Genomic DNA, 144,179 nt, shown 5'->3' with positions numbered 1-144,179 from the left:
ATAACAAAAGTTATACAAAATAAGGGGGGATATACTGGGTATTAGCATAAGATTACTATAAAAAGAAAAAAATTGGGAAAATGTTATTTATTTTTAAGTTAGAGCCTTTGAAGAATTGCTGTACTTATTTTTTTGACCAACCCTTTTTTTATGTTTTTTAGGTTCAATCGACAATAAATTCTACAGATTTCGTGAAATATTCTTATGTTAAGTATTTTTATAATCAACATTATGCCAGAAAACTACACGAAATTAGAATTGGTTCGTTACGGTAATCAAAAAAGATTTACGTGACATAGAAGAAATCTTATGAGCATGTACTTATTATTTTGGCCAGCTGTGTATGTACAAAAAATTTATTACATAACCCGTAATCATGAATTGAGTGATATTTTTGAGCGAAAAAAATTAAAATCACAAGTAATGATTATTTTTGCTTGAGAATAATAATAAATTTTGATTTACATTTTTAATAAGGATTATTCTTGATTTTTATTTTTTTGCTTATAAAATAGTACATTTTTTTGGTTGCCCTGCTGCTATTTTATTTACGGTCCCTGCTATTTTGTTTTGAATTTCCCTATTTCTCAAAAGCTCTTTTCCCCGAAAATGCGCTTGAAGCAAGCGCTTTATTATAACAATGTTAATACGTCAAACAGGGCCAACGGGAGCGATTTAGATTCGATGGCAGTTTATGGAAACGATGTAATTTTCAACTGCCGTCAACAGTCGCGGAATTATAAACATACACACACAGCTATTTTAAATAATAAAAATAAAACTTTATTTTCATGTTGATTTTCCACCAGCAGAGTTTTAAACTTTTTCCACTCGCTTTCCCAGCTTTCTTAACCATTAAACTAAATTTCCCAAATCCTCTGTCCTGCTGTTCGTACAATAAATTCCAAATGAAAAGCCATGAAACGAAATTTAAATTTGCTTTGTCCCTGCATAACTATCCATCAATTACCATAGTTGTCCAGTGGTGAATAGCTGCCCATGTCCAGAAAGAATGAAACTTCTAGTTGAAGTTTTCACTGTTGAGTTTTTCACCGAAAGTTCCTTGAGAACCCAGGTCCGCGAGGACGATTACCATTAATTTTTGTTCTATCCTTTCTGAGGGTTACACTGCCGCTCAATTAAATAGGTTGCATTTTCATGCTTTTCTCTATATACATATATGAATTTTAAACATATTTTATTTAATGCAATAGGATTATACATACATGAACAAAAAAGGGAAGCTAACTTCGGGCGGACCCCTCCAGTTAAGTAGCAGCCTATATTATATTATATATATCGGATCGTATATTGTTGGCCGATCCTTATGAGAATTTCACTATCAAATCAATTTTCTAATAAAAATGTTGGCTACAGCTCCAAGCATCTTTAAAAATAGAAAGGTTGTGCAATTTCCGACCGTTCAGTAAAATGGCAGCTATAGGATAGATATATTGGGCCGATCCTTATAAAATTTTCCGCTGTTTCTGCTAGTCTCCCAGTTTTGAAGCTTTTGCCTTTAAACTTTGCACACATCCTTCTTTCCTTTGATCGCAGTATATAGTTCCGGAGGATTGGTAATATCGGTCGACTACAGCTGCCATGTAACTGATTGGGCGAAAATTAGAAAGATAGCCCAAATATATCCGTCCCGATTTACATCCAAAAATATATGCGCCTACTTACCTGCAAGGGTATATCAACTTAAACTCCGTCCGAAGTTATCTTTCTTTCTTGTTTTAAATTAATTTATTTGTTTTTGGAACTCCGTTATTTTGCATGTCCCCACTTTGGGCGCCAACTCAGTTTTTCCCGAAGTTTATTAAAAAAAAATTCTTATTATTTTATTTCTTAACTTTACAAACTTCTTAAATCGAATTGTAGCTTAACCTATTAAGTGTCACGCTTATTTACCTATTAAGTGTCTCAGTTTTAAAGCTATCCACTTAAAATTTTTCACACATCCTTCATTTTTTATGCTTGCAGTATATAAATCGGGCTGGGATCGGTCGACTATATCCTATAGCTGCCATATATCTGATTGATCGGAAATGCCATTTTGTGTTTGTTAAGTCAGATGAATGGGACTTTCTGGGGATTTTCGGCCAACGCATACGATCTATTAAATTTTATGAGGATCGGCCGACTATATCCTATAGCTGCAGTATAGCTGAATATTCGGAATTGGTAAGCTTCGTTGTTTTTGGAAAATATATACGATCCGATATTTATCTAATAGATGAATAAGGGGACATTTTTTACTCTAAAGTATTTTTTTATGAAAAAAAAAGATATTTTATAATACCATTTTAAGAAAAACATTTAAACGTTTCTTCATAAGAATACATTTTAAAATCATTGATTTCAACTTTTAATTTTTTGGTCCTGGTTGACCAGTTTTTGAAAACGCTCATACATATGCACAATTCTAAACTTCGTCTTAAATTTTCCTCCAAAAAATTTTCCTCCATCTTCTGCTTTAAGTGCCGAAAAAACTGCAGCAGCTGGAAACATAAGAATGCCACCCCAAATATACCCCTGCCGCTGCCTTCCTTATTCCATCACCCCCTTTCTCCAGGCACACGCTTTATCTTTATCTTCGTCAGCGCCGTCATACAGTAAAACTAAAATTAGAGAGCTTTTAAGGAAAGAAAAACATTGGCCCAGCAATGGCTTCATAACACGCAACATTACAGGGCAATTGGTTGGGGCGTGGCCGGGCTGCTAATATGCAACTATATATATGACGGGACACTATCTCTGCTCTGGTACAACTCCAACAACTTTGGCAGCACCTGCAGCTGAGAAATCTGAAGGATACGAAGGGACAGGATTTTCTGTGCAACAGCTGCTGTTAATAACTGTTATAGTTGTAATTATAATAAATCTAGACTCTAAACATACTTGGAGTCGAGGGACAGTCAGGGAGCCACGCGCCTCACAGCTGACGATGAAAAACACTTTTGGATATTCCGCATACTTTGGACGAATTTTGAGTCAGCTTCCAATAACGGAAGTGGTTTACTAAGTTTGCATGGGTATTTTGTAGCGCAAAATTATTTGACCTGTTTTGAGGTTTATATATCAACATATATCAAAATGTATTGCTGTAAATTAGTCTCGCTAAAACTCGAGAACGGCTGAACGAATGTATATTATATTATTTATAGAAATGTTCGTGAAGGTCTAGCAAATGTTTAAAAGGCGAAAAAAATCGAGTACTTGTCGGAAAACCCCTAAAAACAGCCCTTTTCTATTTCCCATAGAAACGTGTTCTAAATAAAGCATTGAACCTTGAAAAATTGACCGGGCCAGCCAGTCTTATATAAAACTAAGCTACTCCATATCTATTCAAACAACACCCATTTGAGGTAGCTTCATTGGTTTTAAAGTTATACGTTTTTTCAGTTATAAAGATTTTTAGTTTTTTTTTAACATTCTAAGTTTTTTCTAGTTTTTGAAGCTTTTAACTTCAAAAATAAAGGATATAGTCGGCCGATCATTATGAAATTTGGCAGATCGGATTAAGTTTTGCAAAATGGAATCCGCTGATAATTCTAGCTTCAAAAACCACAAAGTTAAGCCAATTATGATCGCTCAGATATATGGCAGCTATAGGATATAGTCGGCCGATCCTAAAACTTTGCAAATCGGATAAGATTGCCCAAAATGCAATCTGTACTAAGTTCCATATCTGTAACTTAAAAAACACAAAAGTTATGCCATTTCCCTCCAATCAGTTATATGGCAGCTATAGGATTATATTCGACCGATAGACAATTAAAGTTAAAGTTAAAAGAATTTACTCCATATTTTCAAGTTTTACATATGTATGTATGTATGTGTAGGTAACACCACTAACCATACAACACGACAGGCCCCCGGAGGCCCCAGAGAGAATCTTACTATCATTCTTACGCTCATAATCTCATTGAACTTTTTTGGTTGTTCAGTCGCAGAGAAGAGCATCATCAAGAAGGTTCTTCCACGGTTAAACTGATCTTTACATGTATGCGTGCTCACACATTCACATACACGCAAGCCAGCTAAAATATTTGATTTTTGTAACTTTTCAGGCATGCTACCACAAAAAAAAGGGGAAAATAATCACTGCCTCTGACATACTGCCGGTTGGGACTTGTGCCAGCTTCGAATAGCGTAGTTATTACTAATTTATTGTCTCAGGGTAACTAGCCGCAGCGGTCCCCTAATTGCCCGTTATCAGCTGTTCCATATTCTCCCAGATTCGCATGCGCTTTGTTGTTTTTTTGTAGCGCATCCACTTTGGGAGTGCATGCTTTTAGTTAATGCACCCGGGCGTTATGCCCACTATGCTCAAGTGGATCATGAGGTAAATATGCGAGGTGAGGTACGACATGAACTTGATGATGGGCACCTTGTTGAACTTGTGGCCCATTGGGAAGGTGAAGCCGATCCACACCGGTGAGCAGACGATGAAGGCCACCAACAGGAGCAGGATTTTCCAAGAGGCCCAAGTCAAACTTCCATGCCAGAGTTCCTAGTTAAAAAAGGGGACATTTTAGTTCTGTATATTAAATTCGGCTTTGTTTGGATCGGCCACTGCAGTTGTGGAAATAAATTGAAATATAAATTGAACCTCGTCTTATTAATTCGACCGCTATCAAAACGCTGATAGCTCAACATTTGGTGACCCCGACGTGATCGCGCCCGGTTTGATTTGTGATCATTAAAGTGCTTAAAGGAAACGTTATAAAGGAAAACTTGTTTCTGTTGTTTCCATTACATTGCACCTTGCGAAAACTTACATAATGGAGTCTGGAGACGTAGTTAATGTCTCGGCAGGGAAAGGGTTTTGCGGCGAAGAACAGACTCTAGCATGCACCCTTTCAATGGAGGGCAGCTGCCAAGGTGGCTGGTGCTCCAGCCGTTAAGGCCGATCCTGCAATCGAAACACCATGGCTATTTTCGCTGATTCTTTCCAGCTCACATATCTACCTTCTTCATCTTTATATTCTCTAACAGATTTGATGATCCGATAAGACCTCTATCTGAAAATCTTCAACTTTTTTCTTTTATGAGATAGCTGCAACCTTAACCTCATATGGGGCGTTTTATTACACTTTCCAGCTTGATTGGATGATGGTTCTGACATTTTGAGAATTTTTTTTAAATGAGAAATTATATCTTCCACTATTGTTTTTATAATTTCTTATCTACAAAATTCTTATACATATAATAATAATCGCTCAGGAATCTCGTTTCCTCTCGTTACTTAATCCTTCCTTCCTCCTTCCTCGTTCTTTGAGGTCCTTCTTTCTTTTTATTTGATTTTGATATGGTTATTTGGATTCGGTTAGATAGCACAAGGCAATTCATTTTAAAGTTCACAATTACTATTTCACTGTGTAGTCCTTGGGCTTCGATGATGTCTCTGTTTATTTTATTTTTTAATTTATTTAAATCAGTGAATTGTTTGTTACGATCACTATTTTAAATTTTAAGGGACTATTTTTAAGGAATTATTTCATTATTTATTTTCCACCTAATAAGTTTTTAATTTTGATCAACACAAACGTTTACACTTTCATCGGTTGTATCGGATTTTTGGCCGCGCTAAATTTTACTTTAAAACTTTTTAAATTTTTTTGAAGAATTTTTAATCGAACGGCCCCATGTTGGGCGACAATTAAATTCTTGATAGTGAAGTGGTTTAAAAAATTTAATTTTTTATTATTTATCTTCACTTTTACAATAGGTCGAACTTATTTTATTCATCGCTCTTTGTTTTATTGCTTTATTTAAACTGCTCGATCTCAGTCTCCGAAAAGGCCTGCCGACTCGAGTTAAATCATCAATAATCAAACCTCGGCTTAAGAGATTTATCCAAAAAATTGATTAAGAGAATGAGTCAAGAGAGTCGAAAATTAGTCGGATGCAATTTTTCATTTAAATTCGAAATCTGAACTTGGCCGGAAATTGCTGTTTACATTAGCGGACATTAGGGATCGCTTAGGGAACCTTTGTGTTTACGTTAAGCGTATGGTGCGCACTGTGTGAAACTGATCTGGGTGGGATTAATTTGTAGGCGTACTTGACAGAAAAGCTGACTAGAGTTTTTTAGAAATTTGCTCTTGGCTCAAAGATGTTTATGAATTAGGGAAGAACCCTTGCATGTAATGCGATCTTTCTGTCAATCAGCTGTGTTCACGATTGCCAAAATCCGCCTTTGTTTACATTATTTCAAATTGGCAGCAAAGTTTGCTTGACTACAGATGGATGGACATCATTAACAAATGACAGATACATGGCCGTTACTGTCCATTTTATTGACAAGGAGTTAACAAGCCTTAGCTCGAATATTATTGCTTGCCGTTTTTTCCCAATGATTTCCCACACTGCGGAAAATCTTTGCGTGATTTTGAAAATAATAATCGTAGAATAGGATATGAAGAACAAAGTGGTAGCGATAACTTAAAATAATGCAGCAAACATTGCTAAAACCATTCATATTGGAAATTGACCGAACATTGTGCAAGTGAGAGTGAGTTGACTATTTCGAAAAAAATATACCTAGTGAACATGTGCACCAAAATTATATTTACCCATCACTCCTCACCCGGTTACTATAGTAAAATCGTCAGTAACGATTCCTATTTACAGCACTTTATGCTAGACCGATACCGAGATCGTCTTCCATTGGCTAACTGACGCTGGTACACATACGTCCGTAATCAAACTGTGGAGATCCTAACTACAGCGCCACGAATGCTCTGGAATCACGTTCGTTCAGAAGACAATCCTGCTGACTGTGCTTATCGAGGACTCCCGCCTTCCAGTCTCAGCTCACATAGCATCTGCTGGAATGATCCCCCATGGTTGGCCAACCCTCAACTTGAGTGGCCAGTCTAAAACGCCAATCCATCTGTTCCAGAGAAATGCAGCATGGAGGAACGTCTGACAAAGACCACAACTCTACAAGTGATCTGACGACGAAAGCAAATGTACATCGTAGCTTTTCAACGTTTCATATCACAACGCTCGTAGCCGCCAGAACCTTAATCGGATAATGGGACGACATTTCAAGGAGGCACACGCATCATGGACGGCATGCAGCGCCTGATGCTGGACCAAGTCAACGACCAGAACTTGGCGGTATGTTTGGAAACAAGACACCCTGTATTTAAGATTACATTTTCCCATTCTCTTTTGATTTAATTTCTAATGTATTTGAAGCCCACCTCTTATCAGTTCATAGATCGGTCAACCTTACACAAAGCGCATGATATTTGAGCTTTACTTTGTAAAGTAATGGTATTTATAATCACTTATAATCAATCAGCTCAAGTGGCGTTTATGTTATCTTATCTTAACTTAAACTTTTCTTATTCAAAGCTTTTTCCTATGCTAAGCCACGTATTTTTTAAGTGAGTCACATTTTTACTACCAACCAAGCCCACCGGATCGATAATATACAGTTTTATAAATATACGGTGAACCCAAACTATAAAAAAATAAATACAGATCTAAGTTACGGCAGTTTAATTTATAATAACCATTTTTTCGTTACCAACATAGACATAAGATATTTTGGGCGGGGCATGCGGTCTCTTTATTGATATTTTCCCTCGTAAAGAGGTTATTTATTTTATTTAAAGTTACTGTGGCGTTATTAATTTTATATCATTTGTTAAAAAGTTTACTTAAAGTATAAGCTTTATTAACAGCACAAAGTAATACCTACATACATAGCTAGTATAAAGACATGTATGGATATATTCAGACTAAATTAATTTTGTTTTAAGCGTTTTTTTAGGATATTTTGGTACCCGAATATACAAATTTTAACTCAATAATACGTACGTTATGTCGAAACCTTTTTCCTGGCTCTGCACCTGGATCATTTCTGGATCATTTCTCCCTTTAAGCTCTTGGTACTCGCTTATTAAAACTGGTTGAGCCGCGGGCGTTTACTCTGGTGTCTTCCGGTTCTTGGTCCGCCGTCTTAACTTGGATAATCAGAGCAACTGCTGTTTGCTGGAGTTGCGGGAGACAGGAATCTTTTGGCGATGCTTGAGCACTCTGGCTGGAATAGGATGCACTCGGTGGCCACAAGTACAACTTGCCATCACAGAGAGTGTAACTGTCTGGGATTTTAATTAAAATTTTTACCAAAATAGCTTGCACACAAGCTTTCAGATAGATTGTGGATGGGGGCAACGGAGCGGACTGAGTGCTGAATAGTTGGCTATCCAGAAAATTTATTGCCAGGGGAAAAATCTGAAATCTGTGCAGCAAAAACTATAAGCTGCCACGAACAGAAAGTTTTATCTTAGCCAGTTCATGCCATATACATAAGTATGTATGTATGTACATACCTACTTGCATATATACATCTGTATGTACATCGTACACTATATATGTATCTATGTATACTCCTCGGTGGCAATCGATGGCACTTCAGGCTAATGAATATTTTCGAATAAAAAGGGGATTGGCGGGGAAAAAAGTGTAATGCAACTCTGATGCGGTTTCTTTGTTTCCTTTTGTATTTTATTTCAGCCGCGATATTGCATCCCTGTTTCCACACCCCTGTCTCCATTAATGCCAAATGCCAAACGCGATTGCAAAGGCGTCGAAGCATGAGCTGAATTGTGGGACGACAAAACTTTTTTTGTTTCCAAAGGGCTATGGAGTGTATCGAGTCTAAAACGAAAAAATATCTATGCTTCAAAATTTATATATTTATTCTTGGAATGACGACATTATTATTAAAGATACAAATAAAAATAATGCGTAAATATATAAGATTTAGAGAATTTTTGGATAATTTTAATTGAGAACGAAACGATTAATACTTTTAGATTTTATTTTTAGACTATTTTGTATGACAAAACAAGCTCCTATCTCCATATTAACGTTTTTTAATAATTTTTTATCCGCTTTATCCATTGTCCACGGTAAAAAAGCGGACTACTATGAAGAGAAATTGATTGCATTGATAGCAATGGCTACTGCGATTTGAATCGCAATGAAACCGTGAGCACAAAACCAAATTGAAGTTTGTAGCGACTTTTTGTCGGACCTCTTGCCCTGGTACTGACTTGTGGTTGTCTCTAGAGGTTTTCCTGTTTTTTGGCTATTTTTTACGCTCGTTGGCCTCAGCTCCTCTTGCTTTTCACTGGCTGGCTGTTGCGGCAACTTGTGCTTCGCTTTGTCCGCCACATTTTTCTGGCCTTTGGCTTCTAAGCATTTATGGTCCGACTGGAACGAAGCTCGTCCGAATCCACGACCTTTCACCATCCCTCCACTGCCGGCTTCGATCCACCTCGCAGCGTTGTTCCCCCGCCTTTGTTTTACGTACATATAGAAGCCTGTGGCGGCTCCTCTACTATTTTATGCCGAGTCCCAGACACTTTCGTCGCGGCTTTTGGTGGGCCATACACCACACGTATACCTCATCTACCATCTGCCATTTGCTGTTTGCGTTCACTTGAGTGCCTGGTAGCAACCTCAGAGTTTAATTTAGGGGTTCCATATGCAATCGCTAGCGGCTTTTCTCGGGGCTTTAAAACGGGACCTGTACGACCGCAAGAGTTAAAAGTTAGGTGTTTTTAATGTTAAAACAAGAAAGGAAAGCTAACTTCGGGCGGGAGCCGAAGTTGATATACCCTTGCAGTTGAGTCGCAGTCCACTAGGTGGGTAGGATATAGTTGACCGATCCCGGCCGTTCCGACTTATATACTGCCTGCAAAGGAAAGAAGGTTGTGTGCAAAGTTTCAACTCGATAGCTTTAAAACTGAGAACTAGTTTGCGTAGAAACAGACAGACGGACAGACGGATATGCTCATATCGACTCAGGAGGTGCTCCCGATCAAGAATATAGGGTCGGAGATGTCTCCTTCACTGCGTTGCATTTTCTCAATAAACAATTTTTAAAATACAAATATTAAAAATCACAAAATTTTTATTTAAAAAAATTCAAGTTTTATAGTAATAATTTAAAAGTAATAATACGTTTAGTTTATAATATCTTTATTTTTTTTATCGCTGTTGTTGGTCACTTTAGCTTAAGGGGGCATGCGCAGTTAGAGGGGCCAAAAAATAGGCATTTTTTCCGAATTTTTTTCTCGTAAACTATTGAATTTTTTTTGAAATATCGTTTTTTTATGTGAAAGTACATTATTTTTACATAAATTTGAAAAAAAAAATTGAAAATATTTAGGGGTTTCAAAGTTATGCCCCGTCGAAGTGAGGTCCGTCCGAAAAAGACGAGTTGCGGTGACCAACACTGTGAAAATCTGGATCGTCTGAAATCCAAAAAAAAGAAACGGATTTACATTTATTAAAAGTCTATCTAGTACTTAATCGAAGGATATTAAAAAAAATATATATTTGACAAAATGGCGACGTATCAAAGTTGAAAAATCGTTTTTCGTTAAAAAAAAGCGGTAGTTTTTCAGCTGTAAAAAAAAAAGTTTTGCATAAAAAAATCAATCCTTCGATTAAGTACTAGATTATTATGTATTAAAAGAGCATGCTAAATTTCAAGACAATCGGGTCACTCGTTTTCGAGTAAGAGTGGTCACCGACTTCAAAAACGTAGTTTTGAGAAAAACGTGTTTAAAGTTTCAACTCACCATTACGCTTACCGGACGCCCCTCCCTTTCAACATGTGTATCTCACTGAATTTTCACCGGATCATTTCAAAATTTCTATACTTTAAGAAAATGAAAAAAAAAAAATTCGATTTTTTGAAAATTACAAGTGCGCATGCCCCCTTAAGCTAGCGAGCTTTCGCTCAGCCTATGTTCTAAGGAGGAGTCCTAATGATTTCTTATTATTATTTGGAAAGTCATTGAAAAATCAAAAATACCAAACATATAATAAACTCGAAAGTTTTTACGTTTTTTTCATTAAAATATGACAAAATCTGCAAATATTTAATTACATTTAATATTTTCTACAATTTTTAAATAACAGGATGCAAATTTTTTTTTCTATTAAAACTATACAAAAAAAAAAAACATTCAAACTGGAGTTTTTGTAATAATAGATTTCTTAGAAATAACCAGATATGGTTTTATTTCCTTTCAGTCTAATTAATTTTTCCTACGGTTCCTACGAAAAAAAAATATTTTAAAAACTTTTTTAACAAAGTATAGCATGTGAAATTAGCTTAGTTGTAAAGTTCAAAAAGTTAAAAGGCCTTTTTAATTTTTTAAGGTAACCTTAGGTTTTTAAAAATCATAGAACAAATGCAGTTAAAAAACATTCCAAAATTTGTTCTAAATTTTAAAAGAACAAATAGGCGGATGGGACTTTTTCAGTGTAAAAACTTGAATAGAAATGTACCAATCGACGCGTATTTGGGAGCAGAATGCATAAAAAGGAAAATTCTTTGTTTAGTGACACAAATGCCCCCTTTTTATCCATTTTGCTAAATCAGAAGTGTTTTATATTTACACAAATTTCTCACAAGCTGTTTGGATTTTAGAAATTTTTTAGATAAAATTTATCTAATAAAACCAATAACCAAAACAATTCCTTTCAATTTGGTATATCAAAATTCAGGTCGAACGCACACATTTGATGTAGATAGATCAAAAGTAGACGTAGATCGAAAATGAAGTAGATAGACAAAAAAATTTGGCCTTTCAAGCGAAATCTTTGATTTGTTTCAAGAAATAAAAAAAAATTTTTAATTTAGTTCAATTAAAATAAATTTAGGTATTTAATAAATTAATTAAAATTTTTGGAATAAGGTAGTAATTTATTAAAATTAGTTTCTAAGACGTTAGATGAATTATAATTAATTATTAATAATAATAAATGTATATCGATATTTTGGCTTAAGCTAGTTATTCTCATTGCATTGGTGACTAACTGCATGCCTTGGCGTGCGCGAGGAGACTATATATAGCCGAAGAATTAACAATTTTCGAACTTTTGTTCTACAACTTTTCACAATACCTTAGGTTTACGTTAAAAAATTAAAAAAAACTTTCCTAAATAAAAATGCATAACTCAACAAAGAAATTGGCTCATTCGATTTTCTCTATGTTTTTGATATATCGCTTATATATGGCAAAATTCGTTAACTCAACAAAGGTCGTAAAAAGGGAGCTACCAATTTTGTGAAGCCACCTGTGAATCTTGGTGTTACGTACCCATTCATATGTCCATACATGGATGTGTATATTTGATGGTAATTTTTTTTTTGAGCTTGTGTATATATGTGTGCAATAAACTTGAAAATATGAAGTTAATTCTTTCAAGTTTTACTTTATTTGAATAAATGGAATCGAATGTTTGGCGAGGAATTGTCAGAGGACTTTTATATATTTTTATTCGGATTCCCATATTGACTTGCAGTATTTTTGAACGCTCTGATTTGTATACCCTTGCAGAGGGTATTATAATTTTGGTCAAAAGTATGCAACGCAGTGAAGGAGACATCTCCGACCCTATAAAGTATATATAATCTTGATCAGGATCACCTCCTGAGTCAATATACATAAGCATGCCCTTCTGTCCGTTTGACAGTCTGTCTGTCGCAAACTAGTCCCTCAGTTTTAAAGCTATCGAGTTGAAACTTTGCACACGTCCTTCTTCTGTTTGCAGGCAGTATATAAGTCGGAACGGCTGGGATCGGTCAACTATATTCCATATCTGCCATATAACAGATTGATCGGAAATACCATAACTGTGGTCTTTTTTAAGTTAGAGGGTTGGGATTTTCTACACATGGTATATTTGACCAAAATATCTTATGTATAAAATTTCATAAGGATCGGCCGACTATATACTATAGTTGTCATAGAACGATCGGAATTTTTATAACTTTGGTGTTTTTTAAGTTGAAACAAGAAAGGAAAGCTAACTTCGGGCGGAGCCGAAGTTGATATACCCTTGCAGTTCAGTCGCAGTCCGCTAGGTGGCGCCACCCATCTTATTTTATTAGATATATAGCGGATCGTTTATAGTCGGCCGATCCTTATGAAAATTGGCAGATCAGATTGTTTTCCCCAAAATAGAATCTGTACCCATCTTTCCCATAAAATCCCATCTTTCTAACTTAAAAACCACCAAAGTTATGCCAATTCCGATCGTTCTATGACAGCTATAGGATATAGTCGGCCGATCCTTATGAAATTTTGTACATAAAATATTTTGGTCAAATATAACATGTGTGGAAAGTCCCAACCCTCTAACTTAAAAAACACCAAAGTTATGGCATTTCCGATCAATCAGTTATATGGCAGCTATAGGATGTAGTCGACCGATCCCGGCCGTTCCGACTTATATACTGCCTGCAAAGGAAAGAAGGATGTGTGCAAAGTTTCAACTCGATAGCGTTAAAACTGAGAGACTAGTTTGCGTAGAAACAGACAGACGGACAGACGGACCGACGGACAGACGGACAGACGGACATGCTCATATCGACTCAGGAGGTGATCCTGATCAAGAATATATATACTTTATAGGGTCGGAGATGTCTCCTTCACTGCGTTGCACACTTTTGACCAAAATTATAATACCCTCTGCAAGGGTATAAAAATATGGGACTTGGTACAGATTCTATTTTGGACAAAATAATCTGATTTGCCAAATTTCATAACGATCGGCCGACTATTTCCTATAACTGCCATATAACTGAACGATCGGAATTGGCATAACTTTGCTGATTTTTATGTTAGAAAGATGGGACTTGGTACAGATTCCATTTTGATGAAATAATCTTATTTGCCAAATTTCATAGGGATCGGCCAACTATATCCAATAGCCGCCATATAACTGAGCGATCGGAAATGGCACAACTGCAAGGGTATATCAACTTCGGCTCCGCCCGAAGTTAGCTTTTCTTTCTTGTTTTATATAGAGCTATCCGATTCGACTCCCCACGATACCCAAGCATATCCATTTCTTGTGAAAATTTTGCCACGCCTCTTTTACCCCCAAAATTATAATCTTACCAATGAATAATTTATAGCACCAGACCAAAATTAATCCAAAACGGAAATATTATTTAATATTAGTTTTTAAATAAAAAATGTTATATTTAATCGTATCAAAAAGTTTAAAAAAAGTTAACAAGTTTTGGAGAAATTTTGAGGAAATAAAGAGAATCTTAAAATTTTCATTAAATTGGATCTATCATTGGACTTTTTATTTTTCATCTGATGAAATTAACTAATCATTTATCCTTATTCTCTTGAAAACGAGTCGATTACTAACTAACTTAACGAACTGAAAAAAAATGCTGCCTGTTTTTATATCTTTGCAGAGGGTATAATAATTTTGGTCAAAAGTGTGCAACTCAGTAAAGGACCCAATAAACCAAATAATTTTGATCAGGATCACCTCCTAAGCCGATACTAACATGACCGTCTATCAGTCTGTCTGCCTTCTGCCCGAACTAGTCTTATAAGTAGATCAGTCTTTAGTCTGACTCTGCCGTATCCCGACGTTTTTTTGCGATTGCTCTCATCTGATTGCTTATATGTTCGATATGAGTTTCCTCTTTTCGCGCATCATTGTCGGAGCATATTTGACCTACATAGTTCATTGAACCATACACTTCTTAAAAACAATATTATTCTTTAATATTATTTCTGCCGCGCTCTTCAAATATTCATATATGTATTCCCTTGCTGAGTTCTATTCTCCGATCGTTTAATCCCGTTACATCATTGTTACTCTAAAGCAGTTATTCGTCACGGCGTTAAACTAGGACTCAGATGGTCTCCTTTCACCATATCGTTTTCGGCTAAAGTTATTAGACCTACCACCATTGCAGGTACGTCGTACTTGGCTGGGGCCATGCTCCTTCATAAAATCATTCTCGGTCAAGTTGACTCGAAACTTTTACTGGAAAAGATACTTTTTTCGGTTCCAAACAGGTCAACCAGGTCCTTCCGACCCCTTTGGTTACCAATTTCCAGATCTGATTCTGCGGATCATAATCCTTTAGCGTTATCTGTGAAAAAACCTATTGTCACATTTATTTTCCCCTGAATTAACCCTAGATGTAAAAAAATCTAAATTGTCACATTTATTTTCCCCTGAATTAACCATAGATGTAATAAAATCTAAATTGATTTTTTTTCTTTTAGAATAATTTAGCCTAACTCTTAATTATAATTAATTTTAAAAGTTATATAAATAACAGTAAATTGTTACAGAATTTTGTTATAGAAGGATCGGCCTCTGATCTGGGCATTTATTGGGCAAATTATTAATTAAATTTTGTTAAGATCGTTCCAAATTCAAAAAAAAATTCTGATTCGCCACGTTCAAGAAAAACAAAAAAAAAAAACGTGTCTGGTAAGAATACTTTTTATGTGCATTTTTTGTCACCAAAATTGATATCAGATAATTTGGACTTGGCATGCAGGTTCGTCACCAGTATTTTACCTAGTCAAGAGGTTTTTTTATATGATTAACATATTGGCTTAATTCGACAATTCACATTTTCCACAGTCTGTGTTTCATCCTGTGATTAACCACCGGAGAAACTTTCACGTTCTCGCTCGCTCCTGCGCCATTAAAATGACCATAAAAAGGCCGCCAAAGGATAAAGAAGATGCGACGCTCGGGCCGCTCATAAAGTTTCGGGGGTCCCAACGCCGTCTACACTTATTCAATTCACTCGGCAACATCTACACATACATACATATGTGTGTTATATTTACAGCTATGTATATTCATTAATAAAACAGTGAAAATGAATCAAAAATATATAAATGTTTGATTCTAATTTTTTGAGTCTTTAACTCACTATTACAATAATGTTCTATTACTATTTTACTAGAAGAATATTGAAAAGGTCAGAAAAAGAATCGAAAATGTAGAATAAAACAGTTATATATTTTCCATTCTGTTGCACTGCTATTTTTATGAACACAGCGTATACATATACATATGTACATATATAAATGAAACACACTAAGAGATGGTCAAATAAGAACTTAGGCAAGCCAGCCAATGGCTTGACTTCCTTGCTGTTTTTATGGTCACAGGTCTCCGAGCCACGTTAAATTTTAAGTGCAGCTCTTTTTTTTCATTTTATTTTTTTCGCTTGGCTCTTTTTATACTGCCTCTACTTGGACTTTTGTTGGGCGAAATTAAATTGTTTCTCAAAAAAATTGTCGAAGCAGGTAAAATTTAATTTTTTTTATATAAATATTGCGAAAGTGAATTTTAATCGTCGCTAGCTAGGCGCTCACCTCTTTCTTTAAAAATTCCTCGAAATTGAAACAATTTCCTTGTCAGCTTCTTGAGTGGCGCCAAAAACGGGTTATTAGTTTTCGATGTTTTTGTTCTTCTGCTAACGCCGGAATGAAGCGGAAATTGGTTTTTGAAAAATCCATTATGGCCTCGAGACGAAGATCGCCCCGGGACATCCTGTTGATGATTTCGGAGACAGAATGCCAAACAATTTTTTGGCGTAGATTTTATGTTCGGGGTATATATACATAGCGGGAATTTGGCCATAGAACTTGGTCTGCAATTTGGACCAAGAATTTGGTCTACTAATTTAAGGAGTTTTCGGCGTGGAAATCCACATAATTGCCGGCAGGAAATTCCATTTCGAAGGCAAGCATGTCAGGGATATTTCATTTAGGAAAATTTCTATCATTGTCGGAACGTTTACAGCCTTGGCAAATCCATTTTTTTCGAGAATGCACTGTGCACCGTCTCCTCGAAGTTTGCGAACTCGCAAATAACTCGATCAAAAACTGAGATGCGCAACATAAAATTGTCTCGATTAGAGGATAAATTATAGACTCAAAATATTTAATGAACTCCTTAGTTGATCTTTTTCATTTATTTGAAACCTTTTTGTTGAATTCTAACAAATAAAACATGGCTAACGATAGCTGGTTTATTGCAAAATATTCTTTTATTTAAAATGTATTCATATGAAATCATATAAAAAACTCTAGAAGAAGTAAAACACCGGTGACGAAACTGCATGCGAAACCCAAATTTACTCATATCAATTTTGATTACGAAAATATGCTATAAAGGTGTACAAAATTATAAAAAAATGCGCATAAAAATATTCTGGTTCGGCACGTGCAAGAAAAACAAACAAAAAACAAGAAAAGAAAGCTAACTTCGGGCGGAGTCGAAGTTGATATACCCTTGCAGTTCAGTCGCAGTCCGCTAGGTGGCGCCACGCATCTTATATTATTAGATATATAGAAGATCGTATATAGTCGGCCGATCCTTATGAAATTTGGCAAATCAGATTATTTTGTCCAAAATAGAATCTGTACCAAGTCCCATCTTTCTAACTTAAAAAACACCAAAGTTATGCCAATTCCGATCGTTCTATGACAGCTATAGGATATAGTCGGCCGATCCTTATGAAATTTTGTACATAAGATATGTTGATCAAATATAACATGTGTGGAAAGTCCCGACCCTCTATCTTAAAAAACAACGAAGTTATGGCATTTCCGATCAATCAGTTATATGGCAGCTATAGGATATAGTCGGCCGATCCCGGCCGTTCCGACTTATGTACTGCCTGCAACAGAAAGAAGGGTGTGTGCAAAGTTTCAACTCGATAGCTTTAAAACTGAGAGACTAGTTTGCGTAGAAACAGACAGACAGACAGACAGACGGACAGACGGACAGACGGACAGACGGACATGCTCATATCGACTCAGGAGGTGATCCTGATCAAGAATATATATACTTTATAGGGTCGGAGATGTCTCCTTCACTGCGTTGCACACTTTTGACCAAAATTATAATACCCTCTGCAAGGGTATAACAAGAATGGAAAGCTAACTTCGGGCGGATCCGAAATTTACATACCCTTGCAGTTGAGTCGCAGTCCCCTAGGTGGCGACACGCATCTTATATAATTAGAAATATAGCGGATCGTATATAGTCGGCCGATCCTTATGAAATTCGGCATATCGAACTATTTTGCCCAAAGAGGAATCCATTGAAACTCTCATTCTTCTAACTTCTAAAACAACCAAGTTATGGCATTCCCGATCAATCAGTTATATGGCAACTATAGGATATACATATATTCGACCGATCCCGGCCGTTCCGACTTATGTACTACCTGCGAGGAAAAGAAGGATGTGTGCAAAATTTCAACTCGATAGCTTTAAAACTGAGAGACTAGTTTGCGTAGAAACGGACAGACGGACATGCTTATATCGACTCAGGAGGTGATCCTGCTCAAGAATACATATATTTTATTTTTATACCCTTGCAGAGGGTATTATAATTTTGGTCAAAAGTGTGCAACGCAGTAAAGGAGACATCTCCGACCCTATAAAGTATATATATTCTTGATCGTCTGTCCGTTTCTACGCAAACTAGTCTCTCAGTTTTAAAGCTATCGAGTTTAAACTTTGCACACATCCTTTTTTCCTTTGCAGGCAGTATATAAGTCGGAACGGCCGGGATCGGTTGACTATATCCTATAGCTGCCATATAACTGATTGATCGGAAATGCCAGAACTTTGATGTTTTTTAAGTTAGAGGGTTTTGACTTTCCACACATGTTATATTTGACCGAAATATCTTATGTAGATTCGGCCGACTATATCCTATAGCTGTCATAGAACGATCGAAATTGGCATAACTTTGATGTTTTTTAAGTTAGAGAGATTTGATACAGATTCTATTTTGGGAAAAACAATCTGATTTGTCGAATTTCATAATGATCGGCCAACTATATCCTATAGCTGCCATACAACTGATTGATCGGAAATGCTATGACTTCGTTGTTTTTCAAGTTAGAAGGATGGGAGTTTCAATGGATTTCTCTTTTGGCAAAATAATTCGATTTGCCAAATTTCATAAGGATCGGCCAACTATATACGATCCGATATATATCTAATTATATAAGATGCGTGGCGCCACCTAGCGAACTGCAACTCAACTGCAAGGGTATATAAACTTCGGCTACGCCCGAAGTTAGCTTTCCTTTCTTGTTTATATCAATTTTGTACATCTATGTAGCATATTTTCGTAATAAAATTTAGTTATTTTGAACTTTTTCAAAGATGAACGATAGCTTCAGCGGTTTTTAAGTTATACGTATTTTTTATTTACAAAAGTTTTGGAATTTGGAACGTTAGTTTAAAAATTTCAATTAAAAATTTGCCCAAAATTCTATTAAAAATCCATAATTGTTTCGTAGTTTTGGTAAACCAAATTTTTTAAACAAATAAACAGATTAGAGGCCGATCCCTATGAGAGTTACAACAATAGTAGAGTAACAAGTAAAACAAGTAAATTATAAACAATAAATTATAAAAAAAAAAAATGCCAAAGTTGCGGCATTTTGGATCGTTCACTTATATGGCTGGTATAGGTTATAGTCAACCAAACTTGGCTCAGTCGACTTACATATACATACACTGCGCGCAAAATAAAGAAGGATGTGTGCAAAGTTTAAGTTCGATAGCTTTAAAACTGAGAGACTAGTTCGGGTAGAAACAAATGGGCAGACAGACTCATGGACAGACATGTTTTTTTTAGTTCTAACCAGAATGTCTGATCGGGATAGTTCAGTCACCAATCCACTCGTATTCAAGAGAATTAGAATTAGTTATAGCTAAATTTAATCAGACGAAAAAAATAAACTCCAATGTTCCCAATGATAGCTCCAATTTAATGAAAATTTTAAATTTATTTTTATTTCCCCCAAATTTCTCCAAAACTTAAAAATTTTTAAAAAAATGTTTGGTACAGTTTTTTTTAATTTATTAACGTAAACTTAAGATATTTTAAAAAGTTGTAAAACATATATTGCTCATATTTTAGTAACAAACATTTCCAATTTTTTTCAGGATTGGCAAGAAAAAAATAGTGCTAACAGACCAACAGACAACTGCCTTCATTTCAAAAGAGCTGTAAAAATTGAAACACTTCTGAAAGAAATGTCGGAAAATTGCATAAGATGAATGCAACTAGCAATCTTGAAAAATCATATACCACATTATATGGGGTGCGCGGGACAGTTTATTGTTACTATATGTTAAAAACATTCCTAACAAAACCATTCCAAACAACAATATTTCATCAGTATAATAAACATATAGCAACTAAATCCCACTAGATCTGTATATACATATGTAAATATCGCATGTTAACGTGAATCAAAAAAACAAGCGATTCCTAAAATATCCATTAAATGTTAAAATTGAAATATATCCTTGTTATGGTAACATTTTGATTAGAGCTTTGAGCAAATAATATTCAGTCCACGATCTCGAAAAATTAACAAGTTATAGTTAGGATTAGGCGGAGATACGGTCTGGTCTTGGTTGAACAACTTGTCGAACGGTGAATTTTTTAATTGGACAGCTGGTTAGATTTAGCCACCACACTGTCTGCCAATTTAAATTATGCGGGGATTTTAATAAATATGATTTATTTATATATCCAAATATGATTTATTTATATATTTTCACATAGTTATTTTAGAGTGGCTTCAGAGCGGAATTTATAGGGAATTCTAATGAAAAGCTTGTGCGTTGTCGAAGAAACTTAACTTTATTGGCCGCGAGAGTTGGACTATTCTGTGGCCCTAGCCTTTTGAGCAAGACAAACTTCGTTTGCTAAGATTCCACGGTAAACATTTGAAAAGCAATCGGAAAATCGGAAGCCCCCACTTCTCGTTTTCCCCCTTTTCCCGCTTTGCGCGGATAGCTGCGTAAATACAATTGAGATAAACTTATTCTTTTGTATCGCATCGACTTGTGAGCATTTAGCCTCGCATTCAGGATACAGATACGGGATTTCGGATTACGTTTGGTCCTCTGTCCGCCATCCATCCACCCGTCTAGGCCCCGGAACCCTCGAATTGCTGGGAGGAAGCTTTGCTTCGCTGGGCTCACAAACAAATTTAATTAAATTGACTATAGCAATTTGCTTTGTATGTGTTCTCGGAGGCGGAATGCGATGCGGATGTGCTGGATAACCATTAAATGGAGCGGCTCCTGTGCGCGACGCAGGATTTTTACCAGCCAGATAGGCGGGCTGCAGGTCGTGGGTATTCTGGCATTTTTGGAGGCTTATCGGTCTAGGATCTAATAAGCTAGCAGTAGTATATTAATTTCATTTATTGGCTCATAAACTAAAAGGGCAAACATACATTTTTTTTTAAATTTTAAAATAGAATTATGTTAGTTTGGTTGATTAGTGAAAACCAAAAGATTATTAAATATAAATTTTCATGGTATTTTCGCTGTAAGGATATTTTATAGTCGACATGCAGTTGATGTTTTATTAAGCGCTTTGCACAGTTGGCTTCTGTAAAGGATTTCTTTGGCAACTTTAATATTTTTTCCGCGCTCCATAAACCAGCTAAAGCGCCCGGCAAGTATAAGTATTTGTGGGAAGGCCCAGATGCAAGGGGAAATTCTATGTGGCCACCTCGCGCTTTTTTAATAATTAATTAGAAGCCGACGAGTCGGGGAAAGTTTAAGTATCGAGCCGAAGAGATCCGCTTAGCCAGCTTGTCTAGTCTGAACCACTCACCTTAAGCTATTAATATGAGAAGTTTAGAGGCAAAATAGGAAAAATTTTGCATTTCTAAAGAAAGTTGCTGAAAGCAGCAGCTGCTTTGAGCTCCTCGTATTTAAGATAATTTTTTTGTTCGAAAACTTAATTTGATTACTTTTTTGTTTGTTTTTATACTGTCGCCAAGTTTTTTGAAAAAATTTTTAAATGTGAAAACATTTTATTCATGATTCTAAGTACGGGATATGTCTACAAGCTACAATTTTATTTAAAGATTTAGTTAAGAGTTTAAGGACTAAGTTCAGTTAAGTGCTTTTATGTAGATTTCCAAACTCTGGATTCTTAATGATCAACTGTGCTCACACATAAACATTGGACCATTTATCTTTCTGATCAGTAACTTTCAACCTTTTGCTGTTTTACAGACCCTGGCGATACTTTTGATGATCATTAACACAAACTTTGGCCATCTGCTGAGTAACTTTTACCTTCTGGTCAAGTCCCAGGACACTCAAGCCGCGCACTCGTTGCCCCAGACGGCCGGCCGCAAATGGCAATGTTTATTAGCCATAATGATGCTGACAGGGCAGCAAGGACAAAGTCCCAGACGAGGCTACCATGGAAAATATGCCCTGACTGCCGAGACAGCGTTTCCAGGAACTTTGAATAAACTGAAAGTTTTTTTTCCGGAGAAAGGCGAAGGCAACAGGAGTAAAAATCGTATCCTAATGCTGCCATTTTGCAATTGCACTTCCAAAAATGATACATGATTAATCTGCTTAGGTACTACATATTATGTCATGGATTCCACTTTTAATAAAAGTGATAGTTTTTAAATCATAGTTAAAAATATCCATTTAACAGATTTATGTTTATTATTCTTGCTCAAAATTGTTTGCAGTGTTCTATCTCCGGCTCCGACTCCGTTTGTCACCTTTTGCCCCTTGACAATTTTACTTCGCTATTTATAACTGTCATTGCCTGCTTTGTTGTCTTTGTTGTTGGCATAAGTGTGGATATACATAGTTCTTGTAGTTTCGTTTTTTGTTCGGGAGCATCTTTTTCCGTTGTGTTTCAGGACCGGACAGACTCACCAATCACTCGACGCCCGGCGCAAATTGCGGTCATTTCTTGTTGTCGCCTCCGACGGCGGGAATTACATGCCCCAAAGTGGCTAATTTGTCACTTAAAAGGGAGGCCAACGGGCACTTGCTAGGCAGCTGGCCATGCAAAGTCCCTGTACCCTGGAGTCCTGCTACATCCTGCATTTGGCCCTAATTCGATTATCCATTCAAGTGGCTGTGAATCAATAGCTTATGCCGTCTTCCGTTTGCAGTATGCCCAAACCCACCCATATCTTCAAACATCCTAAGAGAAAATATTTTGCCTGTAGAATAACAAAGATTTATCGAAGATAGAGTCTGATGCGATTCCAACGTCCAGTTTATCCATCCCCGTCGCCTTTATTGCGATTTTATTGAGCAAAATGCAACTTTTTGGCCAGCAAAATGTTGTGCATGAATTGCCAATGATGTGGGGTGAAAGGGTGTCCAAAAAGGGATGAGGTAAAGAGGTAGAAGTCCAGATGGGAAAGCTTTTGTTCAAGATAAATACTCTTCCTACAAAGAGTTTATCAAACACGAGCAATTATTAAATTATTTTTTTTTATCAATCTTATATTAGAAATTATAAAATTAATTAATAATATACCATTTTACAGACATATCCCATGGCCCAAAGGATTTTTGAAACACTTACACACACCATGCGGAAGCACCAGCCAACCTTGAAAGTTGCTCATCTCTGTTGGCCTGCACAACACAAATACATTGCATCTGATTTTCGTTTTGCCCCTTTTGGCAATTTGATTTGCGTATTCGAGGATAAACATTTCAATGGCCCATCCGGACCAATGCTTCATTACCTTCCTACTATTCTCTGCTCTGTTTGGGGAGAACAAGTTTTTCAATTTGGACAATCGGCCAATGGGAATTGAAACGAGATTTCTGAAAATTAATTTGACATCACGGGGCGGATAAAAGGTTATCGGTGATGGCCCCTTTCGTTTTTGCAGCTCGCCACAAACTTACTAAATTATGCAAATTAAAATATGGCACACATAATTACAAATGTAAATCGTATTTATGTTGCAGTACCAGAAAGTGCGAATAGCCCTTGCAAAGTCGATATAAATTTGGGTCATCATATCAGTGCAGCCACACACCTTACCGTAAAAAGTGTCCACACCCGAGGATAAATAAAATTGCACACCCACATATTCGTAAAACTTATTTAAAATGCCGATCGATCCATCTCGTTTTAAGTTTTTATTATTGGCACTGTTTGGCAACGCAAATGACCGCAAATTATTTTTATAACTGAGTTAATTGAGGTTTGGCGCGCGGTTTTCATTTGATTAAGTTTAATAATTGCTACGGGAATAACAAAAATATTTGAATCAACAGAACTGTAACAGGTATTTAGTGCATTAGTTTTTGTGCACAATAGTAGTTTTAAAATGGTTCATCCCGCTAGTTCAACGTTTCCCTGACGAGTTCACAGATATGCCCTTTCCTGACTACAGTTACTCAATGTTGACCTGCGGAAGTCAAAGTTAGTTATTATTTTTCAAACCGATTTGGGCCTCCTAACTATATGCTATTTCTGCAACTACAGAACACATGCAGATAGATTGGACATGTTTGTGCTCAATTGAGGGCCCACTCTGATATATTAGTTACACTTGTGGCTGTAAAGCCACGTTCGTTGCCTGACATTGGAAGTTCTCTTCATTTCCCGTTTGTACTACTCTCCTTTGTTATTTATATGCGTGTGCGGTGCCTGTGCAAAACGAAATAAAAAGCTTTCCAAAAAAGAACCTAAAGAACAAGCACGACGACCAAATGCTGCGGTCAGCCATACACATCAACGAGCAGGGGAAAAATAACGAAGCCGGCGAAAGTTATTTACTGCAAATCGGTTGAGAGAAACGCGAATCGCAGCTGGCAACATTTTTGCACAAGTTAGCTTTAAATGCACCCAGAAACGCCACTTCCTATGTTCAATTAAAATTGGAAAAATTATTTAAAAACTAACAAAACAGGAAAAGTTTCCCTAGGCAACGCCACTTTCCCTCACCAGTCCTATCAACCCCCTGAAATTAATTGAGGCCAAGCTCCGAATATGCAAGTCGAACTTCTCTCTCGACCGGGATTCTACACTCTGATTTATTTTTTATGGTTCGGCATTTAACATCAATTTGAATTTCGAGTGCTGAGCCAGAAATTGGCCAACTTTATTTTTGTTTTTGTTTTGGACAAAGCCAAATAAAACAAAGGCTCTGGGCAAACGCAACGGAGTTTGTGGAAATTCACAGAGCAGTCGAGGTAATTAGAAAGTTGACTGCAACTTCTGATGGCGGATAATGATTCTGCAAAGTTAATTCTACCATAGCCTCTGTGATTCCCGGTTATTTCAAACCTATTTCCCTTTTTTGGTTCCATTTGAAATATGAAAGTTCTATCCGAAATGAGAAGAGAATTTTCTTACATGTAAATTAGTTCAGGTCATTCAAATATACAGTAGGGATATTATGTTCGATATTTTCCTGTTTGAGTGCTCAGAAAACATAAACGCGAAAATGAAGGGTAAGATTTCATTATTCAAGATTTCGTACTACATTCATAAAAAAAAATTCATATTAAGAGAAGCCATTTAGTAGATATTAGTAACATACATGAACATAGTTATGAAAAAAATTGACCATATTATCATTTAAAATGTATCAGTAGCACAGTGGCAGCTGATCAGTTGCACCTCCTGAGACGATAGAAGCAGGTCCTTATGAAAATATTGTCTCAGATTTAAAGTTATCGACTCAAAACTTTTTCAACATCCTTCCTTCCTTTGCATGCAGTTTATAAGTCGGAATGACCAATAGACTGTCGACTGTACATACATATATCCCAGCGGGTCATATTTTATAATTTCAACTTACACTAAATGGTATATCAACTTCGGCTCCGTTCCGGACCGTTTAAGTCTTGCTTTCATTTTACATTAGGGAAATAGTTGTACGTTTAAGCTTTTTCATTTATAGAAAATTCAAAAGTTATAACTCAAAAAGTATATTTGCAAAAGTAGGTGCATTTGATTCTGAACTTTCCTCAGTAACAAGCGCGTTACCTCGAGTGTCTTTCAAGTCCAGAATGCATAGAGCTACATTTGTATTGGCCATTGCCTGCAGTGGCGAGCTCTTATGTGTTAACTTATTTCGCTGTCGCCTGGCCTTTCGGGGACGCATCTCACCCTTGTCTTAGTCGGCTGTCGCCACTCGAGAATCACCAAAAATATTTTTCAGTTGTCATCAGCAGTCAACTGTAACTTTTCATCGGCCACTTCTGCTGCCCAAAAAAAGATTTGGCCAACAGATGCAGTTTTGAATTACTGTCCTTACAAGAGCTATCACCCAATATTTTGCCAGAAAACTAATGCTGCCATTTCCACTGAACAAAGCCGAAGGACATTGGTCTAATGCACAAACATAAGGACCGAGCCACGGAATTATCAATAGAAAGCTGGTTCACATTTTCGAGTATTGTCCAAAGTTATGAACCAGAGACTCGTAATTAAACGTAATTTAATTTGGTCGACAGCTGAGAATACCAGCAGCGTGCAATCTAATGAATTCCGCGTGAAAAGTTAAGGGCGCTAAAATTTATGATCACAAAAAGGAAGCAAAGCCCGGTCCTTGACAAATGTTGAACGAAGGCGACTTAGACCTCCCAAATTTGGCAATAAAACACTTGCCAATTACACTGCTCTCAAGTACCGAGAAGGGCCAATAATTCTTGCAGCCTCGCCTCGGTACAGTCATTTCTCGTCAGTTGAGCATTTTAATTTCGACCAGCTTAATTTAATAGAGACATTTTACTTTGGGCTAGAGAAGTTTTCGACCTTAACCCTTAAAGCCTCCCGCTGCTTCCCATTTGTAAATAGCCCAGCTTCGCACACAAATTTCCCAGAAAAATGGTTGAAGCACTCTTAATGCAACAATTGTTGCGGCAATGGGGGAAAATTGACCCTTAGCGCTGCCCATTGGTGATGCCACTCCCGCTCGCCTTGCAGTCAGGCTTCACCCCTTCCCGACCCCATCTGCATATGCACATACAAATGGATCGTTCAGGCAATTCCTTTACATTTTCCCTCAACAACATGCGGGATGTTCGCGTCATTTATGCAAATGAGGCCAAGGATGCGTTGGTCCATTTAAGTTGCCTATTGTGCTTGCTACCTCAAGCATATCCTCGTCCCCCTCCTCGCCTACTCTATCCTTTATCCTTTGGGCTCATGCGACTGAACTGATGCAAATCGATAATTGTCAGACGCCAAACAAAATGGCAGCAAAATGCCATTGAAATGGCCGAAAGCGACAACGACTTTTTGCAAACGTGCCACTCATGCCACTGGATTCGCATTTTTAAAAAATCAAAAATGGCACAAATTTCCGTGTAACTTTCCAAGTGAATGGCCGACTCTGGCTTGAATTTTACGTCAAAGTGAGAAGAAACCTGTAGGCCAAGTTTGTTTGCTTCGGTTGAATACAAAAATTTTTTTGATTCAATTCCAAGGCAATTTCAAAAACCGTTCGGTGTTCGTCGATTTGCCGCCGCGCTTATCATACCACCTGTTTGGGTTTGCCTTCTGAGGCAATAAAACTACTTATAAACATTGCAAGCTCAATGTGGCATTGTAATAGGTGCGTGATTGGAAATGGCTTGCTCTCGAAAATTGACGAGCTGAATCATAGGGTTCTGGATTTGGAATCCCTTCACCAAAGCCAACCTATACAAAATTCGTATTGACTCATGTGGCCCACAGCTGTCAGCACTGGGAACAATAAGGATACAGTAGGGTAAATAGTAAAAAGTCTTCATCGGGCACAACCTTTTATACATGTTATGGTAGTTTAGCATCTGACTCTGATGAGGGTATTTCGAACGTTTTTGGTATTTCAAACATATTATACATGGGATACATTGGAGTGTAACGTTATTAAAGCCACAGGCTTTATTAAAGCTCAATTTGATGACTAACACACTCCTGATATGAATGGTATCGCCTTATTCTTTCTTAAAAAAATGTATCTACTCCCTTTCAGCTGCTTTTCACCTTATCGCTTTATCTGGAATATTACCTTACCGATGGAAGGTTACTTCTATCACGCCTATTCACAAAGGTAGCAGCCGGGCAAATGTTTCAAATTATCGACCTATCGCCTATCAAAGGGGTACACGAAACACTTTTAAAATTCGTGATCGGGGCTCAGTATTTATGCTGCATTTGGCTGGAATATGCCTCATTTGAAGTCCTGCATGCAAAATTCGCTTTTTCCTTCTGCCTTTAGGATTTGCCTCATTTGAAGTCCTGCATGCAAAATTCGCTTTTTCCTTCTGCATTTAGGATTTCTGGGTCCTCTGCCAAGTGTTGTAGGGAAAATTATATTTTAAATGAGCAGATTGAGCGGGCTCTTTCATATTTTTACTCTTTGCCTAGGCTTCGAAATAAATGGGACTTTAAAAAGTTTGCTTTTAGGGGCTTAAGTTGTTATAATATAGTCATATAATGACATATACACTCGTGAAATAAATAAATACAAAATTTTCAAAACTAAAATTCGTTTACTTCATCCATTTATTGGTCGATAAGTGATTATAAAAAATTTGTATTTCCCATTTGTCAACAGTTTCATGGCCCAAAATCTCTGGGTGTTATAAAAATGGGCCAGTGATTAATGAGCCGAAAATTATGCGGCATATTGAATAAAAATTACAACAGACTGCTTGACAGCAATGTGTTGCACGGAACTCGAGATTGGATTGAAATCGCTCAGCCTCATCGCCTTCTATGGACTTTCCTTTGCCTTGGCAGACCAGCTGGCGACCATTCTGGCCTTCGATACAGCATTGTTAATTAATTAAAATTCAATTAGGCGGCGAATTTCCACCCCCACTTGCGGTCTTGCTAAATGTCTTATCAGACCCTTGATTGTGGTTTATTGAAAACTAAGGGCTGGGAGGAAACGCCATGGCGCATTTACTAATACTCATTAACATTTCATGTTTGTATGGTTTTGCCTTAAAGGCCTTTTAACGTTCGGCGCATTTATCACCAACTAAAAACAGCAGAGGCTTTTAATCTTTTATTTTTTAAGGTCATTTTACCCCGACGGCTCTTTATGTGTACCAAGAATAACACTGCCGGACTCTCTTCCTAGGATGTCCGGAGTGTTGTTCTCCTGTGTATGACTATAAGTGTGTATAAAATATGGCGCTAAAATACAGTTCTAGCTTCCCACACACTGGCTTGCACTTTTGTTAGCCTGTTTTTTATGGTCACGTGCTATGTTTTAATTTAGTTCAGTTCTCTGACAGAATTTTCCCCTACTTGAGACTCTTAACTCGCCAATTCAGCAGGACATCTGCATTCTATTTTTTACGATTACCGGAAACCTTTGAACGTATAGATTCGTGACCAGAATTGCTCAGGTAAGACTAGAAAAAAATAATTTCTTTTTAAAATTTCAAAAAAAAATATTCTCGTTTTCGAACTAAAAAATGCGTCTTTGAAATTGTATTGGAAAATTGCAATTGAAAAATTGAATTGGAATTTTTGTCTCCAAAATCTTGAAAATGTTTTTTTAATAAATAAATTATTGCGTTGGAATAGAAATCTTGTGTGACTAGGCAGGTTCCCCCTTCCTTTCTAGCTCAAATTACATTTCGACAAAGTGTTTTCCGCATCGTTTGAAGAGCTTACGGCTTATTAAAATGCGCCACGCAGCAAATAAATTTTTCAAAAATTCCGCACCTGACCGCAGTTTGGGTTATATTTGGTGTGTCATTCCTGACCCCAAAGACTTACCAAAAATTATGGACTTTATCCGGGCCGCACATCGGGATACTGGGAGGCGAGAGTCCACAGTTCAGAGTTCGAATCGAGTGCCAGAGTCCTGTGGTGTGCTATTATCAACGAACATGCATCTTGGCAACGGGCAAGAGGTTGTGGGGAATCAGAGTCGGAATCAGAAACAGAATTCCCCCATAATGTTACTGTGCTGCTGTAATTGAACTGGAAAATTACATATTTCAAGCTATTTTTACGCCGTGGACGTGAAAGAGCACAAAAGGACGCGATTTGCTTGCGTTCAGCAGTGAAATAATTTATTGGTGCCCACTTTTTCGCATACCTGGCCAAGATAGAGAGCCTCTGATATGGATGCCACGGGGAATGGCTCACATAATTACACCTTAACCCACCGTAATGAATGGGGAAACGATTAAACACAATGAGCCAAGCTACGTCAAGAACTCCTCCTTCGACTTGCAACTAAATGGTGGAGGAAATATGGAATTGCGGGAATTTATCGTGGCATCAAAGCTTACTTCTGTGACAGTTCACATACGAGCCATTTATTTTACCTTATTTCTTCTTAATTTAATTTGGCAGAAAGTCCTCCAAAATATTTACTAATATTATTGAATCTTTCTTGCTTAGTATAGAATACAAGTTTGAACTTGTATCAGATCAGAACTTGTATCAGAAATCCACAGCTTGAAAGCTGGGTGTGAGAGTTAAGACGTTGATATTCATTGATTATCCGTCACCCTATAAACCAAGAACCCAATTCTCTGCCCCAAGGCCTCTTCACTTGAAGATCCCATTCCTGGCGTCAAGCTCCGACAAATTCGATGCAATTTATAGAAATTTATTAAGAGTCCTGAGAGGGCGTCTGCCAACACTTGACGAATAACTTGAAACGAACTTCTGCCTATTTGCCACTGCTCTACCCGTTATTGCCGATGTAATGGTCTCGTTGTTATTCAGGCTATCGTCAAGTTCAGGCTACAAGTTTGTTTATTTTTTCGGTGTGGCTTTCTTCCGGCTACTTCTGCTGCACTTTCAAGAAGTGCGATTTAAAATGAACAGTCAAGTGTTGGTGGCTTATACAAGTCCTCTCTTTATCGCTATATAGAAAATATATTCGCATCGACATTACAACTAAGACTATAACTTGAATTCATATTTTTTCCGAATAATATTTCCAATATTTTCCAATATTACTGCAATCATTTTTTTCACATTTAAGTATTCTCTAATAAACAATATTTGGTTTGGAAATTCCAAAGAGTAAATTCAAGTCGATATTATGCCGTTTTTGGTCCATTCCTCTCCACAACTATCTCAAGTTGTTATTTCATTTTTCACTTGCATTTGCCGACTCGGTTATGTTTTCCGGGGCAGTCAAAAACAAACCAGAAAGCCCTTTTCGCCCAGCCAAGAGAAAAACCAGCTGATGTCAACCGAAGTAAAGTTGGAAACTATAAATTCTGGCGGGACTGTTGCTGCGGTTTTCGTTTTTGCAACTTTGAGGCATAAATTGATGTCAACGCCGTTTAAAATCCCATTGTAAGTGGCCCACAAGTATATAACTGTAATTATAAGTTCCTCGTCGGTCTCCGCCAATTTCGAGGCAGATTAGACGTTTTCGGCATGTTTGATTAGGCAACACTTTCAGTGATACACTCAGAGACTAAGAGAAACCAAGAGTTCCGTACTTAAACCAAGTACAACTACTTAATTCAAGAAAATTCTTCTTCTTAAAGATTAGTTCTTCATTTAAGTATTCTTTTAAGTAGAATAGTATTTATTTTTATTCATTTATTTTTATGCGTCGGAGAGGAAGGTCCGTAGCATCTCAAGAGTATAAGGAGTGACCATGGGTGGTGCTGGTAGATACTAGTCCTGTTAGAATGGGGACTCAGTTTGTAAACTAAGGCTTCGTACTTGGGGCTTCGTATGCGATGCTACATCTGGTCTCCCTTTTCTTTGTTTTAATTTTTGGTGTACCGTAACGTGATCATGTGTGTGTAACTAAGACACAATAATGACTTCCTGCAGATGCCTGCAGAAGACGAACAATAAAGACCTGCATGGAGAAGATTTTAATTCACCTACACATATCTCTTCATGTTTATCATATTTTTTATTTATTTGAGTATTTAACATATTCATTTTACTTATTTTTAATAAAAGGGTGCAACGGGGCCGTTCCGGGCCAATTAATGCCAACTTTTTAACCATTCAGCTATTTTGCAATATAGTCGTAAAACCACTGCACAAATTACCTCTGGTGTTTCGTAAGTAAAAAAATAAAATAAGAAAAATAGTTTAATTCTCGAGCTCTTCTCTAACACGGTACCCTCCACACATCAGCCAAGAACTCTACCGTTGGGCTATCCTTGACAAAGTTTCGCGGAAAAAATTTTCTAAACTTGGGTTGTTGGTTCGTATTTTCCTTCCAACACCCTTGCCCACAAAGTGTTATCGATAACCGAATTCCAGTATTGATTCAAGACCGCCTCAGTCATGTTTTAAATATTTTGTATTGTTAAATTAAGTACCCGTTTTTCTATCAGCGTAGTTTCCCCAGCTCCTCTAGCAAATGCAGTTTCTATCAAGGAAATCGAGAATGCAAAATCAGTGGTGTGCCAAGGATCGTGACTCTTGAGAACTTTCATCCTAACAACGCAAAGAATCTGTTTATAAAAAAGGATCTCAATCCTTGGAGGGGGAATCTGACTCTTTTCGAAATATGATATGTTAAATATGCTTTATTTACTACGATAAGTCGCGGCTGCTGTCTCACCTGACAGCTTGCATTGCACAGACATATTTACAAAAAAAAAACTCAAAATGGATTTGTAAATTATAATTTTTTTCGACAGTTTATTTCTTGGAGAAGGAAGCCAATTGAAAACGTCCATTTGGACGAGAATTTTATTTCTAACCGAAATTTAATTGCTTGAATAAGTCTATGTTGGATCAGAGCCTTCGTGCTGACCTACTTTTTTAACACATCTTTTGTGCTCGTTCTTAGTGTGATGAATATTTGCCTTGATAAGGATAGCAGAACAGCCATTAGCGGTCATACTAGGTTGATTGGTATAGTATTGGTCGTAACCAGACTGGAGGGCACAAAAGTCTCAGCTATTTAATGGCTTCCAGCATAGCTTTCACAAAAATAGCTATATAAATATATATATAAATATATCTAAAAGGATATGATATATATCATTTATTTATATGAACTATATATATGTATACGTATGTATAAAGTAACATATAAAGGTTGTCAAAAAAGTCTTGCGGTATTTTTATTGAATTTTCACTTGTTCATAAAATTGGTTACAATAATGCGATTCAAGTCAAATATGCGCCGCTTTGTTCGACGACGCGTTACCAACAAGATGCCAACTTCATAATGCCCCTCTCATAGAAGCTCGCTTCCCTATTGGCAAAAAACTCGGAGAGCCAATTTTCACAGGACTCTCTTTTGGCCAACTTTAGAGTACCAAGCGCGTTCGCCATGGACAAAAACAAGTGGTAATCACTTGGTGCGAGATCCGGACTATACGGTGGAAGCAAAAGAACCTCCCATTCGAGCTCCCGAAGCTTCTGGCGCGTCACTAAAGATGTGTGTGGCCTGGCGTTGTCCTGGTGGAAGACAATTCGGACTTTGTTGATCAAAGATTACCTCTTCTGCATGAGTGCTGTCTTCAAGCGGTCCAGTTGTTGGCAGTACAGGTCCGAATTGGACCATAGCGTTTGGCCATAGGGGAGCAGCTCATAGTGGATTATTCCCAATCCCACCAAACACACAGAAGAACCTTCCTGGCCGTCAATCCAGAACCTTCCTTGGCCACCGTCTGTGCCGCTTCTCCGCTTTTCGACCACGACCGTTTGCGCCTTACGTTATCGTAAGTGACCCACTTTTCATCGCCAGTCACCATACTCTTCAAAAACGGGTCAATTTAGAAGCGATTCGCATGAGTCGATATGGTCAAAGATGTTTTTTTCGTCAATTCGTGTGGCACCCATACATCGAGCTTCTTAGTGACTCCCAGCTTCTTCAAATGGTTTATAACGGTTTGATGAGTCATGCCCAGCTCTTGACCGATGCTATGGGCCGATGCTCGGCCAATTCAGCGATTTTATCGCAATTTTCGACGACAGAACTTCCGGAGCGTGGCGCATCTTCGACCACCTCTACACCAGAACGAAAACGTTGAAACCATCGTTGTGCGGTGGAAATTGAAACTGTATCGGGTCCATAAACTGCACAAATTTTATTGGCGGCTTGAACATTTTAGCCTTTATCGTAGTAGTACTGTAAAATATGCCGTATTTTCTCTTTATTTTTCTCCATGATTGAGACTCTATAACTTACAAACGACTTAAAAGAAAAGACAATCAATCAAACACGTGTTAAAAAGGTATAGTATGACCTGATGCGACGAAGAAAACCAGAACTACGCGCTTTCTGCGCCAACTAGCGAAAATACCGCAAAACTTTTTTGACAACCTAATTTCTGTAAATGTATATCAATAAATTTTGTATACCGAAGCTGAAACCATTTAATTATTCAAACTTGACCAAAACAATATTTTTCCCCCAACTCAATATAGAATCCCGGAATCTTGCTCACTCCTCTTAAATGAAATAAAACTAAACAGCTTAAACCATTCTTAATTGGGCACCCACTTGATTGGAAGTTTCACATTTTTCTTGTCAACTCGATTAATTGAGACCCAAAGCCTTCTACGCCAACTGAAACCTCAAGAAATAGGTTCCGACTAAATCAATTCCCTTCAGAAAACAAAGTCTATCAGAGAGAAAAAGCTTCTTTCGAGCTTTGATCTGCCCTACCCTTTTTGAGTATCTATAAAAAGGAACTAGAGCCCTAAAGTTAAGTTAGTTCTGAAATTCTAAGCAGTTTTAAAGAATCACACTGTATCAAAAACGGAATTCAAATACCAATATATATTTTTTCAAACTATTTTTGGAGAAGATATGTAATTAAATATATATAAATTATATGTTTTAATTCCCGATATTAACAAGAAAGGAACAAGAAAGGAAAGCTCGAAGATAACAAGAAAGGAACAAGAAAGGAAAACTAACTTCGGGCGAAGCCGAAGTTTATATACCCTTGCAGTTGAGTCGCAGTCCGCTAGGTGGCGCCACGCATCTTATATTATTAGATATATAGCAGATCGTATATCCTTAGCGGCCGATCCCTTTGAAACTTGGCATATCGAATTATTTTGCCCAAAGAGGAATCCCTTGAAACTCCCATCCTTCTAACTTGAAAAACAACGAAGTTATAGCATTTCCGATCAATCAGTTATATGGCAGCTATAGGATATAGTCGACCGATCCCGGCCGTTCCTACTTATGTACTGTCTGCAACAGAAAGAAGGGTGTGTGCAAAGTTTCAACTCGATAGCTTTAAAACTGAGAGACTATTTTGCGTAGAAACAGACAGACGGACAGACGGACATGCTTATATCGACTCAGGAAGTGATCCTTTTCAAGAATATATATACTTTATAGGGTCGGAGATGCCTCCTTCACTGCGTTGCACACTTTTGACCAAAATTATAATACCCTCTGCAAGGGTAAAAAAATTGTAATTTCTTTTTATTGACCATAACTTTGGTGTTTTTTAAGTTAGAGGGTTGAGACTTTCCCACATATGTTATATAAAATATCTTATCTACAAAATTTCATAAGGATCGGCCGAATATAACCTATTGCTGTCATAGAACAATGGGAATTGGCAATAAAGAAAGCCTGCCGATAGAAATGCGGCGGGAATTGGAGAAAGTTAACGGCGAGAACAGAGGAGCAAAGGATTAACGGCAGGAAGCGAGATTTGCAAGGATTAACGGGCGCCGAAGGCACTATATAAGGAGGTCCCCTGGAGCAAATCGAGACCGAGTCTTCTAGGGAAGCTGGAAGAGTTGAGTGAAAGACCCCCGTGGGTAAGCCTGACATTCAAGCGGGAAAGTTTACTTGGAGGAATTAGAAGTATATGCTGAAGGACCCCCCGTGGGTAAGTCCGACAGTCTCAAGTGCGGGATTTAAAGCGAGTGCACAAGGATCTCCGATTAGTAGCTTAAGGACCCCCTGTAGGTAAGTCCGGCGGCGGTACGCGAATCAGCCAAGGAGTAGAAATCAAGGAGCAAGTGGGAAAAGGATCAAGGATCCGCGGCGGAACTGAAGCCCAAGGGAAAATCGAGTCAGGTTAGGTTATTCCCGGACACGAGAGGGATCCTGGTGTCATAGCGATAGCGACGGATCGGCCTGGCGTACGCCTTGTCGATTCCTGACCGTTAAGACCAGGTGTGATCCTGTAAAGCGAGGGGTAGCCAGCTCGGGAACTCAAGCCCAACAGTGAAACCAAACAAGGACACCCCGGTAAGGTCAAAAGAATCCTGATCCAGGCGCTGGGGCGTATCGAAATAAAGGGGATATTTTTAAAACGAAGCACCCTGTGTTATTTCTAGGCTCGGGCAATCACGTCGAATATAAAAATTCGGTCGAACGATCCCCCAAACTCTGTGAGCTATCCGCGGTATTTGTTGCGAGCAAAAGTTAGCAAAAACAGTTCGTTACAGTGTACCAACTAAAATTAAAAAATGGTATCTAGCAGTTACCATATATTTGGAATACTCATCCAAAGTTCAAATCTCCGATTTTTAACTAAAACTAAAATTAACTAAAATTAAAAAATGGTATCTAGCAGTTACCATATATTTGGAATACTCATCCAAAGTTCAAATCTCCGATTTTTTAAATTTATTTTTGAGCTTTTATGATTTTCCCCAAACATTTTCCTTGTCGGCCTGTGTAACATAGGCCGACAATTTCCAACTTTTTTTTCCTCCACGCATAATTTTACCTGCTCCATAACCTTTAGGCTCCTCTGAACCAAAGTCCAAAACAAACATAGGTTTTTTCCCAAAATTGAATCTGTACCAAATCCCATCTTTCTAACTTAAAAAACACCAAAGTTATGCCAATTTCGATCGTTCTATAACAGCTATAGGATATAGTCGGCCGATCCTTATGAAATTTTGTACACAAGATATTTTGGTCAAATATAACATGTGTGGAAAGTCTCAACCCTCCAACTTAAAAAACACCAAAGTTATGACATTTCCGATCAATCAGTTATATGGCAGCTATAGGATATAGTCGACCGATCCCGGCCGTTCAGACTTATATACTGCCTGCAAAGGAAAGAAGGGTGTGTGCAAAGTTTCAACTCGATAGCTTTAAAACGGAGAGACTAGTTTGCGTAGAAACAGACAGACGGACAGACGGACCGACGGAGAGATGGACATGCTCATATCGACTCAGGAGGTGATCCTGATCAAGAATATATATACTTTATAGGGTCGGAGATGTCTCCTTCACTGCGTTGCACACTTTTGACCAAAATTATAATACCCTCTGCAAGGGTATAAAAATGGTATCTAGCAGTTACCATATCTTTGGAATACTCATCCAAAGTTGAAATCTCAGATTTTCTACATTAATTTTTGGTCTTCTATGATTTTTCCCCAAAAACCACAATTTTGTTGAACCACCTATATTAAATTCAATAAAATTATTTCGCGTTTTTCCTTAAACCCAAAATTAAAACATAGTATGATCTACTGATTTCAATAAGAAAATAAAAATCTTCCATAGAAAAATGTTTGGGGAAAAATCATAGAAGAGCAAAAATTAACGTAGAAAATCTGAGATTTCAACTTTGGATGAGTATTCCAAAGATATGGTAACTGCTAGATACCATTTTTTAATTTTAGTTGGTACACATACATTTCAAAAATGATATGTACTGGAAACAATGATGGTCGTAGCCATTTCACGGCCTACATAATTCAATATATGGTAAAATTTGATCAATTTCTTCTCTTAGGTGTACCGCGGAAACGGTGGGTGATAGAACCTATGTTTGTTCTGGACTTTGGTTCAGTGGAGCCTAAAGATTATGGAGCAGGTAAAATTATGCGTGGAGGAAAAAAAAAGTTGGAAGAATGAGTTGAGTAAGAATAAAATATACATCACTGGTCCGTCCGATTCTTGAGTATGGATCGTGTGTCTGGAGTCCTCAATATGGAGTACACAAAGATCACATTGAATCTGTACAAAAAAACTTCCTTACTTTGGCTCTTAGGGGCCTTAATTGGGATGCAAATCTTTACCTCCTCTCTTATCATAGTATACTTTTACTAATCAACTTACCATCATTAACAAATCGTAGAACGATGCTGGGTGTCATGTTTCTATATAATCTTATTTATGGAAATATAGACAGCCAGCATTTGCTAACACGCTTAAATTTTAACATTCCTAGTAGAAGGACCAGAAACTTTCGTCCTCTACTCCTCAGCCATTGTAGTTCGACATATGCCCAACAAGATCCGTTCAGGGTATTATGTTCGGACTACAATGGTCTCTACCACATCTTGTCACTTTTCTCTACTAACAATCTTAAATCGCTTATATTAATCGCCTTATCTGTGCAACACTCTTCCTCGTGATATCTTTCTCCTAATCCTCGCTTATCTATCTCGGATCTATTCCCGCGATTCGAGCCGTACGTTACGCGGCAGCGTCCCTCGGTCGGTTGGACGGGAGGTGGGCTGTACGTATGCAGTGGGAACCGCGCAAGATATCTTATTGGATTGATCGTTGATTATAAACTGATTTTACAAATTCAATTTTCTTATAACAATGGCTTTCATCGGTGACAGCAACGCTGGCAGCATAGATGAATAGTTTTTGGTTGAATAGTTTTGATTGGTCAGAGTTTTATGCTGACATGTAGGGTCCCAGGATGGGCACTTGGTTATGAATTTGGAGCAAAAGGAGTTTGATGTTTACGTCTACTGTCGTCGATAAAGGCGTGTGAATGGTTTATGTCTATGTTTATGTCTGGATGCCAATGATAATGGCATGGAAAAGGGTTTGTCTCTAGCCTATTTAAATTATTTCCATAGTAGGCTCTGAAATGTTGTTTATATATGATTTGATGCGTATTGAAGGGTATACTGGTTTTATGGAGGTTTCGTTATCTAGGGTATTTGCAGCTACATTGAGTGTATTTGCAGATACACTTTGTATGTACTCGGCAACTTGTGGACTGAAGCCCACAGTGATAGTTATTATTTTGCTTAATCTTCTAGAGGGTTTAAAAAAATTATCAACAGGACAAAAAACCTCTAATATGAATCTCTACAAAAATACTCGAGTTTTGTCTAGTTACTCAGGAGCCCAAAAACTTTTACTGATAAGTTTTCTACAAACAAATAAATTTTCAATAAATATCTGCACGCAACTCCAGCGTATAAAATCGAAACAGAGACATATACGCCACTTTGTACCCAGCGGCATGGAACGTGCTTTTTCTAACCGAAAACTGGATCGAAAAGGGAAATGTATTAGAAAAAGAAGCAGCAAAATATGGTTACTATTACTCCCGAAAGGAGAAAATGTTCGGGAAAGCGTTGAGGGGAATACAATTTGTTGAGTTGAGCAACAAGTAAGTGCCAAGACCAAGGTCCTTTTAACAAAAGGTGCCCAGCCAAGGGCCAGCTATCGAACCTAGGAAAATGTAACAACGGATGGGAAATGGCGAGCTCATGGAACATTGCTGGCAGACGGCGCGCTGCATAAAAATTTATGAAAATGCTAAAATGTTAAAGTGGCAGCCAAGCGGGAAAAGCGAGAAATGGAACGTAGCAAGTGAACAAAATTAATGTCCTCACAAGAAACGAGTAGAATATTAGTTTTTTTACCAACATAAAGAAATAGGCATAGAGTGTATACAAAATATAAAATTAAAGAGGAAAACCATAATAGCGTTAAAAAAAATGCTATATACATAAACAAGGATATACATAAACAAGAAAGGCAAGCTAACTTCGGGCGGAGCCGAAGTTGATATACCCTTGCAGTTGTGCCATTTCCGATCGTTGTTATATGGCGGCTATTGGATATAATTTGCCGATCCCTATGAAATTTGGTCCCTTTTTAAGTTATCTTTCTAACTTAAAAAAACACCAAAGTTATGGCATTTCTGATCAATCAGCTATAGGATAGCTATAGGAAGTTATACCAATTCCGATCGTTCTATGACAGCTATAGGATATAGTCGGCTGATCCTTATGAAATTTTGTACATAAGATATTTTAGGCAAATATAACATGTGTGGAAAGTCCCAACCGTCTAACTTAAAACTCTAACTTAAAAAACACCAAAGTTATGGCATTTCTGATCAATCAGTTATGTATATGGCAGCTATAGGATATAGTCGACCGATCCCGGCCGTTCCAACTATACTGCCTGCAACAGAAAGAAGGGTGTGTGCAAAGTTTCAACTCGATAGCTTCGAAACTGAGAGACTAGTTTGCGTAGAAACAGACAGACGGACAGACGGTCAGACGGACATGCTTATATCGAGTCAGGAGGTGATCCTGATCAAGAATATATATACCTTATAGGGTCGGAGATGTCTCCTTCACTGCGTTGCACACTTTTGAATAAAATTATAATACCCTCTGCAAGGGTATAAAAAGGGAAAGCTCCGGGCAGAGTTCCGAGGCCAAAGTTGGAGTTATCACTTAATATTAGTAGATATATTTTGTATCGGTTATAGTTGGCGATCCTGATGAGAATTTTGTTTTCAATTAATTTAAAAAAAAATTTAAAAAAGGTCCCAAGCGTATATCTGCAAAAATAACGTTGAGTCATTTCCCATCGATCTAACTGATCGGCAGCAATAGGATATAGTCGGCTGATTCCTGTGAAAAAATGGAATATAAAATCTCAACCTGCTAACTTAAAAACACCAAAGTTATGGCATTCTCGATCATTCAGATATATGCCAGCTTAAGGGGCGTCACAACTTAATATATAGTCGACTCTTAATCAACCGATTCCGGCCGGAACTTATATATTGCCGGAAGTCGGAACTTATATATTGCGAGCAAATTGAGTTAAAAAAAATGAGTTAATAGCTCTAAAATTGAGACGTGTTCACTTAGAAACAGACAGACAGACGTACATGCTTATATCGACTCAGAATGTGATCCTGATGAAGTACATATATAATTTTAAAGGTCACATATTATTACACCTTCTGCAAGGCTATAAAATAAAAAATTGCGTACCGCTTTTTGTTCCAAGTTCCTAGTTTAGATTAATCTAATAATGCGACAATAAATCAGCTGGCTGTATTATAAATATTTTTATGTCTTTTTTTCACCGTTAGCCGTTCTTGTCGTTAACGATACTATCACTCTGCCCACGTTGGAAGAAGGGATAAGACGCAGTTTTGTTTAACTATCCGGTTGTCACGATTTGTGTTGCCTTTGGCTTTTTATCAACCGCCGTCGTCAACGGCCGCCCCCATATGTGACACAAGAGTCAAAATTGTCCCGAAAGACACTTCCTTTTGAGCTGTTAAACTGTGTACTTAGTTTCCATTTGTATGTATGCAAGAATTTCGAATTGTAAAGGATTTAACCAGATTTCAAATTTGAACACAAGCCAACTACTTCACCAAAATTCGGGTAATTTTGGCAGGTAAGCGGATTGAAATACAGCTTGTCGGCTTAAGCAAATGTTAACTCAATTTTCTATTACCACATATTGTCTATATGGCATAAGCTCAACTTTAATATCTTACAAATCTGCGACTGTCGGAAAATTATTTCCTGCCAAGAGCAGTAAGCATTCATATCCGAATCCTTATCAGATTCAAAATCCGCATCCACATCCGCTACCGCATTTCTCATCTGCCTGTAAACTGCAACCATAGAGACTGCTGGATAAAGACAGATAAATCGATTATGTTGCTATTACTTCCGCCAGTTGCCGCTGTCAGCTGCACTCTACCCAGTTCAGCACTCCCATAATTTTTTTTTAAAAGGACAAAATGGGTGGCGTTACTTCTGAGTGTGCTTCTGATTTAAAATGTAAATTTTTTTTATTCTATTCCAATGTCTCTGAAAATTCAAAAAAAAATGTCCTATGCCCACATGGTTTTCTAGAAATATTTCACAAATACGAATAAAATTGTTTCTTAGCCCCCCGCCGAGAAGGCTCAAGTTTTTAAACTGTAGTATTTTTATACCCTCTGCGTTGCACATAATATGTGTGCAACGCAGTGAAGGAGACATCTTCGACCCTATAAAGTATATATAATATATTCTTGATCACAATCATCTCCTAAGTCGATATAGGCAGGATCATCTCCTAAGTCTAGCGTCCGTCTGTCCGACTATCTGTCTGCAAACAAGAAAAGTTTCAACTCGATTGCTTTAAAACTGAGAGACTAGTTTCCGTAAACGACAGACGGTAAACAGTAAACAGACAGACAGACGGACAGACGCACATGCTTATAGAGCGCGTGAATACACTATATATAGCCGAAGAATTTATAATTTTCTATGTCAGTTCAATCTGAATGAGTGATATACCAAATGAAAGGTATTGTTTTCATTAGATGGATTTTATCCAAACATTTCCAAAAATACTTTGGGTTGGGAGAAATTTGCATAAATGTAAAACACTTTTAATTCACTGAATTGGAGATTGTGGGGACATTGGTGTCACAAGAAATATTGTACATAGATTCTGAAAATCTGGGTATATCAAAATCGATTGGTACCTCAACCATCCGACAATTCTTTCAAAAGATATTCAAGAAAAACGATTTTTAAAGAATTTTCCAAATGAAGGTGTTTCTTACATTTTTCAAAAATTACCGTTCGCTTTCGACTAAATTTTTCTTTAAAAATTTTTTTAAAAAATTGACTGTGTTTGTTACTAAAATTTAAGCAAAGTTTGTTCTACGATTTTTTCTAAGGGGTTAGGTGGGTTTGGCGCAAAAAAATCGTTTTTTTAAGTTTTTTTATAAAATTCTACAGAATCTAAAGAATATTCTCCCCAACTTTTAAGTGATTCGAATAAAACTTTCGGAGATACAGCTCTGAAAAGGTGGACGCTCAAAGTCAGGTATAGGCAGAGCGCAAACTTTAAGCGCGTTTTTCACAAAACTGTGTTTTCGAAGTCGGTTGTCAAGATTTCTCGGAAACTACTCAACCAATCTTGATAAAATTTTGCACAGGCCTTCGAGATCCGATTATCTAGAACTTGAACGAAGGATTTTATTTTTTTTTTATTACAACTATTTAAAAAAAAAATGTTCGAAAAATTTCACCAAAATTTAAATTGAAAAAAGTCTCCCAAAAATCCAGTTTTCACTTGATTTTTTTTTCCTCGTTCAGTTTTTAGTTTTAGGTCTGTACAAAAGAAAAATATTTGGTTTTTTCATTTCAAATGATTCTGTCAGGAATTGTGCTGTCAACACTAAAGCACCTTTTTTGCCAGGAGTCATGGGAAATGATGTCTCAATGACTAACTGATAAATATTTTTTTCTCAAAATTTCAGAAATTCTTCTTTAAATATGTATATTTAAGAAACCTAAAAGTTCCAATAAAATATTTCATTCTTTATATATAAAAAATTTTTTTTTTTAAATAGGTCATTTTATGCCCCCGCAAACACACCTAGCCCCTTAAAAAATCTTAAGGAAACCTTAAAAATTAAAAAAGTCTCTTCAACTTAAAAAATGAGTAAATTTACAAACAATGCACCTAACTTCACATTCTATACGTCGGTAGAAAGCTTTTTTAAATATCTTACTCACTTTATTCAAAATTAAATTTGGAAAATCGTAAGAAAAAATAATACACTGAAAAGAAATTTTCATAAATTTACCGATGGTGCTGGCTGTGAAGCTAAGGTACATATTCATAGCATTACATAAACTTAACGCGGAATTTTGTAGTTTGCTAACACAAAAAAAATAAAAATAATGCATTTTATTTATTTTATTTAAATAAGAAGTTCTTTGTTCAAAACTTAAAAAAAATCCCTAACAATTCAGAAACGACTGATGGCGCTTTGCACTAGCGGCAGTAAAGTACACTCCGAAAAAAATATCCCTAGAAATTTAAGTTTTCCACTATTTTTTTTAGTGTTACTCTATAAAAATAACGCATAATAAATATCGATTGCAAATTTTTGGCCGATAGTTGGCCGATCCTTCTGAGAATTTCACTATTAAATTAAATTATTAATAAATATATTGGAAACAGAGCCAAGAATCCAAGGTTGTGCCATTTCCAGTCGTTCATTTATATGGCAGCTACAAGATATAGTCGGCCGATGCTTATGAAATTTAGCAGATCGGACAAGGTTGCTCAAAATGAAATCTAAATGAAGTCCCATCTAGCTTAAAAAACAACAAAGTTACGATTATTCTATGACAATTATAGGATAAAGTCGACCGATACCGGACGTTCCCGTTATAATACCCTCTGCAAGGAAATATAAACCTCTTTACGAGGTAATCGTACCTCGTACCGTTACCTCGGAGGCGAACCCCATCCCATGCCGAAAATATCTGATATCAATTTTGGTGATAAATTTCGCAATAAATATCTGGAAAAATACAAATAAACCATATAAACATTAATTAAAGGATTGTTCATCAGGTTAAAAACTTCACTATTCAATTTAATTTAAAACATGAAAATACCGCGTTCCCAAAGACGTTAAAATATTTCTACGGTTTTCAACAAGATATTTCACATACACTACACACTACAAATTTCCTACCTCTTCATTTCTATTAAGTCATTTCCCGTTCAGGGCCTCTGCAAACTATTGTCGATTTCACAATGGGAATATTCGCTCAACCAAAATGCAAAAAAGGCTATTTAAAGTTCCCCAGACCGACAGCCGGCAAATGTAGATGATGGGTTAAAAGCAAAGAGATGGGGACAGGAATGTCCTTTGATTCCCCCATCAGGTTGCCCCATATCATCGTCATCTGCCACGCTTCTGCTGTGCATGTTGGCTTAGTGCTAGAACGGCATTCACCCCGCCGAATTCCCCACCAGCTTGCCACTTCGTCTCTCAAACATTTCGAATGCCAACCAGGTCAGCGTTTGCAGGCATAGACCTGCTGGGCATTCATTTCGAATTCAATTGGCACTGGACCCACAAAATGCAGCAGTTCATGTTGTCGAAATGGCTAATTAGCTGGGAAATGCGCTAAGCACTTGCACATAATTGCTCCATAATCGTTCTACTTCTGATGTTGCGGTTGCCATTGTTACGGAAACAACCATGTTCAACGATCTCGACAAGATTGAAGACAGTTTAGTCTTTGATAGATATCGAATTTAGCCATCAATTCCCTAATTCCCTCTTCAACTTTTTTAACATTCGATTTTTTAATAAGTAGAATTAATAATTTTACATTTTTATACCCTTGCAGAGGGTATTATAATTTTGGTCAAACGCAGTATGCAACGCAGTGAAGAATACATCTCCGATCCTTCAAAGTATCCGTCCGTCCGTCTGTCCGTCTGTGTTTCTACGCAGTATACTAATTTCTAGTAATCAGTTTTGGTCACTCAGTTTTAAAGCTTTCGAGTTGAAACTGTGCACACATCTTTCTTTTGTTTGCAGTCAGTACATAAGTCGAAAAGGCCGGGATCGGTTGACTATTTCCTATAGCTGCCATATACATATCATTGATCGGAAATTCCATACCTTTCGTGTTTTTTAAGTTAGAAAAATGGAACTTGATACAGATTCCATTTTGGGCAAATTAATCCGATATATCCGATCTCATAAGGATCGGCCTACTATATCCCATAGCTGCCATATAACTGAACGTTCGGAAATGGAAAATCTTGCTATTTTTAGAGATGCTTGAGGCTGTTATAAACCTTTTGTTTTTAGTACAATTTTTTTAAAAAAGATTGAGTAAGTTATTGCACTGTCGAAATCCGAGAAATGTCTATTAATAGGCCCAATCGATCTTTGCTCTTCTTCAAAGTGGCTTTACAAGCGTCGGGTAAATGAGGCGCGTTAATTAGTAAGCATTTCCGGGAATTAACTGGAGACGGAATATCTTAGGCATGTCTCGTGCGTGCCATCTTACACTCAATTGATTTAATGGCTCTGAGAACCGGGGAACGGAGAAAAGATGCCCAGGCAGACCATGGCCATGGCTCATTGTCTGCCCGGACAACACACTCACATGCTGTCCCCACATATTAAGCCGTGCGATTGCCCCTGTTTTATGCGTGTCACATAATAAATCTTATTTGATTTGTTTACTCCCCATTAGCCTCTCGGTTTGGTCCTCCGCCACGGATCCGTGGCATTGTCCTTTGCGGCTGTCATTAAACCGTGGTCTTTGTGGCCTCACCAATTCGTGCTGGACTCTCCTGCTTTGTTTTCTTCGCCTAATTCGATTGGACTCTGTTTAAGTGTCCTAAATTGCCCACTCTGGCTCCTGACTGGGAATTTAATTAATAATCACGTGTCACACCATTTCCTATTAGAATGCAAAGCACTGCCTGATGCTTGTTTTTTAATAATTTTAGCCACGCCCAACTCATTTTATTCAATTAAATTATTACAGAGAATCCCAGACTGTCTTTCGTTTCAGAAACAAAATGCCCTAATGTTCTTTCATTTTTAAATTATGGTTAGTTGTTTCCTTTAATTTTATCAAATGAAGATTTCGTATTAATTTAATTAAGATTGATTTTGGGAGTAGAACTTTGTATGTTAAGCTATTACAATTCATTGGCTTGTCTTGTGTTTTTAGTAACTTAATGCATTCAAAAATACCAGTATATGCCATTATTGTCCGTGATGTATTAAATTAAAGCGAGTTTAAATATATCGCATGGCAAACACAAAAAGAACACATCCAGTTTTCAAAAGAAGAGATATTTAGTACTGCTAGCATATTTTCGAGAAATTAGCCCTAACTACGCCCACACATCGCCTGGAAAAAACAATAACCATAAATGTTAACAAGAATCGTCGGCCCACAGAACCTTAATGAAGTAAAAAAAAGACAAGCCACTTTATCGGGTGCATAATCTGTGGGCCAGGACATTTTCCATGTGCTGGTGACAGGTGCTAAGGTGTCTGCAGAATTCAAATGGTATTTCTATCGCGGCCTATCTCTCCATTCTCCTCCATTCCCCCCATTTCCATTCCAGCAAAAATTTTACAGAAAAATTGCGGTTCATGTAAATCTCGAAAAATTTATTGGTTAAATCAGCCAAACTTCTAAGAGCTCATGTGCGTTTGATTGATTTACGTGGATATCGAATCGAAACAATTTAAGGACGTCAAGTGCAAAAATATATCCTTGAGAGTAAGCAGCAGCAACAAAAGTCAAACTATGTCTCATTGCCAGCTCTTTAGATGGATTTGCCGAGGTAGGCAAATGAATGATTGCCCTTGGCCGACGTCTTTTGGAGAAAGTGCCCTCGCAGATCCCATTTTATCCATAAGTAGCCTGGCGACACGTTTGGCAATGAAAAATCGTTTAATCTTCGCCCCGTCACCAAATCTTTTTATAAAACATGTAATAGCAGAAGAAGTGAAGAGTTTGACTGCGTCCCATGTCTTGTAACAGATTGCCATCCACTCCGGAAAACGAGGCTAAGATTAATTTGTTTGCACTTTGATGGGTAATGGTTTATACAAGATGGTTGATGGCGAATAGCTGGGCTGGTTCGGTGCTTGGATAATATAGATTACAAATAAGTACGATTTTTTCGACTATTTAATATCCGGAACTCCACGCCCTTTCTTTTTATTACATGGGACGGCAGTCCGCTTGGTGGCGACACGTATGCCCTAGCTTGTAGCTAGCACGTGAGGACACTATATATAGCCAAAGGACTAAAAATTTTTAAAGATAACACAACTTTTGATATATCGTCCCATATCTGGGAAAAGTCGCTTACTAAAGATATACATAGTTCAATAAGTACAGCTACCCATGGTACTGGCTGTGAAACAAAGGTACATATTCATAGCATTACATAAAAATATTCGGTTGCCGATATGTTTTTGTAGTTTGCGAACATAAAAAACAAAAAACAAAAAAAAAATAATGCATTTTATTTAAATACAATCTTTGTTAAAAACTGGACCGTGGCTGCGACCGCACTCCGAAAAAAAAAATACTCCCTAACTATTCACAAAAAGCCGATGGCGTTTTTTTCTGGCCTCTACCGCACTGCGAAAAAAATATCCAAAGAAATTTACAGATTCTTTTTCTCCCGATAGAGGAGCTTTTCAGGCGATAAGAGCGCCAGCGATCGTCAAGCGGACGGCAGTCCGTTCAACTTTAATTTTAAAAGTTTTGTCAGAAATTAAACTAAAATTATGGTGAATGAATATAACAAATGAAACCGCTCATTAACATATTTCGTAATATCTTCTTTAATATATAATATAATAATATATATAAATATAATATATTATATACCAATAGGTTGTTTGGTAATGACATACCGGTTTTTACATTCAAATTTCGCGCTTCGCATTGCTGAATATCGTTTAAAAGGTATTGGCATTACCTTTAAAACAAGAAAGGAAAGCTAACTTCGGGCGGAGCCGAAGTTTATATACCCTTGCAGTTGAGTCGCAGTCCGCTAGGTGGCGCCAAGCATCTTATATAATTAGATATATAGCGGATCGTATATAGTTGGCCGATCCTTATGAAATTTGGCAAATCGAATTATTTTGCCAAAAGATGAATCCATTGAAACTCCCATCCTTCTAACTTGAAAAACAACGAAGTTATGGCCTTTCCGATCAATCAGTTATATGGCAGCTATAGGATATAGACGGCTGATCCTTATGAAATTCGACAAATCAGATTGTTTTTCCCAAAATAGAATCTGTACTAAATCCCATCTGTCTAACTTAAAAAACACCAAAGTTATGCCAATTTCGATCGTTCTATGACAGCTATAGGATATAGTCATGTGTGGAAAGTCCCTACCCTCTAACTTAAAAAACAACGAAGTTATGGCATTTCCGATCAATCAGTTATGTGGCAGCTATAGGATATAGTCAACCGATCCCGGCCGTTCCGACTTATATACTGCCTGCAAAGGAAAGAAGGATGTGTGCAAAGTTTCAACTCGATAGCTTTAAAACTGAGAGACTAGTTTTGCGTAGAAACGGACAGAAGGACATGCTCATATCGACTCAGGAGGTGATCCTGATCAAGAATATATATACTTTATAGGGTCGGAGATGTCTCCTTCACTGCGTTGCACACTTTTGACCAAAATTATAATACCCTCTGCAAGGGTATAATGACATATAGTTTGTTTACATGAGCTTCCACGTTAATTAAATCGATTGTATCTCGAAATGGAGTTCACAAACGCAGAAATTCGGGCAATTTTGAAATTTTATTTCGCACAGGGAAAAATTGCTGCGGAATCTCGCAGACAGATTATTGCTGTCTTAGGAGATAACAAACTTTCGATTCAAACCGCCGAACAATGGTTTAGGCGATTCCGAAGTGGCAATTTTGAAACCGAAACACCCAAGCCTTCCGGACCACCAGTAACCGTTGATACGGATAAAATCATGAAAATAGTGTATCGAGATCGTCATATGACTATTAGAACCATCGCAGAGGAGCTGCAACTAAGCACTAAAACCGTCCATAGGCGTTTAAAGTCGAAAAATTTAACAAAAAAGCTCGATGTATGGGTGCCTCATGAGTTATCCCAAAAAAACCTTTTCGACCGTGTATAAATATGCGAATCTTTGTTGCACCGTAATAAACTCGACTCATTTCTGGATCGGTTAGTCACTGGTGATGAAAAGTGGATCACATATGACAACATAAAGCGTAAAAGATCCTGGCCGAAGCGCGGTGAGTCGTCTCAAACGGTGGCAAAGCCAGGACTGACGGCTCAGAAGGTATCCATTATCCATTATGAAGTGTTGCCCTATGGCCAAACCATCAATTCTAACCTCTACTGTGAACAACTGGAGCGATTGAAGCTTGCACTAGAACAGAAGCGGCCAGCCATGGTGAATCTAAGGGCTTTGTGTTCCATCATGACAACGCCAGGCCCCATACATCTTTGGTGACGCGTCACAAGCGACGGGAGCTTGGTTGGGAAGTGTTAATGCATCAACCTTATAGTCCAGACATTGCCCCAAGCGATTACCATCTGTTTTTGGCCATGCAAAATTTTTTTGATGGACAAAAATTGAGTTCAAGGGAGGATTGTGAAAATCAAATCAGTAGGGACAAGGACTTCTTTAGGAGAGGCATATCAAAGTTACCATCAAAATGGCAGAAAATCATCGAACACAACGGTACATTTACTCATAATAACTGCCTTAAAATTTAAATGCGGCGCTGCGCATTCATGCTGTATGTATAATTATATGGATATGTTTATAAGTAGCGAAATTATCAAAGTATATAAGAAAATGATCACGTGTAGATCAGCGTTGCCGTAGTTATTTGTGTACATAAATTCTTACGATATGATTAAAGAATACAAGATTCATTTTGCCTAATTCTACGCAGCATGAGTAAATATGAATGAAAACCCATTTAACGTATTCATCTTCCAATGTCTGCGAGACCAGGTCCTTATGCAGTGTCCCAGTCCAGGTCCAATAGGCATAATTATTGAAACACGATTTTAAATTGAACCACAATCGGCGATAATAAGCCAAAATATACGCTCAACATCTGATACGATTTGCCTTTTAGTGCAATTCGGATTTGATGTCAATCCTGCCTTGTACATCAGGTGATCGACAATTGGGTTCCAGTAAAGTAGTTTTAGTAGTTTTACCAAGTAGTTTTACTGAATCTTATTCTCGTTCGATGCAGGCAGCGGTGCTGGATTCGGGTCTGCACATACGTGATGAATTGGACACCCACTTTTCGAGTTCCAATTTGACGTGTGACATAAGTTCTAATAGCTTATTCCTAATTTCTCATTCTCTTTGTTCGATCCAGTAAGTACATCGTCTACGTAGGAATCCTCCAAAAGGATTTTAGATGCAAAGGGATAATGAACCTTGTCATATAATCATATGCCAGTTGCTCTGAAACTCTTAAAGCCAGATAAGGTGCACATGCGGTTCCATAAATTACTGTGCATAACATTTTGACAATATCTACGAAGAATATGTATCTATACATTCTGAAGCGTAGGCATACGGCAGATAGATTCCGTTGTATACTAGGCCCAATGTGTAATACGTCATTCAGTGCCACTCCATTGGCATCCTTAAATTACCCGTCGAGTACGACCCTAAGTTTTCGTCCAACTATAGGATGATGCGGCAAATAGAAGAAATTTCCTGAATAGAAGCTTGGTGTCCTAATTTCGTGCATGTGTCCAAGACTGATGTATTCCTGCATGAATTTGATGTACCTCTCTTGTAAATCCTGATTGCGTTATAGTCTTCTTCCTACAGCCATGAAGCGGGATTGTGCTCCTTGGAGAGTGTCTGCAAATTTCGGGTTTGCTGTTTTGAATGGTAGCTCGACGATATATGTGTGGAAATGTTTCTCCACCGTGTCTTCGTCTTGTGTGCGTAGCAGTGAAGCGAAGTTGGTATCCGCCATCATCCGCTTACTGAGAACGTGAGCAGTAACCTTTAGAGTGTTGTCCGAAACTAAAGATTTGAGATGCAGCTTAGTGAGCCCTCTGGTTGCCTCAGCTTTGATAGAAGAAATTACAGATACCAGAATTCGTGACGATGAACGTGCTAGCCTAAGTGCGTCGATGCACCGGAACGTATGGCAACTCAGATCCACTGTCGAATAGTAGCCGGCAGCTGTATATTTCCCATTGGCGTTTTACCAATACAGTAATAGAGTTTGATGCCGACCGTGGCATATCTTACAGTTGAATTTGGATTCACACTGTTTTGTAAAGTCTCCAGGTTTCAAACAGTTGAAACATAACGATTTCTCCCTTGCCGTAGCTCTTCGTTGTTCACAACTCAGCGCAAGAAATTCCGCAGATGCAATCAGGTTGACGTCACAGCCCCATTCCCTGTCTTGCTGGCTTTGCAATAAATGCTCACAAATTAAATGTGCTGGTGGTGGACACAATGGACGGATGAGTGATCTCACAAATTGGACCGACATGGTCTTGCATTGCTTGTAGAGAAATTGAGACAGAGATGCGAACCTTAATGAAACAGACGAGAAATGGTTTTCTAGATGTCCGTAAACAATGTTCTGCACTCAATGAGCAATTTTTTTACTCTTGAGAATCAATTTCCTGGTCTTAAGTTATTAGAAAAATATCAAACCTCAACCTGCTGGCGGTCAATTTATTGGGTACCCCTGCTTCTCACGCGATACATTCGGATACATGTTTAACGCCTAACACATCATCGCCTACTGATGTTCCTGTGGAAGTGATCCGTTCACCAAAGCAGGCAATCAAATCGTCAATGAATCTTAGTCCCTTCTTGGAAGTCTTGGAACCTCCATCGTTGGAAAACCTGCAGGCTGCTCCTGTTGTACCTCCTAGGCCTCTTACTGGTGTCTTGCGTGCAAAAAAATGTTCTGGGCATACGCTCAGAGCTGTTGTAACCCGTAAAGCCATATTTGTATCCCGCTACTGTGGATGATGTCAGGAGTCATCTCCTAAACCATCTTAAGGTAGCTCTTAATAAATTAGCTGTTTTAACCGTCATTTCTTTCAAAAGTTATTCAGGAAAAACTACATTTAAAGAATTTCTCAAATGAAAAAGTTTGTCAAGTTTTTCTCCGAAAAAAGTCCCGTCCACGTTTGCTTTATTTTTTCCTTTACAATTTTGAAAAAATTGAGTTTGTTAGTTATTAAAATTTAAACAACGTTTGATCTACGATTTTTTATATAATTTAAAGTTACCTTAAACAAAAAAGTAAAGCTAATTTGGGGTGGATCTAAACTTTATATCCTTTGTAGTAAGGTAGCAGCTTATATTATTATCAAATAAAAAAAACCGCTTGCCGAGGTTTTTAACTATTTTAAGAAGCCCCTTATTAAACCCACCTCAAAGATCCAGCTACGAGAAGTTGGGTTGGGTGAAATGATATTTTTTGGAAAAAAAGGGTGCAATGACCATCAATATTTTGAAATGACCACCTCCCGTTTGGAAAATATTCAAAAATGAAAATTTTCGAATAATTTTCGAAAATTTTAAAATTTGACTTTTTGAATTTTTTTTTTTTTAAATCGAATTAAACCAAAATGACCACCAATGGTCATCTTTTAGAATTTTGAAAAAACTTTTAGTTTTTGAAATATTTAAGTGTTCAGTTTAGCTCATTTTTTTCACAGGTAAAACAAAATTAAAAAAAAAAAAACTACTGAAATCGTTTTCCAATAGTGTGATAAACAATGACCATCAATATTTTCAAATGACCATCTACCGTTTTGAAATTATTTAAAATTGAACAAAGTTAAAAATTTTTCAAAAATTTCTAAATCGACTTTTTGAATTTTTTTTGTTCAATATCGAAATAAACGCAATTGACCACAAATGGTCATCTGTTAGAATTTTGAAAAAACTTTTAGTTTTTAAAATATTTAAGTTTTTAGTTTTGGTCGTTTTTTGGCCAGGTTAAAAAAAAATTTCAAAAAAAAACTACTGAATTCGTTTTCCATTAGTGTGATCAACAATGACCATCTTTTTAAATTTTAAAATAACATTTACTTTTCGAGATACTTGATTCTCAAAGTCTTAAAAATAAGAAAATTAAAAAACCAAAAGATGACCATCATGGCCCATAGCCTAAAGCATATAAATTTAAAAAAAAAATTGGATTTCCATCATTGCCCATCCCTTAAAACTTAAAAAATTAACAAAAAACTATATGCCCATCATGGACAAAAAAAATCATGCCCACCATTGCCCATCTCTTAGAACTTGAAAATTTTACAAAAAAATTCATGCCCACCATTGCCCATCTCTTAGAACTTGAAAATTTTACAAAAAAATCTATGCTCAGCATGGCCCACATCTTAAAACCTAAAAATCTAACAAAAAAATCTATGCTCCGCATTGCCCACATCTTAAAACCTAAAAATTTTACAAAAAAATCTTTGCTCAGAATGGGCAACAGCTTTAAACTTAAAAATTGTACAAATAAATCAATGTGTTGCGGAACAAGTTGGCAGCTCAAATATAGAGTTGTATTTATGAATTTTATCGATTTAATTTTTGTGACGATAAAGAAATCGAACGTTTTTTTTTAGTTGTTAAGTTGAGTGCGATGAAGACACACGTCCTTTTTAATGTTGTATAAATTTTGAAAACGATTGTTAATTTGAATAAAGTTATACTTAAAATTGGAGTGCTGTAAAAGTTTACTAACATGAATATGCAGACGGCCGGTCATTCAAGCCGGATATTACACACATAAACATAAACTTGCAGGTAATCTTAAAAGTAGCAGCAACATTTGGTCATTCAAGCCGGATATTACACACATAGACATAAACTTGCAGGTAATCTTAAAAGTAGCAGCAACATTTGGTCCTTCGAAGCCTACAGGACGGCACATGGATTTATAAATATGGACAAACTTCTAATTGCGTCAGCCAAAAATTCTTGGAAATTATTTGTGTTCACGATCAGTGCACACTAACATGTGTGCACACAAGACATGCGCATTGACGACGAATAACGGAATTTGGCAAAAGAAGATTCTAGAGAAGTGTGACGCAAGCAACGCGACAAAATTATGGCGCCAGCAATTTTCGAAGAAAAATCAAAAAAAAATGCGTTGCAGACAAGCAACAATATTGTGACACGCCAAGACCAACAAAGTCTTCAAGTCCAAAATCAATTCAACTGGAGAATACAATAAAGCCAACGACATCAACACCACAGGAAGATAATGGACATGTGGCAGACAGCCACATAAAAGCCAGGACAGCAAGTTCTTCAAAGCAGCAGAGGATTGAGGCTGAAATAGACCTTTTAAAGAGAAAGCAGGAACTTCAAGAACAGAGGACAGCATTGGAGATCCGAGAGAAACAATTGGAACTGGATCAACATCTTTACAATTCACAATGTAGTGACAGCAGGTTTGAGGAGCCATTAGAGGACAGCGTACAACATGAACATCAACGTACACGTGAGTGGATCGAGCAAAATCAAACTAAGGTAGAATTAGTAAACGAACAAAACTATAATTCTAATATGAAAAGCCCGAATTTCATGGAGACCTTTATAGCCAGACAGACTATAAAGCAAGAGCTTCCAAACTTTGCAGGTGATCCTTTAGAATGGCCTTTATTTTTATCAGAATTTGAAAATAGTACCGAAATGTGTCATTTTAACAATTTTGAAAATATTAATAGATTAAGAAAGGCATTAACAGGGCCAGCTAAAGAATGTGTAAGAAGTCTCTTGGTGTTACCAGAAAATGTAAATGGAATTATTGATATTCTTAAAGAAAGATTTGGAAATTCAGACTTTATTGTTCAAAAACTAATTGAAAATATCAGAGGTATTCCATTAATTAAAGACGACAAATTTGAACGACTAATTAACTTTTATGATACATTGACGAATCTTATTCATACACTATTAGCCTGTGAAAATATTGATCAATTACGTAACCCCTTGTTATTTACTGAAATATTAGAAAAAATGCCTATGTCTAAACGAGTTGCCTTCATAGAACACATACAAGGAAGTAAATCTGTTGAACCCAAAATTATACAATTTCATACATGGTTAGAAAAAAAAAATGAAAGCAGTCACAACATTAGGATATACCCAAAATAAGCCAAAAGAAACCACATTGACAGTTTCAGGTCAGTCTCATGGCACAGACAACAACAAAAGAAATTCATTTTGCCATTTTTGTAAACAAAATAATCATTATATAACAACTTGTGAAAATTTTAAGGACTTACAAATCGATATGCGTTGGGAATATGTGACAAAAAATAAATTATGTATATCATGCCTGGGAAAGAACCATATAATGAAAGATTGCAAAAGAAAAAGACCCTGTAAAATTAACAACTGTAATTATACTCATAGCCAACTCTTACACAAAGACAAAACTATTTTACAAAGTAATCAACAGAATTCAGAAACTTCAGCGTCACTTCCAAAATCAGAAACCAATTGCAACATAAATAATAGTCAAAGCAAAGTTTTACTTAAAGTGATACCGATTTGTCTGACAGGATCAAAAAAAACCATTGAAACTTATGCTCTTTTGGATGAGGCTTCCACGATAACTTTAATTGACGAACAGTTAGCTGACGAATTAGAACTGGATGGTCCGACTCAACACTTGAAAATGCAATGGACAAACAACGAAACATTTGAACAGGCAGACTCAAAAGTAGTAAGTGTACTTATCAAAGGAAAAAGCCCAGAATCGAAAACGTATACATTACGAAAAGTGAAGACAGTATCAGGCTTAAATTTACCAGTTCAAACACTTTCCGTTGAAAATATAGCCGAAAACTTCAAGTTCTTAAAAGACTTCACTGACTGTTCATACATAAACGCCGTTCCCAAGATTCTGATTGGACAGGACAATTGGTCTCTCATTGTTTCTAGGAAATTAAAGTATGATTCTCATAATGGTCCTGTGATCAGTAAGACTTCTCTGGGTTGGGTAGTACATGGAAACATTGAATCGAACAAACAGGTTCCTCAATCTGATTATTCATTTCACATAAGTCATGAAAGCATAAAGGAAAATAGTATGGACGACTTAGACATATTACATAACTTGGTAAAATCTTATTGGTCGATTGAAAATGAAATGACAAATAAATTTGACTGTCCAATATCGGTAGACGACAAAAAATGCTTAGCTATTGTTAACAAAACCTTAAAACGGGTGGATAATCATTTTCAGTGTGGACTATTTTGGAAGGATTCAGACATACAACTACCAGAAAGCTATAAGAATGCGTACTCCAGATTATTAATCTGTGACCGAAAGATTGACAATAATAGGGAATATGGTCGGAAATATAAAGAGGTAATTGAATCTTATATAGAAAAAGGATATCTGCGCAAATTAGGTTTATCTGATCAAAAGATTGAATCCCCACTAATCTTTTACCTGCCACATTTCAGTGTGCATAATAGCAACAAGCCAGATAAATTTAGAATCGTTTTTGATGCTGCATCAAAAAGTCACGGCTATTCATTAAACGATTTTCTATTGCCAGGTCCCGATTTGTTTAACCAGTTGACCACAGTTCTTATTAATTTCCGAAAATCCAAGATCGCTTTCGTCGGCGATATTAAGGAGATGTTTCTCCAAATTAAAGTTCAGCCTTCTGACAGACATGCACAACGAATTTTATGGCGAGGTGATGATCGACAAAGAGACCCTGACGTTTATGAGCTACAGGTTTTGTTTTTTTGGGGCGAAGTGTAGTCCGAGTATTGCACAGCAAGTTATGAATAGAAACGCTCAGGACTTTCAAGACAAATACCCAAAAGCATGTAACGACATCATTTACAATCATTACATGGATGATTATCTAGGTGGGACAGATGATGTTTGTAGTGCAGTTCAATTAATTAAAGAGGTGACGCAAATTCATAGCCAAGGTGGTTTTCATATGTGCAACTGGATATCTAATTCACCAGAAGTAATTGCACAATTGGACAATATCAAAATACAGACTGAAAAAACAAAAAATTTAACAGAAGAACGAGTTTTAGGTCTAATGTGGAACTATGAAAAGGACACATTCACATATAATTTAAAGTTTGCTAAGTCATACCGTGATTTATTAAAATTGTCTAGACGCCCCACAAAGCGAGAAGTACTGAAAATTACCATGTCTGTATTTGATCCTTTGGGATTTTTGTCCAACTTACTAATTACAAATAAAATTTTGTTACAATTAATTTGGGACAGTGGAATTGGTTGGGACGATTCCATTAGTGATGAGCATTATGAAATGTGGAAAACTTTATGCGTGGCATTGGATAGAATCAGTGAGTTTAGTATACCCAGAAAGATGACTAATTTCCCTATAGATGACTGTGACATACAGCTTCACATATTTACAGATGCTTCAAAACAAGCTTATGCGACATGTGCCTATTTACGTTTCGAATTTAACCAGACAGTAGAGTGCTCACTCATATTAGCCAAATCACGCGTCGCACCTCTTAAGCCCATGTCAATTCCACGTTTAGAACTACAAGGAGCTCTGCTAGGTGCAAGACTAAGTAAGGTACTAAGAGAATCATTAAAGTTAAAATTGAATAAAATGTACTTGTGGACAGACTCTGAAATAGTCATATACTGGCTGAGATCAAGTAGTAAAAGATTTAAGACATTCGTGGCCCAAAGATTAGGCGAAATTCAAGAACTTACCAATGTAAGCGATTGGAACTATGTTCCGTCTAAATTAAACCCAGCAGACAAAGCCACAAAGCCAAATAAAGTAGATTTTTCTGCCAATGAGCTATGGTTAAATGGCCCCACATTTTTGCTTAAGAATAACAGTCATTGGCCAAAGGGGAAATTTTCCGTAGAATCCCAAGAAAATTCAGAGATTGAAATGGAATATGTCAACACATCTTCTGAGTGTAATCCTTCAATAATTTTACCTGAAATATCTAGATTTTCAAACTGGTTGCGATTCTTGCGAGCCACAGCATTTACATTGAGATACAAGAATAACTTACGTGACAAGACTAATCGAAAACTTAATGAACTGACTCCTGACGAAATACTTAAAGCTGAATTACTGATCTATAAAAAGATACAGCTGGACTATTATAAATCTGAATTAGATAAATTAAAGATGGACTGCTCAATACCAAACTCCAGTAATTTAAAATCTTTACCCCTGCTATTATCTGAAGACGGCTTACTGAGAATAAAGGGAAGATTGGACAATTTAAACGACATAGAATATGACTTCTGTTCAAAAAATCCAATAATCCTAAGCAAAGATCATCCTATTACAAGTCTTCTGATTCAGTATTATCATGCCCAAAACTGTCACATGGGAACCGAGACTGTTATAGCCAATATCCGACATAAGTACTGGATAACAAAGTGTAGAAATTCAGTGAAGAAAATAATACGTTTATGTCAATTCTGTATGAATAAAAAAGCTAAAGCCCTAATTCCACAGATGGCTCAGCTTCCATCCTGTCGACTATTACCAACGCGGAATAAGTCCACTACACGCGTGGATACGTTTTTTTGAATTACTCCTAAAAATATCTTATAGATTGAAGTTTAAAAAGTGGCAAGCACGACTCGAAAGTGACAAACGCGATATGATTTCTAAAAAAGAACATATACAAAAGCGAATGCGGCAAGAAATGGGATTGCATGTAGATAAGCCGAAACAGAATGGCAGCGGAAACACGAACGATGGCAATACAGCTAGAAAGGCTTTTTCTAATACAAAATTATTTGCATCCATTTTAGAACTTGACTTGGAGCTAATTAATAGTCTGCATACTATTCTAGTAGCTATTAACTGTGAATTTGCAATCGATCCTCAAAAATTTCAAAAATTCTCCGATAAAACTATTCGACTATACACATTACATTACCCGTGGTATCCGATGTCACCAACTCTACACAAGATTTTAATACATGGATCGCAAATAATAGCTGCATCAGTAGTCCCGGTTGGCTGTCTTGGGGAAAATGCTTCAGAAGCACGAAATAAATTGTACAAACGTGATAGGCAAATGCATGCTCGAAGAAATTCCCGAATTAATAATTTGATGGATGTTTTCCACAGATCTATGGACTCATCAGATCCACTTATTTCAAGTATGGGTATTAAGAAAAGGACAGCACGTCATAAGAAACAACCGCTTCCCCAAGATGTAATCGAACTCTTAGAAGCACCCCATCATATTGTTCAAAGTAATACAAAGTCATTTGTTAATAACGAAAGTTTTAATGATCTATTAGATGACTCAGATGATTCTGAATCAAATGAAATAAATCCATTTTCGTTTGAATTAGCCGTAGAAAACTACTGAATACATATCTATATGCTTACACTTATATTTTTAGTTTTGACTTCTAACAACAGATTACTATAGAATAAAATAAACAAAAAGCAATAAAACTTTATTATAAATATAAAAAAAAGTATAAAATAAAAGAAAATAATAAAAATATGTTTAAGAAAACAAATTTTAAGAAAACATCACGTATACGTCATGATGTGTATATGGGCTGTTGGAGTAGGCGTGGTCAAACTTACTTGAAAGTTTGCTTAAATATTTAGAGTGGTCTATTAATGAAGTGTGCCAAGTTTCAGCTCGATAGATGCAATATTCGATTTTATGCCACCAAATCGGGATTTGGGACCATAGTGCAACGGAAAGAGCTTTCCTCAAAGTAGGTATTGATTATTTTGGGCCAATAGAAGTGACAATAAACAGGAGCCATGTAAAAAGATACGGGGTGATATTTACCTGCATGGCGTCTCGAGCTGTCCATCTGGAAATTGCAGAAGACCTATCAGCTAATGCATTTATGCATGTTTTCAGGAAATTTGGTTGCAGAAGAGGTTTTCCAGTAGAGATTTATAGTGACAATGGGACAAATTTTAAACGGGCTAATAAAAATATACAGGAAATAATCTCTAATTGGTCAAAGGACGAAATGACTCAATTTTTAACAACAAAGAGTTGCACATGGCATTTCAATCCGCCATTGAGTCCACATATGGGGGGAGCGTGGGAAAGACTCATTCAATCGGTAAAGAAATATTTACAATTTTTGTTAAAGGAACGTTTTCCTAGAGAGTACACTTTAAAGACTTTGTTTTGCGAAATTGAGTATATGATAAACAATCGCCCTCTTTTGTATATGCCTTCAGACTCTATTGACTCAAATCCCTTAACGCCAAATGACATCCTTATTGGCCCTAATCATACAGATTCATTTTATTCATTTGCCACTGAGGGTGATCTGAAGCTGTTGAATATGTGGAAGGCTTCCCAAAGATTGGCCGACTTATTCTGGGTAAAATGGAGAAAAGAGTATCGACAATATCTTTTATATAGCAAAAAATGGACAAAGAATGAAAAAGCTATTGAAAAGGGCGATATAGTTTTATCTATGGAATCAGATACGCCTCGAAATATGTGGCCAAAAGGAATAGTTATTGAAACCTATCCATCTAGTGATGGCCGAGTTCGAATTGTAGATGTTAAGATCAAGAATAATATTTATAAGAGACCAATTGTTAAACTTGTAAAATTAGAACTTAAGAATGAAAATGTAACTTCTTAAGTATTGCCAAATGCAATACTTGGGGGGAGGATGTTGCGGAACAAGTTGGCAGCTCAAATATAGAGTTGTATTTATGAATTTTATCGATTTAATTTTTGTGACGATAAAGAAATCGAACGTTTTTTTTTAGTTGTTAAGTTGAGTGCGATGAAGACACACGTCCTTTTTCATGTTGTATAAATTTTGAAAACGATTGTTAATTTGAATAAAGTTATACTTAAAATTGGAGTGCTGTAAAAGTTTACTAACAGGAATATGCAGACGGCCGGTCATTCAAGCCGGATATTACACACATAAACATAAACTTGCAGGTAATCTTAAAAGTAGCAGCAACACAATGTATATCGCTTAAAACTTAAAAACTTAAATAATTTGTAGGTTCTTGCAATTTGAACATTGGAAGTATAATATTAAGAAGGTTTATGTTAAGAAAAATACATCATCTAATTTGTATTGCTTAAAAAGTCTAACACGTCTTTCTTCATAGTTCATAGTTTATAAGGGCATAGCAAGGAAAATCTGGGACATATCCTCATCTGGGACATCTTGATTGGTTACATCTTTGGGTTTTGAGCCGTTTCCAGTTAGGAAAACCCAAAAAAAATTGCGGTAATATGCATTTCCCAAAACGATCCCTTTTTTCCAAACCGCATAATTATGCAATTTAAACTTTATGGTGTACTGGTTCAATGTACCATAGGTATTACATACATATGTACATAAGTATTTTGCATGATTTTTAACTTTTTTTGTTTTAAGTGTTTTCCCAAACTACTGTAACTGTTTCTTTTATGACCTGTGTTTGTACATTTTCTATCATCATGCTGAGCATAGATTATTTTGTAAAAAGTTCTAAGAGATGGGCAATGGTGGGCATGAATTTTGTTGTAAAATTTTCAAGTTCTAAGAGATGGGCAATGGTGGGCATGATTTTTTTTGTAAAATTTTCAAGTTCTAAGAGATGGGCAATGGTGGGCATGATTTTTTTTGTAAAATTTTCAAGTTTCAAGGGATGGGCAATGATGGTCATGATATTTTTTTTTAAATTTTTAAGTTTTAAGATATGGGCAGTGATGGGCATAGTTTTTTGCCAAATTTGTAAGTTTTTAGATGTGGGCCACGATGGGCATAGATTTTTTTGTAAAATTTTTAAGTTTTAAGGGATGGGCAATGAAGGGCATCGTTTTTTTTTGTAAAATTTGTAAGTTTTAAGATGTGGGCCATGATGGGCATATAGTTTTTTGTTAATTTTTTAAGTTTTAAGGGATGGGCAATGATGGAAATCAAATTTTTTTTTTAAATTTATATGTTTTAGGCTATGGGCCATGATGGTCATCTTTTGGTTTTTAAATTTTCTTATTTTTAAGACTTTGAGAATCAAGTATCTCGAAAAGTAAATGTTATTTTAAAATTTAAAAAGATGGTCATTGTTGATCACACTAATGAAAAACGAATTCAGTAGTTTTTTTTTGAAATTTTTTTTAACCTGGCCAAAAAACGACCAAAACTAAAAACTTAAATATTTTAAAAACTAAAAGTTTTTTCAAAATTCTAAAAGATGACCATTTGTGGTATATTCCGTTTATTTCGATATTAAAAAAAAAAAATTCAAAAAGTCGATTTTGAAATTTTTGAAAAATTTTTAACTATGTTCAATTTTAAATAATTTCAAAACGGTAGGTGGTCATTTGAAAATATTGATGGTCATTGTTTATCACACTATTGGAAAACGATTTCAGTAGTTTTTTTTTTGAAATTTTGTTTTACCTGTGAAAAAAATGAGCTAAACTAAACACATAAATATTTCAAAAACTACAAGTTTTTTCAAAATTCTAAAAGATGACCATTGGTGGTCATTTTGGTTTATTTCGATTTAAAAAAGAAAAAATTCAAAAAGTCAAATTTTAAAATTTTCGAAAATGTTTCGAAAATTTTCATTTTTGAATATTTTCCAAACGGGAGGTGGTCATTTCAAAATATTGATGGTCATTTGTGGTCATTTGATGGGCAATCGATTGCACCCTTTTTTTCCAAAAATATCATTTTACCCGACCCAACTTCTCGTAGCTCAGTGCCTGAAGTATTAATTCGGCACACCGAGAACCAACGGTCATGCAACGACCAAACAGGATTATTTGAATGACAACGAATGGGACGAAAAGCTGAAAAATGTTTTTCGTACTCACTTATTTAAAAAATTTTTAAAATTAATTTTAATTAAGAGTTAGACTAAATTATTCTAATAGAAAAACAACCAGTTTAGATTTAATTACACCTAGGGTTAACTCAGGGGAAAATAAATGTGACAATAGGTTATAATTTTTACAGATAACGCAAAAAGCATCATGATCCGCAATTGGTAACCAAAGGGGTCGGAAGGACCTGGTTGACCTGTTTGGAACAGAAAAAAGTATCTTTTTCAGTAAAAGTGTCGAGTCAACTTGACCAAGAATAATTTTATGAAGAAGCATGGCCCCAGCAATGGTGGCAGGTCTAATAACTTTAGCCCACAACGATATTGTGGAAGGAGACCATCTGAGTCCTAGTTTAAATATTTTAAGGCAAATAAAAGAAACTGCTTTTGCACTGATTTAATGCTTCTTTGATGAACCATATACTGCGGACTCCAAACGCATGAACAGTATTCCAGGATCGGTCGATCCAAATAGATATACAACGATTTAGTGGTGAAGGGATCATCAAACTCTTTTGATCAGCGATTGATAAAAGCAAGTACTCCTCTGACTTTATTAACTGTAACAGAATTTAAACGACAGCTTGTGATCGAAAACAACTCCAAGATCATTCATTAAAGAAACACGATCTAAAAAGTGAGTACGAGATGACATGAGGCATGCTACGATTAAACGTCATAACCTTGCACTTTGAGCAGTTTAGTGAGAGGAGATTACACAGGCCGACAATTTCCAACTTTTTTTTTCCTCCACGCATAATTTTACCTGCTCCATAACCTTTAGGCTCCCCTGAACCAAAGTCCAGAACAAACATAGGTTCTACACCCACAGTTTCCGCGGTACACCTAAGAGAAGAAATTGATCAAATTTTACCATATATTTAATTATGTAGGCCGTGAAATAGCGATGACCATCATTATGTCTAGTACATATCATTTTTGAAATGTATGTGTACCGACGAAAATTCTAGAATGGTATCTAGCAGTTACCATATCTTTGGAATACTCATCCAAAGTTGAAATTTTGGTTTTCTATGATTTTTCCCTTCTCTCTGGAGCACTGTTGCCAATTAATTTCGCTTTTTTCCCGACAAATCTGCCCATTTGCTAGACAAATGTAAAAACAGCGAGCAGCGGGAGTTCTGGCTTTTTATTTTTGGTAAATGATTTCTTTCGAATTTTCTTTGCGTAGGACAGTTACATTAAGTAACATTAAGTATATAAGTTACATTAAGTAAGTTTAAGATTACCTTTCAAAATACCTAAATATACCAAACATATTTAACAGAATTTCTTAACAGAAACGTTTAAAAAAAATTAAGAATTCCAAAGGACTATAAACAGAAAGTTCGGGATGCGTGGCTCAAAAGCGAAAACTTCAAGGCTTGGGCTCTTGGAGATAACACTGACGAAAGGCGAGTTTTACTGCAAATTCACAATTACCGCGAAACTTTCCGATTTGCGCGCCCATGCCGTGAAACACAAAAGTGCTTCAGGCGGTTTCAACAATCCAACAAATTGGATTTTGTGACTTTGCCAATAAAAACAATGGAACAGGAAGCGGGAAATTTTTACTTATGATTTTAACCAAGTAGCAAATATAGACGAATTAATTGATATTTTAATATAAGACAAACAAAATTTAATTTACCGTTAACTAAACCTGTTGCCACCTAGTGCCAAGACCTACTACCCTATATTCACATTTAGTAATCTGATCTAATCAATATTCATCAGCATGTCGCAATAAGCAATGATCAGACCCACTAACCTGGCATACCTAGTAATAATTAGAATGAAACAATATCCAACTTAGTAACCCAGCACTAGTAGACGGCGCCAGAAGCGGAAATCAGCAGTATCAGCGGGAAGAATGACCGACTGACCGAAGCAAGAAAAAAACAAGCAATGCATGAACAAGCAATCTGAGTCAGCATACTCAGAGGTGGGTGACACTGGCATTAACACGTCCATAAAATTGACCTTCCCTACACTAAGTTATGTATAATTTAGCATCTTATATAAGAATTTTTCTGAAATAAAGATAGTGGCGGATACAGAGTAGATCGGTTCGTTACTCAGTGTCAAGGTACGGCACATAAAACCAACTTCTTTCGAGTGATCCTGGGTAAAACGGACAATAAGTAGACCTTCGGTATCTATTCTACTTCGAGTGTTGCTCCTGTGAAGTATCTCACATCAACTCCAGCATGATCACAGCAAGCGCCTGTGACCCAATCAGTCCCTTGCAGAATCCATGTACATTTAGTCAGAAATTTTATGCGTTCTTTTGACTACGACTCCGGGACCTACCGACGGACTTTTTTATGGCTTTTTTCTCATTTTTTTGGATTTTTGCCGAAACTAGGTTGGATTGGGAGAAATTAGCGTAAATGTACACCAGATTCGCAGATATACGCCGATTACACTAGTTTACACCAAAAATGAACCTCCATAAAAAAGTGTTTTTTATAGTAATTTGGGGTCGGAGAACACGAAAATGACATCCGTTTATTTTTCTTAAGAACCGTTTTTGAGGTATTTTTGAAAATCGTGTTTTTGAGGTCCTTTTTCAGTTTTTTGGTAATATCTCATGAAAAAAACTGTTTACAAACAAAAAAAGGATATTGCACAAGCGAACAAAGTACAAAAATAGTGTCATTTTCGACCAATTGAAAAATTTCAATTTTTAAAATTGGTCGAAAATGACACTATTTTTGTACTTTGTTCGCTTGTGCATTACAGAGATTTGATTCAATCTGCACATATTATATATCCACGTAAACGTTACTTCAATACCTGTCAATCAATATCCTTTTTTTGTTTGTAAACAGTTTTTTTCATGAGATATTACCAAAAAACTGAAAAAGGACCTCAAAAACACGATTTTCAAAAATATCTCAAAAACGGTTCTTAAGATAAATAAACGGATGTCATTTTCGTGTTCTCCGACCCCAAATTACTATAAAACAATCATCAATTTTAAGGTTCACTCGATTACATTTAAATTTGTAAACTAGTGTTATAAAAGCATCAAAATACGCGGTACCTAAATCATTCCGATCCGATAAAGAATTTTCCAAAAAAAAAGTTTGTCAAATTTTTCTCCTAAAAAAGTCCCGTCCAAATTTGGCCTTTTTTAACTTTTAAAATTTTGAAAAAACTTAAGTATTTTTAATACTAAAATTTAGGCAGCATTGTTCTAAAATTTTTTGTATTACCTAAGGTTACCTTAAAAAATTAAAAAGTCTTACCTTAAAATTTAAAAAACGCGTATCTTTACAACCAATGTAGCTAACTTTACATGCTATACTTCGTTAAAAAGGTTTAATCTATTTCAATTTTGCAAATATGTGAATCGTAATAAAAAAAGTACACTGAAGAGAAATTGTTTTTTTTTTAATACAATAATAAACAATAGAAGCACGTGCCTGGTAAGAATATTTTTTTATGTGCAAACTTTTAATACATTTATAAAGTTTTGTCGTCACCAAAATTGATATCAGATATTTTGGGCCTGGCATGGGGGTTCGCCATCGTTAGTTACCTCGTCAAGAGGTTTTTTATTTGATCTTTTTAATAGCCACCGAATCAAACATGATCATTTTCATTTGCCTATTGAAAATATAAGCATCAGCCCAAAAGCCATTACAAATATCAACAAAATGCATATTTATGATTACGACAAACTCTTAGTCGCACTTGTTGACCACACTCAAGGATAGGCTGAAAGCTGCAATTATTATTTAGCTGTTGTTGTAGGTACTTCCGCAGTACTCTGGTGAAATTCCAGTACAAACATTATACGCACGTAGTCAATTACTCACACCAACTTGTCTGGGAAATTTAATGCCACTCCGACACCCACAACTCCGAGCCACCCAACCCACCCAGTCGCACTTGTCCGTCTGTTCATGTGAGATAGTCACATATACATACATATGTATTTGCTTACGAACGGCTATAGTCAATTTAGTCCATTTTGGCAGCTCGAAAATGTAAACAGAATAATTTTGTGTTGTTATTTTCTTTAAAATATACTTAATTTTTTTAGACTCTTTTCTATATATTATTTGCAAGCTTATATTTTGAGATATACATCGCAAATATGGGTTGTAGTTGAATGTCCTTGTAAAAATACTATAAAATGTATTTCTAATATATAAAATTATTTGAAAAAGTCCCAAAGAGAAAACAGAACTTCAAACACAGAAAAGTTGTGTAATTTCTGATTTTTCAGTTATGTAGCAGCTATAGAATTTAGTGCACTGGATGCAACAGATAGGGTTTGCCCAAAGTGTACAAAGTTTGATTTAGATAGCTTTAAAGCTGGAAAACTATTTCGAATAGAAGCAGACAGACAAACGGACAGACAGTTATGGTTATATCGACTCAGTAGGTGATCCTTAATTAAATAGCTTGTAGGCAATCAAGTTTGAAAAATTTTTCCAATCAACCAGTTATATGGCAGCTATAGGATATAGTCGACAGATCCGGCCGTTCCGCCCTATGTACTGCCTGCAAACAACTTTAAACTCGACAGCTTTAAAACTGAGAGAATAGTTTGTGTAGAAACAGAAAATCGGACATGCTTATATCGACTCATGAGGTGATCCTGATCAAGAATATATGTATTTTATAGGGTCACCCAGACCAACAGATGGCTAGGTGGGGTTATGTTGAGGCTGTATGTATTGTATATTTATGTACCTATCCTACTTGTGGCGGCTCGTAGTCCCATCCGGCTTTTCGGATAAAGGTTATCCAGTTAGGTCGGTTAGTGTAACGGCTCCAAAGAGTTTAATTCGGCTACGCCCAAGTGCCGGCAGTGTCAAAGAAGTAGGTACAGGAAATACGTTTTTATATAGCCGGTAACCGTATGGTATAACGCTGAAGGAACATCTCAAACTCCAAAAATCAAAATTTCAAAAAATGTCAAAATTTTGCCACGCCCCTTTCGCTCCCAAAATAGAAGTCTTGATGTAGCGCCAGCTTTGGACAGTATTTTTAATTTTAATGCCAAACTTCCGCAATTTACAGCTTTATTTCTAACATACAAAATTTAACCAAATCTCTACATTTTTATAGAAGTCATAGGCGTTTCATTCGGCTTCCCTAGTGGATTGTTGTTGTAAGACAACATTTGAGAATTGAGACATTCAAGAACACATTTTTTTAGAGAATACGTACTAGGAAGGTTTAATACTTATTAAGTTTGGGTGGAAAATATGAGTACCGGGTATCATATAGACAATAGCCGTCCTATCTCGTTTTTATATGATATTAAACCTAACTTTACTTACATAAATTTTAGATATTTAATTTTTTTTCCAATAGCAGGGCTGTGGCTAAACACACCAATCGTGATGAACTGGATCGAAGTGGAGCAGCCGACGTATTTTTCTGCATTGTTACTTGACTGGTTGCCTGACGCTCAAGGTTTTCTAACATCTGCTTCAGAGATTGTCGATTTGTTGGATCGGTGACGGCTAGTTCTAGAGATGACAGCGTGTGTGGGTCCAATCTTTCCTCAATGATGTGTATCAAGATTGGCTCCCAGTTGTCTGTTGACACCTTGAGTGCGTTGAGAGTGGCGATCGTTCGGAGCACGGTATCATGTAGGCTGCATTTCATTTTGGTATCGATTCTTTAGTCGTTGCCAGGCATCCTGGTAACTGGTCTGTCCGCCAATTGACGTTGAGATTAGGTTTTTTGCTTCACCAGTTACATGATTCTCCAAAAAACCGAATTTTACTGCATTGCTGTAGTCTTGATTGTGGATGCATTCCGTAAAAATTTCGTAGAATCGTAGCCAATGCCGGTAGTCTCCGTCAAACTTTGCAATTTCTACTGGTGGTATTACAAACGAAGGTACGATCGCGGGTTTTTGTGTTGATGGTGAAGTCGATTGCGATTCTTCGCTCAGAAACGAAAAGTATTCTGCTCGTACCACCTGAAATCTGTCATCGGTGTGTCCATTATTTTTTATGGCTGGTTCCAGGTTGATGAGATCATGGTATCCCGTGACGATTTCCTTCCATAGCTCCTTCATGTGTTGTCTGACTTGTGTGGACACTTCCCGTCCTTCGGTGCGGTTGCACAGAAAGTCTTCCATATCGTCTAATCGTCCTTCATGTCTTCGTTTTAATGATGTTAATTGAAGGTCTTCTCCTTTGTTTCCTCGTGATGATTGTGCATTTGGCTCCTGTTTTCGCCTGTTTTCCGGGGCCTTTGTGACGGGCCTGACACTGATGGGATTCCATCCGAAAATATTGCTTCATGTTTTTTCACAAGCTCTTCTAGCGCTTTGGCCTTCGTAATAAACTCATTCTCAGGACTTAGTGCTAGCTCATGGAGCTTGGCGTTATTTTTTTTTAACTGGGTCCATGAGTGAGTGAGCTGTCTGAGTCTCTCCTCGAAGTATCCTTCCTTGAGTTTACGCTCTGCGGAGTCCTTACTGAAGTTTCTTATTAGCCTTTGGATGGCTATGTTGCTTTCAATTTGCTCATCAATGACCATTTGGAATACGGGGTCTGATTCTGATACAATGGTTGCGATGTTTCCTTTTTTTTTCGATTAGTTAAAATTGCGTTGCGGCTTGTGTTCAGTTTGTGATCCTCTAGAAAAGGATCACGTCGGGGTTCGTCCGTAGAGCGTTATAAGGCCACTACGTCAAACTTGAATTCGCGGGAAAAACGGTAGGTCCGGGAGTCGTAGTCAAAGAATGTATAACATCTGACTAATTTACCTGGATTCTGCAAGAGACTGCTCGGTTGACCAGGTGCTTGCTGTGATCAGGCTGGAGTTGATGTGGGGTACTTGAAGTCCTAGGCTGGTTCTCCTCAAGTACAGGTGGTATGGTGGTTCGGCTGATTCCGTATCGGCCAGTCCTACTTGTGGTCCGTTTCACGGGAGCAACACTCAAAGTAGACTGGTATGCCGTGGGTTTTACTTGTGGTCCGTTTACACAGGAACAACTCGCAGTAGGTTGGATGACGCGGGGTCTACTCGTGGTCCGTTTCACGGGAGCAACACTTGAAGTAGACTGGTATGCAGCGGGTTTTACTTGCGGTCCGTTTACAAGAGCCACTCGAAGTAGGTTCGATGATAAAAATTCTACTGGTGGTCCGTTTTCACTGGAGCCACGCGAAGTAGATAGCTTTCAGAGAGCCCTACTTATGAACCGTTTTACACAGGATCACTCAGAATAGGTTGATTTTAAGTGCCGTGGTTCAGACACTGAGTAACGAGACGATTCGCTCTGATTTCGCAACTATCTTTATTTCAGAAGAATAATTCTTATATAAGATGCTAAATTATACATAATTAAATCTATGGAAGGTCAATGTTATGGACGTGCTAAAACTAATGTTAATGCCAGGGTCACCCACCTGTGAGTCTAATGACTCAGACTGCTTGTACATGCATTTCGGCTTAGCTAGCTGGTTTTTGCTTGCTTCGGTCAGTCGGTCATTCTTCCCGCTGATAATGCTGATTTCTGCTTCTGGCGCCGTCTACTAGTGCTGGGTTATTAGGTTGGATATTGTTTTGTGCTCATTGCTAATAGGTTAGTGGGTTTGTATATTGCAATATGCTGATGCATATTGATTGGATCAAAGTATATAGGGTAGTAGGTCTTGGCACTAGGTGCCAACAAATAAAGTTATAAAAAAAGCAAGGAAAGCTAACTTTGGGAGGAGCCAAAGTTGATATAGAATCCCAAGATTAATGAGTTATATGGCAGCTATAAGGTGTAGTGACCGATCCCAGCCTCTCCGATTTATATACTGCAAAGGTATACTGAGAGAAAAATAGTTCGCGTAAAAGTGTGCTTATATCGACTCAGGAGGTGATCCTGATAACCTTTACTTCAAGGGTATAAAAATATAATTTAGCTTCGTAAATTCATAAAATATTTATAAATTTTATCGCACCTAGCCTAGTTTATCAGATCACATAAAAAATTTGCTTCCAACGTAGTTGCAGGCGCGTGTACTTTGCCTATGTTAGCTGCTTATCCGTGTTGAATTAAGATTGGTGGTTTCAATTATGAATTATATCTTTTTCACCACCTTGAAAGGTGGCGCCTCTGCGTGACATCTGGAATTATATATAACTGCAATATCGTCTGCATAGGTTACAATGAGACCCTTAGAGGGAGCTCGCATATATTGCCTAATGGGACACAGGGCAGTTGCTTACGGAAGTCCAGTTTTTATAAGATATTTCACTTGTACTCTGACACCAAACTCTCGGCCCTCGAGGTTAAGTCATTTTAAGAATCCAAAGTAAGGTACAGGTAAAAGGTTTTTAATTTTTGGTAATTGGCATCATGCCACACTTCTACTGCCTCTTGACCCTTTCGAAAGCCAAATTAATTGCAGTTAAACATATTAAACAAATTTATCAGTACTGTAAGTGTTCAAGCATTGAACACGATAAAAATTCCAAACATAGAATATAGGAGATCGGACCCATGTGAATAAGTGATTAACAGCATGGTTTGAAAGACGATCTCCTGCAGTCTAACCAAATGTTTATGTGGTGCACTTGAGGCACTTAAGAAAGGGGCTAACATAGCATGTTAGCGAGCAGTACGTTGATAAGTAGTTTTAAATAGATTTAAGATTTTCATGTATCTTTCTTGTAAGAGAAGTGTGTGAAATAAAAACAGTTTTAAAACAGAACTCATTGGAGTATCACGACTGTTTACGGGGCTCCTCTTAACATTTGGTCCTTCGAGCCGGATCACTTGATAAGAGGAGCCCCTATACTAATCAGGTTTCATTTTAAAACTCATTGGAGTAACACCTTTATATAAGGGGCTCTTCTTATCATGTGGTCCTTCGGGACACCCTGACGTTTTCCCCCCTGTGGTAAGAGACTCAGGTTAGGCTGCGATCTGGGCAATAAAGAGCCCAGTTTAAAATCGCGTAGTCAAACAAAAAAAAAAAACTGTTGTTTCCCCCCAAGAGGTAAGGAAAGCAGAAAATTAAATTATAAAAATGCCAATAGGCATAATATAAGGCTGCGATCTGGGCAAAAAAGACCCAGTTTAAAATCGTAGTCAGAAAAAAAAAACTGTTGTTTCCCCCCAAGAGGTAAGGAACACAGAAAATTAAATTATAAATAAAAATGCCAATGAGCATTAAATAAGGCTTCGATCTGGCCCAAAAAGAGACCAGTTTAAAATCGTAGTCAGGAAAAAAAAAACTGTCGTTTCCCCCCAAGAGGTAAGGAACACAGAAAATTAAATTATAAAAATGCCAATAGGCATAATATAAGGCTTCGATCTGGGCAAAGAAGATCCCAGTTTAAAATCGTAGTCAGAAAAAAAAACTGTCGTTTCCCCCCAAGAGGTAAGGAACACAGAAAATTAAATTATAAAAGTGCCAATAGGCATAAAATAAGGCTGCGATCTGGGCAAAGAAGATCCCAGTTTAAAATCGTAGTCATGAAAAAAAACAAAACTGTCGTTTCCCCCAATAGGTAAGGAGCACAGAAAGTAAAATTGTGTAAATGCCAATGAGCATAAAATAAGGGTGCGATCTGGGCAAAAAAGAGCCCAGTTTAAAATCGTTCCTTTCTATAGTATTTTTTCCGGGAAAGCACCGGAATAAATAACATATGAAACTATAAAAAATAAAATTATAAAGGTGTTGGCGTATCCGAGGCCCTACATCGAAAAATTTAAAAAACATCAGCCAATGCAGCAGTGAGTACCCCAGCAAAAGCAACATCAGTCACAGCAGCACCCCAAGCAGAAGCAACATCCGAGCGACAGCAACATCAGGAGCAACAGCAGCCAAAGCAACAACGGAAACAAAAGCATCGGCAAGAGCAGCAAAACAACATCAGCAATTATAGTCATCGGCAAGTTTTGTTTTCTTTTTGGTTTTATAACTTCAATTTAATTTTAATTAAAAAAAAAAAAAGTTTTCAAGTTGTCCACTAAAAACAAAAAATTAAAAAATATATATAATATTACAGTCCACTAAAATATCGAATGAAAAAGTTTTCAAGATGTCCACTAAAATCAAAAAATTAAAAAATATATATAATATTACAGTCCACTAAAAAATCGAAGAAAAATAATAATTAATTTAAAAATGTAAACACAAGTCAAGCACTTTTGTGGCCCCTTGCAGGATGTTCAAACATTAAGTTGAACATGGGAGCTAATAAAATAACTTAAACAATGTTAAACTATTTAAAAATATGTAATAGAATGATATAATTAACAATATATTGTTATCGAATAATCATAATAATAATATTTTTTAATATTGAAAAAAGAAATTTGTAAATTTAATACAAAAGCGGAAATACACATATACATATATAGACCGCTATCTAGCGTTATCAATGGACAATATAATGAATTTAATATATATAAAATGTACACCTTTTTTGTGGCCCTTTGCAGAATGTTCAAGCATTGAACACGATAAAAATTCCAAACATAGAATATAGGAGATCGGACCCATGTGAATAAGTGATTAACAGCATGGTTTGAAAGACGATCTCCTGCAGTCTAACCAAATGTTTATGTGGTGCACTTGAGGCACTTAAGAAAGGGGCTAACATAGCATGTTAGCGAGCAGTCCGTTGATAAGTAGTTTTAAATAGATTTAAGATTTTCATGTATCTTTCTTGTAAGAGAAGTGTGTGAAATAAAAACAGTTTTAAAACAGAACTCATTGGAGTATCACGAGTATTTACGGGGCTCCTCTTAACAGTAAGGCTAGTTGGGATCCTGCTAGTGGCCCTTTTGACGAGAGCAGCTCGCTGAGGACATTTAAAGAACCGCGGTTATGGGCACTGAGTAACGAACCGATTAACTCTGTATTTGCTTTATTTTGGGAGCAGGTGATATTTTATAAGATCACATAATTACATACATATGTTGTAGCCTAACTATAGTTAACTATAGTTATTTCAATGGATATTATTTCAATGGAAATAAAAGTACATGTTAGGTAAACTAGTTCTGGGTATTCTGGCTCAGATCGCTTGGTATTAGGTTTTTGCTGAGTTCGCTAAGAATTGGCTCGCCCAATTGAATTACTTGTACCTTCAACGTAGCTTAGCATATTCCGGATTTTTGGGTAATAATTTAATGATGTACGATTTTTGTTCAGTCATATGTTTGATAGGTAGAGAAAAAAGTGTATATGTATATAAGTCTACAAGTGTATAATATACACTGTATATGTGTCTTAAATGTTTCGCTAGTATAATCAGCTGTAGAAAAATCATAGGGAGCAAAACGATCCATAAGATGATTGCTAAAAGCACTGACCTTTTCTGAATCATTTCACGTTCTCCAACAGGACATTCTATAGAAACCTGTCTAAAGAGTTGCTGCTTTTTCTTAAAGAAATCGCTTCTCAAACAGGGCATCGTATTGTAATGGCCTAAAGGATTGCTACTTTTTCTCAAAGAAATCGCTTCGAAGCTCCCCATGGTTTTGTAGCTGGTTTGCTTCCAAATGAAAATTCAAAGAAGACGCCTTTCAAAATTTAAAAAAAAAAACTGTGGCATATCTTTGTATGTTTTGAAACTAACAAATTTCATAAAGATCGGCAGAATTATCGGAAATAACACAACCATGGTATTTTTAAAGATAATTTTGAATTTTTCCAAAATATTTTTTTAGAAAATTGTTTTAATAGTAAAATTCTCATAGGGATCGGCCAACTATGTATATACAATCCGATATATATCTAATGATATAAGCTGCTACTTAACCGCAGGGGTACATAAACTTTGGCTCCGCCGGAAGTTAACTTTTCATTCTTGTATTAATTAAAGTATGCTTATGTTGGAATTAATTGTTCAGTCATTTTTTAAAATTTGAAACATTCGTTATACTTCTTTGAATTGAGGCACTCAAAATTTGCACAATAAAAATGGCCAAAAATCTTTATTCTTTTTGATAAAAAATAAAATTATTACATAATCATTAGAATATAAACGTTCCTGAAAATGCCTTGGCCGTCGTTTCATTATTTTTTGTTTTTATTTGGGGATCTGTGGGGTTGACAAAATTACCTTTTACAATTATTTCCTTAGGTCGCGAGACGTAAAATTATCTTAGCACTTATGTGATAAAAGCGAGGTGTTTAACTGTCCCACTCAAAATTAGGGACCAACTAAAATTAGTTTGAATTTAAGCGTAACCTGAATTTCGTAATACCTTTCGCATTCTTTTTCACCAGTAAAACTTTGCAGCCCATTTCAGAAGGCTCTAAAGTTAACACTTTACTTGACAACTATGTAAAGATAAAACTAAATAATATGTATTTATTTAGCTCTATGTGCTGCTTCATATTTTTCTAAAGCCTTCTCATGGAAATATGTCCAAAATATGCAAATCCCGCCCACCTATTGATATATTGACAGTGTTTGATTTTGGGTGTAAAAATCTAACAGCCACTTTCCAGGCTACCATTCCCAACTGAAAAATGTGTGTGTATTGGAAGATATTTTATAGCCTTCAGTATTCAATTGGATTCGCATCCCGAGGTTTTCGTGAATACTTAAGACCAAGGTCATCCCCTATTTCGTCAATCACCTCCAGGGCATAGTCCAGTTGCTCTTTAGTGTGGGCAGCCGACAGGCAGAAACGAATTCGGCCCTCCATTATTGGCGTGGCCGGGAATCCAGCTCCCACCACAGCAATGTGCCTGGTGGTCAGGGTGCGAACCACAGCTCTGGCAATATTACAAATAGTTTTAGTAAAATATTGAAATCCAAATACAAAAATTACCCAATTTTGGAAAAAAGGTAGACCAGCATAGGAACCACTGGTGAGTCCTCGTGCCCATAGGTTATCACTCCTAACTGTGCCAGGCGACGGCGAAAGTACCGTGTGTTTCTGGCCAGCTGCAAAATCTTCTTTCGACCCGTATCACTTCCATCTTCGCCCATAATCGTTTTCATTGATGTCAAAATCTGCTGAGCAATAGGAGGCGAAATAGAACCGGCATAGCAGTGTGCGTGGCTATTGGTGCGAAGAAAATCAATCAGTTTCTGATAAAAAAAAAAATGCAAATAGTTAAAGATATACAAAAACGGGAGAATGCTGATTTTACCTTTGATCCCGCTAAATATCCTCCAGCACTTCCAAAGCTCTTAGTAAAAGTTCCCATTAAAATGTCCACCTCCTTGGGGTTTACATTAAAGTAGTCGGTGACTCCCCGACCATGGGAACCCATCGCTCCGACACTATGTGCTTCATCCAAATACAAATAGGCCTTGTATTTTTTCTTCAGAGCAATAATTTCGGGCAGCCGGACAATGGAACCCTCCATGCTGAAAATTCCCTCCACAACAACCATTATTTTATTCCATGGCGTGCCACCCTTCTTAGGATTTCCATAGCATATACCCTCACGAAGAACTCGCTCTAGGTCACGCATGTTGTTGTGCTTGAAAACTTTAATTGTGGCTCCAGAAAGCCGGAGACCGAGAATGATTGAGGCATGGTTTTTTTCATCACTGACCACCAAACAGTTAGGACCCAGAAGCGAGGGTAGATTAAGAGCATTAGTTGCGAATCCCATGCCAAAGACTATAGCATCTTCCACTCCAAAATAGCGAGCAGTTAGGCTTTCCAACTCATGAAGCTGTTCATTATCGCCCAGCTCGCAGCGGGAACTGCAGTATGCTAGCCCGTCGTTCCTGGCCCTTTCTTCCGATTCATCTGCGCATCGCCCGGCGGCAGCTGCAAAGCCTAAATAGTTGTAAGAACCCAGATTCAAACAGCGTGTCTCTGTTCCGGTGAACTTGAAACTCCAGCCGTAGTCGTCGGTGACACGATCTTTCAGGGTAAGCTCATCACCTGGAACACTGCATATCGGTCGATTCCAACAATCCTTCACTCGGCGGTACACATATCTTGAGTAGAAGCTCTCAAACGCATCATACAATGCCACATAGCCCTCTCTGTTCTTCTCAGTGGCAACTTTGGGTACAAACAGCAGCTGGTTAATGTAACCCAGGATCATTAGAAGATAAAATCCTAAGTATGTAAGGCAGGCCGTGTGCAGAGGTACTTCCTCGAACGATGTCTTCTGATGGTGCTCAAGCTCCGGCGATAGTTTTCCCTCGGCCTGATTTGGCTTACACTCCTCCTGATGCTTTCCAAAGATAGCGCCATTAAATATAGTTTTCTTATCTGGATGATAGTTAGTCGATGTGGGACTCTGTAAAAGTAAAAACAGTTGTTTGGTATTGTGTGATATTTTTTCCTTTTTTCGTCGTAAACTTCTTATTCTAAAATGATAGCCGTTGCTGTCTGTACAGTAATTGGAGCAATTTACGTGGCCTTTCTCAGTGTTCATCAGCCAATTGATGTTGAAGTAACCGATATACATACGTATGTATACATATACAAACACGCCACTAATATTTACCCTGCAGTACTGAAATTCATGTCACCGCCTTTTCAGGCCGTAATGTCAAATTTGGTTCGAAAAACAAAAACATTTAAACTACGCGCGATTCCTTGATAGCTTAGAGGATTACATGTCAGTCTAGTATACAAAAGCACTATGGTTCAAATCCCAGTGGAAGGTGTGTAATTATTAAATATAGTTTGCAATATTAATAATGTAATGTTTCTTAACATATTTATTTAGTTTACATTTGGTACAATATAAATTAATAGCAATTGTTAAGGAATACATTAAAAATAATGATTATCAAATTAGGAGATTATATGGGGACATTTTTTCTTTGATTATGGGTCATGAATGCGGCCTGATTTAGCCACGATTTACAGCGAGGAATCATGCTTTCTTTTGTAGGCTGATTCAGCTCCGAAAATCCGGTCTGAATCAGGGCTGATTTCGAGATAATTTTTAATTCTAAATCCGGATTTAAAATCAGGCCTGATTCATGTCTGAAATCAAATTCACGGCCGAGAGGACATTTTAAAAAATTTCAGTAGAAAATGCATGGCAACTTGTTCTATATTCAGGGATGATCAGGGTCGCACGGATGATTCATGGGTGTTTCATGGGTGACTGGTATTGCTGGGTAAAACATATACATATAAATGATTTCCTATATAGATATCCACGAGAAACAAAAATAAAATATTAAACAATTTTCGTCACATCGAAACAAACTCACATGCATTAAGTTCGATTTGAAGTCACGCCTAGAGAAAGAAAACACGGAGAAATAAAGCACAGAATCAGTGGAAGCCATAAAAGCAATACACACCAATTGCCTAACATGACACACTTTAAAACTGGCTAAGTAACACGTTGATTAGATATTTACAATGAACTTATTTTGAAAATATATACATACGAGTGCATATTTAGTAAATATATTTGTGCCTCTTTTCCAAGCCAATACATAGAATGTATGAATACATATGTATATTATATAAAATATGCATTGTACACACAGAAGTTACATATAACACACATACATACAAACATAAATATTTAGAATTTGTGTACTACTTTACTGCATATAACAATAACAATTAAAAAGTTCCGCTTAAGCGTAAAAAACAAGCCGGTAGCAGAAATATTTCATGTTTATCGTTCGCCATCTGCTACAAATAAAAATGAAATTTACAATTGAAACTTAAAAAAATAATAATTTAAAATTATTTTACAATAATATGTTGTTATTGTAAACATATAAAAATAAAATAATATTATGGTAAAAATAAAAAATAATGTTGTAAAAAAAAATATTTTAAAACTTAACGATTAAACCGTAGAATGGAGCATACAAATATCAAATTCTATGTGCTGTTGAGTTTTTAATCGATTGATGTTGAAATGCGACCGCTTCAAATACAACAAATTGATATACCCTTGCAATTACTAGGTAGCAGTTTATAATAATATCGGATCGTATATAGTTGGCCGATCCTTACGAGATCCTTTTACCATCAAATCAATTTTCTAATACAAGTGTTGGAAACAGCCCCAAGCATCTTAAAAATAGAAAAGTATAAAAGTAAAGTACAGGATATAGTCGGCCGCTCCTTAAGAAATTCGGCAGATCGGATAAGGTTGCCCAAAATGGAATCCGTAGAAAGTTCCATCCAGCTTTAAAAATTCAGTTATATGACAGCGATAGGATATAGTCGACCGATCCCGGCCTTTATATGCTGCCTGAAAATAAAAGAAGGATGTGTGCGAAGTTTCGAGTCGATAGCTTTAAAACTGAGAGACCAGATTGCGTATAAACAGACAGACAGACGAACATGCTTATATATATACTTTATAGGGTCGGAGATGTCTCCTTCACTGCGTTGCACACTTTTGACCAAATTTAAAATACCCTCTGCAAGAGTAAATTTACTAATTTTATATGAACTAGAAAAAATTATGATCGATGACAATTCTAATTATTAGACATCTTTAAGTTAACTTTTTTTGTAACATTGGATTAAAAATTAGTTTCAATCAGTAAATTCTAAAAATAAATCTGGATATTTATGTCAGGTGAACCAATTTATTTGAGCGTACAAAAAATTCTTTTCGGTGTAGGGTAGGCGATTTTATGATTCACCGGTGACTCGTATTCGGGAGGATTTACGTAAAAAGATTGGGCGGAACAATTTGATAAGGCCGGGCACGGCATGGCACGACAACACTATTACCAGGCCTCTGTTGATCGAATATTGTGTGTATAAATTGAGAAAGTGGAAATTATAGTTTTAAGACAGGAATGTCGTACGCGCGAGTGTATCTAAAAGAGCCAACACAATGCCGTTTCTTGATTTCTGGATACTCTGACTCTTGAATATTCGCAGCATTACATACATACATGCATATGTATGTATATATTAAGAAAAATAATTATCAGTTGAATATCTTTCGATACAAAACGATAATAGTGATGAACCTTTCTATGCACTGTAATAATAGCTACAGTGCATAGAAAGGTTCATCACTTTCCGTCTAAAAGGAAAGCGAGAGAAACTGTGGTAGAACAGCTGTAGGTTGACCCAGGAATGTAAAAAAATAGGAGCAAATCCGGAGCAAATCAAAAAAAGTAACTTCATCACTCTCATGTACACAAAAGCTCGAATTAATCAACGCACTGCAGGCAGAAAGGGCTAGACAAGAGTAAAGCACATTTTTTTTGCACAATTTTTTTACTATGACAGCCTGGTATTAGCAGGTGTGCTTCTTGGCTCACCTTGGCTTCAGCAGCTGCCTTTACAGTGCAACGTCGCGTGCGAATTTCCGTATAAGCTGGTGCCGAAAATTTCTGCTGGTTGAGAAGGATTTCCTTCTGTTCCGGTTCATCCAAGGAAGGTTTTTCTATCGCAGCTCCATTGGTGGGCAGCTTTCCATTCGCTCCGTTGTTTTCGATGTCGCTGCCCCGCTTGAGTACCGTTCCCACTCCGTCAAAGTTTCCCATGGTATGATTGTTCCTCCCACCTTTATATTCAACAAGAGCGACCGTAGTTATGTGCGACTCGCGATTAGGTTCCGACTCTTTCTGAGGCTGTTCCAGTTTTTTTGCTGTTATCAGTAGGGTTGTTGGTAATATAGCAATATATCGATATTCTATGTTCTATGATTATGTCATCGTATGGACATACATATAGACGATATTTTTGTTGTCTGTCAAATTAGCGTCGCCTAGTTAGCATCGATGTGGAACACTGCTAATAAAACATAGAATTGTTGAGATTTTAAATGGTTTTAGGATCTTTGGCTTGTAGATTCGTAGCGCCATCCGTCGGAAAAAACAACGACATAATCCTGTTGGAGCTGCTAAGCGAGAGTAAAAACAACGAGCCTAAAAAACAATGTAGTTCCTTGTTCCATCACCAGGAGCGCCACGAAATTTTATGGTCTTACTTTTCAAACTGCGCCTCAAAAGCCCTGGTCCCACTGAAATTGACAATGTTAAGTTTGAATTTTAACAGAGGCGGGACACTTAACTGACCATTATTGAAATACTAAAAATACAAAATTTTTGCGATTATTGTAAATGTCCCTACCAATTAGAAAGAAAATTTTCTGGACCTACGTTTTGCATCGTTACGAATTTCTGGACCTACATTTTACGAAATTACGAATTTTTTTTCCGATTTTTATTTACGATTTTCACTGTTGTGCCTCTGTTAAAATTCAAACTTGACATTGCCGTTACTAAGTTTTACCAAGTGTGTGCACTCCTTCTTAAAGAAATATTCCAATTATTAAATATTCATCCGCTACCCGCCCAGTTAAGTTAATAAAGTTTAATAATTAAATAAAGAAATGAAATAAAAACCAAAACCATTTTTTTATACAACATGTTCTTATATGAAAGAGGTAAAAATAATAAAAACCCTGGGTCTGGACACCCTATGGACACCAGGGTCTATCCATCCGAAAGGTAAAATAGTATCCATCTTAAAATTTGGAAAATGCATGGGAATGAAACCATCCGATTCGGGTTAAGTAAAGTAGAATTTCGTATTTAATAATGATTTTAATAAAACCGTCTTTCCGTATATACAATAAATTTTTTTTAAATACCCATTCCATTTCCAGAGTCGGGAAACCAAGGACGATTGGATATTTTATTGCTCAGACTGCAAATTCGCCTGGAGAATAAAATAGGTGTGTCGAGCAAAACTTAAATCTAAAGCTGGTGTCGATGAGTTGGCAATTGCAAATTGAACAATCTAACAAACATGAATGGGGAAAGCAACAATCATCGGACGACTGTCGGTCATATGAGAGAAGTCAGACGCCCAAAAAAAAACAATTAATTAATATGAAGCTGTTGAGAACGGTTGTCTCATATTCAGCAACTATTTCGTGAAACGACAATGTTAGAAATGCGGTCATTGGAGCATCTAACTAATCATTACATCTGACAATAGCACTGCCTAATCTGCATGGAATCGTAGGAAAAACTCTTAGGCCGATACCTGGCAGCCCGCTACTTAGCGTCGTCTTGAGATGGCCGGGCTTGCCGCGGCATAACCAGTTTCTTTGTTTTCTCCGTTCTTTACTTTTACCGGATCGCTCGCGAGCACTCTCTTGGTCTCTCTTCTGGCCAAGACCAGTTTGCTCCAAACCCGGCTCAGTTACTTTTCGTTCGTTGTCATTGCCAGTTTGCAGCGGAGATCTCGCGCTCTTGGGGCCAGGTTAACCGTTAAGTTGATTGACTACACTAGTGTCGGTGCCTGTGCCAGTGTATGTACAATATAATGCTAAAAATGCCAAGCTCTCCAGAAAAAGAGCATTTACTTCGGCTTCGTGAATTGGTGACTTCTTAAAACACAACAATGGGATTGGCAACATCCGCAACCTAAGCAGTTTTAAGCGCTACATCAAGCAGCAAAAAGAGCAAGAAAAATAAAAATAGTAACCATTACTAAAAAGTCTGAGCTGAGCTTAGAAAGTATTTATTTTGGATATTTCTGATTATTATCAGACTTTTTGATGTACAACGGAAAAAAAGAGAACTGGTGCAAAAAGTTGAAAACATCGTGATCTATCCCCTTTTGTGAGTTTTAATTTAGCCGAATATCTTCATGTATTCCTCGCTATTATTTCCGGAGATTTATATTCAGCCCACAAATGGATTATTTTTACGAGCCAATTACTTGTTAGAAAAGTGTGAGCAAGTGTAACTTGTGATATGTTTGACATTATATCGCGTTTTCTGAAGAACCAAAATAAAAATAAAATAGTTAGATTTTTTCTGCGGAATTTATATTAAGTATTTATATTTGTCGCCTAGCCTGAAGACCGTATGGAAACTATTCGCAAGATTCAGATAGTCGAATCGCCAGAAATTTGAAAGTCCATGCAAAAGCGAACAGCTATTATGCCTTTCGGTGGCCATATACCAATTGTAGAGTTGATTGAACTGGCTAATGCCGAGCATTGCTTTATACTCTTAATAAGTTGATTAATGTGTTTATGGCAATGCGCAGTCTGCTATAAATTTTTCCGCGACGGCATTAACTAATCCACCTGCCCATCCTACTGTAAAAAAGGATACAAACAGTAAAGAAACGACCGCGACTATATAAATGGTTCCTCCTAAACAATTAAACTTTTTTAGGACTTACCTATTTCTAAATTAACTTCTAAGTAAATATACTTTATAAAGTATAAATAAATATAAAGAAATTTAATCCCATGTCTACTGGATTGATGTGGGAAAATGGCAACAAGCTGTTTTCCAAAAAGTTTTCCTCCGATAACTTTTTGTATTCGAAATGCCGATATGGTCGATATAACTAGAGAATATTAAATAGTTCTAATTGAGAAAACATCTATATCCAAAACTAACTATAGCAATATTGAATTTATGTTCTTATTTTGCAGCCGATTAGCATTGTAGTTACATTTTTGATGTGCTAACAATGTTGATGCAATGCAGGGTGTTTGTGAGACTTGCTTTGTTTTTAGTTCGAATGTAATGCATGTTGGCAAATGCGGTTGCAGGCATAAAATCAACCGGCTCACAACAGTTTTGCAAAGCTCTGAAGCATGAAAAGATGAAAACAGGCGATGAACTCACCCTAGATAGAGAGTTTTTATACTCTTGCAGGGGGTATTGTGATTTGTGTTAACGCCTATAAGGTGTATATACATAAATATATACTTGATCAGGATCGTCTCTTAATAAGCATGTTCATTTATTTCTAATAAATTAGTAAATTTAATACTTATTTATTGGATTCCCCCTCAACCATAGCCACGTCCCCAGGTGCCATCACGTAGAACCCAAGCTGAGCAATAGCCAGAGTTTCTAGCACTTCCCACGTGGGGGAATCACTCACCAGTGCTGCAGTGGCTTGGCTATGGCAATGGTCGCCATTCGCACCGGATGCACTCCAACGCCTGTAGGATTTTGTAAAGGTTTCTGTATTCTGATTCTGTAATCCCAAAACTATAGCTAGTTAAAACAGGGCTTAATTCGGAGAACAAATGCTATTATGCTAAGAAACTTTATAAACTGTTGACACTATGTATTTATGTGTATATTTAACCGAATACTGATCAAAAGATTTCAAATTTAACATGTAAATCGCAGTATAAGAACAGCCGTGAAAGCTATACTATATATGCTATAAACTTTTCATACATTCTTCTTTCCTTCGCATGGACTATATACGTTAAAACGGCCGGATTCGGTCGACTACATTCTATGTAAGTAGTGTATCCACAGATACACTTAATGTATCTGCAAATACCCTAGATAACGAATCCCCCATAAAACCAGTATACCCTGCCATACCTATCAAATCGTATATAAACAACATTCCAGAGCCTACTGTGGGAATAATTCAAATAGGCTAGACACAAACCCTTTCCCATAGCATTATCATTGGCATCCAGACATAAACATAGACATAAACCATTCACACGCCTTTATCGACGACAGTAGACGTAAACATCAAACCCCTTTTGCTCCAAATTCATAAACAAGTGCCCATCCTGGGAACCTACATGTCAGCATAAAGCTCTGACCAATCAAAACTATTCAACCAAAGTCCATCTATGCTGCCAGCGTCGCTGTCACCGATAAAAGCTATAGTTATAAGAAAATTGAATTTGTAAAATCAGTTTTATAATCAACGATCAATCCAATAGGATATCTTTATAACTCATTCTTGAATTTAATAATAAAACTTATAAAATAAAAATCCTAATTTTTATTTTTTTATTTTAAATCGGGAATTAAAACATATAATTGGCGCAGTCGGTAGGATACAATTATCCTCGCGTGTTTTAAGTATCGAACTAAATACATCGCGAATTTATTGTATCCGCAAAACGAATCTATAAACATTTCTAAACATTAGTGAAATCACGAATGAGGATTTCTAGTGTGAAGTGCAACAAACAGTACATAAAAAATTTTAATACCAGGGAACTCAGCATTAGTCAAATCACGAATGAGGATTTCTAATGTCTATTTGAAATAAACAAATAAAATAAAATTATTAACATAATCAAGACAATTTAAAAAATAAAAAAACATATATATACCAAATTAAATAAATAAACTTTAAAATGCAATCTGAACAAGCATCCACATCAGCTGCAGCAAGGCACATCCTGTCTGACAGCAATATGAATCATTTCTTCATGCAACTAAAACAAATTGACAAATTTGATGGTGATACAATGTATTTAGCACTATTTATAAAAAGTGTTGATAACTTGATTACCCAATACAAAACAACATCGTCTACTCAGAATGAAATCATTCAAGGAGCTATCCTAAACCTCATCGTTGGACCTGCACGTACAATTCTTCTTAGGAATTCAACCCAGGACTGGAATGAATTAAGAACCTTACTCATCAGTGAATTCAACTCATCAAAACCCCCACATCTTATGATCATGGATTTACATAAAATTAAATATCAGAATAGTTTACGTAAGTTTATTGATGATTTAGACAAACAGACAAGTAAAATTTGTAATAAGTTAAGTCTGGATAATAATGCAGCAAACACTGTTATATTTTCAAGAATATTAGGTGATCATATAGCAGAAGTAATTCGTGAAAAATTACCATTACGAGTGTACATATCTATATGCAAATACGATATATCAACTCCAACTAAATTAAAACAAGCTGCTCAAGCTGTAGGTCTTTATGATGATGATGATATATATAATTTTTCCCGAAGTGTTGAAAATCGATATAATATACCAATGGTCTCCACATCTAATACTTCTAATACTAATAATTCTAATAATAATCAAAGGGACAGAAACCAAAATTTCAATCAGAATGTAGGAAACAATAGGAGTCAAAATTATAATAATCGTGGGACATATAATTATCAACAAAGACAAAATACTTTTGATTCAAATAGAAATTTTAATTCAAACTATAATAATAATTATAGATACTCTCAAAATCCTTCAGGTCAAAACTCTCCAAATTATAATCGATCTGTTAATGTTCCTCAAAAACAATCAGACCAACAGAATAGACCAGAACCAATGGAAATAGTTGAAAATTTTCAGACACAAGCCTCGGAAGAAACACAACAGCAATAAAAATAAAAATTGATAATAGACCATGCATTTGCCTTATTGACACAGGTTCCAGTATAAGTTTAATAAATGAAAATTTTTTAAAATATCCAATTAAAGAAAATAATATAAAAGTTCAAACAGTAGGAAATTCAGTCACTTTGAATAAATCCATTGAATTTATAATTCCAAAATTATTTAAATCAAAACAAAAATTTTTTGTCAAAGAATTTTCCAATCATTACGATTTTCTTTTAGGACGTAATATTTTAAACCTTACATCAGCCCAAATAGATTTTGGAAAGAATACTGTTAAACTAAATAATTACGAATTTCCAATGATCAATATAATAAAGGAACATAACAAAAATTATACAAACATGTTAGAGGATGAAGAACACATTTACGCATTGGAAACAGAATTAAAAACTAGTTATATTCGAGATGATCATCTCAACAGTGAGGAAAAATCGGCACTACATTCTCTAATGTCCAAATTCTTTGATATTCAGTATCATGAGGGTGACAATTTGACCTTCACAAATGAAATCAAACATAAAATAAAAACTAAACATGAAGATCCCATTTATAGAAGACCATATACTTATCCCTATATTTATGACAATGAAGTAGAAAACCAAATAGCAGATATGATTAAACAAGGTATTGTCCGCAAATCTAAATCTCCTTATTGTAGTCCTATAGTAATAGTACCCAAGAAAATGGATGCATCGGGCATTCCAAAATTTCGTATGGCTATTGATTACAGAGGACTTAACGAGATAACTATTGACGATAAATTCCCCATTCCCAATATGGATGAAATACTAGATAAGTTAGGAAAATGTCAATATTTTACAACGTTAGATCTGGCAAAGGGATTCCATCAAATTGAAATGGACCCAAGATCAATTCAAAAAACAGCCTTTTCCACCAAGAAAGGACACTATGAATATACTAGAATGCCTTTCGGTCTAAAAAATGCTCCTGCTACATTCCAGCGATGTATGAATAATATTCTTCACGATATAATAGGAACTCATTGCCTAGTATATTTAGATGATATTATTATATTTTCGACCTCCTTACAAGAACATATTCAGTCCCTTCAAAAAGTCTTCGTCCGATTAAGAAAATCCAATCTTAAACTTCAATTAGATAAATGCGAATTCATGAAAAGAGAAACAGAATTTTTAGGCCATATAATTACTACTGAAGGAATTAAAACAAACCCAAATAAAATTCAAGCTATTCACGATTTTAAAATTCCAAGTACTCCTAAACAAATTAAATCATTTATTGGTCTTTGTGGATTTTACCGAAAGTTTGTTAGAGAATTTGCAAAAATTGCTAAACCAATGACCCAGTGCCTTAAGAAGGGTTCAAAAATAAATGTCAAAGATAATAATTACGTTGAAGCATTTGAAAAATTAAAAACACTAATTACAAATGATCCAATCCTTAGATATCCAGATTTTGAAAAAACATTTGAATTAACTGCTGATGCTAGTAATTATGCTTTAGGAGCTGTCCTAGCTCAAGAAGGTAGACCAGTTTGCTATGCAAGTAGAACATTAAATGATCATGAAATAAATTATTCAACTATCGAAAAAGAGTTATTAGCCGTAGTCTGGGCAACTAAGTACTTCCGACCCTATCTATTTGGAAGAAAATTTAAAATTACATCCGATCATAAACCACTAGTTTGGTTACACAATATTAAAGAACCTAATATGAAATTACAAAAATGGAAAATATATCTTAGTCAATATGATTGTGGTATGAATTACATTAAAGGAAAGGAAAATTATGTAGCAGACGCCTTATCTAGGCTACCTAAAAAAGAATCAAATAATGAACAACTAGAAGAAACATTTCAAAACGAAGATGATTTACAAAGCACAGGAGCTACTATACATAGCGCCCAAGAAGATAATGGCAATTGTATTCAGATTACAGAGCGTCCAATTAATGTTTTCAGTCACCAATTAATATTTGAAAAGGGAAATGAAGATAGTAATGAATTAGTCCGGTATTTTAATAAAACAATTAATACAATAAAATATAGTAACATGACGGAACGTACAGCAAAAGATATTATTCTTAAATTTGTATGTGGACACAATTTTGTAATGTACATAAATAATGACGAAGATTTCGCAATATTTCAAAGGGCTTTCATGGAATTAATTAAACCAAATTTGGGAACAAAATTAATGAAAGCATCAGTAATACTTCCTAATATATCTACCTACGCAGATTTTCACGAGAAAGTAATTAATATTCATGAGAAAACTATTCATCAAGGTATTAAAAAAACATATGAAGATTTTAAAGCTAAATACTATTTTCCAGATGCACAAAAATTAATCCAAAATATAATTAATAAATGCGATATTTGTAATTTATGCAAGGCAGAACATAGAAAAGTAGCATTAACATTTGAAAAAACCCCTGAAAGTAAAAATATCCGTGAAAAATATGTAATTGACTATTATTTTATTGATCAAAGAAAATTTTTAACTTGTATTGATATCTATTCAAAATTTGTTTCAATTATAGAAACTCATACCACAGATTGGATCGAAAGTAAAAAAGCATTACTTAAAATATTTAATATGTTAGGTAAACCAAAAATAATAAAAATGGATCAAGATCCCGGATTAGTATGCAAATCATTACAAAATTGGTTAGAAAAAGAAAATATTGAGATCGAAATTACTAGTAGCAAGAATGGTATAGCTGATATAGAAAGAGTTCACAAAACAATTAATGAAAAATTACGAATCATAAATACACTTAATGATGCTGAAGACAAGCTCATGAATATCGAAAAAGCTACATATGTTTATAATCATGAAATAACACATGACACTACAGGTAGAACACCTGCTGAAATATTTATTTTCGGTATGAAACCTAATAAAAATGTCCAAAAAATAAAAGAATCAAAAATTGATAAAATTAATGAAAAACGGGAAGAGTATGAGGTAGATTTAAATTATGCAAAAGTTGAAAAAGATATGAAACGTAAGCCGAAACTTGTTAATCCATTTAAGAAAACAGGAAAAATTATACAAAAAGATGAAAAACACTGGCAGGAAATAAATAGGGGTCACAAAGTAATAAAACACAAAAGTAAATTTAAAAAACTTAAAAAACGCAATTTTTCTCGTTATTCCAGAAATGTTGAAAATTCTGACTCTGATATTGAAAGTGATAATAATAGTACCATGGACAACGTTACCATTAATAACGGCTCAACAAATTAGTATTGTCCCAATTACTTCAAAAAATGGCTATTTACTATTGAATACAGGAACTATAAAAATACCTCTTAATTACGAACACCACATGATAGAAATAAATCAAACAAAAATATTAAATACATACCAAGAATTTATAAAATATGAAAATTTATATAAAACAATTCCAGATATAGCATTAGCACTTAAACAATTAAAACATGAAATAAAAGGGATTATCCCATCAAATAGACAAAAACGGGGATTAGTAAATATTGTAGGATCAGCTCACAAATATTTGTTTGGTACACTAACAGAAGAAGATAAAAAAGAATTAGAAGTAAAATTAAATAATATAAAAGAAAATATGATAGAAAATTCAGAATTTAATGAAATCATTGGTATAATAAATAAACATACAGAAGACATAAATAAATTAATACGGGAAGAAGAGGAAAATGAAGCCTTGCACCTTTTTAGATACTCTTTACACATTTTTCTAGAATACATTGAAGATTTACAAATGGGGATTCAGTTAACAAGAATTGGAATATTTAATCCTAAAATATTAAAACATGAAGAGTTAGATGACATTAATGAAGAAAAATTATTATCAATAAAGACTTCAGCTTGGATATGCAGTCAAACCAAAAATACTTTTATTTTAGCCCATATACCAACATCTTTTAATGAAACTCAAAAATACAGAATAATTAAATATCCAGATAATTTAGGCCGCCAAATTGACATAAATGATAAATTTGAATATTTTATGAATAATAATAAAAGTGTTTATTATTTGGAAAATTCTGCAAATCCTTTAGTGGATGTAATGGATCAAAAATATTTAGTAACTGACCAATGTATTTCAAAGATCCTTACAAATCAATTAGCAATTTGTCAACACACTTTTATTTCAGAAAAAGAATTTATAAAATACATTGAACCAAATATTGTAATAACATATAATTTAAGTAAAACGCAAATTAACCAAAATTGTGAATTATTTAATAAAACAATTGAAGGAAATAATATTATACAATTAAGCCAATGTACACTTGAAATAAGAAATATCAAATTCACTACTTCAAAGAATATAAATGAATATAAAATAATATTGTCAAGTACCAATGTAACTCTACATGAACCAACACCAATTTTAAAACTTAAAGAATCATTAATCAAACAACAAAAACAAGATATTGTCTACAAATGGATTGTATTTATAAGCCTAATACTTATAGTTGTAAGCATAACAATTTATATAATATTCACTTATAAGCGTTTAGCCAACCACAAAGAAATTGTTGTCGAATTCAACAAGGATGTTGAAATTTCTAAAGGAGGGGCGAGTAGTGTATCCACAGATACACTTAATGTATCTGCAAATACCCTAGATAACGAATCCCCCATAAAACCAGTATACCCTGCCATACCTATCAAATCGTATATAAACAACATTCCAGAGCCTACTGTGGGAATAATTCAAATAGGCTAGACACAAACCCTTTCCCATAGCATTATCATTGGCATCCAGACATAAACATAGACATAAACCATTCACACGCCTTTATCGACGACAGTAGACGTAAACATCAAACCCCTTTTGCTCCAAATTCATAAACAAGTGCCCATCCTGGGAACCTACATGTCAGCATAAAGCTCTGACCAATCAAAACTATTCAACCAAAGTCCATCTATGCTGCCAGCGTCGCTGTCACCGATAAAAGCTATAGTTATAAGAAAATTGAATTTGTAAAATCAGTTTTATAATCAACGATCAATCCAATAGGATATCTTTATAACTCATTCTTGAATTTAATAATAAAACTTATAAAATAAAAATCCTAATTTTTATTTTTTTATTTTAAATCGGGAATTAAAACATATAATTTGTATGTTATATCACAGATTGATCAATAATGCGATAACTTTGGTGTTTTTTTCCTACTCCCGAAAACATTTTTTTTTTCATTTTCTTCGGATGTTTCACAAATAGAATTTGTGATTTGTGAAATAGTAAATTTAAATTAAATGTTTTTTTAAATAGGAATTTTATTCCTATATGATTAAATGGGAGAGTGTATTAAGTCTTCTAGTCTAGCAAAATGAAGCCCAACGTTTCACACTAAGGTGAACGAAATGGTGTGGGGGAATAGACCTCAAAACGTGTTCATACACATGTGTTTTTTCCCGAAAAGATTTTGTTGCATTTATTTTTGTTGCGGCCTTTGGATGGAACTATTTTAATTTTCGGATCTAAATTAATCTAATTTAAGTTAATTTTTTTTTTGTTTGATTAATTAAACGGTCTGAAATATTACATTACCGACACGTTTTGTTTTGGCCCCTTCGAATTTTGATGGGGAATACGGGATCTGTTAAGACCGAACCAGACCCAATTGTGTTTTTTTTTCAACTCCAACTCCAACTGTGTGACAGGCAGACAAAGTCTAGCCATACGATGACTAATAATGCCATCGATTTGCATGTTGAATGCCAGTACCATGGCTTGAAAAAATGAATCTAATAAAACAGGTTTCTACGGCATCGTGTGTAAGATGCATTGTGCAAAATATCAACGAACTCAAAGATGTAACGATGTGACTTATGTTTAGAATTAAATAAAAACAAGAAAAGCTAACTTCGGGCGGAACCGAAGTTGATATACCCTTGCAGTTAGGTGGCAGCATAGGATATTATCCAAATTTGGTAGATCCGATTAGGTTGCCCAAAATGAAGTCCGTAGAAAGTCCCATCCATTTAGCTAAAAAAACAAGAAATTTATGCCAATTCCGATCAGTTAGTTATATGACATCTATAGGATATAGTCGACCGATCCCGGCCATTCCGAGTGCAAAGTTTCAAGTCGATAGCTTGAAAACTGAGAGACAGACCGACTCAGGAAAATTACTGAATTACTTTAAAAAAGTCGAATTTTCAATTAGAGCCTCCTACAATTATGCTGCATTTTATAAGTTAATTTGATTTTATGCTTAATTAATAATCATACATTTTATGAGCAAGAGCTATCAAATTTGACACATAGATTCTAATGGTACCCACAACCGATCAAGGTTGTGCCAAACTCTTGCCACGCCCCTTTCGCCCTCTAAAATAAAATTTTGATGAAGCGCCAGCAAAAAAAAAGTATTTTGAAAAAGTTTTATGCCAAACTATTCCTCGCCTAATTAATACTCACAAAAAATGCAATTCATTCTGCTTCCCTACCCTTGTTTGAGTGTCTTTTCGCAAAAACATACAAATTTTACGGTAGAACAGATTTATACTTGCAAGGTCAATTAAAGATTGCGTGGAAAAGATGAATACCGGATATCATATACATAGTCGGGAAACTCCAATATAGCCGTCCTTCCCTGTTTTGTGTGTAATTGTGTGTTTTTATGCATTGAAGGAATATATTCAAAACAGTAGGTAGCTTGGTGGCAGATAAAAATTTAAAATTTTTATTTTTTGTTTCTATTTCACACACTCCCACAGATAGTTGAAATATTTTTAAATATTTGTGTGAAACGCACAACATTTCAAACAAAAGGTCGCGCGTTCACTTAATTTTCGCAAAAGCTTTTTTGACTTTCTCTTTCAAAGTGGAATTAAATCTCCGAAACTTTTCCATTGTATTCGTATTGTATTCATAAAAAATTTTTCAATAGAGTCAAAGTGGAAAGGAGATGCTTCCAAACTGCTACAGAATGGCTACAGTGTGAATCAAAAAAAGCATATACAATAGCAAGCGGAAAATATCTTTTGGACGATCACTAAACATTAAAAGTATAATTTAAAACTCAAACTATCATGTTTAGGCGCTATTGTTTAAAACGGTTATTTAAATGAAACATAATTTTTGAATTGAATTTTGATGCTTTGCTTACCAAAGCTTATGTGATGGAGTGTGCATTTGTCAGCACGTTGCTCATGAGATCCTCATTTATTTATTATTTATTATTTTTTTTCCCCCGTTTTATAAAGAATATAGTTTGCCGATCCCGAAATTATATGTTTAATCAATTTATGTATACATACACTGTCTTTTTAAATGTAAAATCGCAAGTCAATATCTAGAAAAATAAAAAATGGACAGGATTGTTTCTATGACATTTATATGATATAGTTGTGCAATCTAAAAAATTTTCAAACTTGATCTGCTTTTGTATATTATGTTAGTGTGTAACTTGAGCATAGGGATTATTTCAAATATAAACGATGTCACAAAAGTTAAAAAAAAAAAGTTTACATAAAAAAAAAGTGTATTATAGAAACCTTTTTCTTAAAAAATAAATCAATATAATAAAAAAGAAGAAATCAATAAAATTTAAATTTAAGTATAATATTAAAATTGGAATAAAAAACTGTCAAATTCTTTGCAACAATTACAATGAAAAAACCTTATTTCAATAAGGGAAGCAAAAACTAGAAAAAAAAAATTTATTATTAAAAAAGGGGAAGCAGAAACTAAAAAAATAATAATTGTGAGACAATGCACCTTAACCTTCTTTCATTATACCTTAAAGGGGTTAGGTGGGTTTGGCAGCTTCAAAAAATCGATTTTTATTTATTTTCTTGTACATTTTTACAGAATCTCGAGAACATTCTCCAAAATTTTCAAGGCGATTCGAATAAAGTTTCGGAAAATGTAGACGCTCGAGGTCAGGTATAGACTGATCACCACAATTTGAATTTTTTTGCAAAAAGGTGTCCCAAAAATACAATTTTCACTTCTTTTTTTGCCCTTCGTTTAGTTTCTAGTTTGAGGTCTGTAATAAAAGAAAATATTTGGTTTTTTCATTTTTGATGATTCTGTTGGAAATTGTGCTGTCAACGAGAAAGGACATTTTTGCCGAGGGGTCACAAGAAATTACGTCAGATTTCTTTATATAAAAAAAATTCTTGAAAATAACCCTTTTTTTGGCAGAGTAAACACACCTAACCCCTTATAAAATTTTTTTCCAAAAATATAAAAAAAAAGTTGTCTGCGCACCACGGTTGTTTGTTGTTATTGTGCCAAATAAATATGTTAAAACGTAATTTGTGCCATTAAAAATACGATAGATATCAAGTTCAGCGACTACATTTTTTAAGAGTACCAATATGATGCGATGTATTGATAATCATTTTACATATCGGCCAGTTTGAACAATAACGACCATTTTATGTAAATGTATTACTGTTTATCACGAAAATTCCCTTTAATTAGAAAAAGTGGCTTTATATATTTTTGTTTCAATAATATCTAATATACTTTGATAATAATATACTTTGAGAGTCAGTTACTTTTTGTGTCACAAGTCAAAATAAAAATAGATTTCCTAGGAAAACATCATATGCGGGCCAGCACACAAAAATAAGCTTCTTCGAAAATTTAAATTTTATCCGTTTTACGGGCGTTACAATTTTTTAAAACTTGTCGTTTAAAAAGCCCTCCATATATTGTTAAAAAACACATCGGTATTCCATATATCGATATGAATTTGTTAATGTTACCATTTAATGTATTCAAATTTAAAAACCTATTACACTGGTAGTTTCTCCAATTTTTATCAAAATTGTGTTTTTTCGAAAAATTCTCTTAAAATAATTTGTGTATTGTCAAAATATCTACCATTTAAGTTTAAAGCGCATCATCAATGAATTATTGTAAAAAAAAGTTTTAATAAGAACCGTAGATGTATACCGTTTTTTTCCAGAAAACGTCAATATGGGTATTTCACTATATTTACGGCATCCCAACCCAAAACCCAAAAATACGTACATATATCCTGAATATTTGAACCAAACTAGCGCGGGGGATATTCGAAAGTTCACCCTAAGTTTTAGCTACACGTACACCTACACCTACTTTGTCGTGCTCAACGAGTGTCATCGGCGTTATCAGCGATAGCGTTATCATTGGGCTACAATACATAAGCACAATTCGCGGCTTGAAATGTCTATGAATTATCATTTTGGTCCGAGAAAAATTAACGGCAAGGGCTCCCTCTTGAGATAAGAGTATATGATTTTAAAATATTATTTAAAATTATCAACAGAGCCGATTGTGATTTTGATGTCTTTTTTTGTGGCTCTCTGTTCGAAATTGTAAATAAAAACAAAAAGATAATGATTGTATAGTTATTGCCACGCTCCTTTGCCCAGAGAATTTTGAGTATTGAAGCATACCTCAAGCGTAGAGGTTGGCAGTGTACGATCAGAGTAAATGGAACGCAACGCCAGTGCCACATTTCTTGGGAATACGCCTATTTTTTCCCTGTGCGGTTGTCGTTTTCTCTCGGTTCACCCATCCTTCTACGTGCATATATTTTAAAGCGCATGCATAAGTTCTGGTCGAAGTGAGACGTCCAAAAATTGGCAAAAAGATCAAAAGAATTGGACACCCCCGTTTCGATTGGCAAGAAAATGTTGTGTTCATTGTTGAGTTGTATGTTTGTGCGGAAAACGACAAATTCGACGAGCTCATCGTAGGAGCAAAATACGAAACTTGTGTAGTAGTTGTGTTAAATACACCTTGTAAAAGGTTTATCAAGTACTATAGCGAATAAAAAAAACGAACGTTGCAGTCTCCACAAACTGTTGTATCATAAAGGTGCGGCCGACAATGGGCAAGTGCGAAAATTTTTATTTTTCACTCAAAAGATAAGATTTGAGTCGCATTACCCCATTTGAACATACATACATATGTACATATGTACTTATAAACATACACGAAACTGACATTGCCTTTAATTCTTGCTGTTTTACATTCTTCTTTTTATACCCTTGCAGAGGGTTTTATAATTTTGGTCAAAAGTGTGCAACGCAGTGAAGGAGACATCTCCGACCCCATAAAGTATATATATTCTTGATCAGGATCACCTCCTGAGTCGATATAAGCATGTCCGTCTGTCTGTCTGCCTGTCTGTCGGTTTCTACGCAAACTAGTCTCTCAGTTTTGGAGCTATCGAGTTGAAACTTTGCACACATACTTTTTTTCCTTGCAGGTCGGTTTCCATAAGTCGGAACAGCCGGGATCGGTCGACTATATCCTATAGCTGGCATTGTTGGGAAATGCCATAACTTTGGTTTTTAGGTTGGCATAACTGTGGAAGGATACTTTTCTATCATTTCTATTCTATCCTTTAGCTGCAAAATATGTATATCTTTTAATATATAGTGTCACTTCCCTGCTGTAATGTTTTACTATAATGTACCATTATCTAAACCTCGCTCATTTGCTTTTGTGCTGCACTTCGGGGCCTTCAAAATTGGACTCCTGTTTGAGCATGCAAAAGCAATTTAAAGAAGTCGTTCCTTTTTATACCCTTGCAGAGGGTATTATAATTTTGGTCAAAAGTGTGCAACGCAGTGAAGGAGACATCTCCGACCCTATAAAGTATATATATTCTTGATCAGGATCACCTCCTGAGTCGATATGAGCATGTCCGTCTGCCCGTCTGTCTGTTTCTACGCAAACTAGTCTCTCAGTTTTAAAGCTATCGAGTTGAAACTTTGCACACATCCTTCTTTCCTTTGCAGGCAGTATATAAGTCGGAACGGCCGGGATCGGTCGACTATATCCTATAGCTGCCATATAACTGATTGATCGGAAATGCCATAACTTTGGTGTTTTTTAAGTTAGAGGGTTGGGACTTTCCACACATGTTATATTTGACCAAAATATCTTATGTACATAATTTCATAAGGATCGGCCGACTATATCCTATAGCTGTCATAGAACGATCGGAATTGGCATAACTTTGGTGTTTTTTAAGTTAGAAAGATGGGATTTGGTACAGATTCTATTTTGGGGAAAACAATCTGCCAATTTTCATAAGGATCGGCCGACTATAAACGATCCGCTATATATCTAATAAAATAAGATGGGTGGCGCCACCTAGCGGACTGCGACTGAACTGCAAGGGTATATCAACTTCGGCTCCGCCCGAAGTTAGCTTTCCTTTCTGGTTATTCTTCTTTCCAAATGGTTTGAAGTCAAATCTGCCAAGAGTATTCAACAAAATATTGTTTTAAGAATCCATTTTTTTAAAAATTAGTTAAATTAAAACCCAAATTAATAGAAACAAAAAGGAAAAAAATAGACGTGAGAGTACCAGGAATCATAAAGTCGGGATACTGTATTAGACAGAATGGCCAGGAGCGGTCGACTATATCCAATAGTTTCATATAACAAATGATAGGATTTGCCGCCGTTACTGGGTGTGGCAAGATTGTAGCTTTGCCCTCTTGTTAAATAATAGATTATTTTTGTTTTAAATGACATTTAAAATTTAAAAATGCTTTAATTGTGGTTGCAATTTAACGAATAACCTTTATCTCCTGTTATTCTTTGTGGGATTGAAAGAATTGCTTGGCAAAAAGTTTTTCCCAATTACGTACATATGTATGTATGTGTTCTTGTTGTCTTGCAATATATGTTTCGATTTAATTTAAAAATAACTCAAGTTTACATATCACAGATGAAGAAATAAACACACGCCCAACCAGTCAGATGCCCAAGTGACGATAGCAAAAATTGTTTTCCCTTTCATTTCATTTATTTAATTTGGGGAGAGGACTGAGATTAATTTAAGATTTTTGCCTAATCGAGATTGAAATATACAATGGGATTTTAATAATCTTAAAAATGAAAAATAATAACAATTACAATTTTATTGTTTTTATTCTCATCTGGAATAGCTTAGCAGAATTAGGGTGAACGCATACAATTTTATTTTTAGTTCACCTTCCATATACATTGAAAACTAATTAGCTCTGCAGAACGTGCGCCCGACCCCTTCTATTGGTGTAATAAACAGAGCTTCTTCTCATTTTGTTTGTGCTTATTTCAAAGTTTTAAAATATTTTAAAGTCGAAAAACAGTTTTAAGGTACAAATTTATATTATAAAGCAAATTTAACGAAAGTTCTTTTATTTTTTTACTTTTACGGAAATAGAAAAGCTGGATTACAGGAAAAACAAGGTTAAATACATTATGAGATTTGGTGAATATGGATTCGATAAACATTAACCAGCAAACTCCAAGAAAAAACTATGAAAAATAGTGGTGGTACTAGTAAAATATATTTGCAATAACGGCTAACATTGTGATAAGAAGTATAGTCATACGAACTGAGATTTTATAAATTTCTAACCTAGTTTTGAAATGGAGCATCTAGACTTGGCAGTATATCATGCCAATACATCGAAATCATGGAACTGCCTTGGATCCTTCGAGCAACAAGGTAAGGGATAAAATCTTGAAAATAAATATAAAAAATATTCAAATATACAAAAAAAAATAAAAAATATGTTTCCTACATGGATCCGTAACTCAGTTGTAGGACTTGGTAGCTACCTAAAGGGGAGCTTCTTCCGAATTCGACTAAAAATGGAGTAATATTTGAAATTTGTTAAAGTCAAAGGACATTCATCTTTTATTCTTTATTTATCATTGAAAATTTTTTTTAACAACTTCAAAATAAGGGCATTTTACAGACGTCATAGTTTCAATTTCATTATTAAGTCGCTTAAAAAAATAAAAATAAACCCTTTTAAAAGTAAATAAACGGTTTCGTCAAAAACGCGTCCATAAACTAGTTTGTTCGAAATGCTCTAACTCGGAAAAGATTATATGTAATTTTATGTTTTTAAAACAAAACTCAAGAGAGGCCTTTAAAGAGCAGTATTAAGTATACATAAATAAAAAACATTTAGTACACATAATATACACATACACATACACATAGTACACATAGTATAAATATAGAAAAATATCCGAATAATTAAAGAAACTGTACATATAAACTGGGGAATTTTTCCACGTCCCCAGTTTCAATGTCTTCTTATTCATTTATTAGTTTTTAAATGTTGGAAAACCATTAAAAAAAATTTCTGTTGTGACTATATTAGAATCCAAATAATTTGTGGTATCTTTTAGATGGTGCCTGCTTATCCAATTCGCGCCAAATATTGGAGCCTATCATTGAGGAGACAAGCGAGGACGAAGAGAATTCCCAGGGCGGCTGGAATGCATACCAGGAGCAACGCAACAGCTTTTGGAGTTCCACAGAGTCCGAGACGGGCTCCGTCATTCGCATCGAAATACCAAAAGGTAAGATTAGTATTGGTTCGGTAAGGTATTTTTCATAATATTTTTTGTCAAATATTGCAGATATTGATGCCATGTCTGAGAGAGACTTCGCCTGCCCTCCAAAGCGAGCCAAGAGGTGCCAAGAACTGGATCAAGTAGATGGTTTGGATGAAAGCGTACAACTTCGTCATCCTTTACACCCCGACCCTGAGCCTCAAACCAGCCTGGACCGTTTTTTGTCGCTGGAACCGTATTCGCGTGACAGTTATGGAAGTCAGGGCCAAAGAAACAGTACGGGCAGTCGCCGTGGCGGAGTGTTCGAAGACTATTTCTCTGATAATGACTCCTACCACTCGCTGTCCCGCAGCTCTTCTCTGGTGCAATTTGAGTCCTTGGAACGTCAGCTCACATTACAAGAACAGCACCAAAGTATGAGTAGTCTGGGAAACAGCTCACCATCCCTTATCAGCTGTGAACAAGGTGCCGGGTTAGCTACGTCCGACGCAAATCCGGATAGCAGAAGGGCGTCCGCCTCGTCGCTGACTCTGATGAAGCGGTACGAGTCAAGCGACGGACGCCTGCACCAAACCTATTATGAGCTTAACAAGCTCACTTTTGAGGACCAGCAAGAGCGGAAACTGTTCTCGAAGAACCTGCATCAAGCAGAGCTAAAGTCAGATTCGGAGTCTAGTTCCAGCTCCAGCGACGCCAGCGGACACAGTCTTATTACTTCGTGCTCTGGCCATGGATGTGTGGCAGATGGGCGAAAGCCGGATGGAGTCGTTACCCGGCGAATGCCGCTTACCTCGGCAGAAAATCTTTCGGAGGATTCCGGCTATTGTGAGCCAAGCACACTGCACCGTGATGCGTCCAAATCGATATCCCAGAATTTTGATAAACTGTGCGAGGAGGAGGAGATGCAGCTTCTGGAGGACAGCTCGCTCACTAACCAAAACTCCACCGTCGGAGATGATTTGTGTCAGCTGAAAATAGAGCAGCCGTCGGGCACCAACAATATGCCCTGCTCTCAGACGTTGGCTATTAATAGTTCCCCGGAGAGGCCAACCTCTTCGGCATCGTCTACATCGGGATCGATGCGTCCATCGGCCTCAGCGTCAGCCTCAGAATCACCTTCACAGCTTCCATCGCCGAGCGGATCGGTGGCATCGTCCGCCGCCTCGTTTACATGGCTGCATAACAGTTTGCCCGATATACGCGAGCCGCGAGGTTCGTCGTCGCCTAACACTGTACTCGCCTATCCAGAGCTCCCTACTTACGTCACCGGCTACGTGCTGGCCACTAAAAGCAAACGAATCACCAGCAGCAGTCGGAGCAGCAGCAGCTCCTCTGCGGCCGATTTCTCCCCGCCTCTGGGCACTACCCATTCGCTTCCCAACGAGCTGCAGCAACTCGGACGTCGACGTAGATCGCGCAACAGCCGGTCCCACCATCGAAACGCTCGCAGTAACAGCAGCAGCGCGAGTTCCGGCGACGAGTGGGAAGAGGCGGAGGAAAGGCGCGACGACTTCTTCGACTGCCACAGCCTGCCTAAGATCCGCCGTAGCTGCAGCTGGAACGACCGAGCTGGAGGAATTAGCCGACGTGTGGAACGTTCCCGGATTTCAGTGGGCGTGGCCAGTGCTGGATACCTTAACGCTAGTTACCAAAACCTCACGTTGTTGGATTACACTGATCAGCAACCTACAACCGAACAACTTCAGAAAAACCACAAGAGGACAAAATCTGCCAATATGTCAGACCGCAGCAGCGTTTCTGGTGGAGACTACGAGCAGGTGATCTGCAAAGGAAATTTTTTGCTTGATGAGATCAGCAAAATCTACGACAAAAATGTGTCCATTCTCAACGATATGCCCAATACGGATAAAGACACAGCTCTATCCTCCGATAACAAGGTAGGCGTGAGATTTAATTAAATCTAAATAACTTGCCGGTATTACAAAAAAATAATACATTTAAAAACGTTCAATATACGTTTGCTATATATACGTATACATATGGTTTAATATATGTATGTATGTATTCACTGTTCACTGTTTACAAAAAACAATTTTATTTCTCACTTACACATATTTAAATGTTTGAATTATATATGGGCGTGTATTGCTTTGTTTCCGAAGACAAAAGAGAAGTTAAGTTAATTTTCTCACTCTGCAATCTCTATATTTCCCTACAATGATTCTCTTAAGTGGCTAAGGGAGGCAAAGCAGAAATGTTTCTTAAGCAGTGGAGCCTATAAACAAAGAGAAAAAATATCAACGGGTAGGCAGGGCTGAAAATTTACTTTGCTTTTTAATGAGGTACTTTTAAAATATGTAAAACGAAACATAATTTAAAAATTTGTCGCAAATTTATGGCTTTATGACAAAAAAATGGCAGAGGACCATATATCACCTATTTTCTAAATTTGTGACCAAACATTTTTGATTGATCAAAATAGTAGTCAGTTTTTTTTTTTGCTATATAAAGGAAGTATTTTTTTAAGTTTGAGATTTTTTTAATATAATATTTAATTTTCTACAAATATTGTAATTTAAGGAATAAAACCATTTTTTTAATGAGCTTAAAATCATAGTGTAGAGAACCTTTTGGATGGCGTATGGAGGCAGTGGTTTCCAAGGCTGAAAAAAACAGATTTTTGCGATTTTTTTTTAATTTCTGAGTAAATATATTATTCTATTTTTTTACACGATAAATGGCTATATGTGGGGAGTATCTAGGAATTTTGTTGTTAAGAAATAATTATTATTTATCCCGTGACGGGCAGTCTGCGGGGAGTCGCTTCAAAAAATTGTTATCTTGCGGTGCGTAAAATTTGGTCTTACAGCGTTATAGGACAAAAAAAAATTTAATTTATTTATTTAAAATATTAGTTTCATGCGCGGATGAACGAAGCAATATTGAAAAATATGTGATTTTTAATTTTTGGCGTGGTTGTAAACTCGGAGGTACCATTGTAACATAAAAGTCATCCCATTATTGCCCGTAAAAATGGTAAAAAAAATTGTTTTTAAATAAATGTGATCGGTTATCCGCAAGTATTTATTGTATAAAATATGTGTGAAAAATTGTATTTAGATCCGAGCATTACTTTTTTAAGTTACGTTTCGCACCGACTTGAAAAAGTTGTTTTGATAATAACATCCTGCCCTCTTATGGATAAAAATGTACTAAAAAACCTCACCCCAACATTGTTCTTTTGGCCCATCTCAGTCGTCGAACACATTTATATACGTATGTCTGCTTTATAATGTTAAAATCCTCATAATTTACGTAAGGACATAAAATTAATCGACCTCGCAGTTTGTAAATCTAAATCCTTTTTTTGAGTCCACTTTACCAAAACATACATTAAAAATTAAGGTTGAAATAAAATTTTAGTTGCTTTCCTTGTATAGTGCAGGTCCAGTTTCAAGTTTTAACTTAAAAAAAAACTTTTAGGGACACGCAAATACAAATTTGTTGAAAACTAAATGAAAGAAAACTACTAGACATCAAATGATAAAAAATAGTTGCTAATACATAGATTTGTACCAAACATACGAAAATTATGGTAAATTGCTTTCTTAAAAATAATACATAATTTATGTATTAATATTAATAATATTAATATTAATTTAATATTAATGTATTTATGTAACAATAAATTACATTAATACATAAATAATATTTATGGTCTATGGATATATGCTTCATATCAAATAATAATTATTTTTGACTTTTTTTTTTCGCTCAGAGAATAATGATTATTTTGGATTTTTATTTTTTTGCTTAGAAAATAATAATTATTTTTTGATTTTTAAAATAAAACTCACAATGATTACGATCCCTGATAAATATACTTCCTTTAATATAAAGTAATAGGTCTTAGTAGATCAGTGTTATTATGATCATGTATGTACATGTAATTAAACATGAAAGGCAAACTCACTTTGGACGAAATTGAAGCCTTTTTATTCGATGGCTCACAGCATATTTCAACCACCACTTTTTTACGGTTTTCTTTATGGCACAGGTTTTTTTTTAACAGAGAAAGAAATATCCTAAAGCCGGTTTTAAAAATATTTAAATACAGCTTATATATGCAGTTAATATGTTGCTCCCTTTTTGCAAAATGAACGTAACGACATTTTTTTTCGAAATTAACTTCTTGAGAAATGAGAAATGGTTTTAAAATTCTTAATACATTTTTCATTAAATTTGAAAATGAGGTGACAAAAGGCATGACTTAGTATGAACATTAATGAATTAAAAATTTATTATGCTAAATTTGACGACCTACAACAAATATATACATAAATATTATACCAAAATTTCATCCAAAATATAAATATAAATCTTAGACTATTATTGTTCAAAATGATGGTATGTGCGAAAAATAAATACTTTTTTCCTGTGAAAACATTTTTTTTTTATATTTTTGTTTGTTTGGTTTTTTTTAAATTTTTTTTTAGAAATTTGATTTGATGGAGAAATCCTCATAAGGATCGGCCAACTATATATGATCCGATATATAATAATATTTATATTATTAAACCTACGTCACTGCAAGGGTATATTAACTTCGGTTCTGCCCGAAGTTAGCTTTCCTTTTTTGTTTTATAATGGTATTTGAACCTTCTGCTTAGTGGCTTTAAACAAAAATTTAATTGAATTTTTTTATTTTTATAAAATTAACATAAAACAACGTACCCTGAAGAACTTTTTACTTATCGGTTACGAATAATCAAAACCAAAAAATTGACATTATTATAAACTATAAACATTATATACATACTAGAAATAAATAATGAAACAGATAGGTGGTTGAATTAGTCTTTCACCAAAGATTTCGTTCATGTTTATTCGTTTAAAAAATATCAAACATTTGGGAAACCAAATTATTAGAATTAACCCTTACAATAATTTGCGTTTAAATAGAATTAAAATGTTCTACCTTTGTCTGTTTGCAATTTAAACTTAAACAAATGTATTTGTTACTCAAAAGTAAGTGAATTTGGTTTTATACGTTATAAATAAGACTTTACTCTCTAGTCCACTCTAAGTTCCTCTGCGCGTATTGAGCTAACTTTTCACGCAGTAAGTTTGAAGAACCGGGATCGGAAGACTATATCCTTTAGCTGCCATATAAATGAATGATAGGAAATGTATCTTGTTTTTGATGGTATTTTTGAAAAACTAAACTGTTCTACAACATTTTATAATCGTACGAACGATCGGAAATTCTATTACTTTAGTACGTGTTACTACGTGTTTGATCAATAAGAGATGTTAAGGATTAAGGATGAGAATCCGCCGACTTTATTCTACATATGTATGGCTACCATATAACTTAAACTTTAGAAACACGCAAACTTTCGGAATTCTTTAAAAAAAGAATGATTGTGTAATTTCCTATCGTTCAGTTATATTGCAGGTATAGGGCCCACAGGGCCGTCGAGAGCCATGTCGGGCCCCGGGGCATAATCTGTTCGCTACATAAATGACGTTTGTAAACAATACAGTAGGGAACAGAATAAAAGCCTTTAACTCTTCTAAAAACGGTTAGGTTAGGCTGAATTTTGTTTTGAAGTTATAAACCCAGCTTTGAAGACTGGATCAATATAGCTTTACAGATTCTGTGCATAGCCATGACGTTTTGAAAAAATGAGATTATAAACTCCTGTTTAATTGTCGGAAATATTGCTTAACTATTGCTATTTACAATGAATTCATTTACATTGGTTAGGAAGCAAGTGAAATTTTGAATTGAGTAAAAAAATATAGGATTTTATCGACATATGTCATTTGTTTGCATTAAATGTCATTCACACATTAAAGAAGTAAAGACGTCAAATACTCAAGAAGGCGTGCCCATCTCAAATTCAGAATTTTTTACAGGATCATGGAAATATTTTTTGTTAGATTAGAGTTAAAAATTTTCAGTTATAGAATTCTATCCCTTCTTTATATATTTCATGTTATAATTTTTTGTACTAACTATTTTCAGACCACTGCGGAAGTACTTCATAATACTGAAATGCTTGATTCGAGCATAGTGTGCAAGCTAACAGGAACTGAGGAGGACTCACAAGCATCGATCGAGGCGCCTCAAGTGCAGCACGTTCAATTGACAATCCGAAAGCCACCGCCGCGAACCAAGCGAATGGCTGGAAATCTACAAACTCATTCAACCAGCAAAGTTGGATGCCAACCAGCCACATTGACCTTTAGCAGCTTCGGTAAGACATTTGACCAGGTCCCAACAAACTTGCGCACCTCATATGCGCAAAGCCTGGAGCAGTGTAACTTTGATATCCAGGAAGTAACCGCCTCGAAACCACTAGTGCTTCCGACACCGCGATCACTGCCGAAGCGGCGCTTCCAGTCACATGCAGCGGGTGCAAAGACACGCAGTCTGGTCAGCAGCACTCCTGACCTTTCTGCCTATGTTGACCAGCTACCAGATCAAGACGACGACATTTATGTCAGCAGCGCCCACACCTCGATGCACCAGCTTCCGCAGACTGCCACGCAACCCAAGCCTTTAGGCATCCTACTGCCAGCTGGTTCCCGAAACTCATTTAGCAAGGAAGTAAGCTTCTGTCCAGTGGTAAGCAAGTACTGTTGGCAGGAGCAGTCCTCCGAAGAGCCCCAGGAGGAGCACGGAAATTCTAGCGAGGGAATCTCGAGCGACGATGAACTGTTAGACAATGCTGACGCCACGGTGGTGCACAACACTAAAGAGAACGAGAATATCGCTGCACGTTATAACCAAGAGCAGACACCGATATATCGCAGCGGAGAGGGAGAGTCATCAAGAGAACCACCGATCGCCGCTGAAGAGAGCGACGAGAACAACGAAAACATCGTGGCGAGCGGGAGCGACCCGAAATGCGAAACTAAAACAAACCATGAGCACGAGCTAGCTTCAGACACCGCAGTTACAGTTAATCTTGAACCTCTGCTCTGCCCGCCCGGTTTACACTTGCCAGCCCGGTTCGCGCAATCATCGCTACCGCCACTACACACGACGACGCCTACGCCTTCTTACGTCCCCACACCCGAGACCTCCCATCGTGCGGTGATACGTCCTTTGAGCCTGCATTTACCCATTCTCAGCGAGCCGCCCACCAATCGTGCTCACCACATCTTGTACGCCTCTCAACAGCTTCTGCAGCGTTACGACACAGAGGATCCGGAAATCGTCAGCGGCGTTGGCGATATGCCACCGACCAGTAATCCTAAGCAACCTGCTGTCGCTGCAGGGTCGGCAGGAGACAAGCACCCTAGTTCCAAGGGCTTCCTTTCTAGGTTCGCTCATGGGCTGCGCTTGTCGTTGCGCCGTAAAAAGAAACAGCAACAGCTGGATCCCACGGAACAAAAACAGCCACCAGTGGCGGTCAAGGTAGTGAATGTGAAACAAAGCCAAAGCAACGAAAATGGTCGTGGGTGCAGAAGCTCTGATAGCTTTATTCAAATACCACTGAAGCCTCCAAGGAATGTTCAATCCGTCTCGCTGGAAAACAGTGTCGTCTCTGAGACGAGTACAGTGAGTTTAAATAGCGTTCGGCAGCCAGAACAGCTGGCGAAAACCTCCACACTGCAGAAGGTGACTGGTAAGCCGCCGTTGCCCAAGCAGCCTCCCCGAAGTGGCAGCCTGGCGCATGCGCCTCACGGAACAGCTCAGGGTGCCGTTGCCGTACCCAGTGTTGCCAGTGAAAGCGAAGCAATGCTCGAAGCCGAGCGGAAGCAGTACCAAAAGTTCGCCAAACAGTTGTCGGCGGGCGTTCCAGTTAAAATGCGAGACACCGAGTCACCTTCGCGGGCTACTGTGGCTCAGAAGACACAAATGTTCAATCAATTGGGTGGAAACGGCCGGGGAGTACGACCCACCGTGGTCACCGCGGTACCCGTTGCCGTTTCACCCGAGGACTGTGCTGAAAAAATGGGATTGATCGAAACCAATCTTGACACCCACGAAACAATTATTTCAGGAAAAACTCGCTCCCTCATGGACATAACCAGTAACCCGCTTAGTCTGCCGCACAAGCGCTATATTGTAAAACGCTTAAACGTGTCTAGCGCTGCCTACGAAGTGGATGATCTGGACGGGGACGCCGTCAAAAATGCGATAGCCGGGGGAGGCGTTCAAATCGCCTCAGTTCGCAGACCGCACAAGAGCATGGAATTCCTGCTTGACAAGGAAAATCATAAAAATGCTTTGGTGAGTTCCTGCAAATAAATATGTACATATGTACATAAGCTCATATAATTTACCATTACATTCACCCTTTTCGAACATCGATTTTTGCAGTTTTTTGCCAATAGTGGCCCATTTTTCTACTTTTATGCTTAGTTCAACCCTTGAAGTGGCTATTAAGGTCGCTCCCGTTTGTTGAGACGATAAATTAAAATGTCTTTTCTAATGTTTAAAAAGAAACTTTTCTGTAGTTTTACAAAAATTATAAAAAATTGTTATTTACTTTATAGATTACATTTCGTTTAAAGGTTTGCATATACAGGGTATAAGCAAGGGTTTGCACAGTTTTTTGCATTTCTATTATGATCATGCAAAATTTTTTACCAAAAACAATACCAAAGTAGTAAACTTAATTTACTAATCTAACTAAAAATGGAACCTTAATTTATAATTTTCATTATTTTCGGAGATATGTGTACGACTTCAACACATATTGTTTAGAATAAAAAGAAATGTTTCTTTTGAAATTGTCACTATTTGAATTTTTTATATGGTTTAGTATTCCTCCTAATCGAAAACAGGCTTACTGGTACTCAAATTTCTTTGATGATATTTATTTTTTATATTTTATAAAAATAACCCCAAAAAAAACTAATAAGATACATAGTAAACAATTAATTGTATCAGAAAAAAATCTTGAGAAGATGAGTTAACAAAAATAATATCTGATACGCCTCTTTCAACCAAAACATTAATGCGTCGATGCAAGGTAGTTTAGTTTTAGTCTGCTACAAAGCTAAGAAGTAGCTTAAAATGAAAAATAACGAATCAAACAGTTCGCTTGTATCCAAAGAAATTTTATCTAAAAGTAATATCTTAGATCACCCTATATTTATACAATATAGACAATAAGTACATACATTCTTTAGTTTCTATACATGTCCATGTCAGTTAGAAATATGCACATAGTGCTCTATTTCGGCCAACATTTTTTAAACTATATTCCGCATACATACGGAATAGTGTAGTTTAGTTTAAGGACGTCAGGTGAATAATAAAGTAAAGGTAATAAATGTTCCATTCCAGTGGCAAAAGAAGCCACTTTAACCGTTACCATAAGCCTTCTAATTTTTCAAACGTTTTTGTATTTGCTTATCTTAGAGTGCAAAAATACAACCTAACAAGCAATTGCCGCTCCACCTTGTTACTGATAAAAAATGTTATAATCTGCCCCTCAAAAGAGACATTTGATTTGCAGCTCAAATATGTTTGCTATTGTGTCTTATTTTTATTCGTTTCTCGTTAAAAAACGAGTTTAAGGCAAATGCTTATACACAAACTCAATAATGAGGTAAGCAATAAGAGCCAACTCTCTCTTTCTAATAGTTCTCGATCAATTCTCTTACAACTCTCTTTACTGTGACCTGTATACCCAAACATACATACATACGTATGCCAATATATGAGCAGTATTGCTCTCCATCCGGAAAAATTCTGTTCCATATTTGTTTTTCCTTTCCTGTAAGAGCGTGGAGAGAAGCTGCTTCTTGAGAGCAAAACTGCCAACTCTGCCTTCTAATTGTTTAAAGAGGTATTTGCTGAGCCATTCGCTGATCACATAGTACTCAATTAAAATTCTTCAGTGCTGAGATCACCACTTGGGCATTGCCACTTCTCGGCTGTAATTTATTTTAATGAAAACGTCGATTTACCCTTACAGGTCAGCAAGCATAGTATTTCCACTCGCATCTCGCAATATGCATGTACAATGTATATATGTATGTACATATACATATGTATGTAAGTATAAACCGTAAGGGTGGGCGGATATACAGGAAATTAAATTAATTTAAGTTTATGTGTGGGACGGTTTATTTACATTTGTACTCTCGGCGCCTGTCGGCACAATTTATTTTTCACACTTTAAATTTGGTTTTTGTTTTCTCTTGCGTTGAGTTAACACATCAGCGTCATCTAACGCTCTTCTCTCTCCTAGCAAATTTTTTGGAATATTTGCGGAATACATACATATTCAGTACATGCATGTTAAAAGTTTTTAGATATCGTTTCGAATACGGTGCTTACATACATATGTATATACATATGTGCATGTGTATTATTTAAATGACCAGCGCCCCAGTCTCGTTTTCGCATACTTATGATATTTTTGATGTGGCGTATTCGTAAAATCAGTAAGATTGCATATCAAATATGGAAAAAATTTATGAAAAAGTATTAATGCCAAACTATTCCATGACCTAATTCATAACTAAAAAAATCTGACCATTTTTAGAGGATTTAGAGACTTCATTCTGCTTCCATACTGGAGCTTGAGTTTTTTGTTCGAAAATAGATAAAAGTATGCACACACAATTTTTTTTTCACACACACAAAGTATTCACACACTGCGCTTTTTCCGCTGACAGCAAAGAATCTTTACAAATTAATACATGTGCTGCATATTCTTTTGGCCCCTGAGTCTATATCCTGACACATTCACGCATTCAAAACGCCATATTAACCCGATACCGAAATACTGCGACAGTTATGCAGAATGTTCTTTTTTTATTTACTTTAAAAAGGTTAAAACTAATCCTAGGCTCCTAATTGGCATTTTCATCATCATTTTCTACCATAATTAATTACCATTCGTTCACCTTCTGTGCTAAATTGACTAAAATAAAATTCTTCGTGAGTGGCGAAATGTGAAGGGGCTACGAACTCCTACTGACCGAGTGGCCTTTTTATTTCTGTTTTTTTTTTAATCTATTTTTCTAAATTTTTTTCATGCCATTTTTCATGACTTAAATGCCAATTGTTCGGCCTTTTTTTTTTTTAAAGGTTGCCAACGAGTAAACTTTTTAATCTATTTTAATGCAATATATGCAATGTAAAAAAAAATGCTATTGTTTTTTTTTAGTTTATATTTATATATTTAATTTATATATAATTTATATTTTTGATATTGTTTTTTTTTTAAATTTATTTTTAACTCTTAAAAGAACAAAAACGAAATAATATTAATAAAAAAATATATATTATATTTAACTTTTTTATTAAAAAAATAAAAAAAAAAATTTTTATTAAAAAAATAAATAAAAATATGATATAGTTGTCCGATCTTTTTGGATCTGTTAGAAAGCAATTCAGTACTCCGTGAAAAATTCCAAGTCTGTAGCTTTTTTATGGTTTCCTGAGTAAAATTTATAGAAACAGACAGACATGCTTTATTGTAATGAACTCTGCAAAAATGTTTTGAGGAAATTCCAAAATTATATGTAGTCAGGAAAAGTCACCAAGTCTTTGCGAGGTCTACTAGATTAAACTACCCAATGGTGTTCTACAAACCTTTCAAAACCCAATAATTGATTTTTAGAATAAAAATAGAACTGATTTGACCACAATTACATTTCTGTAATGATTAAAAAAGAACAAATTCTTCATTATTCGTATATTATTTATTCTTGTGCACACCAAAATTAGAATGCACTGTGCAGGGGTATACAGATAAGCTATGAACATATATAGTTCGTTTGCGCTATACAGCCTTTATTATTAAATTAATTATTACGAAACTAAAATAAGTATTACTATTGAGAAGTAGCGCCTTCGAAAGGTGTGGTACATACCTGAGCAAGGTACTCTCATAAATTCGTCAGCAGGTGTAAGTTAAAGGCAACCTAGTTAAAGGCTGTACAATTTATTGAGCTGACATATGGTCAAAATAAGGTAAATCCAAATTGACCTATACTTTTCGGGCTACATAAATGTTTTGAGGAAATCCCTAAATTATAACTAATCTGAAAGAGTCCCCAGGACTTTACGAGGCCTATTAGATTAAACTACCTGGGTGACGAAGGTTAAGTACCAAGTACAGGTAGTAATGCACCATAGAAGGATAATCAAAGCGTCATATACACCACTTAAATGCATACCTGTTTAAAATAAAAACGTTCGCATATGGGGAACAAATATCAGTTGCCTGCCAACCACTGAAACGCCTACATCGCTCTCAGACAACAGAAATCCGCAGAAAAAGTTATGGCCTCGTATACTTGCACCCAGTTCTTAAACCTTAATGAAAGCTGCATAATGTCATCGTCTACAACTTTTACACTAGACGCAGTTCATTTTGCACAAAAGGACCTAAATCTCTTCATAGAGAGCTTGGAGACTATATCCCGCCTAGAGAAGCAGCGCTATGAGTGCCGTCAGCGCCAACGGGAACACAAGCTGCAACAGGAGCGCATCGCTAAACTGGAGGACGAGCGCTGTAGGAGCCCGACACCCAGTGCTGAGGAGGCGGTCGACGAGCCGATACTGTACCTTGAGGCCAAGTGCATTCCCTACGCAATATCCGATAACCTGAACACCCAAAAACAGCCTGTCGCTGAATCACCAGAGTACTACACTTGTAATGATGAAGCGTACGGAAGCGCAACGCAGTCGCCACGCAGTAGCATTACCTATTGCAGCTGCGGTGTCGAAGAGTTGCACAGCATGGCGTACGATTCTGCCGAATCTGGTGTATACGGAACGCCCTCACCCCCACCAGTCCGACCACGCTCCCAGGTTATTACGAAGTCAAAGCGCCGTTCCACGCGATCTCGCATTATCAACATGGTACTGAAGCGAGATTGCTGTAAGACTCCGATTTCCCCTTGCCAGAGTCATAAGAAAAAAGACAAATGCGTGTTCTCTGATGAAATAATTCGTGGGCACTATGAGCACTTTACAAGCAGGTCCCGACAGGGTATAGCCTATCAAGTTAATTCGCCGGAGGAGAGCTTCCTGAACAAGGCCCTGCGATATTTAACATTATAGTTATTCTTAAAATTAAAACCAGAATCATTTAGTTATTTCATAGAATAAACTCGTTTGTAAAACATTTATAAGATTATTAATAAAAACAAGTTCTTTTTTTTTACATAATTGAATAATTTAATTGTATCTTTCTAAATTATCGAAGATAAAATGACGCACCGGTGATGAAGGAAATTCGAAATCAACAATTTCTATTATTCATTTTTGGACAGAATTGGTTACTTGGCAGAAAAGAGAGCAAGAAAAATGAGAGTAATCAAATTTCTAGCAGAAATGACTTATAGGTAATAATACCTAAAATATAAATTCGCTCGGTAAGGGTATAAACGCCAGGTCAGAATATAACGCTGGTTTTGTTGCTAACGCCCTGTTGCTGGTTTTGTTTTGTTTACATCGAAGTTACAGGATGTCAGCAAGAAAAACAGGGTGCTGCATCCTGTTTTATAGGGAAAAGCTTTAGATGTTTATAGATTTCGCATGCGCGAAAGCTACTATTCTCTCAAAGACTTCGAAAGAGAGTCTCTCGCAATGGGTAATGCTTGCACGAACCGGTAACGCATGTATGAACCGGGCAAATGGATAACGGATAATGGGTGTGCGCAAGGATAAAAAAATTGAAAACCAGACGAGAGCTCGTATACAACAAGTTGAAGAGTAGTTAAATTTCGATTTTTCACAGCTTACATTTTACTCGCGCTCTAAAGATACGGATGAATCCTAACCCGTATCACATTCTCGGTCGCTCGAAATTGTAAAAGGCGGCGTGGTTATAGCTGGTATATTGTTGCGCGTGTACCTGTGTTGGAACTGCATGTCGCGCACAATGCTATCCCAAGTAAAAGCAAAATTTGTTTAACTAATAACAACTAGGCTGTGAAAAAGCATTTATTGATTCTTTACAATAAATCAATCAAAACTACTTTTTATATATAATGCTAAAATATTCGCGCGCTCTTTTTTTGTTTTTGGTTTTTTTGAGTTACTCTATTTATAGGTCATCAAAGTCTTTGGGGGTGATTATTTGCGTATTAAAACATCCATATAACAAAAAAAATAGACAATCTATTTTTATGAAATATGTATACTTCGGAGCTATACGCGTAGGAACGTTTTTGGGTGTGACTTGCCTTAGTTGCAGTTCTCCCAATTGGGAATAAGGTCATTATTCCTCTCCAACCACTTCCCTCTCTCTTTCTGGTGTTTGTGTGTTTGTTGACTCTGTTCCTAGTTCTGCTATGCTTCTGCTTTTCCAATTACATTTTTTTAAAAAGTTCCTATAAAATATTTTTACCCAAGGTAAAAATAGCTCGAAACTTTAAAGAAAATTTTAAATTAATTCTTGTTATTTATCAAGGCGATTCGATTGCGCATGTTTATATATAATTGAACTTGAACTCTATATGCAAATATTTGTAGATTTTTCCACCTGCAACACCTGCAAGTGAAGCGAATTTTTTAGATAATTTTTTTACTTGTTCAGCCGCGAGAATTAAGGGTAAGGCCTTAAATTGCTTGTGAATGCACATATTTAAGTGTGTGTGTTGATGCGATGAGTTTAACTTGACCAATTAAGGTAGTAGACCAATGTGATGGGTTCCAAAAATCGAATTTTTTTTTTCTACATTTTTTGAAAGAACCACATTTCAAAAACATGCTCTTAAATTTTCAGACCAAAATTTAGAATATTGTTAAAGTTATTGGCAAAACAAGAGAGCGCGCCGTAGTGAGTATGAACGCGTGTCGAAACTTTGAACGCGTTTTTCTCGAAACCAGGTTTTTGAAATTTCGGGGAAGCACTGACTTAAAACTATTCAACCGATTTGGCTTTAACTGAATATTCTACATACACATATCTAAATACCTAACCTTTAAAACATTTAAATTTCGAATAATAAATTGATTTTTTCAAACATTTTATCAACGGAAAAACTTCGATTTTGAGTACTTTTTTTTTCAAAACTCCAACATTTATACAATTTCTCACTTTCTATGCATATTTTTGGTTCAGTCACTAGAATAGGGTCTACATAATAATAATTTCTTTGATTTTTTAAATTCGGATGCTTACGGAAGGCTGTGTGCTTCCCCGAAACAGCTCACCATTCTTTCGTGACCTCTACTTCTACAGAAAATACTGTTAATAATTTAAAGTATAATTAAGTCAACTAAATTTTTTTGTACCCTAGAAATTATTAAAATAAACATGTAAAAGTTACAAGACGATCGCATTTTATTTTCTTGTTGAAAAAAAATTTCAAAAAAACGTCTAAATTTGGGCCGTCACATTGGTCTACTACCTTAACTGAGATTTAACTTATTTAAGATTTTTGTGAACTTAATTTTTAATTTGAAATTGTTTGTCTGTTTTTACTTTAAGACTTTAAAATTTGGAAATCCTTAATTCAACATATCGGTTACCCATGTCCTGACCTACTACAGTGTACTTATAATATAGGCAAATTAGGAAACTTTAAGATAAGTAGAGATATAGCCACATCAGAATAATACTATTTGTATCAAAATTTCATAACTTTGGTGTGTTTTAAGATAGAAGCTGGGACTTTTTCAAAAATTCCATTAATAATAAATTGATTTGATAATTAAATGCTCATAAGGATCGGTCAACCACTATCTTACTATCTAAAAATAGAAACTACCATATAACGGCAACGGTATATCAACATAGGCCATTGCATTTATTTATTATTCAAATTTATTTTTCTACTTTGTTTCAGCCTCCTGAGAATGAGCTTCAAAAATCGCATGATCAAAATCCAGTTGCCTTGAGCGAACATCAGATACGTGTTCAGGCCTCTCTGCAGCGGCTCAACATCCCCGACTGGTTCAGGCACTACAATCAGGGAGACGGGGCCAGTTCTGATGGAACGTCTGTCGCGGGACGGACAACTACGGGTGGTTATCGACCAGGAAACTTTACCCGAAAACGCACACAGGAGTCAAGTCGTTGGCAGGGTCTCAACTCAAAGACGACATCACTAAGCTCGTTGGGTTCGCAACGTTCCGACCGCAGCCCTTTGCTACTTAGCCCCTCAGCGCACAGCCACCATGGTGGCCAAAGCTCCTCTACTGGGGGAACGTCGGCTGACGATGGGTCGGGGCATGTTCAGACGGGGTTAGGAGCAACCCGTTGGTCCACCTCTCACCTTAACTCTACTCAAACTTCGCCGATCATCTCGCAGCGCGGAAGTTTCACGCGGGGGGCACCTATTACGAGTAGCTTTATATCAGTAGCCAGTAGCAGCGGTGTTCTACGGAACTCTTACCGACAGCCGTACCTGGGATGGCGCAGCACAGAAAAATTATCCCAACGGACTCCACATGAACGGTGTGTTTAAACCTTATTAACATACTAAATGTAGATATATGAAATATTCTGCCTTCAGCAGTAAAAAGCTGTAGCTTTTCGTTATCAAATACCGAAGCAAAGCGTTTATGGCGTGATATCAAATATCACCAAAATTATTAATGTCCAACTTGTGGAGTGCATGTCTATATAATGAGCATAATGAATAATTAGACATAATTAGAAGCATCAAACAGTTTCTTAGTTGTAAAAACAATATCAAATTTTTATGTTTTAGTTTGGCGAACTCACTTCTGACGCAGCGTGTAACTCCGTCACCAAATTCGGTGACCAATGGAGTCCCTAATCAGCCTCCTGTAACATCAGAGATCCAAAGTTCAATTAAGGAGGTAACATCAGCCATCGTTCACTATGTAAATGACCAGCAGCAACAGCAGAAATCGGAGCAGCAGCGCAGCCGCTCAACCAGTCCAAATTCAAGGTAAATGACAGTGTTGGCAGTCAATCCACATTTTTATAACCTTGCAGAGGGTATCATAATTTTGGTCAAAAGTGTGCAACGCAGTGAAGGAGACATCTCCGACTCTATAAAGGATATATATTCTTGATCAGGATCACCTCCTGAGTCGATATAAGCATGTCCGTCTGCCCGTCTGTCTGTCTGTCCGTCTGTCTGTCGGTTTCTACGCAAACTAGTCTCTCAGTTTTAGAGCTATCGAGTTGAAACTTTGCACACATCCTTCTTTTTCTTGCAGGTAGTACATAAGTCGGAACGGCCGGGATCGGTCGACTATATCTTATAGCTGCCATATAACTGATTGATCGGAAATGCCATAACTTTTGATGTTTTTTAAGATAGAGGGTTGGAACTTTTTACAAATGTTATATTTGACCAAAATATCTTATGTACAAAATTTCATAAGGATCGGCCGACTATATCCTATAGCTGTCATAGAACGATCGGAATTGGCATAACTGGTGTTTTTTAAGTTAGAAAGATGGGATTTGGTACAGATTCTATTTCGGACAAAATAATCTGTTTTGCCAAATTTCATAGGGATCGGCCAACTATATCCAATAGCCACCATATAACTGAACGATCGAAATGGCACAACTGCAAGGGTATATTAATTTCGGCACCGCCCGAAGTTAGCTTTCCTTTCTTATTCATATTGCTGTTGATTTCTTTCTTTATGAACTTCGTCCTTGTGCCAATCCATTTTGCCCGTTTCACCAAAATCTATATTAATTATATTTTTTTTCAAAACTTAAAAACACTTAGCTACCTCTAAGTGTGTCCGCCTTAGAGAGCAACAAAGTCAGAAATATCGCCAAAAAACCAAAACAATAACCAACAATATCTGAATGAGGTAAGCCCCTTATGTTGGGTTTTGCGTCGTCTTCTTTTTGTTGCTAACAACTGTGATTAACCAGGATGCTGAATGCTTAAATTCTAGACTAATTATACTAAAAATTTTGTCTTTCGAAACTGGCGAGTGTATTTCGTTTTTATGTTTAAAGCGTTCTTCTTTAAAGTCGAAAAACTCTTGAGTTTTGATGGCCTTTCATGATAGAGATAGCGTTTTTAAACATCTTTCAGAAATTACAGAGATTTATTATGTCATTAACAATCAAAATGAGAGTTGCCACAAGTTTATTATTTCATTTATATAATGCATGAGCCAGTCCAGTTACCCTTACAACTAGCTGGTTTGGTTCTCTTTGCCTCTCTGCATACATTTTTTTCGTTGTACCGACCGTGGACATCAGGACTCAACAGATTTTCCTCATATTCGATTTTATTCAAGTACAAGGTGCGCTTCTAGTAACTTTGCAATTTCGGACTGATTTAAAGAAATAGAAAAAATGTGTGTTTTTAGGTCAAATGACAAAAATAAAAAGCGCATCACATGAAAGTGAAAAAAGCTGAAAATAACAAATACTTTAAATAGTTTACTTAAAACTGCATCAAATTATTCCCATATATTTTTGTTTAACTTGGGTCATTGCGTCACATATTGATTTTTTTCCATTCGAATCCACTAAAGCGTCTTATTTTTTTCGTCTTAACTATAGAAAGTGCTGGCTTGAGAGCAGCTTCGTGGGCATACGACCTCTGCACTCTCCACTTACACCTATGATTGACAGTAGTCCACCAACATCAACACATGGAAACCATCAGTTACACAGCTTTCCGTACCACCTGCACTTGGAAGACAGCTTAACGCCAGTGGTCACTACTGAGCAGCCATCGCTTCGCATGAACGGGCTTAGTCGGGTCGGCGGCGGTGGTGGTGAGTCCACCATTTATATATGACACGGCGTCGAAGCATGTCATGCGATGCTGACTTAAAATAAAAATCTTTTTTCTGCCTGCAATAAGGGAGCAGTTGCACAAAATTCATTTTAAGTTTATGTAATAATCTAATCAATAAGCCTGTAGAGAAAGCTACAAACACATACAGATTCAAGTGTTATATTTGTGACTGTTTGCTTGCTGTATTTGTCTTTATTTATTCCGATATCCAGGGTAAAAAGTGCAATGCATTTTAATTGATTTACATATACGCAAATATACACATTTTTAATAACGTTTCCCTTTTCTCCTTTTTGGTTATATTTAATACACGCGTTTTATATTTACAGCTCATGCAAAATGTTCATAGCGTATTTATCAAGGATAAGCATGCTATTGCCATTTTTTTACTTTTACCATCAAAATTGTATTAAAAGTGATTTTTACGAAAGCATTTCGGAATTTTCTATTTTAGGCCTGGTCATTAAAACTAGAAAAATTCACAATTAAAAATGCAAGTCACAATCTGACAACGTAGGAGTGCTAAATATATTATATATTTATTTATATGACCTGTATGCAACGAACGACTTATAGATGGTTTTATTTTCATTATTCTATTTTATCTATTATTTTTGTATACACTTATACATACTTATACGACAACAATAGTTGTGGTGGCTATAATAAATACAATTTGTACCATAAAATCCGGTTTTTATTTAAATTCATTCCAGTTTCACCTTTTTGTTTAAATTAAATTTAAATTAATTAATCAAAAACACAGGCTTTTTTATCATTTGAGATCAAATCTAACGCTTGTTTGAAATTTTTTTTTATAACAAAATTACCACTATATTAAAATTTTACTCGAGGCTTTCATTTACAATACCCTATGTAATCTTAGCCCCCGAACGCTCTTTGAGCAGCGCCTCGCTAGAAGATGTCCTAGCTTCGCTTTTAGGACTGCCAACTACTTTCTCATCCAACCAGAACAGCAATCACAACAGTAACAGCAGCAGAACTCAAGGTGCCCCAACGAAGACGACAGGTAATGAACCTGTAAGTTTTCCCCCAATTTAGTTCACAAACCCATACATACAAAAAAAATAACAGATATAAATTAAAAAATCTCTAATCAGAATCTTGAACTTTAATGCACTCGCTACTAAATCTACATATTTTTAAAGTAAGTGATCTTTTGAAATTTTTTTTTTTAATTTAACATGTGTGTTTGATTCAATCAATAACGATTTAACAGAAAAACGTTGGAGCGACATAGCGTCCGTTTCTCGTTCATGTTTTTTTTTAATAACGAGTCAAACTCTTTATGTTATATTTTTGCAAAAATGATGAAAGAAGTTTAATTAATCTAAATTGGTACTTTTTTCGAGAAAATAAACAATTGTTGTTAGTAAAAATATGACTTCATTGCGTGACAACAATGCTTATGCCAAATTCAACACTCGAAAAAAAATATAATAGAAGTAGACTGTTACCGAAGTACGTATTTTTTTATATTTAAACACTTAGTCAAAAGTCGTTCTCATTGAAATGATCAAAAACTATTACATAATTTGCTTGTGTTCGTAGCCATTAACTTCTTATTTGTTTCTGAACCCAGCACGATCACAACAACCGGATCCTTAAATGCACATTTCTATCATTACATTTGTCAATCAGTTTTTCAATATACACTAAATTTTATTAACATAATGTTAATTTTATATTTTACAGCATCAGAGCCAGCTAGTCGGCAGCAGCTGCAAGCGCTAGCGCCAGTCGATCAACAGAAGATTCGCAGAAGGAGTGAAGGCGATGCAGCACATTCTAAAAAACCGCCAATTCAGGAGGAGCCATATAACCACTTCCATTCACACTCATTGCAGGGTGAAACCAATAGTCAGAAAAATGCATACTCCAGAAACCGTCGTGTATCATTGGAAAATTCTCCGCCTGCAGAACCGGATAAGGAAAGCAATGATAAGCTCAATGGCGAGCCGCAACCTGGAATAGGACTTGAGGTGCGCTGTCGAAACACTAAGTGTCTTAAAAGTGCCTCCCCTGCTGATGCCAAGAAACTGTACAAGTCGTGCCACAACTGTTCCTATTTGTACTGTACGCGGGAGTGCAGACGAGCGCACTGGGAGAAACACCGAAAGGCATGCTTGCACTCGCGAGCATCAAATCTGTGTCGGCAGGTGCTAGCCACATGTAAGGACGACACCGACTCGCAACGTCAGCTCAGCCTCCTTGCTCGCAAAGGCAGCCTCTCACAGGGTCGGGGTGTTGTGCGGGTCCTCTTCCGTAGCGCTGATGCGGCGGAGTGTTTTATTAAAAACGGGTTTCAGTGCATGGGCGAGGCCTCATATGTGCGCTGGCCAGATCTTATGCCTGCGGAAATGGGCTTGGAACTGTATTCGGAACTACTGAAACTCAGCACAGAGTACAAGCCAGAGTCCAAGATGCTAATCTACGTGGCTATTTGTGTGGTATCTGAAGCGCCTGGAATGGGCCAGGCGCCTGTGCGATGGGAGCGCCAGCTTGTTTCTCGATGCGCAAAGCTAAAGCTTTGCAAATCAGCGTTAGCAGAGATGGAACTACAGCAGCAAGCACTACAACAGTCGTTATCGGTGGTGGCAGTGCCGGAACGCACCGAGATCCTCATCCTCACTTTCAATCCTGGCCAACGAACGTTACTTGGAAACCGCGAACTTATTCTATCCAACATACTAGATATATTATCTCGCCGTGGAGTTATACTCCGCAAACATTACCCGGAGATCTTTCAGCGGCTTCAAACATTCACAGAGGGACAAAATGATAAATTCAATCCGGTGACTCTGCACCCTCGCGATTCTCAAACAGGACAGAGTTTTGTCTGCATAATTATGCCTGTCCACACGGATGGCGAGCTTATTAAATTACCCTCTGCAGCCGACGGCTGCAACCGGGTCACAACAATTGATGTGGGCTCTCCAGCCGCACTCGCCCAACTGGATGATGATGAATTGCTAATGCGGAGTTCTCCAGCAAGTTGATTAGTAGCCGGCTACAATGCGCCCAAAAACGCTAAAGACCTTATAAAGATTGGAACTCGCCAGAGCAAAACCATATGCTCCCATTATCGCTTGGATGCTGAAAGCTTGGAATGTAGTATTGAAAGCACTCGTATGTGAGGAAGACACTTCTAATACATGTTAATATTTCTATAAAGCCCCGAAAAAAAATTCATGAAAAAGCTCTTCAAATGACAAAGCCCTTCACACTTGGTGAAGTGCAAAAGTTGTAAGTGAAATTAAAAAGTGATGGACAGTCGAGTGCCTCAAAGATGAATACTCGGTGCTTACTTGAGGGATTGCTACGTTTTAACACGCTAAGCATTTGTTTATTTTTTAATTATGTTTTAAAATATTTGAGTATAAGATAGACGCCATAAATAGTTACATTTAAAAAATATGAGTATATACGAAATTGTTATGTTGTGAAAGATAAAAAAATGTAAAAATCTGATTGACCACATATTGTATCACTATATATAACCCATGCCATACGAAATATATTTATTTCTAAAATTGTGCTTTGAAATTAATAAGACATGTCTTCTAAAAGCTAATATTTTTTTTTATCAGGATGAATTTCTTAAATCGAGAATGCATTTTCTGCCGTCGCGAAGTTACGTTCTCGCGAGTTAAATGCAAAAAAAAGATAGAAAACGAAAGTTTGCACCCATTTTTTTTTTTATTTCCAAAGACATTTTATTTTCCTTTTCATAATAATGGAAAAAACATGAGGTCGCAAAACGTACGAACAATATAAGTCGAATTGAGTTAATCCTAAATGTTGTCTAACAACATGTTGTAGTACCACTAACTACACAAAAATGTTAATATATGTTACTAATATATTTGTGCCTTCTGTGGTAGTTTTAGATCTCGAATTCCACATCAAGTATATTCTTTTTCTTATATATAAAAATATTGGAAACAAACATAAAACCAAGATGTGTTTATGTAAATCAATAGCAGGAACTGACTAAATTCTATCCAGCGACGCAACTTTAAATCTGTAGAAATGGAACGCCCCGAATTATTTAGTCCATTCACAACGGAATAACCATTTGTTTGCTAACTTATGATTTCATAGAACAGCTGATGTGAAAATTTCATCGAATTTGATTGCGTTAAAATCCATTTCGCATTTAAGGCATTTAAAATCCATTTCGTCATTTTTTTCACAGAAAATAATACATTTAAATATGTGTATCCCAATTATAGGATATTATATCAAAAAGAAAGTTTCGGGTTATATATTGTGCTAATATTCGATTTAAATGGGTACTGCGATTGACTGAAAACTTTATTTGCAATAGCCTTTACAATCTTTATACATTTAAAATAAAAAGAAATACTATGTAACAATAATAATTGCTAAATAAATATAACAATATAAAACGAGACATATTATAGTAATAACTTAAAAAATAAACAAATATAAATTTTAATATTATAAAATATTTCCAAGTATATATTTATTTGTATAATTGAAGGTAAATAAATAACGGATTAGGTTTCCTTATGATTTAAGTCAAATAACTGCTAATACATTTTTTTTCGGACAGCTACATACATATTTAAATTATGTATTTAATATGCAACGGTACGAAATACGGTTAAAATAATAGGTTATTTCTTTCTTAGTTTAATTTTTATACCCTTGCAGACCCTATAAAGTATATATATTCTTGATCAGGATCACCTCCTGAGTCGATATGAGCATGTCCGTCTGTCTGTCGGTTTCTACGCAAACTAGTCTCTCAGTTTTGGAGCTATCGAGTTGAAACTTTGCACACATTCTTTTTTCCTTGCAGGTAGTATATAAGTCGGAACGGCCGGAAATGCCATAACTTTGATGTTTTTTAAGCTAGAGGGTTGGGACTTTCCACACATGTTATATTTGACCAAAATATTTTATGTACAAAATTTCATAAGGCCGACTATATCCTATAGCTGTCATAGAACGATCGGAATTGGCATAACTTTGTTGTTTTTTAGTTAGAAAGATGGGACTTGGTACAGATTACTCTTAGGGCAAAATAATTCAATATACCAAATTTCATAAGGATCGGCCGACTATATACGATCCGCTATATATCTAATAATATAAGATGCGTGGCACCTAGCGGACTGCGTCTCAACTGCAAGGGTATATCAACTTCGGCTCCGCCCGAAGTTACACCGTTGAAAGGGTTACGTCTATATAGTACACAACAAAAAATTCACTGAAAATAAAGACAAATTTTTTTTTTGAAGAAAAAAATTATTTTTCAAAATTTGCTCATTGGATGCTAAATATATTGCACGTGGAGATAGCTTTTGAGATGACGCAACTTTTAATACATCTGTTATATATCGGGCAAAATTCGTTAACTCAAGATATAGTCCTGTAAGTTACCCATTTTGTGCAGCCTCCTGTGAAGCTTGCATTTACTTATGCATGTGTGTGTATTTGATTGGCAACTTTGCTTTTTGGAGTCTGCATATATTTGGTCAATACCCTAAAAAATATTGAGTATATCTTTTCAGATTTTAGTTTATTTATTTAAAAACAAAATCCAACTAAAAAAGGGCTTAAAAAGTAAAACATAAAAATTGACCCAACTAGGACTCGAACCCAGGCCCTCCCGTGTTGTTGCTTCAGGGTAAATTTTGATGTAATTCTGCTTTGTGTTTCAGTGTCTCATGTCTTAATAAGAAGACTTACAAATGCACAATTTTACGAGTAGAAAGCTTTATATGCATATGCCCCCACTGAACATATAATGCATATAAATAAAACACTGCTTTGCTTAAATTACAGCCACCACCGTTTTTGGGACAAATCATGGATATGGCAATTTCCAGTTTTTTTAATTTTTTATCTTTGCGCATTTATTTTAGATATAATACATGTTTATTATATGATTGATCGGATATGCCATAACTTTGTTTTTTTTTATAAGTTAGAAGGATGGGTACAGATTGCATTTTGGGCAATCTTATCCGATTTGCAAAATTTTATTAGGATAATTGGCTTAGCTTTGTTGTTTTTGAAGCTAGAATGATGGGACTATCTGCGGTTTCCGTTTTGGGCAATCTAATCCTATGTTTCATAAGGATCGGCCGACTATATCCTATACCTGTCATATATTTGAACGATCGGAAATGACACAACCTTGCTATTTTTAAGGTGCTTGGGGCTGTTTCCAATATTTTTATTAGAAATTTTTTTGATGGTGAAATTCTCATAAGGATCGGACAACTACATATATAAGCTTCTGCTTAACTGTAAAGGTATATCAACTTTGGCTCCGCTCGAAGTTAGCTTTCCTTTCTTATTTTTTTTCTGATAATTTATTATATAGAGAAACTCATAAGGATAGGCCTCTCATTTTGTTTAACACAATTTGTTTAAACAATGCAAGAAAAACAAAAAAAAAAACTCAGGCACGTGCCGAACAAAATTATTTAAATTACCGAAAAAAATTTAAAGCCAGCTTACAACTTTGTCTTGTCCCATCGTCGCCGAGACCTATGTTGATAAATTTTTCAAAATTGAAAATATATAAAAAAGGATTGCTTGATTTACTTATTTTTAATAGTTTGGAGGAGTGAAAACGAAAAAATCATAGTGTTAATTCTTAGTAAAAATTTAATACATAGCCTGCAATAATGAAATAAAAAATAAAAATCACAAATAATAATTATTTTGTGATTTTTAAAATAAAACTAATAATGATAACGGTCCCTGAAAATAACCCAAATAATGCAGTAGAATATCATTTAAATGATTAACTCCTTTGGAAATCGTCCGATTTGGAAGATTTTTTATGTATAAACATATAAATTGAAATAGATTTAAATTTTTTCAAGAAACTTGTTTGAGTTGTCGCTACCTCGGGAGAGGGAGTTGCAAAATTTGGACATAGACTTGATCTGTGACTTGATCACAAACATCGAATAGCTCTATCTCATATAGTCGCTGATACTGCAAACCTGCAAACCAATACGGTAACCAAAATCAATACATATGTATGTCTATAATTCCTCTAAAATCGGCTGATTCATGTCAAAAGAATTAGATTTTTCAAAATAGTTTCCTAAACTGGCGCTACAGAAATATGCAATTTATGGAGGTGGTAGAGGGCGTGGCATCATCATATCCGTGGGTACTATAGAAGTCTTACAGTCTCAGATCCACTTGGAGATGTATCAGAATGTCACTGAAAACAGTCGACCTAAAACATTGTATGAATTAATCACACTCATGTAACGGTGTCGGACCAATTTAATATTTATTTATATATGCATTTATTGAATGTAACAAGTAACTGTTATTTATACAATTATTAAAATTAATTATAATTAAGAGTTAGGAAAATTATTCCAATAGAAAAACAATCAATTTAGATTTTATTACATCTAGGGATAATTCAGGCGAAAATAAATGTGACAATAAGTTATAATTTTTACAGATAACGCGAAAAGGATCATGATCCGCAAAATTAAATCTGCGAATTGGTAACCAAAGGGGTCGAAAGGACCTGGTTGACCTGTTTGGAACAGAGAAAAGTATCTTTTCGAGTAAAAGTTTCGAGTCAACTTGACCAAGAATAATTTTATAAAGGAGCATGGCCCCAGCACAAGTACGATGTACCTGCAATGGTGGCAGGTCTAATAACTTTAGCCCACAACGATATGGTGGAAGGAGACCATCTGAGTCCTGGTTTAAATATTTTAAGACAAATAAAAGAAACTGCTTTTGCGCTGATTCAATACTTCTTTGATGAACTACTGCGGACTCCAAACGCATGAACAGTATTCCAGGATCGGTCGAACCAAAGAGATATACAACATTTTAGTGGTGAAGGGATCATCAAACTCTTTTGACCAGCGCTTGATAAAAGCAAGTACTCCTCTGGCTTTATTAACTGTTACAGAAATATGCTTATTAAACGACAGCTTGTGATCGAAAAGAACTCCAAGATCATTCATTAAGGAAACACGATCTAAATAGTGATTTCCAAGTGAGTACGAGATGACATGAGGCATGCTACGATTAAACGTCATAACCTTGCAGTTTAGTGAGAGGAGATTATTAGAGCACCACAAGAATACTTAATCAAGGTCAAATTGCAGATGTCTATGAAGGAAGTGGTCAGAGAAAGAAAAACAGAGCTTGACATCGTCAGCATACATAAGTATGCTCACGACGAATTCATGAATTTATTCATAATACAGCGCTCAGGCCAGGCTGACGGATCAAGTGCTTTTTCAAAGTAGGATTCAGGAATTACAATTTTGAAAGAGGATATACTACGCTTATGTTTAAAATTAAACTTAAAGACCGCAAATTCATTAGGAGCTACCTTAAGATGGTTTAAGAGATGACTCCTGACATCATCCACAGTGGCATCCGGCTTGAGGCGGGATACAAATATAACTTTACGAGGTGCAACAGCTCTAAGCGAAAGCCCAGAGGATCTTAACTCAGGCGCCACACCAGTGAGAGGCCTAGGAGAATGTGCCACAGGAACCAGCAGATTTTCCAACGATGGAGGATCCAAGACAATAGATGGACCAAGACTCCTTGACGATTCCATTGGCTGACTTGGGAAGCTTGAGACATGAGAAGAAAGAGTACCCAATAAATTTACCCCCATCAGGTTGTTGTTTAGAATTTTTCTCCTTGGAGATTCACTTAATAACTTGAGTGCTCATTAAACTTGAATTGCTCATTAAGTGCAGAAAATTGCTTACGGACATCTAGAAAGCCGTTTCTCGTCTGCTTCATGAAAGTCCGCATCTCAGACTCGATCTCTCTACAGGCAATACAAGACCATGTCAGACCAATATTCTTTGTGATAAGATCGCTTATCCGTCCATTGTGCCCACCACCAGCACATTTAATATGTGAGCAGTTGTTGCAAAGCCAGCAGGACAGATACGAGTCACCAGTGATGGATCCTCCAAGCTCGCATTTCTTAGCAGTGCAAATTAGACTCATTATTGACTGAGATTTGTCCACTGTAGTGAGAGCGAGAAGAGTTCAATTAGAAACTCTGTGGTAGAGAGGCACGTTGGAATCAGGCACATCGAAGAGAAGACGTAACAAAAGAGATACGCCGTGACAAATAAACGGTTCAGAGTAACAATGATGTAACGGGATTACTCGACCGGAGAGTAGCACTCAGGAAGGGAATATAAACTGCTGGCCAAAATAATAAGTACACGCTCATAAGATATTTCTATGTCACGTAAATCTTTTTTTTATTACCTTAACGAACCAATTCTAATTTCTTTTAGTTTTCTGGCATAATGTTGATTATAAAAATACTTAACATAAGAATATTTCACGAAATCTGTAGAATTTATTGTGGATTAAACCTAAAAAACATAAAAAAGGGTTGGTCAAAAAAATAAGTACAGCAATTCTTCAAAGCCTCTAACTTAAAAATAAAAAACATTTTCTCAATTCTTTTTTTTATAGTAATCTTATGCTAATACCCAGTATATCCCCCCTTATTTTGTATAACTTTTGTTATCCGTTTCGGCATGCTGGGCATTTAATTTACGGCACGTCTCCAAACCTTGTCTTCTCTTCGAATTGCAATTCTTCTTTATTTTGAAATGTGTTTGTGCCAATCCGACGATTAAGCTCTCCCTATAGGTTTTCTATTGGGTTTAAGTCTGCAGTTTGACTTGGCCACCTTATAATGTCCACCTTTGATTTGTGTGTTAGGTCGTTGTCCTGAAGAAAGACCCATCTCAAGGGCATGTCTTCCTCAGCATTATGTCAGACAATATATTCTTATACCCAAATCTGGTCATAGTATCGGTAATTCGATGAATAGGGACAACTCCATGCCAAGAAAAACAGTCCCAAATCATAATGTTTCCGCTTCCGTGTTTAACGGTCTATTCCGAGTACCGGACGTCGAATTCTTTGCCTTTGGGTCGTCGTACATTCTTTCTGGAGTCGTTACCAAATAGATTTATTTTTGTTTCGTCGCTCCATAGGACATTATTCCACTTTTTGGAACCCTCTGTTCCAGATCATGCCAAACGATTTTGGGCTATCTGTTTCCTTTAAATTATTCCCTCGAAGGAGAGGAACTTTTCTGGCTGTGCGTCCTTGTAAGCCAGCATTAGTAAGTCTACGACGAACTGATCTAGACGATATTTCATGGTCAATATGAGCAGCAAAGACTTAGGATTCGGGTGTCGGTCGTTTGACAGGATTTCTTCTTCCGACCTCGAGTTTCGAATTGAACCTTGCATTTTAGGGAATTCTGGACCAAAATTAATGACTGCCCAAGTCTTTTAGCGATTTTCCGAAGACTTCATCCTTCCTTTTGCAGAATTAAAACAATTTTTCTTTTTTCTGTTGTACAATTCTTTTTTTTGCCCCAACTATAGAATTTTTTTTCCTGCCACGCATCTTATATTATTAGTAGAGGTGGGCATGGGCTCGTGTTTTCGTCGTGGCACGCGTGCCCACGCGTTTCCACGCGTGTTCGTGTTGAAAATTAAAATTTAACACGCGTGCGTGCGTTTTCGTGCCGACCTTCCAAAACACGACAAAACACGAAGCATTAAAAATTTTGCATTTTCTAGAAATTTCGAGAAAAAAAATTTTTTGTAATGTAAATATTATTTTTCGTGTTGGGCCGTGTTGGCAAAATTTTTGGCCGTGCGTGTGCGTGCGTGCTAAAAAAACTAAGCTGTCGTGTCGTGTTGGGCCGTGTCGAAAAATTCAGCCCATGCCCACCTCTAATTATTAGATATATAGCGGATCGTATATAGTCGGCCGATCCTTATGAAAATTGGCAGATCAGATTGTTTTTCCCAAAATAGAATCTGTACCAAATCCCATCTTTCTAACTTAAAAAACACCAAAGTTATGCCAATTTCGATCGTTCTATGACAGCTATAGGATATAGTCGGCCGATCCTTATGAAATTTGGTACATAAGATATCTTGGTCAAACATAGCATGTGTGGAAAGTCCCACATGAAACTTAAAAAACACCAAAGTTATGGCATTTCCGATCAATCAGTTATATGGCAGCTATAGGATATAGTCGACCGATTCCGGCCGTTCCGACTTATATACTGCCTGCAAAGGAAAGAAGGATGTGTGCAAAGTTTCAACTAGCTTTAGAAGAAGAACTAGAAGGATAGCTTTAAAACTGAGAGACTAGTTTGCGTAGAAACAGACAGACGGACAGACGGACATGCTCATATCGACTCATGAGGTGATCCTGATCAAGAATATATATACTTTATAGGGTCGGAGATGTCTCCTTCACTGCGTTGCACACTTTTGACCAAAATCATAATACCGTCTGCAAAGGTATAAAAATCCCTTGGTAAATACTTTGTAAATGATATCTCGAAGACCTGGATAAAATTTCATTAAGATCGGTTGAGTAATTTGCGAGAAATCTTGACAACCGACTTTGAAAACATATTTTTGAGAAAAACGCGTTTAAAGGTTTGCCCTCTGCCTATACTTGACCTCGAGCGCCCACTTTTTCAAGGCTGTATCTCCGAAACTATTAGTTGGATTAACTTGAAAATTTAAGACATTATTGAGATGAAACTAGAGATCTTATAGAATTCAATAATTTTAATCAATATCGCATATAACCCCTTAAATAAAACAGGGGGTATCAGGGGCACTGTTGTCATTTTATACTTTTTCCGGACAGATCTGTCCGGTTTTTAACTGCGTCAGCCGAAAAAATTTTAAAATATCCCCTAGCCTTTTATCTCTGTTTTTATTTTTGGGCTGGCGTTTTTTATCCCATTTTTATTTTTGTGTAAAGTGCTGAAAAGTAATCCAAATGTACATTACTTTTATATCGATATCGGTACTTTTAAATGAATGCAACCCTGTTGTAATCGTAAATCGTATATATCGATATACAGTGCTATCAGTTGTTACTTGTGAAATTTTTACGGGCAATAACCCATTTATGGAATTGGCAACATTTGCTCTACAACTGCTGTCGCTGCCCTGGTCAAAGGCAGAAGTTGCCAAGCTAATTTGGTAACCGAATGCAAATAGGTAAATCAGGTAAATATTTTAATACTTTTTTTTTCACATATTCAATGAAATTATTTTTTCTTTCTTAGGTTTGGGCTACGCCGGAAAGGCGTATGTATAATATGTTGCCATGAATATGCCATCCCATGAATATTCAAAAATGATTGAAAGCAACAAATCTACAAAACTTCAAAGTTTAGAAGCTTGCAATGATGAAATTGACGTTGTTCTAAACGAGTTGGCAACCAATAAAGAGTGATATTACATAAAATGTATGAAAAAAATATTTAGTCTTTTTTTTTTTTTTTTTTTTTTTTTAAATTTTTGTCCTTTTTTATCCTTTTTTATAATCAATCTAGACTTTTTTGTAACGAGCTGACGGCAACACTGATTCAGGGGGGTATCTGTGAACGCAGTTTACGTAGCTGACGATTCGCATGCTGTTTCTATGCGAACTAGTCTCTCAGTTTTAGCTTTCGATTTTAAACTTTCCTTTGAACTCAAAATAGAGTTCAAAACTCAGTCCCTGGTATTTTACTTTGTCAATTTGTTTTTGTTCCCTATACAGTATTTAGTTGCATATATTATAGGGTATTATAATTGTGGTTGAAAGTGTGCAACACAGTGATGGAGACATCTCCGACCCTATAAGGTATGTATGTATATATATTCTTTATCAGAATCAACTTCTGAGTCAATATAACTACTAACTAGTCTTTTTATTTTAAAGCTATCTTCTGAAAAATTGGCAAACTTGCTTCTTTTATTTGCAGGCAGTATATATGTAAGTCGGAACGGCCGGGATCGATCGACTATATCTTATAGCTGCCATGTAACTGAATGATCGGAAATAGCACAACCTTAATTACTATTTTTAAAGATGCTTGAGTCTGTTTTCAATATTTTTATTAAAACAAATTGAGTTGATGGTGAAATTCTCATAAGGATCGGCCAAATATATACGATCGGTTATAAATATATAAATAATAATATAAGCTGCTACCTGACTGAAAGAATATATAAACTTCGGCTACGCCCGAAGTTAGCTTTCCTTTCTTGTTAACTATACTCGCTATGTTACTAAATAGCGAAATACTATATTTGTAAAGTTGTAACTTTTTTGTAATACCACAAATAATACAGTTTGAAGTCTGAACCCTTCCGGCGGGGGCTAAACATTTATTTTAGAACCCTACGTTTTAAGAAAAATATTCTTAGAATACTTTGTTGTTTTGGTAATGACGTTTTTTTGTTTCATAAAAATTAACCCGCCTCGATAGGTATATATGTATAAAGATATGTAATTTTAATTATTTGTTAATACCCTTGCAGAGGGTATTATAATTTTGATCAAAAGTGTGCAACGCAGTGAAGGAGATATCTCCGACCCTATAAAGTATATATATTCTTGATCAGGATCACCTCCTGAGTCGATATGAGCATGTTCGTCTGTCCGTTTCTACGCAAACTGGTCTCTCAGTTTTAAAGCTATCGAGTTTAAACTTTGCACACACCCTTCTTTCCTTTGCAGGCAGTATATAAGTCGGAACGGCCGGGATCGGTCGACTATATCCTATAGTTGCCATATAACTGATTGATCGGAAATGCCATAACTTTGGTGTTTTTTTAAGTTAGAGGGTTGGGACTTTCCACACATGTTATATTTGACCAAAATATCTTGTGTACAAAATTTCATAAGGATCGGCCGACTATATCCTATAGCTACCCTATAACATTGATCGGAAATGCTATAACTTCGTTGTTTTTCAAGTTAGAAGGATGGGAGTTTCAATGGATTCCTCTTTTGGCAAAATAATTCGATATGCCAAATTTCATAAGGATCGGCCAACTATATACGATCCGCTATATATCTAATAATATAAGATGCGTGGCGCCACCTAGCGGACTGCGACTCAACTGCAAGGGTATATACTTCGGCTCCGCCCGAAGTTAGCTTTCCTTTCTTGTTATTTTCCTGCTTTACTTTTAGAGCATAAAAAATTTGTTACTTATAAAATATTATATTAAAATTTTTATTTTATTCAAAAATTTATTTTTCTGTTTATAATACTTACTAAATATACATAAGCTGTATTTTAAAGGGGCTTAGCTTAACTCTAATATTTTATTCAAACGCGCTCATATATATTTATATAAATACCTATATATATATTATATAAATAATATATATTGCGTAGATTTTTACGTATTTTTACTTCGGATCTATTTTGTTTACCCCAACCCACACCCTTCTTATAAATCCAATTGATTACACCTAAAATTAGTATACGGAAATAAACTATAACACTTATATATACTGTCATATATATATAATGGTACATATATACTTTTAATATTTATAGGTATGTTTACGTGTATGTTACAGGCTACCAAATAAATAGGTTCATTCGTTTGTTTAACGTAAAAAAGCGTTTTTGGGTTTCTCCAAATTTCGTGGACTAAAAGAAAGCTAGAGTAAAAAAATATTAATATATTCATATTCTATGCAATGCCTAGTTGGTAGTGCCAGCGGTTTCGCAAATTTGAAATACCACATTAATATCTCCCTGGATCGAAAGCAGCGTCTTGGGGTTGTTCTGGGATTGAGACTATGGGAGGCAGTGGCAACTGATAATAATAGTTACCATGGTATGAATGAGCGGGGTACTCTTCAGGTGTACAACATGGTACCCCTTGTGTTGCCAATTTCGCAAAACAGTCTACCGCCTTAGCATTTGAATTCGTTGCTTTTATCTATAATCCTCCAATGATAACCTCCTGCTGAGCTTCGTCATCCATATCAGGTATCTCCTGCTTGTGCACTATCATCCCCTCTCCACCAGATTGGCGGGGCGCTGTTTGCCCGTATTTCTGATGTATGCCACGGTGTCGCTTAAGAGCAAAGCGATCAGCGAACGCAGCCGAACATATCTCACATTTGTATGGCTTTTCACCGGAATGGACCTTGGCATGGTTTTTTAGATGCGCAGCCTGCGAGAATGCCGAACCACAAATCTCACACTTATACGGCTTTTCGCCTGTGTGAATTCGCCTATGGTTCCAAAGTGTTGCGTGTCGGGCGAATCCTTTATCACAAACCCCACACACGTATGGTCGCTCACCACTGTGCGTACGTTCGTGATTTTTAAGATGTGGCGATTGGGAGAACTGCATACCGCAGGTTTGGCATCTGTACAGAAAAGCGAATATTAAGCAGATACATTTTTAAGAGAATGAAATTCAATACTTGTATGGCTTTTCGCCCGTATGAATACGTGCGTGGTTCTTCAGATAAACAGCTTTGGCAAAAGCAAGTCCACAGATGCTGCATTTGTAGTTTTTTTCACCACTATGTAGCTTTTTATGAGACCAAAGGCTCGAATACCGTGAAAAAAGTCCACCACATATATTACAGCTAAACGGTTTCGATGGATTTCTGCAAGACGAACACCTTGGTTTTGTTAGCGTAAGATTGGATTGCATTGAGCTGCACTACTCACTCAGTTTTTACAGTGACCGTTTGTTTAACTGAGCCTCCAGCTCCACTAAGGCCCCCGTGAGAGTGCTGCCCCACGATCACCATGCCGGATCCGTTACACTTTTGACATTTGGTCATCTGCTGCGAATTTCGTTTTTTTACTGGGTGGTGGCCGGATCCACTGGTCGGTTCCCTTTTCGGGGTTGTACCCCCTGTCTGGGAGGCCACAATTTGCTGTAACTGAGCCTGGGCCTGGGGTGTAGTTGATATGATTTGCACTGGATGAGCCATTTGGCCTAAAATATAACAGACAGGTAAGTATACATTTTAGCAGTTTTGGTATTTTTAGAAATGTTACCGTCTTGTGCAACAAAAAGCTGCTGCTGTTGCTGCTGCTGAGCCGCTTGCTCGGCTTGCATGCAGGATTCACATCTGACCTGCTTCGGGCCCTTTCGTTTGGATTGCTGCAGAATAGGGCCTCCACAACTTATGCACTTGCTTGCTTTGGAATCATGCTGCTGCATTACAGGCTGCTGAACTGGCTCAAGCGAGTCAGATGCCACTATCTGTATTTGACCCATTTGACCATTGTTAATAATATTTTGAGCTTGCACCAACCCCTGGGCGTTGACGACAGCTATAGAGTCTCCACCTTGCTGAGAGGTGTGCTGTTGCTGTTGTTGTTCACTATCTGTATGCATTCGCTTATGAGCGTTAAGTAAAGCAAGGTGGGGAAACATGTCCGAGCAGACATCGCACTTAAAGCTGATGTTAGATATTGTGTTCTAAAACAAGAAAAGGTTCCAAAATATAGAGGCAAAAAAAATTTAAGGCCTAAATCGCTTACAGCTGTAATTGGCTTGTTTTGATTGACGATTTGAATGCGCCCTTGGGCATCCACGGTTGCGATGCCTAACGCCGTGCCCTGATTAAGCGGCATCCCATTCACCAAGGCATAATTGTATCCACCCACTGGCTGGGCTATATAGCAGGTTTTGTTATCATCCGTGGTGGCAAGCTGGGCGAGATTGACGGTCCCTCCGTTTCCCTTTGAAAACAAAAACAAAGGTGAGATCCGTTTTCGCATAAAAATCACTAAGCTTCTGAACTTACATTTGTTGTGTAGTAGAAGGTTGGTTGTTCAGTTTTTTGTCCCTCAATCTTTGGCTGCTTAAGAATAGTGCCATCAGCAGTTTGGTACTGAATTGTAGCCGGTTGCCCGTTGATTGCATTTGTGAAGATTATATTTTTAGTGAGGTCTTCCATTGTGTCGGCAAGTCACTTGGAAATATAAATAATTTATATTTAATAAAAGTAAACCATTTTTTAATTCTCAATAATAAAATTCACATCACACAACACTGAAACACGCGGCTTTCAACACTAAAAAACAACAACAAAGCAAACGAGAAAATGGCGTCGGGGCAAAAAAAAAATATGTATGCGACATAAAATTGATACAGTCCAGTGGCAACCGGCCAGTTTTACTTCTGCTTCATCATATTTAGCATATTATGTTCGTTTTTATGTGGCTGTTTTGTTTATATTTTACGATTTACCAATTTACCCTTTACGCAACCAGGTCACTCGCCAAAAGAAATCCTATGTGCGTATCGCAACGCCCACTGAAGTAAATTTGTATAATGTTTTATGTAAACTTATGTTTTTGAGATTTAAATGAAAAAAAAGTAAATACAATCTGTATTTTGTTCGTACACTTAGTTCACAACGAGCAAAGTTTTTATTATTGTTTTTTTTGGTTCTGACAAATTCCAGCACTTTTCTGCGTGTTCTCTCCTCTATCTAGCAGTTATGCCGAAGTATTTTCTGAAACCCGAAATCTGGTCGCACTGAGTAAAGTATTTTGTAAAAAGTCAAAATAGTACCGATAACGTTTTGTCGCAAAGGAACGATGAAGCTTGTACGGTAGGTAAAATCTATTTATTAAAAAACGTTTATTTTTGTATTAAGATTTTGTTTTATAGAAAGATTTTAAAATTTTAAAAACATAAACATTTTTCTAAAGTTAATTAATTTTAATTAAGAAAAGGAAAGCCCCTATAAAATTATTGCAATGTCATTCAGTTGGATTTAATTTTGCCCCTAAACTCGGAGATTTTGTTTATCTTAAAATTTTTGTAAATGATAGTTAGCATTCTAAAAAACTGATGAATTTTTAGTTAACATCAATGACTCAAGGTAAATAAAGTATACTTTTGTACGTATATGTATAAATATATCGGTATATAATACGAAATTTGCACTTTGCGTTAATAATATTAATAATTCTGTTTGGCACTCGTAAGATTTGTTGGCGTTCCATATAAAGTTTGCATTAAGATTGTGAATGAAATCAAACATCAATACATATGTATATTTTTCTCCAAACCATATACTTCCTTCCCTTTCATTCCACACTGAAGCCAGACGGAGACTTTGGGCTAGATCCCATTGAGGCCTCTACCTTCACGCTAGAAGGAGCTCTAAATCTAGCAGCTTGAACTTCTTCCACCATAAGGAATACGCTACATGACTTTCCAGCTTTTGGTGACCGGAGGGACCGCTAACCGTTATTTTCACCTCTTCTCCATTCGTAGTAAGGTTGTTCCATTTACTTGTTTTCATTTTCATCAGAACAAACCTAAATATTATATATGTATATATATATACGGCAGAGCTTTTAGACTATCATATTTTTTTTTTGCTCTCTTTTCTCTTTTTATCTTGAGTGCATATTCTTAGCGTGATTATAATAAATGCCTATTCAAAAACGGAGATGAAAAAATTATTGATTATTAGAACATTTTTTCGCACAACTAATCTAGAGATAATTTAAATAATGTTTATATATTTTAATTTAAAGTAAAACTTGTTATATCAGGACTTGATTGGGGTCAGGACTTATTAATAATATACCTCGAACCACTGGCCAACAGAATCGAAAGAGGGAGCTTTAAGAGGGAGATTAGCAAGCGTAATACAGAATACAACAATTAAGATCAGAACCTGTATCTGACAAAATTATTAATTAATTAATTAATTAATTATTGCTTGGAATAAAATTAATAATTTACGTAGATTTCGGAGTTTACCCGATGTTTCTGGTATGAATTTAGGAATAAATCTGTCAAAACCGAATTACTTCTTTTTTATAAGGATGTATAAGACGCATTTTTTTACATACCCAATATAAAATAATCGTAGAATTTTATAGTATATAGTACTAGTATAGTATCACTAACCATACAACATATAGACTTCTCATTTCATACAACGAAAATGGACGCAAAAATTTCTTGCGACAGGCCCCCGGAGGCCCCAGAGAGAATCTTTCTCTCATTCTTACGCTCATTTTTACGCTCATAATCTCATTTAACTTTTTTGGTTGTTCAGTCGCAGAGAGGCGCATCATCAAGAAGGTTCTTACGCGGTTTAACCGATCTTTATATGTATGCGTGCTCACACATTCTTATACACGGTTTCATGTGTACGTTGGATTTCGTTTTTAAACCAGCTAAAATTTTTGATTTTTGTAACTTTACAGGCTTGCTACCCTAAGAAAATTGGGGTATACATTATACGCTAATGATGAAAAAAATATGTTTTATATATTAATATTTCAACCCATATTTTATATTTGTTATGGAATACGATTAAGTGGTAGCTGTAAAATGTTTTTCACATATATATATGCATATGTCAACGAATGCATTAAAATTTATATATTAAGGTAGAAACAGGGTATATTTCAGTCGATTGCTTTTAAGTTGTTGTAGTTCTGCCAGCGGATGGTGTTCCATACCCTTCTGATGGATGATAACAATGATAAACAAAAACAGCTGATTTTTTGTTTCCGTGGGCATCAGTAGAAGTAACCTCTGGACAGCCGATTCACACAGTTAGCAATACTTTAATTGTAAGGATAAACATCAAAACTCTTTTTTAACTCCATAGATTTTGACATTCAAGAAGGTGGAATAATTAAAAACCTTTCCAAAGACGTAAAGAATTTTTCGATAGCTTCAGTGGCTCTGAAATTATACGCATTTTTAATTTACAAAGGTTTTGGAATTTGGTTAGTTTAAAAATTTTAATTAAAAATTTGCCCTAAAATGTATTTAAAATCCAACATTTTTTCGTAGTTGTGGTAAACCAAATTATTTTAACAAATTAACAGATGAGATGCCTATCCTTATAAGAGTTCCACTATATAATAAATAATAAAAAAAATCAAGAAAGGAAAGCTAACTTCAAGCAGAGCCGAAGTTGATATACCCTTGCAGTTAAGCAGAAGCTTATATTATTATTATATATATCGGATCCTATATAGTTGTCCGATCCTTCTAACTTATAAAAAAAAACAAAGTTATGGCATATCATATCAATCATATAATAAACATGTATTATATCTAAAATAAATGCGCAAAGATAAAAAATTAAAAAAAAAAACTGGAAATTACGTTTTTCCAGTTTTTCTAGTTAAACTAATTGTTGAATGTAACATTTTATTTTGGGTGTGCGATATAAAATAATAAATATTAGAAAAGTATTAGCGGAGTTGGTTTGCCTGGTTTTTTTTTTAGCTTTTGATCCATGATTTGGCCCAAAACGGTGGTGGCTGTAATTTAAGTAAAGCAGAGTTTTATTTATATGCATTATATGCTCAGTGGGGGCATATGCATATAAAGCTTTCTACTCATAAAATTTTGCATTCTTCTCATTAAGACATGAGAGACTGAAACACAAAGCAGAATTACATCAAAAGTTGCCATCTAGCAACAAACTTCGAGGTTAGCCGAGTGGAGAGCGTCGTGGCTCCTAACACGGAGGGCCTGGGTTCGAGTCCAAGTTGAGTCAATGTTTTACGATTTAATTTTTAAGCCCTTTTTTATTTGGATTTTATTTTTAAATAAATAAACTAAAATCTGAAAAGATGTACTCCATATTTTTTAGGGTATAGACCAAATATATGCAAAAAGCAAAGTTGCCAATCAAATACACACACATGTATAAGTAAATGCAAGCTTCACAGGAGGCTGTATAAAATGGGTAGCTGCACTTACAGGACTATATCTTGAGTTAACGGATTTTGCCATCAAAAGTTGCGTCATCTCAAAAGCTATTTCCACGTGCAACATAAAAAGGATCAGTCGACCAAATTTTGAAAAATAATTTTTTTTCTTAAAAAAAAAGTTTATTTTTAGTGTATTGTTTTTTGTGTACTATATAGACGTTTGGTCTCAAAAAAAGTGAAATTGATATTTAAAAAACCGTTTCAACGGTGTAAAGCTCTTTTTAATATATGTATTTCTTAATTATAAAGTTATGAATTTTTTATTAACAAAGTTTTTTTAATTTTTTGACGTAAGCTTAAGGTATTTCAAAAAGTTGTAGAATAATAGTTGCTCATATGACAAGTAGTAGTAGTCATAGTAACAAACTTTTTCCAATTTTTTTCAGGATTTTTAAGAAAAAAAATGGTGCAAACAGACAAACCGACAAACCGACAACTGGCTTCATTTTGAAGAAGAAGAAAAAATAGAATTTTTCGAATAACTTCCGAATGAAATGTCGGATCGGGTCGATTGAGGTACCAATCGACGCGTATTTAGCTCTAGAATGCGAATATATAATATATAATATATAAATATTCTATCTCCACCATGTGTGATGTAAAATATAATAAAATTTTTTCATAGGTATATAATAATGATAACTCCCATTTTCTTAGGGTAGCATGCCTGTAAAGTTACAAAAATCAAAAATTTTAGCTGGTTTCAAAACGAAATCCAACGCACACATGAAACCATATATGTGAATGTGTAAGCACGCATACATATAAAGATCGGTTAAACCGCGGAAGAACCTTCTTGATGATGCGCCTCTCTGCGACTTAGAGCTGGGTCGGCCACTCACGATAGTATCGATATATCGAATATTTGGGTTTGCGAACCACTATCGATGTTTGAGTGCCGATAGTAAACGATAGTGGCAAGCTTGCACATCTTTACTTTTGGCGAACAACTGCGGAGATCTACACGTGAAAGCAAAACTTTTTACAATATTGGACCGCGTTAACAGTTGCGCCATTACTGCAGACCTTTGGACTTCAAAAGCCAACGAGTCGTATATTACTGCAACTTGCCACTTTATAACAAAAGACTTCGTTTTGCGCTCAGTTGTATTGGCCACAAAGCCGTTATTGGATGACTCTAATCATTCGGCTCAAAACATTGCTTCTTCATTGCGTGGCATTTGTGACGAATGGAACATTTTTGACAAAATAGCAGCTATTACAACGGACAACGCTAACTCTATGATCAAAGCTTGTGAGTTTTTACAAAAAAGACATCTACCCTGTGTTGCTCACACCATAAACCTGGTTGTGCAAAGCTGTTTGGCGATCGATTGCTTACAAGACATTTTACTTAAATGCAAGCGAATTGTCACATACTTTAAAAGCAGCTCAATTGCACTTAGTAAGTTTAAAGCGTCGCAAGAAACGGACATTAAATATAGCTTGATACAAGAAGTGCCCACAAGATGGAACAGTGCCTATCACATGATAGAAAGAATACTACTTACAAATGAGGCCATCTCGAAAGTACTTTTAAGTACGTCTAAAGCACCAACACCATTCACTGCGGACGAAGTCGCAATATTAAAAGATATTGTTCAGTTACTATCTCCGTTTGATAACGCTACAAAACAGGTATCTTCCAGTACTTCAGTTACAGCATCGCTGATAGTTCCAATTGTTTGTGGATTATTGCACACTTTGGACAGCTTCAGATTGAAGTTAAATTCATTTGAAGGCATTGAAGCTCTAAATTGTTTAGTTGATCAAGTAAAAAAACGACTTTTGGGCTATGAAAAGCGCACCTTTCCAAAAATGTCAACTCTTCTGGATCCAAGATTTAAAAAGCAAGGTTTTCGTTCGCCCTTTAACGCCGATGATGGCCTTCATGCATTAGAAAACGAGCTAGCTGCCTTAAAAAAAGTTTCGCCATTGGATCCGCCAACACCAACAGAAAAGGAATCAGACTGCCAGCAGCCTCTTTTTGAATTTGTTGTTAAAAATATTTCTACTTTGGGGAGGACAAACCGGGTCGATGCCATTGTTGAACTTCAACAGTACATGCGAGCGGCACATTCACCTCAGCAAACAGATCCTTTAAAGTTTTGGAAGGTAATTTCTTTACAAATCTGCAGTTTAATTTGAACTTATTATCTTTTTTTAATTTCAGGGCGCTCCAGATGATTCTCTTCTTAAAACTACAGCTGAACGCCTTTTTTGTATGCAAGCATCATCGACTGAGTCTGAGAGGAGTTTTAGTAAAACGGGACAAATTATTTCTGCTAGGAGAGCATCACTAAAGGCCAAAAACGTGGATATATTATCCTTTCTCAATAAAAATATGTGGATCTCAAACTATTCAATCAATGAATAGTTAGCTAGTTACACTGAAGACTAATACTGTAACATGAGTTCAATGCTATAGCCTCAACGGTTAGTATTTTCTGTTCTAAGTTATACCTGCTAAAACCTTAGACTAGGTTATAGCATGTGTAACTCAAAACAGAAGATACAAACCGTTGAGGCTATAGCATTGAACTCATATTACAATATTAGTCGTCAGTGTACAAATTTAGAATATATTAACCTATTCATAAGAATCTTTTGTGAATTATTTCATTTCTTCCTTTGTTATAAGCGACTTCATATGATTATGAGATTTTGTTATGTTTTGTTATTCGAATAAAGAATGGCCTTTAAGAAGTTTTTTTATTATTTACTCTAAATGCAACTTAAACTTGATTTATAATTTTTTTAGTTCGATACTATCGATACTATCGAATATTTGTATGAAAAACCTCGAAAACCTCGAATATGCCAACTATCGATGTTTTCCCAGCTCTACTGCGACTGAACAACAAAAAAAGTTAAATGAGATTATGAGCGTAAGAATGAGAGTAAGATTTTCTCTGGGGCCTCCGGGTCTGTCGCAAGAAATTTTTGCGTCCATTTTCGTTGTATGAAATGAGAAGTCTATATGTTGTATGGTTAGAGATAGAACTAAGCGATTGTACTTGGAATGCCATTCGTTCGCATGCCATGACACAAAAGATAAATTCGTTACTGAAGGATGAGTGTTGAATGATTTATTATTCTTCAAAGGGTTTCCGTGAGTTCAGTATTATTACATTAAAGGTATTAAGGTATTCCTTTTAAGAAGTTATTTATGTTGAGGTACGGAAAAATTTGGAAAATTTTTAATTTTGGTAGAGGTATTTTTTTTATATACATGTCATACGTCTTGCGTACTACTAGAGATAGTAGCATAGTAAAATCAGCTCAAGAACATAATAAAATATTGATAGTTGTCAAAGTTATAACATTTCGCGAAAACTTGTTTTTTCAAATAGGCTTGCGGTGACTACGATTCATCAGCTTCACTGAAAGCATAAAACCAAACAGATTACGTTACTATGGGGAATTGTGGGCTTCTTGAACGATTTATTGAAATAAAAATATTTTATTCTGCAAACGGATGGGAACGGGATAAGTCCTCCGAATTTGAGTGACGTTTTGTTGTATTAGCTTCTCCCGTTTAAATGCCAAACCATTCCCATACCTAATTTATAAGTATGTTGCAGCACCGTTATTTTCCGACATCGTATTAGCACAGCGAGTTTCGGTTTTGCACACACGACGACCAATTTGCAAGTGTCCCTGCTTGCGTCGTCCCTTCTTCTTTCTATCCTTACCACCGAACCACACGCCCTGCTAAAATGAAAATTTTTAAAGCGACAACACACACACACAGAACCAATCATAGTGCAATTTATGACTGTGCAATATTCCTATACGGATGACATTAGCAAACCCATAAACTCATACCAACTTCCACACATTCTTAGTGTGCGCCGAAAAGTACAAAACAATATTCAGCTCAGATCGGAAACTTCAGAGGAGGCATAGAAATTTCATTCTTTTGCTTTTCTTTGAGTTTTTTATTCCAAACCATATAAAATTCCACAACAAATTTTTTTGGGGAATCCACGAAACTTCACCTCCGGCTTCAAAACGCACGTAGGCAAGCCTCCGTCGATTCCAAGAAGCTTATCCTAAGGGCGAAGGAGGACAGCTGGAGACACTTTGTGGGAGACAACGCACACGATCACTGGGGCGCGTCTACAAGATCTGATGCAGAAAGTTGATGCTTGTGTCGCCAGGTTGAAGAGCAAACGCTCTCCCGGCATTGACGGCATCAATGGCATTATCAGCAAAGCAGTGTGGCGTTCCATACCGTAGCATCTGACAGCGCTATATTCCCGTTGCATCCAGTCGCGTTACTTCCTGAGTGGAAGGGGAGAGTGGAAGGGTCCACGTGTAATGACCAGTGTTGCCAGTGTTTAGCAATGTGCTTGAGGCTATCATGGTTGATCGTGAAGGTTGAATCATGGTTGAAAGAAGTTCTTCCGGAAGTATGCAGGTGGCAGTTCGGATTCCTCCAAGGACGATGTATCGAGAAATGCTTGGAGACTCGTCAAGAGCTGTGCCGCTGCCAGCTCGGCGCGACATGTGATCGGGATCTTCGTGGACTTCAAGGGAGCGTTCGACAATATCCAATGGAGTGCTGCACTGCGAACATTAAATAAAGCTCCCAAAAACGGTGACTCGGTAACTGAACATTTTGTGACCCCGACGTGATTGTGTTTAGGTTCAACCATGATGATTTTACAAATTATTTTCCATTGAAAATTTGAGCTGCGCGGCTTAAAATATAGAAACATAAAAAAATAAACAAATTAAAAAACATTACGCAAAAAATTGTACGCGAAATATTAGCATCTGTTGACATACATACATACGCTGTTTGCAGAGTGCTACAATCGCTCATACATATTTACCCCGTTATATGGAAGTTGCACAGTGGGTCGTGAGCTGACAATAAATAAACTAACTAAAATAAATTTTTTGTGGCGAAAATGAATCCGTTTTTAGATTGTGCCTCTCCTGGAAGGAAAGTATTCCTGAGTCAAAGTGCAGTTGTCCTTTTTGAGGATCTTCAAGGATTGCTGCCCTCCTTAAAATCAGTGGAGACATTTCCGGAGGCGATGATAAATGTACCGCTCAGCGAATTGGAGGGCATCGTCGCGGATTTCAAGAGCACACACAAGGAGCTGTCCGAGATGGATGTTGCAGAACTCAGTCTGTCTGTCTTGTCTTGTCTGTCCTGTCTGTCTGTCCTGTCTGTCCTGTCTGTCCTGTCTGTCCTGTCTGTCTGTCCTGTCTGTCTGTCCTGTATGTCTGTCCTGTCTGTCCTGTCTGTCTGTCCTGTCTGTCTGTCCTGTCTGTCTGTCCTGTCTGTCTGTCCTGTCTGTCTGTCCTGTCTGTCTGTCCTGTCTGTCTGTCCTGTCTGTCTGTCCTGTCTGTCTGTCCTGTCTGTCTGCCCTGTCTGTCTGTCCTGTCTGTCTGTCCTGTCTGTCTGTCCTGTCTGTCCTGTCTGTCTGTCCTGTCTGTCTGTCCTGTCTGTCTGTCCTGTCTGTCTGTCCTGTCTGTCTGTCCTGTCTGTCTGTCCTGTCTGTCTGTCCTGTCTGTCCTGTCTGTCTGTCCTGTTTGTCTGTCCTGTCTGTCTGTCCTGTCTGTCTGTCCTGTCTGTCTGTCCTGTCTGTCCTGTCTGTCCTGTCTGTCCTGTCTGTCTGTCCTGTCTGTCTGTCCTGTCTGTCTGTCCTGTCTGTCTGTCCTGTCTGTCCTGTCTGTCCTGTCTGTCTGTCCTGTCTGTCTGTCCTGTCTGTCTGTCCTGTCTGTCCTGTCTGTCCTGTCTGTCTGTCCTGTCTGTCTGTCCTGTCTGTCT

General features: G+C 36.3%; 5 protein-coding genes and 1 long non-coding RNA gene across 14 annotated transcripts; 4 read left to right on the top strand and 2 right to left on the bottom strand.

Moving 5' to 3' along the window:
* Nucleotides 1–74,647: 74,647 nt before the first annotated feature.
* LOC6501758 (serine palmitoyltransferase 2) lies at nucleotides 74,648–80,317 on the bottom strand. The gene is made up of 4 exons (XM_032453295.2): nucleotides 79,958–80,317; nucleotides 75,874–76,986; nucleotides 75,549–75,811; nucleotides 74,648–75,492 (listed from the first exon to the last, which is right to left on the bottom strand). The coding sequence occupies exons 1-4, from the start codon at nucleotides 80,180–80,182 to the stop codon at nucleotides 75,276–75,278; spliced, it is 1,818 nt and encodes a 605-aa protein (XP_032309186.1). The 5' UTR covers nucleotides 80,183–80,317; the 3' UTR covers nucleotides 74,648–75,275.
* A 1,511-nt stretch (nucleotides 80,318–81,828) lies between these two features.
* LOC6496735 lies at nucleotides 81,829–122,271 on the top strand. 7 transcript variants are annotated; one of them, XM_032453290.2, is made up of 10 exons: nucleotides 81,829–82,273; nucleotides 97,970–98,257; nucleotides 98,953–99,126; nucleotides 99,187–101,018; nucleotides 105,113–107,329; nucleotides 114,865–115,475; nucleotides 115,732–115,935; nucleotides 117,531–117,748; nucleotides 118,658–118,801; nucleotides 119,488–122,271. In XM_032453290.2, the coding sequence occupies exons 2-10, from the start codon at nucleotides 98,179–98,181 to the stop codon at nucleotides 120,789–120,791; spliced, it is 6,783 nt and encodes a 2,260-aa protein (XP_032309181.1). In that variant the 5' UTR covers nucleotides 81,829–82,273; nucleotides 97,970–98,178; the 3' UTR covers nucleotides 120,792–122,271. The 7 variants fall into 7 exon arrangements, 6 of the variants coding, with proteins under 6 accessions (XP_032309181.1, XP_014759271.1, XP_014759272.1 ...); XM_014903785.3 differs by lacking the exon at nucleotides 81,829–82,273 and adding an exon at nucleotides 95,166–95,622; XM_014903786.3 differs by lacking the exon at nucleotides 81,829–82,273 and adding an exon at nucleotides 95,166–95,642.
* On the top strand, nucleotides 110,325–114,911 carry LOC26515279. The gene is made up of 2 exons (XM_014903792.3): nucleotides 110,325–112,964; nucleotides 114,507–114,911. Exon 1 carries the CDS (start codon nucleotides 111,347–111,349, stop codon nucleotides 112,127–112,129), a length of 783 nt encoding a protein of 260 aa, XP_014759278.1. The 5' UTR covers nucleotides 110,325–111,346; the 3' UTR covers nucleotides 112,130–112,964; nucleotides 114,507–114,911.
* A 7,352-nt stretch (nucleotides 122,272–129,623) lies between the features above and the next one.
* Nucleotides 129,624–130,110, top strand: LOC116655415. The gene is made up of 2 exons (XR_004310508.2): nucleotides 129,624–129,869; nucleotides 129,929–130,110. It is a non-coding gene; the product is annotated as an uncharacterized LOC116655415 (long non-coding RNA).
* A 1,746-nt stretch (nucleotides 130,111–131,856) lies between these two features.
* LOC6496696 (zinc finger protein 239) lies at nucleotides 131,857–135,155 on the bottom strand. Of its 3 annotated transcripts, none has more exons than XM_032453283.2 (7): nucleotides 134,877–135,155; nucleotides 134,431–134,598; nucleotides 134,165–134,365; nucleotides 133,676–134,102; nucleotides 133,340–133,613; nucleotides 133,087–133,290; nucleotides 131,857–133,029 (listed from the first exon to the last, which is right to left on the bottom strand). In XM_032453283.2, exons 2-7 carry the CDS (start codon nucleotides 134,581–134,583, stop codon nucleotides 132,594–132,596), a joined length of 1,695 nt encoding a protein of 564 aa, XP_032309174.1. In that variant the 5' UTR covers nucleotides 134,584–134,598; nucleotides 134,877–135,155; the 3' UTR covers nucleotides 131,857–132,593. The 3 variants fall into 3 exon arrangements, with proteins under 3 accessions (XP_032309174.1, XP_014759253.1, XP_001967362.1); XM_014903767.3 differs by having other exon boundaries at nucleotides 134,885–135,155; XM_001967326.4 differs by having other exon boundaries at nucleotides 133,087–133,275; nucleotides 134,885–135,154.
* Nucleotides 135,156–139,263: 4,108 nt separating this feature from the next.
* LOC116655419 (E3 SUMO-protein ligase ZBED1-like) lies at nucleotides 139,264–141,094 on the top strand. The gene is made up of 2 exons (XM_032453312.2): nucleotides 139,264–140,506; nucleotides 140,565–141,094. The coding sequence occupies exons 1-2, from the start codon at nucleotides 139,634–139,636 to the stop codon at nucleotides 140,766–140,768; spliced, it is 1,077 nt and encodes a 358-aa protein (XP_032309203.1). The 5' UTR covers nucleotides 139,264–139,633; the 3' UTR covers nucleotides 140,769–141,094.
* Nucleotides 141,095–144,179: the final 3,085 nt, after the last annotated feature.

This window comes from Drosophila ananassae, chromosome 3R, assembly GCF_017639315.1.
Source record: "Drosophila ananassae strain 14024-0371.13 chromosome 3R, ASM1763931v2, whole genome shotgun sequence".
Classification (NCBI taxonomy): Eukaryota; Metazoa; Arthropoda; class Insecta; order Diptera; family Drosophilidae; genus Drosophila; species Drosophila ananassae.
Note: the sequence above shows the minus strand (reverse complement) of the source record. Positions and strands in the feature narration are given on the sequence as shown.

Bases quoted from the DNA above. Each gene is read 5' to 3' on its own strand.
- LOC6501758 (XM_032453295.2), bottom strand. From the start codon at position 80,182: ATGGGAAACTTTGACGGAGTGGGAACGGTACTCAAGCGGGGCAGCGAC. The intron at 76,987-79,957 runs GTGAGCCAAGAA...TTACTTTTACAG, and splicing joins AGGCAGCTGCTGAAGCCAAG to AGTCCCACATCGACTAACTA. The intron at 75,493-75,548 runs GTAATTTTTGTA...TAATATTGCCAG, and splicing joins TACCTTTTTTCCAAAATTGG to AGCTGTGGTTCGCACCCTGA.
- LOC116655419 (XM_032453312.2), top strand. From the start codon at position 139,634: ATGATCAAAGCTTGTGAGTTTTTACAAAAAAGACATCTACCCTGTGTT. The intron at 140,507-140,564 runs GTAATTTCTTTA...TTTTAATTTCAG, and splicing joins ATCCTTTAAAGTTTTGGAAG to GGCGCTCCAGATGATTCTCT.
- LOC6496696 (XM_032453283.2), bottom strand. From the start codon at position 134,583: ATGGAAGACCTCACTAAAAATATAATCTTCACAAATGCAATCAACGGG. The intron at 134,366-134,430 runs GTAAGTTCAGAA...TTGTTTTCAAAG, and splicing joins CCTTCTACTACACAACAAAT to GGAAACGGAGGGACCGTCAA. The intron at 133,614-133,675 runs GTAACATTTCTA...GTTATATTTTAG, and splicing joins GCTTTTTGTTGCACAAGACG to GCCAAATGGCTCATCCAGTG.
- LOC6496735 (XM_032453290.2), top strand. From the start codon at position 98,179: ATGGAGCATCTAGACTTGGCAGTATATCATGCCAATACATCGAAATCA. The intron at 101,019-105,112 runs GTAGGCGTGAGA...AACTATTTTCAG, and splicing joins CTCTATCCTCCGATAACAAG to ACCACTGCGGAAGTACTTCA. The intron at 107,330-114,864 runs GTGAGTTCCTGC...ACTTTGTTTCAG, and splicing joins AAAATCATAAAAATGCTTTG to CCTCCTGAGAATGAGCTTCA.
- LOC26515279 (XM_014903792.3), top strand. From the start codon at position 111,347: ATGGCCTCGTATACTTGCACCCAGTTCTTAAACCTTAATGAAAGCTGC.